The 120,448-nt window shown below is 36.6% G+C and overlaps 1 protein-coding gene across 1 annotated transcript; it reads left to right on the plus strand.

Annotated features, from left to right (window-relative positions):
• Positions 1–13,943: 13,943 nt before the first annotated feature.
• On the plus strand, positions 13,944–115,124 carry SLC9C1 (solute carrier family 9 member C1). The gene is made up of 29 exons (XM_049710331.1): positions 13,944–14,006; positions 18,752–18,954; positions 20,110–20,210; positions 22,958–23,086; positions 32,606–32,771; positions 35,560–35,688; positions 40,621–40,782; positions 45,114–45,213; positions 49,191–49,334; positions 50,977–51,151; positions 63,158–63,239; positions 65,626–65,792; positions 67,661–67,786; positions 71,198–71,292; positions 74,593–74,712; positions 83,310–83,505; positions 86,944–87,132; positions 88,191–88,340; positions 90,244–90,295; positions 91,516–91,664; positions 95,367–95,492; positions 96,629–96,727; positions 97,255–97,428; positions 100,235–100,366; positions 100,500–100,685; positions 102,204–102,327; positions 110,485–110,534; positions 112,760–112,847; positions 114,841–115,124. The coding sequence occupies exons 2-28, from the start codon at positions 18,795–18,797 to the stop codon at positions 112,838–112,840; spliced, it is 3,564 nt and encodes a 1,187-aa protein (XP_049566288.1). The 5' UTR covers positions 13,944–14,006; positions 18,752–18,794; the 3' UTR covers positions 112,841–112,847; positions 114,841–115,124.
• Positions 115,125–120,448: the final 5,324 nt, after the last annotated feature.

Raw genomic sequence — 120,448 nt, forward strand, 5'->3', positions numbered from 1 at the left:
GATCTTCTGCCAGGTAATTTGAACAACGTCTGCTGGAGTTGTTAAATTGCAGAAAATCATCATGTTTTCTCCCAATATAGCTGTCTCATTATTTTTGTGCTTTATCCTATGTCGATTATCTGAAAATAAAACCCAGTGTGAATTAAGAGAAATGTACTTCATACTACCCTAGACTTACCCCCATCATAGCACTTACCTCTCTGTTTTATAATTTTCTTTTTATTTCTCTCTCTTCCCCCATTAGAAAATGAACTCTCCTATCTTCTTCACCACTGATAGTTTCTAGAAATGTTTTTGTTATATAATACCTAATTAATAAATATTTATCAAGTCCAAAAGTTGCAACATAAATTAACCAACATAAAATGAGTAATCATAATTTTGATGACTTTCTGGAGGCTGAGTGTGACCTAAATCGAGGGTGATAAACTCCTCAGGGCCCCAGGCTTAGGGAGGACCCCATGTTCCATAGGTTTCACCAGCAGGAACTCCACCAGATTCTTATGATGAAGAGCCAAAAAAATCACCTCATATCTTTGGCAAGGGGAGGGGAAAGTTGCCATTTTGAAATAAGCCCAGTGCATTTTCCATAAAAAGACCTACTGTCCAGGGTAAAAGACCTTACCAGGGCCTTAGCTCACGTGGGTGGAAGGACAGTGACCTAATTTCAGTTTCCTTTAGTTTTCCTGACTGATCTAAGTGGGAAGAAGGAGGAGAAAAATATGTAAAAAAACTTGTGAAGGTCACAGCCAAGGGACACAGGCCTACTAAAAGAGTGAGGTTTAGCCATAAGATTTTTTAAAACTTCCCCTCCCTCTCTCTTTACCTCCACATCAACAAGGCTAAAATATGAGAGTGGATTACACCTGAAATGGTTACAAGGTTCAGACTCCAATAAATAAGGAGTTCTTAGGGAAATTAAAAAACAACAGGGGAAAAAAAAAGAGGAAACTACAAGACTTTAAAGCCCTTGAAACCTAGACCTACAGTAAACAGTAAACACAATCCAACTTCTGGCCAGATTACCATAAAATCCACACTAAATCTCCATTTACCTTAGTTCCTATTATTTGGTAGGAACTAAAATCACATCTGGATTCTAACAAAAAATTACAAGGCATACTAAAGAAAAAAGCAGTCTGAAGAGACAAAGCAAGCATCTAAACAAGATTCAAACATAGCACTATAAAGTAAAAATTGTTGCCTGCCATCCCAGTTCTACAAGGATCAAGCCATTAGCCACTGCAGTCACCCACTGACAGTGAACCTGAGGGGAATTCAGGATGGAGAAAACAGTAAGCATTCTTTGCTTTGGATATATCAGTCCCTAGATAGTTAAGATAAATATCTAAGGAAAAATTTCAATGACCCCAGATTCTTGCATCTTCCCATTCATAGAAAAGCACTAAAATCATTAACTTGAGATGTCTGTTCTTGTGATTAGCAGTGATATTTTTATGCCTGACTGCATCTTTTTCCCAGCAAAAAAGTTTATATATATATATGTATGTGTATATATATATATATATATATATATATATATATATATATATATATATATAAAATCTCCTGTCTCCTCCCTTACCTCTTTTTTTTTTTTTCTCCCTTACCTCTTTAGAGCAGTTTCTCAGAGCAATCTGAGAGGCTGTCTCCTGGGCTATAGTCCCTCAATAATGTCTTCGAAGAAAATTTAACTCACAGCTTTTATGTTGTGTGTTTCTCTTTCAGTTGACAGTTTAGAATTTGAAATTACCAGACAGGAAGTTGAAAATAACTGTGATTAATATATTAAGAACTCTGGTGGAAAAGTTGAAACATGCAAGAACATGTGGATAACGTAAGCAGAGATATGGAAACTCTAAAAAGAATAAGAAGAAAATGCTAAAGACACTACAAGAACAGAAAACTATAGACCACTATCTCTTATGAACATAGATGGAAAAATCTTAAAGAAAATAGCAAATTGAATCCAAAAGTATGTGAAAGGAATTATGCCCCAAAACCAAGTGGGATTTATCCCAGGTACGCAAAGCTGGTTCAACATTTGAAAGTCAATTAATGTAATCCATCACATCAACAGACTATAAAAGAAAAGTCACATGGAATCATATCAATAGATACAGAAAAAACATTTAATAAAATCCAACACCAATTCACGATAAAAACTCTCAGTAAACTAGGAATAGAGGGAAACTTTCTCCACCTGATAAAGAATATCTACAAAAAACTTACAGATAGATAGTATCATATTTTAATAGTGAGAAACTTGAAGCTTTCTCTCTAAGATCAGGTACAATACAAAGATGTCCCCTCTTGCCACTCTTTTTCAACATCATATTGAAAATTCTCCCTATTACAATAAAGCAAGAAAAAGAAATAAAAGATATATGGATTTGAAAGAAAGATATAAAACTATCTTTTTTCTCAGGTGGTATGATTGTGTATGTAGAAAATTAGAAAGAAACAACTAAAGAAACTCTTGGAACTAATAAGAGATTATAAGAAGGTTGTAGAATTGCAAGGTTAATATACAAAAGTCAATCACTTTCCTGTATATCAGCAAAGAACAAGTGGAATTTGAAATTAAAAACACAATACCATTTACATTAGCAGCCCCAGAATGAAATACTGAGATATAAATCTAACAAAATATGTACAAGATCTCTATGAGGGAAACTACAAAACTTTGATGAATGAAATCAAAGAACAAAATAAATGAGAGATATTCCATATTCATGGACAGGAAGACACAGTATTGTTAAGATATCAGTTCTTCCCAACTTGATCTGTCAATTAAATGCAATTCCAATCAAAATTCCAGCAAGTTATTTTATGGATATTGACAAATTGATTCTAAAATTTATATGGAGAGGTAAAAGACCCAGAATAATGCACTACTGAAAGAGAAGAAAAAAGTTGGGGAAGTGACACTACCCGACTTCAAGACTTACTTGAAGTAATCATTACAGTGTGGTATTGGCCAAAGAATAGAAAATAGATCAATGGAACAGAATAGAAAGTCCAGATATAGACCCACACAAATATAGTCAGCTGATTTTTGACCAAGTCGCAAAGGCAATTCAATGGAGAAAGAACAGTCTTTTAAACAAATGATGTTGCTGGGACAATTGGATGTCTGATTACTTTCCTAGGGATGCCATAACAAACTATTACACACTTGGTGGCTTAAACCAATAGAAATTTATTTTTCACAGATCTAGAAGTTAGAAGTCCTAAATCAAGGTGTCAGTAGTGTTGGTTGCTGCTCTCCAAGCTTCTAGTGGTTTCCAATAAACCTTGGCATTCCTTGATTTATAGATGCTTCACTGTAGTATCTTCCTCTATCTTCATATGCTGTTCTACTCTGTCTCTGTGTGTCCTATCCACTTCTTATAAGGACACGAGTCATTAGATTTAGGGCCCACCCTAACCCAGGATGATTTCATCCTGAGATCCTTACCTTAATTTCATCTGCAAAGATCCTATTGCTAAATAAGATCACATTCTGAGGTTCCAGGTAGACATAAATTTGGGAGCAAGGGGGACGTTATTCAACCTTTCACAACATCCATATGCTAAAAAAAATTAATATAGGCATCTAACTAACTTTCACAAAAATTAACTCAAAATGGATTTATAGATCAATTAAAACATGGAAAACTATAAAACTTCTAGAAAGAAGCATAGGAGGAAATCTAGGTAACCTTGGAAGTGGTGATGAGTTAGTAGATACAATACCAAAAGTATGATCCATGAATGTAAAAAAAAATTTGATGAGTTGGACTTCATTAAAATTAAGAACTTTTGTTCTATGAAAGACAATGTTAAGGGAATATAAAGATAAAACACAGATTGGAAGAAAGTATTTGTAAAATATGTACATCATATAGGACTTTTTCTTAGTCCTTTCAGGCTGCTATAACAAAATACCACAGACTGAGTGGTTTATAAAGAACAGAAATTTATTTCTCACAGTTCTGGAGGTTGGAAGTCCAAGATTAGGGTGCCAGAATGATTGGGTGAGAGCCCTCTTATGGTTTGTTGACTTCTCATTGTATCCTCACATGGTGACAGGGACTAAATTCTCTGTGGATCTTTCATGAGAGCACTAATCCCATTCATCAGGGCTCTACCCTCATGACATAAACACCTCCCAAAGGCCCCACCTACAAATGCGATAACCCTTGGGGATTAGGATTTCAATATATGAATTTGTAGAGGGAAACATGAATATTTAGACTATAGCAGATTTGTATCCAAAATATACAAAAAACAATAAGAAAACAAACAACTTAATTAAAAATTAGGCAAAAGTCTGAACAGGAACCTCATGAAAGAAGATATATAAGTGGCAAATAAGTACATGATAAAATGCACAAAATCTCTTGTAATACGGAAATTGAAAATTAAAACAATAATGAGCTTCTACTACAGACTTATTGGAGTGGTTAAAAAAAATTACAATACCAAGTGCTGGTGAGAATGTGGCCAAAAACAGGAACTCTCATTCACTGCTGATGGGAATGCAAAATGGTATAGCTTCTTTGCATGACATTTTGACAGTTTCTTACAAAACTAAACATATGCTTACCATATGATCAAGCAACTGTGTTCCTAGGTATTTACCCAACTTATTATAAAACTTACATCCACACAAAAATCTGCATGAAAATGTTTATAGCCTCCTTATCCATAATCACAAAAAACTGAAAACAACAACTTCAATAGGTAAATGAGTACACAAATGACATTTATACAACAAAATGTTTTACAGCCATAAAAAGAAATGAGCTACCAGGTCACAAAAAGATTTGGAGAAACCTTAAATGCATATTGCTAAGTGAAAGTAACCAGTCTAAAAAGGCTACATACTGTATGATTCCAATTATATGCCATTCTGGAAAAGGTAAAACTGCAGACACAGTAAAAAATATCAGTGGTAGCCAGGGGTTCAGAGGTAGGGGGTAGGGTTGAATGGGTGAGGCACAGGAGAGTTTTAGGGTAATGAAACTATTCTGTGTGATACCATAGTGGTCAATAAGTGACATTATGCAGTTGTCAAGATGTATTGAGCTTTACAGCAAATGAACTTTAATGTATACAATTAAAAAAATAATTTAGAAGATTGAGGATCCCAAGGAGTGAAGATTGTAACCTGAAAATCTAACTTTATTGCAAATGTATCTTATGTAAACATAAGTTGATAGTAGATATATTTAACATGATATAATTAAAATGACATTTTACTTCTGTGGCCTTCCTCCCCAAAATTCACAACCCCAGTCTAATCATGAGAAAAACATCAGACAATCTTAAGCAATTAGATAGCCTAAGCAATCTTGAGATTGCTTAGGCAGATAGCCTAAGCAATCTTGAGAAAGAAAACTGGAGCTGGAGGAATCAGGCTCCTGGACTTCAGACTATACTACAAAGCTACAATAATCAAGACAGTATGGTACTGGCACAAAAACAGAAATATAGATCAATGGAAAAAGATAGAATGCCCAGAGATAAACCCACGCACATATGGTCACCTTATCTTTGATAAAGGAGGCAATAATATACAATGGAGAAAAGACAGCCTCTTCAATAAGTGGTGCTGGGAAAACTGGACAGCTACGTGTAAAAGAATGAAATGAGAACACTCCCTAACACCATACACAAAAATAAACTCAAAATGGATTAAAGACCTAAATGTAAGGCCAGACACTATAAAACTCTTAGGGGAAAACATAGGCAGAACACTCCATGACATAAATCACAGCAAGATCCTTTTTGACCCACCTCATAGAGAAATGGAAATAAAAACAAAAATAAACAAATGAGACCTATTGAAACGTAAAACTTTTGCATAGCAAAGGAAACCAGAAACCAGATGAAAAGACAACCCTTAGAAGGGGAGAAAATATTTGCAGATGAAGCAACTGGCAAAGGATTAATCTCCAAAATTTACAAGCAGCTCATGCAGCTTAATATCAAAAAAAACCCAAACAACCCAATCCAAAATTGGGCAGATGACCTAAATAGACATTTCTCCAAAGAAGTTATACAGATTTCCAACAAACACATGAAAGTATGCTCAACATCACTAATCATTAGAGAAATGCAAATCAAAGCTACAATGAGGTATCACCACACACCAGTCAGAATGGCCGTCATCAAAAAAATCTACAAACAGTAAATGCTGGAGAGGGTGTGGAGAAAAGGGAACCCTCTTGCACCGTTGGTGGGAATGTAAATTGATACAGCCACTATGGAGAACACCATGGAGGTTTCTTTAAAAACTAAAAATAGAACTACCATATGACCCAGCAAACTACTGGGCATATACCCTGGGAAAACCATAATTCAAAAAGAGTCATGTACCACAGTGTTCATTCCAGTTGTATTTACAATAGCCAGGACATGGAAACAACCTAAGTATCCATCGACAGATGAATGGATAAAGAAGATGTGGCACATATATACAATAGAATATTACTCAGCCATAAAAGGAAACGAAATTGAGTTATTTGTAGTGAGGTGGATGGACTTAGAGATTGTCATACAGAGTGACGTAAGTCAGAAAGAGAAAAACAAATACCGTATGCTAACACATATATATGGAATCTAAAAAAAAAAAAAAAAGGTTCTGAAGAACCTAGGGCCAGGATAGGAATAAAGACGGAGACCTAAAGAATGGACTTGGGGACACGGGGAGGGGGAACGGTAAGCTGGTACGAAGTGAGAGATTGGTATGGACTTATATACACTACTAAATGTACAATAAATAGCTAGTGGGAAGCAGCTGCATAGCACAGGGAGATCAGCTTGGTGCTTGTGACCACCTACAGGGGTGGGATACAGAAGTTGGTAAGGAGATGCAAGAGGGAGGAGATATGGGGATATATGTGTATGTATAGCTGTTTCACTTTGTTATAAAGCAGAAACTAACACACCATTGTAAAGCAATTATACTCCAATAAAGATGTTAAAAAAATTCATCATGTACTTTACTTACCTCATGTTATGCTCTCTGCTTTTCATCCACTTCTCTTGATTTTCATGTTCAAATTATGAACAAAACTTTTTTCAAATAATTTTCAAAAATTTCTTGGTCTGGAACTATGCACACAGTATTGTAGAATATTTAAATAAATATCACATGTTTGTTGCATACATAGTATTTCATTTGTCAACAAAAGACTGTGATGATGTCCTACTCGGGCTACTTTCAAGAGTGTGGTTTTGTAGCAATCCTTTACCTTCCTAAGCCTCAGCATTTTCATCTGAAAAATGGGCTTAGTGGTACCTGACTCACAGAATATTGTGAATATGAAAGGAGAACATATAGATGTAATGCTGGTTATAAATAACCATAGACATTTTAGTTATCATGGGTGATATAGTCCCTGCCCTCAAGGAAAAAGGGAAAAGTACTAAGGGAAGTCAAAAGAGCAACACGAAAGAGTAACAAGCTAACAATTACTATTTCCATAACAATTTCTATAACTGTGCTTACCACACTCCTTCATTATTACTTGTTCACATGCGTGTGTCCCTTACTAGATTCTGAGTTACTTGGTGACAGTCTTCTCCATTTTGCATTTTAGATGCAGAAGTAAGTTAAGGAGAAGAAACCTGAACATAATGTTTTCCTGTACCTGTCACATTCTTTTTTTTTCTCAGCATATATCACCCCACATTTAACTTTTGTTCGAACCATCTAGCTAAATTCAAATGATACTTGCCCCATGAAAAAACCCTTAACTGAAATTATCATGATGTTTTTTCTCTGCTGTTCCTATAGAACATTAGTTATTGCCTTTACTGTGAACCAAACTGATTTTAGATGGATTTGAGTTAAATATCTTTAATCAAATTATTTTTAAATGACTAGAAAAAAGCAGGACTTGAATACTTATTAAATCTTTGATGTGTTTCAGGTGTACCTCAGTTTGTAATGATAAGCAAACCCACAAAAAACCCCAACAGATATGACAACACAAAAATGAAAACTTCTTAATGACCAAGAGTCTCAAAACAAGTCAAATTTAAAAGGCAAATGGGCTGCAAGGAATACTGCAAAACTAACTAACAGCAGGCTTCCAGCAGGCTTCTGGCTCCCCTGTTTGAGCTACTTGGGTTCACTTCAGAAGCAGTGCTTATTACATTTCTTTCATTCTGTTTACTAAGTCACTGTTTCAAATATGCTCAACTTAAACCGTTTGCTAGTTGTCAACAAGTTGGATAGCTACATGATTAACATGCAGACCCAAACATAATGTCCTCTTCACCTAACCTTATGAAAGTAAAAAGACTACAGCCTGGGCTTCCCTGGTGGCGCAGTGGTTGAGAGTCCGCCTGCCGATGCAGGGGACACGGGTTCGTGCACCGGTCCGGGAAGATCCCACATGCCGCGGAGCAGCTGGACCCGTGAGCCATGGCCGCTGAGCCTGTGTGTCCGGAGCCTGGTATTTATTTACCATTGATTTCCACCCAAATGCATTCGAGAGAAAAAGTAGAAATTTACCTGATTCTTGTACCCAGAGGGGTAGCATGAGGAGCTGGATAATAGGATGGATGCAAAGCCCATGAAATTTGATGATCTAATCTTCACTAACATTTGCAGTATTTCATTTTCTAACTGAACTCTGGAACTGAAATGAAGCGCTTACAGCCAAATCTGTTACTCAGTAACCACTTGCTCCGAAAATCCATTAAAACATTGTCTTGATTTTTAACTTCCTGTGCGCCAACCCTATTCAGAATCCTAGGTCTATACATAAAACTTTACTTAAACATATCTGCCTGCTGTCCTTTAGCTGTCACATGATTCATACACAGGGCCTCAAAACTTACCTGCTGACTTGCAAAAACATTTAATTAGCTCTTCTTTGGGTAGTGTTACTAACCTTTCCCAGTTTTTTATGTATGTCATGCATATCAAACTAGTTTACCCACAATGAGATTAGGTGAAAAGACCGCTTTCCACAGAGGTATGCTAAGTGTCTAAAAATCATTCCTCTCGGGATCTAATCCCTAAAATCCATCTCCTCAAACAGCTGGAGTGGGAAAATTAAAAAATAACTTTCCTGTAAAATCATTAAGCAGTTTCAAAGTAAATACTATTTATGTATTAAAATGAAAAAGCCAACAAACAGATCATTTTCACCTTCCTATAAACTCCTCTCTCTATATACAATTTTAAGTAGAGGGAAAGCACTCCTTGCTTGGTGCTTTTGGTTTCTATTTTTCTCCCTTCAGTTCCAACCCAGCCACCTGCTTATTGGTGTTTTATGCACATGAATTCATACCAGCTTCCCCAGAAGGTCTTCCTCCTGCTGGAATCCTGGAAAAGCAGTGTTCATTCTCTACCGGTTCACACCATACTTTTTTAATGTGAACAATTCATTTGAAAGTGAGGATTTTTTTTTCCCTCCTGCACTTCTGTTATTGCTGGTTTAATGATTAGGGTCTTCTGGACTGTATGTCCTCTCTTACAAGTTACGGTTGGTGATTTTTTTCCAGAACCTCCTAGAATTACACTTAATTAGCCGAACAGACCAGGGATGGGGCATTGAAACCAGGGCTAGGACTTGGGGAAATTAGTGTTCTCAGAGAAGTGCAGCTGGGCTTAGCTTCTCTGGAGTGAGATCATTAACCAGCCTCCAGTTAGTACACACATAGCCATACCCTCACCCCACCCCGTGCTAATGTGTGTACATACTGAACATGTTTTGGGCACTAAGCCTTTTCTTTTCTCTTTTTGTCACTCATAAATCCCTATAAAAATTACCTTCTCCTCTCGTAACTTCTCCCTCAGCTCCTGTCTCAGGAAAGCAAAAGCCTCTATTGGCATAGATGGTCCCCACCCTCCCCCACCTCATATACCAATATCCATCTCTTTCCTGTGGCTCTAGGTATTGGAAGTCTTTCTTTCCTGACTTCCCTTAAGACAAAACTTCCCTCTAAACCCACACTTATAAGTAAGTCTACTACCCACCTGAGAGAGGTTGCCGTGGTAATGAGACAGAGAAAACTCAGTTTTCAAAGGGAAATGGAAACTGATGCTGAATAATGAATATATTACCTCTGGTTTGGGGAGCTCTTCCTGAGATAGAGGAAGAACTCATTGTGAGTAAAACATATTAGGATTAAATGCCCAGCAGCCTCTGAGTCAGGGAGAAGCACTGCTGCTATGTTGGGGAGCACCAAGTTCTATTGAGGTGAAAACCCTGCCACTGATTCTTTTCTTTGAGTAATAAAGATGTGAACACAGCATTATAACTTTAAAGAATGACTGGGATCCGAGCAAAGTACTCTAAAGGAAACCGTGTCTAAAAAATTAAAGGAAAGTGTATTAAGAATGATGTATCACTGAGTATAAAATATTGATAAAGAGATTAAAAGTTATAAAAAGGAATGTACAGAAATTCTGGATTAGAAAAGTATAACTGAAATGAAAAATTCACTAGAAATGCTCAACGACCGGTTCAAGGAGGCAAAAGTTAGAATCAATAAACTTGAAGATAGATCTAGTCTGAGAAACAGAAAAAAGACTGAGGAAAAATGAACAGAACCTCAGAGATCTGTGGAACACTATCTGAGCACCACCATATTCGTAAGGAAAGTCCCAGAAGGAGAAGGGATACAGAAAGGGGATAGAAAGAATATTTTAAAAAATAATGCCTAAGGGCTTCCCTGGTGGCTCAGTGGTTAAGAATCTGCCTGCCAATGCAGGGAACACGGGTTCAAGCCCTGGTCCGGGAAGATCCCACTTGCCGCGGAACAACTAAGCCTGTGCACCACAACTACTGAAGTTGCGTGCCTATAGTCCATGCTCCGCAGCAAGAGCAGCCACCGCAATGAGAAACCTGTGCACCGCAACGAAGAGTAGCCCCCGCCCGCCTCAACTAGAGAAAGCCTGCGCACAGCAATGAAGACCCAATGCAGCCAAAAATAAATAAATTTTTTTACAATACCCGAAAACTTTCCAAATTTGATTAAAAATATCATTAGTCTACATATCCAAGAACATTTATTCTGTAGAATAAATACAGAAAGATCCACACCGGGGCTTCCCTGGTGGTGCAGTGGTTGAGAATCAGCCTGCTAATCAGGGGACATGGGTTCGAGCCCTAGTCTGGGAAGATCCCACATGCCGCAGAGCAACTGTGCCCATGAGCCACAACTGCTGAGCCTGTGTGTCTGGAGTCTGTGCTCCGCAATAAGAGAGGCCGCGATAGTGAGAAGTCCATGCACCACAATGAAGAGTGGCCCTCGCTTGCCACAGCTAGAGAAAGCCCTCGCACAGAAATGAAGATCCAACACAGCCAAAAAAAGAAAAGATCCACACCAAGGCACATCATAATCAAACATAATCAAAGACAAAGAGAATCTCGAAAGTAGAAAAGGATTTTCAATAACATTAACAGCTAATTTTTATCAAAAACCTTTGCAAGGCAGAAATAGAGACACAGATGTAGAGAACAAACATATGGACACCAAGGGGGAAAGCCAGGGGTGGGATGAATTGGGAGATTGGGATTGACATATATACACCAATATGTATAAAATAGATAACTACTGAGAACCTGCTGTTAGAGCACAGGGAACCCTACTTCACTTTGTTGTACAGTAGAAACTAACACAACGTTGTAAAACAATGATACCCCAATTAAGATGAAAAAGTGCTAAAAGGAGTGGCCAAGATGGAGGACTATGAAGACCCTGAGCTCACTTCTCTCATGGGTACACCAAAATTACAATTATTCACACATAAATTATTGGTGAGAAAAAACTGGAAGACTAGCAGAAAATATCTTGCACAACTAAAGATATAAAGACGGAGCCACAATGAGACGGATAGGAGAGGTGGAAATGTGGTACAGTCAAGACCCACACCCCTGGGTGGGTCACCCACAAATGTGAGGATAATTACAATTGCAGAGGTTCTCCCAAAGAAGCAAGGAGTTCGAGACCCAAATTGGGCTCCCCAGCCTGGGGGTACTGCACCAGGAAGATGGTTCCTCCAGAACATTTGGCTTTGAAGGCAGGCAGGGCTTGCTTTCAGGAGAGCCAGAGGGCTATAGGAGATAAAGACTCCACTCCCAAAGGGCACACACAGAATCTCACATGCTTCGGGAACCAGGGCAGAAGCAGTGATTTGAAAGAAGCCTGGATCAGAGCAACATGCTGATCTTGGAGAGCCTCCTGGAGAGGCAGAAGGCAGCAGGGGCTTGCCCCAGGGACATAGACACTGGTGGCAGCCATTTGGGGAGCTCATTCTGCCATGTGGCCCGGGTGCTGGCAAGACCCATTTTGGAGTCCTGCCTCTAGCTTATAAGTGCCAGGACTCAGCCCCATCCATCAGCCTGTGGGCTGGGACACCTTAGGACAAGCAATGAGCTGAGTGGAGACACAGCTGTACCCACCAGTAGGCTTGCTGCCTTAATACCGCACAGCCCGCACCTGCCTCAGGACCTGGCCCTGTCCACCAGAGGACCCTGGACCCAGGGGTCCTCTGGCACTATCACTGGGACCCACAGGGTCCTGCAGCCAGAGACCCTGGGATCCAGTTCCATCCACCAGTTAGCTGACAGTAGCCCTAGGGCCAGCCTCACCCACCAGTGGGTAGGCACCAGCCCCAGGACCATGGCAGACCTTCAGTCAGCCACCCTAGGATCCGGAACCACCCACCAGCAGGGCAACACCAGCTCAGAACATGCCAGACCTTGCAGCCAACCATGTCAAAAACCAGCCCCCCTTACCAGCAGGTCTACACAAGCTCTGAGACCTCCAGGGTCCTGTAGTTTGCGACTTGGGAACCTGACTCCACCCACAAGTGTGGCAGCTCTAGCCCTGGGATCCTCTAGGCACCAGCCCACTGAACAGAAGGTAAATACCAGATCTGAGACAACTTGGCCACCTCAGCCAGCCACCATGGGATCTACCCCACTCACCAGTGGGCCAACACCAGCTTTGGGACAGCCCAAACCCAACAGCGAGCCATGTCAAAAACCAGTCCTACCCACCAGCAAGCCAACACTAGATCTGAGGCTGCCAGCCCCACATTCACCCACTGCAGCACACATCTCTGCCCACCAGTAGACCAGAACTACACCAGGACCTCCTGAGGCCATGTGGCCAGCAGGTGACCTGAGCCTGTCTTCCAGTGGCTGGGAGCCTCCTTGCAAGGCAAGGCATGGCAACCAACCAAACCAGAGGCCAGAAGGACCCATATAGGCAAAATAGGGAGCACCTCTAGAGCATAGAGCCAAATAAGAATCTAGATTTCAAAATCATTATAAAATTCCTTCCCAAACATTTTATGATGAGAGTGGGAACATGAAAATTGGCTCTATGGTAGTATCACTAAGTAATTTCAATGAAAATATCCTTTTCACATTATGTTTAGAAAAAAGAAATGAGTCTATCATTATTCCAAAAATTTCCCTAGATAAAGGACTCAGAAGATAAAATCTATCTTGCCTGTCTTGATTGCATTCTCCTACATGGTTAGAATAGCCATTGTCTCCCTCTGTCTCTTTTTTGTTTCCTAACCCAGCAACCTTCATCCTCATATTTCAAAATCTCTATCACTCTATCTTATGTAGGAGTCTCATTCCCACCAGAATTCTGGGAAAACAGTGTCTATTGGCTCTTTGCCAGAAATCCACTGTTCCTAAGTTTTAAATTAATAGAGCAATACAATTTCTGGAGGTTCCTTTTCATCCTTGTTTATTTATTTATTTATTTATTTAAACGTCCTTAAGGCTTCAAGGGTTGCCGTAGATGTGCAGGGGCAATGATGCCGTGTAGCACCTTCTAGGACTGTATTTCATCAGCCAATCAAGTCAGGGGTTGTGAAGCTGAAGCCAATGGGTTCAGACCAGGGGCGGGGCTTACAGCAAGTAACTGTCAGTGAGATAGCAGTTAGTTGCAGCTGTTCTAGGGTGAACGGATTAGGTAGCCTCCACTTCTCACCTACATACCACACGATACTCCTCCCGAGGCTCTAGATGGTGAGTCCTCCCTTGGCTTCCCCTTCAGGAAGTTGTCCTTCTCCTTGGGTACTTTCTTCCGCAAAGAAGAACAAATGCTCCCACAGTATTCCAGCTACAGATTCAGCCAGCCACTCCCTCTTGTAGTTTCCAACTTTCCTATGGCAGCCAATCAAACACTTTTCCGAAGATCAACCAGCCTTTCAGTGTGAATTTCTGTCCCTTAGCCCCTGCCCCTCCTCCATTACACTTCCCATATCAACTTTCCAGACTGTGGCTCACCTGCCTGGCGATTGTTCCCTTTGCCTTATGAGCACCAAGAGGAAAGCACACTGATGCCGTGGTGAATCTCCTCAGGTGTATGCAGCAGAGCCGAGAGGGAGGAGGGGCTCGTTCTGAGTGAAGAAGCCTTAGGAGGGCAACAGACTGCCCACCTTCGGAGTCTGTGAGTAAGGCCCCGCTGTATTGTGTGGAGAGTCTTCTGAAGAGACAATCCAACCCCAGTTCTGTATCTGTCATAAATCAATGAGAGCTTTACAGCTAATGAAGATTACTGGGATCCCACAGCTCTCTTTTCAGGATAATTTTGTCACCAAATTCCTGCAAAATGTGGTGATTAAAAGGAAGAAAGATTTCCCATTTTCAAGTACAGAGTGAATCAGTACGATTTCCACTCCATGAGAGAGAATTTCTCAAGGCTAAGTGATGTTCAGGACAAATCCACATGCCATTTTTGAGAGGACAGTTATTAACTCCACACAGAAAGAGATTTGAGGCATTATTTAATTTATTGATAAGTTACTATAGGAAACCTATGTGGCAATTTCAAGGCAAATCAATATTTTTTACCTAATGAGGCATTAACTCATAAACTTATTCAAAATTGTCAAAAGTCAATTTAAGCTGAAGAAGAGTTTTAATTACATTGAAAATCTGTTTAATCTAAACTGCTACTTCTTTACCCATATCCTTTAAAGTATCAAACTAGAATGATATTAGCATTTACATGCTAACTTAACATGAGATCATTTTGGTCAGGGGAAAGGTTTGTTAGGAGAATTTGGAGTAGAGGTTGAAGAAGCCAAATTGAGTATTTACAGCCAAACAGGGAAATTCTGTTGAACTTGATCGTATATGTCCCTAAAGTTCAAGAATAATTAAGATTTGCAGTAATTTTATTCTTTTATGAAAGAGATTTATTAGGATTGAATGTATAAACACTTATTAAGGTTTTCTTTTTTAATTTATTTTTTTATTGGGGTATAGTTGTTTTACAATGCTGTGTTAGATTCTACTGTACAGTGAAGTGGAGTTCCCTGTGCTATACAGTAGGTTCTCATTAGTAATCTATTTTTTACATATTAGTGTATATATGTCAATCCCAATCTCCCAATTCATCCCACACCCCCTTTCCCCTTTTGGTGTCCATACATTTGTTCTCTATGCCTGTGTCTCTATTTCTGCCTTGCAAACAGGTTCATCTGTACCGTTTTCCTAGATTCCACATATATGCGTTAATAATATACGATATTTGTTTTTCTCTTTCTGACTTACTTCACTCTGTATGACAGCCTCTAGGTCCATCCACATCTCTACAAATGACCCCATTTTGTTCCTTTTTATGGCTGAGTAATATTCCATTGTATGTATGTACCACATCTTCTTTATCAATTCATATGTCGATGGGCATTTAGGTTGCTTCCATGACCTGGCTATTGTAAATAGCGCCACAATGAACATTGGGGTACATGTGTCTTTTTGAGTCATGGCTATTAAGGTTTCAAATAAACAATTTTAGAAATGAGAAAATGCTTATGGAAACATGTGTCCCTGCTTTTAGTTTGGAAAACAATAATTTCCTTAACTGTATTAAATTCTGAGAGCCTATAGGAATGTATAACTATGATGCAGAAAATAGTTTTCCTTTTTTGGTCAAACCCATTTGCTCCAGAATATTTAGTCCAGGAGTAACAGTGAGAAAATTAATAGGTGAAATTGACAATGTTTTCCTAAATAGTTTGATGCTGGGAGCAAATACCATCAGTCTATCACAATGTTCTTCCCTAATGGCACAGATTTCTCCTAGAGCAGTGCTTCTAAATAATGGCTGATTATTAGAATCACTGGGAAGTTTTTAGGTTCCTAATACTCAGGTTGCACCTTAGACCAATTAAATTAACCTCTGTGGTACCACCCAGGTATCTGTATTTTTAAAAACTCTCTGATTCCAATATGCAGTCAAGGTTGAAAATCTCTGTCTTAGAGGGATAACTGAGCTTGCTCTCCTCTACCACTTAAATTACTATCAAGATCCCTTGGTCTACTTTCAGTTCTTAACATGTTAAAGTGAGGTTAAGGAATTTAGAAATCCTTTGAGGAAAAATGAAACAAACCAAAAATAAGCAGCCCCAAACATCAGGAAACTGGTCTGACACCCAGAGCTAGGTGTCACCTAGTATTACTACAAGCTGGTCTGATGCTCACAGCTAGTCCATGCTGTTCTCCTACCGGACATATAATCTCACAGAACATCAAAATCAGATGAGTTCACTAGGAGACCGTAAATAAAGTTGGACAAAAAGAAGTCACCATGCAACCCATACAGTACCAAACATCCCCTCCCTCATCTAAAATGAGTGGCTGCTGCTTCTGTACTCATCACAGCTTTATCCCCATTCTAGTTTGCTTTCTCTATACATAAGATTTATTGAGATACCCAATCACAGAATTGTCCTTGCTTTTTTTTTTTTTGCGGTATGCGGCTTCTCACTGTTGTGGCCTCTCCCGTTGCGGAGCACAGGCTATGGACGCGCAGACTCAGCGGCCATGGCTCACGGGCCCAGCCGCTCCGCGGCACGTGGGATCTTCCCGGACCGGGGCACGAACCCGTATCCCCTGCATCGGCAGGCGGACTCCCAACCACTGCGCCACCAGGGAAGCCCTGTCCTTGGTTTGTGACAGCACCCAAGTTATAGCAAACTTTCACTTCCTTAGACCTTCTCCAAAATTACCCAGATCCACAATTAGTTCTTTCTAACATCCTTTTACTGAACCTCCCAACAGTTCCCCAGGGTGAATGGCCTCCCTCACTGAGACACATTATAAACCAAACTTGTCAACTACAGTTGTGTTTCTGGGGTCTTCACCAGAAGGGCATTGATACCCTTTCTCAAAATATCTGACTCAAGAATATTGAAAATAAGCTGGCTTTGAGACTGAAAACTGAGCAATGTTGCCTTTGAATTGGGTGAATCACAGTGGTTACTACCATTGGCTACACATTAAAATTGCCTGGGGAGCCCAAGCTGCCACCTAGACTGATTTAAATAGGAATCGCTGAGGATAAGACTCAGGCAATAGTATCGTTATAGCTCCCCAGGTGATTTCAAATAAAATTATAAATACAGGGAGAGGAATTACATAGACTGGGAAACTATACAGATTAGAAAACTGAGGCCAACAGCAAGTTGCTCAGAGTCTTTTACCCTGCAAGCAGCAGCCCATCAGACCTTTGCGTGCAGAGAGTCGCAATCTGACCAGAGAATCGACACTTTTACATTGGTGCTAATATGGTACAACGTTTGTAAACAGTGTTCACAAGGCCCTTTGATGCTGGTGTTACAATACCATGTGGAAAGAAGTAGAAGGTATAATTATATAAGGATGAACAGAACTATATAAATAAAATATATAAAAGCCACTAGATGACATGACTGTGCATATTTTTTTTTGTTTTTGAAATGCTTCTTTACATATTTATTTCAAAAATATTCACAATAAGCATGTATTCATTTAATTTTCTTTCAAAAGGTTGTTTTTATAGTCAGTAAAGAGCATATTATAAAACATATGTATGTGAAATATGAAACTGAAAAAGACATTGCTGGATTGTGAGAGGAAGTTTAGTAATAACTGATTGCTTAGCGGGGCAGCCAGATGAGATGCTAATAGACATGAGAAAAGGTTAAGCTAATATTATGAGAGAATTGGAAGAGTTCCCTGCATGAAGTTTAAGACCCCGACGTAAAACTTTCCTCACCATGGGAAGCAAGTGGGTTTGGCAGACTGCAGCTATTACCTATTTCTTCAAACCAAGACACACCATGGCCTTTGTTCCTTTTCCAAGAAGTAACAATAGAAACATGTAACAACTCCCTTGTTTTAAATCATCTTGTTTTCAATATTTTTCTTAGGTCCTTGGTTGCTATAAAAATATTTAAAAGTTAGAGAAAACATGGCCTATCAATGTCTCAGAGGAGATAAAAGAAGGCTGTTATTAAACATCATCATAGTCTATTCATTTCTGTCTGGATAGAACAACAAAAGAGATCAGAATATTCTCACCACCACCACTTCTTACTTTGGAATAGCTGCCGGAACATGCTTCCAGAGGCTCAGATAAGCTGAGAGCAGACCCCTGGTTGTCCATCCTCAGAACTAAGTAACCTGCACCAGCTTGTGGTCCTGGTGACTGGTTAGATGAAAAATCCTCTTTTCAGCTGGATAGATACAGGACGAAAATAGCTGAGTAGCGCTTGGCATCGTAAGAACACAGGATGACACTGGCTCGTCTCTATCACTTGGGGTTGTAATTCTTCTATCATCTAAATTGAAAACATCATAGAAGAGGGAGGCATCCCTAATTTGGGCACACCTTAAGAAATCACTAGAAATAACTAAAGAGAAATATAGGCTTTTTATTTATTTTTTAAGAAAAGCTGTAGAAGGCCACCAAGAAGGAAAATCTTATGTTCTTTTGGTCCTAGGTGAGTTTTGCAGAGAGTCCTAAGAGTTGGATTCAGACGGCCTATGAGAAACCACAGGATGAGTGGCCCTGTTTCTAATTTCACTTTTCTTAACAAAGGATTTACCAACATATGGCTGGATATTTTTAGGACAACATTCACAAAAACTTCTCAGGACCTCCCTGATATCATTCTAATATTGTCTTTGATCTGTACTATTGGAGGTAGGTGTAATGCTTTTTATTTAAGTGTGTTTTGTGCTTGTATTTTGTAAATGTCACCATAGAGAATTAAGAAAAGTAGCAATAATAGGAAATTAGATTTTTTTTTCTAAATTCATACCTCTATACCAAGATTTTCAATCAAATGAATCCAACGGTAATCTGCCCCTGAGGAGAGACCATGTAGATCTGATCCACATTCTTCACCTCTATTGAGTTCAGAGTATTCATACCTTCTTACTTGCTAGGTCGTGGTTAGATTTAAGTGATGTGGAGAATTGAACCAGATAAGCAGAAAATCAAAGGTTAGGGATTTTATTGTTACCTGCATCATCATAAACTAGAGTTTCATTCATATTTTAAAATTAGGTGTCCCACAGATTTCTTCACTTGGAAAAAGAATTTTCAAAGTGATAGGTCTTCTGAATGATTCAGTTACTTTTTAACCCCTTGGTAGGTGTTCCCTTAGGTTTTGTCCAAATGGTAAATTATGCCCAGCTTTTATGAGAAGAAAAGAACACTGTAGAAATCAAAAGAAAGCACATTTTTTGCATGTGCTTTTGACCTGATTAGGAATTGTATTACAAAGAATTAGAAACATTAAACTGAAGGAAATGCTGTGATACTACTTACTGCACCTTGAAAAAAATTATAAACAAAGTTAAATATTCATTTTATAGGCTTTCTAATGGGTAGTAGGCAATTAGTAATAGGTAGCTAGTTTTTCTCATTATTAAATTATTATACTAATTCCTCATTGCTATCTTGGGAATCAGCCAGGATATTTCATTTAAGGTTAGTAATTTATTAATCCCTCATTGCAGGATTGCTAAAGAAATGAATATCTGATTTACAGCATGTACATAAACTGCTGTAAATATTTTAGTAGGAACACAAGAACGAACGATTACTAGCAATATTTAATAAAGATTCTAAGAAAATGATAGACTTTGTAAAAGAAGTAAAGCATGAATTTAGTGGATGACCAATTATACTGATTCTATATGCTTAAGTGTGAGGGAGAGTTTCAGTTACAGGAATATAGCAAGTAAGGAGTGGTGCAGTATTTCATTGTCCTCAGTATTAAGAAGTCATGTCCAATTAAAGTTCTATAAATGTGGTATTTCACTGCCTTTCAATAGACATATTTTTTTGCAGCATTTTTGAACCTACACTTGAAAGACTTTCCAATTCCTCTCCCTGTGATATTATTTTTATTTGGATGCAGTTTTGAAATGTTCAGTTTTACATCTGACCAGGTGTGTATAGTAAATATGAGTAAATATAGTAAATATAGTAAATATTTTATATATCTGACTATATCTAAGATTCATATAAATACAAAGATGGCTTAAGAAAATTTGTAAACATATTTCTTCACTGCTCTGCCAGTTGATAGATGCTTATGATGTGGATAACATCATATCAGCTGTGTAGAAGAAGGAACCAGGCATGAAAGAGCTGAAATCCAGGTAGCATAGTCAAAACAGAGCCTAGGTCTGAAACTAGGTAGGCAATTCAGAATGAGTACATGTACAGCTGCTAAGAATGTGAGTAGCTGAGTATTTAATCATAATTCAAAACCTTAGACAAGAAATTGGTAAACAAGATAGAAACCCAGAGAGACTTTGAGCTACTGATACAGGACTCTAGTGGCAAGAGAATTCTGACATTGAACAAATCTATTGCCTTGGGAATGTTTCATAGTGTTCCCATTAGAATAGAGGCTACTCTCTAAGTGCACCTGCCTTAGAATATTTCAAGAAACATACACTGAACCTCTTACATGGAGCTGGAAGTGAGGAACAAGACAAAGTATACAGTCAAGGCATATACAGTATTACTAAATAGTTGGGAACAGCTGGAGTCAGGTAAAGGAGAGACAATATGCTTACTACAAGGAATATAGAATGCATTATTGACACATTAAATAGTCCTCTAGCCCAGGGGTTGGCGGCAAAGTGTTTTCTGTAAAAGGCCATAGAGTGCATATTTTAGACTATGAAGGCCATATGATCTCTGTCACAACTACTCAACTCTGCCATTGTAGTTTAAAAGCAGCCATAGACAATACATAAGTAAATTGGTATGGCTGTATTCCAATAATACTTCATTTATGAAAACAGGCATTGAGCCAGATTTGTTCCCAGGGCCCATAGTTTGCCAACACCTGCCCTAGTTAATCAGTATATAAACACGAACGTGTGTGAAAATGATTGACTTTCCCAAACAAATTTAACCAGTGATGTTAAAAACCATAATGGAAACCATGTATCCATGCCAGAACCAGAAGCAGATTACTCCTTCATTTGTCATGAACAGGTTTTATAATCATCTGATTTTTGACATAAGTGCAATTTTAAGTACTTCTATAAACTTTACTATTTGTCAACAACTCTTTAAAGGAAGAGACCATATGTTGAGAACTGTGAACGGTCTAAGATTTTACTCAACTTTCAATCTAATAATTTTGCTTGCCACAGTTTCATGGTCCTGGCAAAAGACACGGGACTCCTGGGCTAGAAACAAAGGACTTTATTACTCATAGCAATAACAGAAGCCAGAGTCTCAGCATTTTCTTGCCCCTGTTCCATGAGCCCCACAGGGAGAAGTAAAGAGGGCAAGGTGAAACCTGCATACACAATGGGTTGCATTATAGGAGAAGAAATCTGAGCTTAGAGAACTTGAATATTTTATGATGGGCAGTGAGCTCATCTGCCCTCTTGCTCCAGAGAGAGATAATATCTTTATAACACTGGACAGTATAGTAAACCTGCCTTTTTCTCTGGAGGGAGACACTTGCTTTATCTTCCAAAGCTGTTAGCCATACAAATATTCTTGAAAGAAAATATTCCTGGAAGAAAAGCAGTCAGTGCCCCCATCCATAGCATACAGAGAAACACAAGAGACCCATGAAGAATCATTTCCCAAATGCAAGGAGAGAGCCTAACACAGTAGGTACTCAGTGTTTCCTTAATGAGTGAATGTTGAATGGATGTGTTAACGAACCAAACTGGGTCTGCTTGCCCACGGGCAGTAAAGCCAATCTACTGACAGTGGGTTGTGGTGAAGGAAAGTGCAGCGTTTATTGTAAGGTGCCGTACAAGGAATATGGGACAGCTAGTGCTCAAAAAGCCTGAACTCCCCGATGGGTTTCAGCAAAGCATTTTTAAAAGCAAGGCAAAGGAAGGGAGTCCCAGGGTATATGATGAGCTCATGCACAATTCTCTGACTGGTTGATGGTGAGGTAAAGTAGAAAGATCAAAAATTGTTGCAAATATTTCCTGGTTCCAGCCAGACTCCTGAAGGGATGTGTTAATTTCTTTCATTTGGTGCGGCTGGGGGGGGGGGGTTGCATCTGTAAAACAACTCAGGAAATGTGCATGAGATACTATTATCTAGGTACTTCAGAGAGGACCTAAAGCAGAGGATATAAGGGAGACATCTCTCTGGGGAAGGCCCCATAGGGTCCTGCTTGGTTACAGATGCCCATATAGGATTTAAAACTATCAACTAAATATTTTATGATAAACACCATTAATTGGTTATTTCATAATCTGCATTACCTTCCCAGTCTCTATCCCTGCTATTCTTCCATACACATCTTCTGTATAATCCATGGCTAATTACGTAGTTTCTGGAAATTGATACGATTGTTAACTCCTTTGTGGATTTTGTGCATGATGATCCGTCTACCTGAAATCTCTTTCTTTCTCTTGTATGCCTGAAAATCTGCTACATACCCTTTAGTACTTTTGTCAAACTGTTTCCTATATCTATTCTTAAAAAAAAAAAAAGAAAAAGAAGCATAGAGATGTTCATTAACCTTTTGCTGTAGTTGGTAATGATCTGATGCAAAATTATGAAAATCCAAGAGTTAAGACTTCAGCACTTACTATGTTGTGATTAATCTTTCTATCTTGTGCTAGGCATAGGAGTGCCTGGCATGTATTCCATGCTAATAGACCAACAGATAAATGAGAAAATAACATTTTTATATTATTAGGTCCAAAACTATGCAGATGCCGTACAGTGGATGGATCCACATTTATTTTTTGATATATTTACACCAATAATTCTCTTTAATGTTGCATTTGACATGGATGTTTACCTGCTCCACAAGTTATTCTGGCAGGTAAGAAGTGTTATTTTCAATAATATTATTCACTCATGAACTACTACATGTTATCTGTGTTCAGATTTTTTTACAGTTTTAAAAATCAACTATATTTAGGTATAATTTATATGCAATAGTATGCATACATTTTGAGAGTACAGTTTGATGAGTTTTGACAAATATCAACCTATCAAGATATAGAAATTTCCATTATCCTAGAAAATTCCCTCAGACTTCTTTGAAGTCAATCCCTCATCAATGCCTCAGAGAGGTAAGTACTGATCCAACTTTCTCTTTTTTAATGATTCAATTTCATTTGATTTACCTTAGAAATTCTGTCCAAATATTATGTAATTTTTGGTACAGATAGTCATTTGCAAGGTCATGGGGTACAAGTGCAAAGACTAACTTTCTCATTACTTGTCATTTCTATATAGTATATTTCTTTTGAATATTAATTCAAAGAGAAAAGTAGGAAATCATTTCTATAGCCTTATTATTAAAGTCTCAAATAGATGCCAGGTGAAAAAATTTACATAGTGACTATTACAGGCATTATTTTCAAAAGTCATTCCTAAGCAAGATAAATTATATTCAATTAAATTGATTAAAAAATCCATTACATATTGTTTTTAACAGGTTCTTCAAGATTTACATAACAGTGTCATTGTCTTCCATGTATGACTTAGATTCACAATCAAAAATAAGTCTCCACTTTGATACCACTGTAGTTTTCTTTTTTCCAAAAATTTTTACTTTTGATGAAGTTCAATTCATCAATTTTTCTTTTAGAATTTGTGTTTTTATGTCCTATTAAAAATTATTTGCCTATTCTAAGGTCACTAAGATCTTTTGCTATGTTTTCTTCTAGAAGTTTAATAGTTTTAGATTTCACATTTAGGTCTAAGATCCAATTTGAGTTAATTGTTTTATATGATGTGAGTTGGGTGTTCTGTTTCATTTTTTTTCATATGGACATTCAATTTTTACAAAATCATTTTTCTTCTTCCAGTTTTATTGAGATATAATCAATGTAGAGCACCATATAAGTTTAAGGGGTACATCATGATTTGACTTGTATACATCATGAAATGATTATCGTAATAAATTTAGTGAACATCCATCATCGCACAGATACAAAATTAAAGAAATAGAAAAAAATATTTTTCTCTGTAATGAGAACACTTAGGATTTACTCTCTTGACAACTTTTGTGTGTAACATACAGCAGTGTTCATTATATTCATCATATTGTTGTACATCACATCCCTACTACTTATTTATTTTATAATTGAAAGTTTTGAACCTCTGGACTGCCTTCATCCAATTCTCCCTCTCACACCCCCTCCCACCCTGCCTCTGGTAACCACAAATCTGATCTCCTTTTCTATGAGTTTGGTTGCTTGTTTGTTTATTTTTGAAGTATAATTGACCTATACCACTGTGTTAGTTCCTGTTACACAACACAGTAGTTTGATATTTATATACTTTTCAAAATGATCATCACAATGTCTAGTTACAATATGCCACCATACAAAGATGTTAACTAGTTATTGCCTATATTACCCACACTGTACATTTCATACCTGTGAATCATTTATTTTGCAACTGGAAGTTTGTACGTCTTAATCTCCCTCACCTATTTCTTTCCTTCTCCCAACCCCTCTCCAGGTGGCTACCTGTTTGTTCTCTATATCTATATAAATCTGTTTCTGTTTTGTTACATTTGTTCAGTTAGTTCTTGCCACAGATGGCAAGATTCCATTCTTTTGTGGTTGAGTAATATTCCATTGTGTGTCTGTGTGTTGTTTGTGTGTGTATATATATATATATATATATATATATATATATACACACACACACATATATAAACCGCATCTTCTTTATCCATCTATCGATGAACATTTAGGTTGCTTCCATACCTTGGCTATTGTAAATAATGCTGCAATGAACATAGAGTGCACATATATTTTTGAATGAGCATTTTCATTTGCTTTGTATAAATACCCAAAAGTGGAATTGCCAGATGATAGGTAGTTCTATTTTTAATTTTTTGAGGAATCTCCATACCGTTTTCCATAGTGGCTGCACCAATTTACATTCCCATGAATGGTGCATGAGGTTTCCCTTTTCTCTACATCCTCTCTAAAACTTATTTGTTGTCTTTTTGATAATAGCCATTCTGACAGACGTGAGGCGATATCTCATTGTCGAAATCAGGGATTTGCATTTCCCTGATGATTAGTGATGTTGAGCACATTTTCATATGCCTATTGGCCATTTTTCTGTTTTCTTTGGAAAAATGTCTATTCAGATCCTCTGCCCATTACTTAATAGGTTTGTTTGTTTGTTTTTGATGTTAAGTATTATGACCTCTTTGTACATTTTGGATCTTAACCCCTTATTCAATATATTGTTTGCAAATATCTTCTCCCATTCAGTAGGTGATCTTTTTGTTTTGTTGAGAGTTTCTTTCCTTCACTATGCAAAAGCTTTCTAGTTTCATGTAGTCCCATTTATTTATTTTTGCTTTTGTTTCCCTTGCCCAAAGAGACATAGCCAAAAAAACGTTACTAAGACTGATAACAAAGATCTTACTACCTATGTTTTCTTCTAGAAGTTTTTCAGGTCTTACATTTAAGTCTTTAATCCATTTTGAATTTATTTTTGTGCAGGATGTGAGAGAGTAGTACAGTTTAATTATTTTGCATGTAGCTATTCAGTTTTCTCAACACCATTTTTTGAAGAGGCTGCCTTTCCCAAATTGTACATTTCTCCGTCCTTTGTCGTAGATTAATTGCCTATATAAGTGTGGGTTCATTTCTGGGCTTTCCATTCTGTTCCATTGGTGCATGTTGCTGATCTCGTAAGCTCAGATGCGTTTCAACAACCCTGCATTTTTATTCCCCCCCTCACATTTACTGTTTTTGACATCATATTTTACATATTTTTGCTTTATGTATCCCTTTACTACTTATTGTTGATATAGATGATTTTACTACTTTGGTCTTTTTACCTTCCTACCAGCTTTTAAGTGGTTGATCTACTACCTTTACTGTATATTTGCCTTTACCAATGAGATTTTTCCTTTCATAATTTTCATATTTCTAGTTGTAGCCTTTTCCTTTTCACTTAGAGAAGTACATTTAACATTTCTTGTAAAGCTGGTTTGGTGGTGCTGGACTTTTTTAGCTTTTGCTTTTCTATAAAACTTTTCATCTCTCCATCAAACTTTAATTAAAGCCTTGCTGGGTAGAGTAGTCTTGTTTCTAGGTTTTTCCCTCTTATCACTTTAAATATATCATGCCACTCCTTTCTGGCCTGCAGAGTTTCTGCTGAAAAGTCTGCTGACCGTCTTTTGGGAATTTCCTTGTACGCAGGCCTCTCACTGTTGTGGCCTCTCCCGTTGCGGAGCACAGGCTCTGGATGCGCAGGCTCAGTGGCCATGGCTCACGGGCCTAGCCGCTCCGCGGCATGTGGGATCTTCCCGGACCGGGACACGAACCCGTGTCCCCTGCATCGGCAGGCGGACTCTCAACCACTGCGCCACCAGGGAAGCCCCTCCCTTGCTGCTTTTAATATTCTTGCTTTAACTTTATGATCATTACCTTGAACTCTTTATCAGGTAGGTTGCTTATCTCCACTTCACTTAGTTCTTCTGGGGTTTTATCTTCTTCCTTCATTTGGAACATATTCCTCTGCTGCTTCATTCTGCCTAATTTGCTGTTTTATTTATATGTATCTGGTAAGTTAGTTACATTGTCCAACCTTGGAGAAGTGGTCTTTTTTAGAAGTCCTCTGTGACCCAGCAACATACTCTCCTCTCATCACCAGAGGTGTATCCTCTAGGAGTTCTTCCTATGTGGGCTTTGTGGGTCCTTCTGTTGAAGGAGGATGACCACTGTGTGCATTCTGGTAGATGTGGCTGACACCCAGTCCAGTTGGTTGCCAGGTTCTGCCTTGTGTGGGTGCTGTCAGCTGCTGGTGGGCAGGGCCAGGCAGCTGCCTGCAGAGCCCTGGGTGGTCCTGGGGCTAGGGTTGGCCCACTGGTGGGCAGAGCTGGGTTCTGGAGTGGGTGGTTTTGGGACCTGGTATCCTGGGTCTAGTGTCTGCTGCTGGTGGGTGGGCCCAGTTCCTGACACAGCTGATTACAGAGTCTGGAGTACCCCAGAGTTCATGTTGGCCTGTTGTTGAGTAGGGCTGAACCCAGGGCTGGGGAGCTGAGGGGTCAAAGATGTCTCAGAGCTGGTGTCAGCTTGCTGACGGGCTTGGTGGTTGGGTCCCAGAACTGGTGTTGGCCTACTGATGGGCAGGGCCATGGTCTAGGGGGTCCTGGAGCAAGTGCTGTCCTGCTGATCTGGATGGCTTTGGTGCTCTGGTGGCCCCTGGGCTCATGTCCACCCACTGGTGGATGAGGATGAGTCCTGGGGCTAGTGCCAGCCCACTGGTGAGTGGAGCTGTGGCCTAGGTTCTCTGGCTGCAGGGCCCTGAGGGTCCTGGAATTGGTGTGTTGGCCTGCTGGTGGGCAGAGCTGGGGCCTGGGTTGTCCTGGGGCTAGTGCCAGCCCGTCGGTGGGTGTGGCTTGTCCAGGGGCTAGTGCCAGCTTGATGGTGGGCAGAGCCAGGTCCTTACAGATGGCTGTGGATATGCAGGGGATCCCAGGACTAGTGCCAGTGCATTGGTGTGTGGGGTTGGATCCTAGGCCTTTTGATGGACAGGGCTGTGTCCCAGGATAGTTGTACACTCAGAGAATGTTAACGCAATTGGCCTGCTGGTGGGTGGGGCTATATTCTCACCCAGGTAGCTGCTTGGCCTTAGGCGTCCCAGTACTTTCCCAAGGTGAGCTCCAGTTGCATCCTTCCTCTCTGAGAGGCGCTCCGAGATCAGCAGGTGGGTCTGACCCAGACTCCTTTCAAATCACTCCCTCTGCCCTGGGTCCCAGAGCATCTGAGATTTTGGGTGTGCCCTGTAAGAGGGGAGTATCTATTTCCCACAGCCATCTGGCTCTCCCAAAAGAAAGCCCTGCTGGCCTTCAAAGCCAAATGTTCTAGAGGAATCATCTTCATGGTGCAGTACCCCCAGGCTGGGGAGGCTGATGCAGGGCCTGGACCCCTTGCTCCTTAGGGAGAGCCTCTGCAATTGTAATTATCCTCCTAGTTGTGGCTCACTCACTGTGGGTATGGATTTTGACTATACCGTGTCTCTGGCCCTTCTACACATCTCATGGTTTGTTTTTTTGTGTTTTTTTTTTTTGAAGTATAGCTGATTTAAAATATTTAAAATATTATATTAGTTTCAGGTTTACAATGTAGTGTGATTCAGTATTTTTGGAGAACATACTCCATTATAAGTTATTATAAGATAATGACTATAATTCCCTGTACTATACTATTTTATACATGCTAGTTTGTGTCTGTTAATCCCATACACTTAATTTGTCCCTTCTCCCTTTGGTAACCACTAATTTGTGTTCTATGTCTATGAGTCTGTTTCTGTTTTGCATATACATTCATTTGTATTAATTTTTTTAGATTCCCCATATAAATGATATCAGACAGTATTGGTCTTTGTCTGGCTTATTTCACTAAGCATAATATTTTCTAAGTCCATCCACATTGCTGCAAATGGCAGAATTTCATTCTTTTTTGCATTGGTTGTATAGTGGTGAGCATAGGTGCCTTCCATTCTTTTTATGGCTGAGTAATAGTCTATGGAATACATATACCACATCTTCTTTATCCATTTATCTGTTGATGGGCACTTGGGTTGTCATGGTTTGTTCTTTATATAGTTAGTTGTAGAAGATCATTTCTGCTAGTCTTCTGGTCTTTCTCAACAAAAGCTACTCTGTAAATAGTTGTAAGTTTGATGTGCCAGTGGGAGAAGGTAAGCTCGAGGTCTTTCTATGCACCGCGCCCCCCACGTCTTTGCCACTGCCCTCTATATTCAAAAATTTTAAAACTTTGCTCCAAATTGTAAAACAAAATAAACAAGGAAAAAGTATAAAGTGTGGGAAAAGTAAATTCAGCTCTACATTTTAGTGAATAAACTATATCTTTTCAATTGTCTAGCATGTTGAAGACTCAAGAAAGAAATTATGGAGGAAAAAAGTAACAAAAAAATCTGACCGGCAAAACTTAACGCCACTTATGATTTTAACTCTGATACTATAAGAAAGCTATTATTAAATATAGTAGGTCCAGTAAAAGGAAATTACTGATAAAAGTTGTGTTTCAAATACCCACCTTCTAAAATTTCCCACACACACACATAAAAGAACAGCACAGAGAAGACTACTCACAGAAACAGCAATAATCCTAATTCACAAGCTATTATGATTATTTTCTAATCATGTGATATTTGAACCCCTCCAGGAAAGACCTTGAGAAAAAATACTCTAGATTATAAGCAGGATGTGCATTTCTTTCAAAGTAATCAATACAGTTTTGCAAGTATAAAGCTGTTACCTAAAATACATTGGAATCAAAACTATTAAAATAACTTACACTTGAAACAGAGTCCAGGCAAATGAAATTCAGACAAATTACAAAAAAATGAAATTGAAAAGAATAGAGATATAATACTAGTTTGAGCTGGTTCTAGTGTTCCCTGTCAAGCCATCTCCTGAGTCTCTGTTCAACTGGGGGGTCAGCTGAGGTAGGATGAGCTAGATGGCTCTGCTCATATGTCTTTTGGTTGGTACTGTTAATATTGGCTATAGGCAATGAGTGTCACTGTACATGTATCTCATTATCCAGGCAATTATTCCAGGCTTCTTCACATGGTGATTTCAGAGTCTCAAACATCAGTGGGAGAGGGCAAACTTGAATTTACTAGTGCTTTTTAAGAGAAAATTTTTATTGAAGTATAGTTGGTGTATAACATTTTCTAAGTTATTGGTGTACAATATAGTGATTCCCAACTTTTTAAAGTTATACTCCATTTATAGTTATTATAAAATATTGGCTATATTCCCTGTGTTGTACGATATATCATTGTAGCTTATTTTATGCATAATAGTTTGTATCTTTTAATCTTCTACCCCTATATTGCCCCTCCACACTTCCCTCTCCCCACTTTTTAAGTCTCTAGTTACATCATGTTTGCTCCTGTTCAGTCAGTATGGAAGATAGCTACCCAATGGTGTGGATTCAGGGAGCAGAATTACTGCAGCCATTTTTGCAAACAATATACCGTGTGATTTATTGAGGTATCAACAGCTATTTGGTGGAAGAACAAAGATTTGGATATCCTGACCCTCAATCCTCTTGTCTCAAAGCCTCATTTTAATTTGTTCCTTTGAACAGGAGTTAGTAATACAACTCCCTTGACCACCATAACCTTAAATTGAGAATTCAGCCACCCTAGAGGTAAATTACCTAGGGGACCTTGATTTTCTTTCACCATTCTGATGCTGTTATCAAGCTTTATCTACCAAAGACTCCCTCTCAATAGTGTCAGGCCTCAGTAATGCCGTATAAGCACTCTGTCATTGTTCTGTCAATTTTAAGATTGGGTTAGAAATGTCTGATTAAGTGACAACCAAAATCACTCAGGACTAGCACCCAGGCCTCCTGAGTCAGAGTCCATTTATTTCCCAACTGGACCCTAACTCTCCGCAAGAATGTCCCTGTACAGACAAAAGACTAAAATAATCAGAAGGAAGATAGCTTTTAATATTTTAGCTCTTCTGAATTCTCTTTTTCATTAACTGCATTAGGTATGTCTTTCTCCAGTGCCTATTGCAATGCCTCATTGCATAGTAGGTAGTGAATAAATGTGTAATAAATAAGGGGGTAAGAACTTGTGCTTTTTCATTTTTCTTGATGTAGCAAAAGTTGAGACAGGAACCTGGGGATTTTATTTGATTTTACTTCTCTGGAGAATTGTTTTAAATGGGAATGATTAGTACACTGCTGGTGGCTGTGTTTGTTGGTAAAACTTTTTGGAGGATATATTAGTAATCTCTATGGAAAGTTCCAAAATGATGCATGTCTTTAATTTTACTCATTGAAATTCTAAGGATATAATTAAGGATGTATGATATTGCTGTTTTTAATTTTATATTGGCAGTAAGAGCATTTTTCAACATCATTATGAAATTCTTAGTTATCCATTTTTATTTCATTTTATTTTTAAATTGAAATATAATTGACATATAACATTATTTAGTTTCAGGTGTGCAACATAATGATTTGATATTTGTATATATTTCAGAATGCTCACCAAAATAAGTCTAGTTAACATCCATCACCACACATAGTTACAAATCATTTTTCTTGTGATAAGAACTTTTAAGACCTACCTTCTTAGCAAATTTCGAATATGAAATACACTATTGTTGTTAACTATAGTCACCATACTGTATATTGCATCCCTATGCTTTATTTGTTTTATAACTGGAAATTGGTATCTTTTGACCCCTTTTACCCATTTCACACCTCCAACCCCCCACCCCACCCCACTGCCCGCCTCTGTTCTCCGTATCTATGAATTTAGTTTTTTGTTTTTTTAGATTCCACATATAAGTAAGTGAGATCATATGTTATTTGTCTTTCTCTGTATGACTTATTTCACTTAGTATATGCCCTCAAGATCCACCCACATTGTGGCAAATGGCAAGATTTCTTTCTTTTGCTTATGGCTGAATAATATTCTATATAGATACCACATTTTCCTTATCCATTCATCCATAGATGGACATTTAGCTTGCTTCCATGTTTTGGCTATTGTAAATAATGCTACAGTGAACATGAGGGTGTAGTTGTGAATTCTCATAGGTACTTTAAGGCACAATCACCACATTTTCCCAAGTGCATTTGGTAATAAAATCTTGCTAGATAACCACCACAGGTAGAATAGGAGAAAGTAGAAGACAATGGTGGGAAGGCAGAAGGCCAGGATCCAGTTGTAGAATAACAGAATGCCCCTTCCCATCTTTTTTCTGGTCCTCTGCCCTTTCTATACATTCCTTCTATTATTTTGTTTTCTCTTTTTTCCCCTCTTTTGTAACTTCTTTCTAAATTTGTGTTCTTTTTCTATGTTAATAGGCTATGTCTCAGTTTTTATGCATTGTTAAATGTGTATATATATATATATATATATTATATATATATATATGGTATGTATGTATATACCTTCACACATATACATCTATATTCAGTGGCCTTATCAAGAAAATTAAAAGTTCATTTTTTTTCCATTATGGTTTATTACAGGATATTGAATATAGTTCCCTGTGCTTTAGAGTAGGACCTTGTTGTTTATCTATTTTATATGTAGTAGATTGTATAAAAGTTCCTTTTTAACTATAATGTGGTATTTCCTGTAACTGGTATTTCTTAGGTCCTAAGAATCTCATTGCAATATTTGTTCCTTATTTCCAGAGTTGCAATCACATAGTTGTTAAATAAGATAATTTAAAATTTCCCTTTAATGGATTGCATGTGATTCTACATCTCCAGTATCCTGATTATCTGCATTTAAAAATGGAATACAAATGCCATCTGATTTTTCTATCTGTAAAATTTCTTTGCAGATACTTTTAATTACAATTCCTGGCTTTTTGATTAATTATACCTTAATTCTTTGGTATTTGGCATCTGTGAATAAATTAGTTTTGAAAACCACCACATGGTTATTATTTTCAGCTATCCTTGTGAGTTCAGATCCTATGCTGACTTCATCTTCTATAAAAGACCTGGGTAAGTATATTTTTCTCTTTTCCTATATTTAAAATATATTCCATGCTTAAACTGTCTAGTTTTAAGATCTTTTGTTCACTATAGCTTTTCACTATGTGAAGTGGGGTGCTGGGACATTGGGGATTGAGCATAGAGATTCAGGTGGTGATGCTTAGAAAAGAAGGAAATGCCAGTGATGGGCTTACTTAGTATTTTAAGTCTTACATTCAGTTGTGGAATAGGGCAGGGGATTATTTGTAATCCTTGACTTTATACATGCTTCTATCCTGAGCCAACAGAGTAGTTCTGGGAGAATCACAATATTGCATGTACATTGCGGTGACATTTCTATTGCCCAAAACCCCTTTTCTGTTGAAAACACTGTCATTAAGATAATGCTATTGGTAAAAAAAAAAAAAAAAAGAAAGAAAAAGTCGTTGGAGTGTTTGTCACCATTAAGACCAAAAGCCTAAAAAGTCAAAAACAATAAAATCATTAATGATACAGTGTGTACTATTTTAGGAGAAAGAAATCTATATTTAGAAGTATAAAATATCAAGTCAATGTAATCCAGAAAAAAATCCAAGAGCCTCATTCAAAAAAAAAATTACCTAATTTGTATTCCCTCAGCTATTTTTTAGTAATGAGAACAAAAACATTTGCTTTAAAGTAGAATTAAAGTATAATTTTAATATGGCACATACATGCACATACACACACACATACTTTTTATGGCCACTTGAAAAGGAAAGAGCTCTCTGAGGCAAGTAGAAACAGAGTAGTGCAGAAACCTCAATTGTACCTATGTGAATAAAGAAAAGCCATATCTTTAAGACAAGGAGATTTGTCTGTCCCTCAACCCTGCTTCTATGAGACTCTGTCAATGTCAGGCCCTTTCCTACTCAAAAGATTTGGAAGAGTTCTATGCTACCTGAGAGAATTCCATACTCCTCTTAATTGGAATCTAGTTACTTATTCCACTGACTTCCTGGCTTACCATTGTTGAATTTAAATAATTTCTTTGGGTTGAGTTACAAGGTTGTTCTCATAAACTTTGGCCATCTTGTCGTTACTTTTGGAATTTTATTTTTCTCCTCAATTTGCATCTTAAAAAAAATTTTTTTTAAATAAAGTATCTTTCTCTTGGCAACATTTTTATCTGAGCTTTCAAAGCAAGACTTTTATATATTTTTTACTTTATTCTCAAAAATAAAATCTGCCCAGGCCAATGTCTGGAGTACATGAATACATTCACATTGTTTTGAGCTTTTTAGGGTCCACTGACTTCTCTTATGTTCCTTGTCTGTTATTTATTTCTAAATACTCACATTTTGTTATAGCCCCATTTTCTAAAATGGAATAGTTATACAACAGTGTCAGTTAGGGTTTGTCTTTGTCTTTGTTTTTGACTAAAAAGCCACCACCAAAACATAGTGGCTTAAAACTACAATTATATATATATATATTTTTAAACATCTTTATTGGAGTATAATTGCTTTACAATGGTGTGTTAGTTTCTGCTTTATAACAAAGTGAATCAGTTATACATATACATATGTTCCCATATCTCTTCCCTCTTGCGTCTCCTTCCCTCCCACTCTCCCTGATGGCATAGGCTGGGCTCCACTGATTGTGGCTAGGCTTACTAATGAATCTCCAGTCAGCTGGAGGGTCATTTGGGAACTAAGTGATCTAGGATGGCCTCAACTAGGAAGATTCACCTTTCTTCCATGTATTTCTCACATTCCTCCAGAAGGGTAGCCAGGGAATGCTGCCATGGTGGTGGCAGGGATCCAAGAGAGAGGAAGCAGAAATGTTCCTCAAGCCTCTGCTTTCATCAAGTCTCATTAAAAAATAATATTTTTTTTAAATTTAAAAATCAGAACTCTTTGGTGAGAGAAACTGCAACTTCTTACAGCAGAGGGCCTGGATGAAGGGAGAGGTGAAGAATTGGACCATCAAGGCAATTGAACTTCCACAGGAACAGACTGCCTTGGCTTTTCTTCTCTTCCAACAGCATACTTACTGTATTAGATTGTGATCACAACGATAGAGTGGTTGGTTCACAGGGAGGGCTTTTACCATTTCCTTAATAATATTTCCTTTCTATGGACATTTTGAAAACCATTAAAGGTGCTCAAAGTTATAGTTTTCCCCTACAGGCACATTGAATAGCAAAGAAAAATGATAATTGATGGATATCTAAACTTAGAATATCATCATAAATAGAGGAGGATGAGGATGGAAGTAGATTATATCAGGGTGCTCTCCATTAATGGAGCTTGATTTCTAAAACCATTGAAAGTGATGTATGGGAAAGTCAGACAATGTCTAATTATAGTGTGATTATCAGGACAATTGCCTTAATACTTTGATTAGGTACTGTGGTATAAAGCCTTAGTTTATAAATATACTTTATTCCTCCACCATCAGTTTTTCTTGTCTTAAATGCATGATGTATGTATTTATATAAGCCAAGTCTCAGAATTAAAAGTAATAAATTTTATGTTTTCATCTGTGCTTTGAAACAAGGAATGAGAGCTCTAGTTGATTATCTTACTTACATAAACTATAATCAACCACAATTAATTTGGTAACTAATCACGGTGATCTAGACTTAACTTGTAGTTGATACATAACGAAATTTCCTTGAAGGGAGTTTACAAACATGACTAAAGTATACTTAAGTATTAGGAAAAGTATGTGATATAAATACATAGCTGAATATCCTTCTAATTGCTGATAAAATTTTATTCTTCAACATTGATGAAGTTTTTCCCACCTTAAAAAAATATTTTTCCTTCTGCAGGTCTTTCTAGAGGCCTTGTCAATTTAATTAATGGAGAAAGTCTGATGACCTCTATAGTGTCTTTAATAGTGTTTACTAGTATTATGGATATTAACTTTGGCTTGCAAAAAAAAGTAAACTATTCCTTAGGTAAGGACTTATTTTTTTCTTAATTTCTTAAAATTAGAATCCTGTATTTTCTGAAAGTTTACATGGATTTTGTAACACCTTACCATAAGTTATGCTTATACAAATGTAATTGTATTAGTATAATGATTTACTCTTTACAAAGCACTACCACACATCCCTTATTTAATATCTGTTGTAGTTTTGTTGTGAGGCTGAGTTGGGACTTTTCACGAGGATGCATATAGAAGCAACATTCCACAGGCCTAGGCTGAATCAGAATGCTTGATAACAAGAATGAGGGATGTTGTTTTTTATGCGTTGAAGATGAACTCAAAAGATAAGCCAGGTAGTGCATCCACCAGTGGCGAGAGGAGGTGGCTTCCCTTCCCTTCGCCCTGGGACTATCTCCCTGCAGGCAATACAGAAAGCTGTCAGCTCAGGGAGGAAATGTGAGTTATACAGCCATCTACAAGGCCTGAGCGCAGTGCTTGTAAGCAAAGAGACTGTAATATGCCTGGAAGCTCATTTACCACATTCAGATAGCCCTGAACAATAAGTATTTTATTTCCTTTATCATATGTGTATGTGTGCATTTGTGTGTATGAAATAAATGATATATGCACACTATAATGAGTGATTATAAAGTATTTATAAAGTATACAGATGAGTAATTATCACTCAGGACCAGAAATACAGTTACCAGCACTCCCATGAGCATCTTATATGTCCCATCCCCATGCTTTCAGTGGTGCTCAGAGTGTAGTCTCAATAAAATTAGAAATTAAAAAGGAGAAGTTACAATCAACAGAAATACAAAGGACCATAGGAGACTACTATAGGCAACTATATGCCACTAAAATGGACCCCTAGAAGAAATGGACAATTTTTTAGAAAGGTACAATCTCCCAAGACCAAACCAGGAAGAAATAGAAAATATGAACAGACTAATTACAAACACTGAAATTGAATCTGTGATTTCAAAAACTCCCAACAAACAAAGGACCAGGACCAGATGGCTTCACAGGTGAATTCTACCAAACATTTAGAGAAGAATTAATACCTATTCTTCTGAAACTATTCCAAAAAATTGCAGAGGAAAGAACACTTCCAAACTCATTCTATGAGGTCACCATCACTCTCATACCAAAACCAGACAAAGATACAAAAAAAAAGAAAGAAAATTACAGGCCAATATCACTCAATATCGCTGATGAACATAGATGCAAAAATCCTCCACAAAACACTAGCAATCCAAATCCAGCAATACATTAAAAGGATCATACCCCATGATCAAGTGGGATTTATTCCAGGGTTGCAAGGATTTTTCAGTATCTGCAAACCAATCCATGTGATACACCACATTAACAAATTGAAGAATAAAATCCATATGATCATCTCAATAGATGTAGAAAAAGCTTTTGATAAAATTCAACATCCATTTATGATAAAATCTTTCCAGAAAGTGAGTGTAGAGGGAACCTACCTCAATATAATAAAGGCCATATATGACAAACACACAGCTAACATCACATTCAATAGTGAAAAACTGAAAGCATTTCCTCTGTGATCAGGAACAAGACAAGGATGTCTGCTCTCCCCATTTTTATTCATCATGGTTTTGGAAGCCCTAGCCACAGAAATCAGAGGACAAAAAAAAAAAAAAAAAGAATTAAAAGGGATCCAAATTGGAAAAGAAGAAGTAAAACTGTCACTGTTCACAGATGACATGATACTATACACAGAAAATCCTAAAGACACTACCATAAAACTACTAGAGCTCATCAATGAATTTGGTAAAGTTGCAGGATACAAAGCTAATACACAGAAATCTGTTGAATTTCTATACACTAACAATGAAAGATCAAAAAGGGAAATTAAGGAAACAATCCCATTTACCACCACATCAAAAAAGATAAAATACCTAGGAATAAACCTACCTAAGGTGACAAAAGACCTGTGCTCTGATAACTGTAAGACGCTGATGAAAGAAATCAAAGATGACACAAACAGATGGAAAGATATACATGTTCTTGGATTGGAAGAATAAATATTGTCAAAATGACTATACTACCAAAAGGCAATCTACGGAGTCAAGGCAATTCCTATCAAATTACCAATAGCATTTTTCACAGAACTAGAACAAAAAATTTTTTAATTTGTATGGAAACACAAAAGACTCGAAAGCAAACTTGAGAAAGAAAAACAGAGCTGGAGGAATCAGGCTCCCTGACCTCAGACTATACTACAAAGCTACAGTAATCAAAATGGTACAGTACTGGTATACCATACTGTTTTGATTACTGACTATTCTTTTCCAAAAAGAATCACCCCTCTCATGTCTTCCTCTAGGGAGCTGGTTCAAGTGGTGGACAATTAATTACCCTACTTGTGCATAAGAAGCACTTGCTTTCAGCATTGTTCTGTATCCAATTATTTTACCCAGGCCATGGCAGCTTGGAACATCAACTGGAACCCCAGTTTAGCACAGGAAGGTACATTCTCTTTAAATTCTTCATATATGCCATCTGTGGTGTATAAGAAAACCAAACCAACTACCTACATACAACCTTTTCCAAAATCCAGAATACAAAACGAGGTGACACCATACAGCACTTAGAGAGTTTTTACCATAAAACTTGCTGCAGATAAGGGCTTCCTGAAGATGAATAAGGTGAACAAAAAAGAAATGTTTATATTCAGAAGCATCTTAAAAACTCAAGAGCCACCCTTGGGGGAAACTGAAAAATGTAAAATGTAGTCATACATGCTGGTCAGAAGGATCCAAGCCCAGCCCCTATACCTGATCTAGTATTCTACCAGGTCCCATTTAAGATAGTAAATACTGATCACAGAATTTCAGGGAACTTTATCAGAGGCAACATCTACAATCTAATCAAAAGAACTTTCTTGATATTCACTGAGAAGCAAAAAAAAAAAAAAAAAAGAAAAGAAAAGTAAAAAGAAAAGTACTGATTTAGACGTTAATTCATTCATTAATCCAACAGTTACTTGTTGATATGTACTATGTGATAGCTCCTATTCTAGGCCCTGGTGATTCAGCCATGAACATAATAGTCCTTGCTTTTGTGGAGCTTGCCTCAAAATTTTGACTATAATCAATGGAATAGAATTTTGTTTTTGATTAGATTTCAGAGGAGTACAAACTTTTAAGTAATCACTGTTAAAATGATAATAGTAACAACATTTTATTACAAATGTCTGCTGTAGAAAGAAGAGAAAAGTGAACTTATTTTCTTCGACATCAGGACTTTCTCTGAATTTTTAATAGGAGAATTTCCCTTAAGAAAGGTTCTTGATAAGTTTTACTGGTATTTCATTTATATCAGTTAACACAGCTGTGAAACAGTAATTTTCATAGTAATCATTATTTTACAACATGTAATTATTTAAACAGTAGTGCTCTATCTTTGAAGTGAACACATATTTCATAATAGGGAAAACCAAGAAGTTACTGCACTCAGAGGTTCTTACCTTTTCCTATTTGTATATTAGAAGTTTAAGAACATTATAAGAAATAATGGATTTGCTTTGAGGCTTTTCCTAACCTAATAAATCCATTCAGCATATATTGTACTCATTAAGAGCTATTTTTCTTTCTTAAAGGGGAAAGCAACTTTTAAACTGGGTCTTTTAACTCCAGTTCCCTGCATTTTTCTGAAACCAGAGTTGGCCTCCAGCCTATGTTTCATTTACAGGAGGTGCTGGATTCCCAAAATTATCATCATGGTCAACTCCATACCTAGAATGGATGTGACTTAGAGGGTCATTCATGAAATTCTCCTCCCAAGTTCACACTATCCCTACGGATGTTAAATCTTTCTGCTTGGCATATCTAGAAACCGTGGCTCCCTTTCAGCCATAGGAATGAGACTAGGTAGAGAAGGAATCTAAATAGCCTCAGTACTCTTAACAGTGCCCTCTCCACCAGTGGACACGATTGAGGATTCATAAATGGATTCTTTCTCCTTCATTTTACTATCTAAGAGCATAGTTCTAGGATTTACTTCCCCAAATTTAGCCTTGTTTTTCGATGTGGTTGCTGTTGCTGTTTTCTGTTGGCCATTCTTTGTTTCGATTTTGTTCTTGCTCTTCACATATTCTGTTGAAGTTGACCCTTCAGGCTTTCCTGACCCCAAGACCCACTCTCATCTGTAATTCAAACTTTGCTCCTCTGTTCCTCACCCTGTAAAGGTGGGAAGGACTTCCTCACCCACTGAAAATGCCTGATTCCGGCAATCAAGGCTATCAAGGGCTTAGGTCTCCTGTTTTCCTGGGGAGGGCATCATAACGACTGTAGAAAGCAATTTGGCAAGATATAATAATATCGATAAAGGATCAACTATCCTTTAGTGTAGTAATTCCACTTCTGGGGACTAAGGAAGTAATCAGAGAATTACAAAATAATTATGTACAGAAATACACACTGCAACATTGCTTATCAGGGAAAAAACTGGAAACAATGAAATGCCCAACAATAAGGAACCAATTGGATCGGTTTGGCAGGCCAAGACAATACAGGAAATTCACTCAGCTGGGACTCAGAGGCATTCCTTGTTTTGTATTTCTTTGTGTTTATTATGTTAGACCTGGAAAATAAGTTCCATGGGTTTAGAGACTTTCTACTTCTTGTTCATTACTGTTTTTCCAAAATGTATTACAATTTTGGCACTGAATAAATATATATTCCCTAATGGGGACTGAAAAAAGCTCTTAAACTAAACTGATCAAATTTTACAAATTTGTGTCTGACTTTTAACATTTGAAAAGAAACTCTTTCAATTTAGGAATAAGAAAATACCCTACATCTACCCCAAAAACTATGAGCTATTTTTAAAGAGAATGACAAAAAGAAAAGTTGACCCAGATTATCACTTAAAATTAAGAGCAAGTAAGTTCTATTAATTATTTCCTGTTTACTCCCCTTTCTTACAGCTCATAGCATCATGGATAAAATTTGGTCATATTGTATAGAAAGTCTCTTGTTTGGAATTCTAACTTCAAAACTGGTACAATTGTGGTTGTCTACTGTTTTTGGAGATGATGTGAATCATATAAGTCTCAGCCTTTCAATTCTATACCTCATCTTTTATATTTGTAAGTAAGAGGGATATGCCTAAAATTAAATGATGTAGAAAAGTTGAAAATAAAGATATGGGAAATATTTAGGCCAAAAAAGAACATTCAACTGATCTAGAAGGAATATTTTTGAAAACAATGTATCAAAGGAGATTAAAAATATTAATATGTATACAATGGAAAACAATGTGCCAAGATATATAAAGACAATTATAAATGACAAGAGAAATTTGACAAAATCATTACAATGAGATACTTTAACATGCCTTTCCTAGATAATTTCATAACCAAGTGGACAAAAAAATGACTATGGCTATAAAAAGATTTAAATAAAAACTCAAATGCTTGGCTCACAAGATATATAAAGAGTTTTATCTTCCAAAACAGAATACTTATCCTTTACATAGACATATAGACATTAACAGAAATAAACTAGACTAGAAGAACATTACAATAAAATTTCAAACATTGCTCAACCACAATGCAATTAAATGCTAACTTCAAAAGGAGGAACTTTAAAAATAAACATTCTAACTGCCTGAAATTTAAAAAAACTTTTCTTGGTAGACAGCTCCACAAATGATTTGGAGTTGGCATGTGTGATAATACTTACTTCCCAAATTACACTATGTCTATCCATTACACTTAGGAATAAGAGTGTTGCCTAGCCTCATATCCGTGATTAAACACAGATGTAGAGAATGGACTTGAGGACGTGGGGAAGGGGAAGGGGAAGCTGGGACAAAGTGAGAGAGTGCACGGACTTATATATACTACCAAATGTAAAATAGATAGCTAGTAGGAAGCAGGTGCATAGCACAGGGAGATAAGCTGGGTGCTTTGTGACCACCTAGAGGGGTGCGATAGGGAGGGTGGGGGGGGAGACACAAGAGGGAGGAGATATGGGGATATAAGTATACGTGTAGCTGATTCACTTTGTTATAAAGCAGAAACTAACACAGCATTGTAAAGCAATTATACTCCAATAAAGAGGTTAAAAAAAAAAAGTTCTGGAAGCTCTAGCTAATATAATAAGAAAAAAAGAAAGACGTTTATACATTTTAAAGGAGAAAATGGTAACATTAGTCACAGCATTTTAGATTATATAGAAACACCCAAGAGAATTAATTAATAAACTAAGACAAAACATTTTAGATTATATAGAAACACCCAAGAGAATTAATTAATAAACTAAGAAAACAAGGTTCTTTAATAGTTTGATATAAGGCAAATATACAAAAATTAATAAATCAAATAGCATTCTTATAAAGCAGCAGTAACTAGTTATAAAATATAATGAAAATTGATTCTCTTTACATTAGCAAAAAGTTATAAAATATCCAGGAATAAACTTAACAAGAAGTTTGGACTTAAACAGAAAGCTACACATTTTATACTTCTGAGAAATATAAAATTTAAATAGACACAAAGAAAAGCTTCTTTTTAGAAATGCTAGAGTAACAGGATTCACTACTTTCATGTCTGAGGAAGGAAAGGCAGAACATAGGGATGTGAGGTTTCCTAACTAATCTGGATTTAAACCAATTATAATCTAGTGAGGTTGCACAATCGTTAATGAATTAATAGACAGTGAGAGAATAATGAGTCAGTACAAGTACATTCGTTACATACTACTTTAATGGTGTATTCCTAATGCTACAAAATTTATATTCCAGCAAACATAATTTCCTCTAACATCATTAAGTAAGCATAGCCTCAAGATTAAGAGTTACACTCAAGGAAATAATTTTATCTATTTTAATTTTAAAAATTGAATTATCATTGATTTACAATATTATATTAGTTTCAGGTGTACAACATAGTGATTCAGTATTTTTATAGATTATACTCCATTCTAAGTTATTACAAGATAATGGCTATATTTCCTTGCACTGTACAGTAGATCCTTGTTGTGTATTTATTTTATACATGATAATTTGTATCTCATAATCCCCTACCCTATCTCCAAGAAAATTATTTTAAATTTTTAGAGTCAAGATGTCTCAATAAACATTTTAGCAAAAAAAAAAAAAATCCTAGGACAGAATTTCATGAAAACAGATAATGAGTAAATATAAATCTAATGTAAAATAACTTTTACCCTGACCTAGCTTATTGTTTATATTAATATCTTCAAGGTAGTCATCATAAATATTTTCCAAATTTTACCATTACTTAACAAGTTATAAAGAGTAGTCCAGGATTTGATCTCAAAGCACATGCATCCACAGTTTCCTCTTCCTTCACGATTCAAAAATGACTAAGTAAAGTGTTCGTTTCTGGCTTAGGTATCATTCCTAGCCAGAACTAAAATAAAGAATATAAAACTTGTAATTTTCCATCTCTAGAAAGGAAGACTCAATAGTGTGATAATGTTGTTCATTTCGTCAAATTAAGATTATCACAATCTGAATCAAATAATGATAGAATTTTGGAGGGAGGTGAAATTTTACAGAATAATTTTAAAAATTCATCTGGAAACAAACTGTGAGACTATGCATGACAACTTTTTTAAAGTGAAGAATTTTACAATTAGGTAAGTATTAGACATTTAAAAAGCCTATAGTAATTAAAATACAACTGCTATTAACAGGGAAATACAAAGTAAACCAAAGAAACAGAAGGGGCACAAAACAGATCCATGTATGACAATTTGATAAACATGGCAATAATGGTCAAAGTGGCATATCCATAATATTCTTCAATATTAAAACAAAAATTTTAATTTGTACTTGTTAACTAGAACAATGTCTAGTTCAGAGAAAAAAAAATTAAGAGAAAAAAAATAAGCCCATTACAGAACTGTATTGCTGTATAATCCCTCTGTAGTTTTTCTTTATGTGTGACTGTATATATGTATGTTAGAAGCAAGCCTCTGTGAGTGTTCACAGGGTACTCCACTCCTCTCTAAGATCTTAATCCAATTATCTTAAGCTTCCAATTCTATAGTTTATGAAAACCCAAAGATATCTCCTCATAATTTCTGAAAATTTCTGGAGTTTTCTTCCTCATAATCTCTGCTGCCTCCTCATAAATATATAGCAATTTCTTCTTCTTAGTAAACTCTAGTGAAGATGGAGACAAGGGGAGCTCACAAGGAAAATTACGTTGTGTAGTTCACAACTCTATGAGATCTAACAGCTACCCATATCTCCTCACTTTTCCATGTTTCCCGCTTAATTTTTACCACTTGTCTCCAGTATAGAAATTCAGCAAGCAGCCTTTAATGCTTGGAGTTGCCTTCTGGGTGTCTCATTCTGTACTTTCAAGTAGCTTATCTTATGATTTTTTTCTAGGCAAATATAGTCCTCTCTTCAATAGAAATTTCAATCAAAATGTTCTTTACTATGCGGCTGCTTCCCACTAGCTATCTACCTTACATTTGGTAGCGTATATATGTCCATGCTTTGTGACTGCCTGGAGGGGTGGAATGGGGAGGGTGGGAGGGAGGGGGACGCAAGAGGGAAGAGATATGGGAACATATGTATATGTATAACTGATTCACTTTGTTATGGGGCAGAAACTAACACACCACTGTAAAGCAATTATACTCCAATAAAGATGTAAAAAAAAAAAAAAGAGGAAACAAACAAACAAACAAAATGTTCTTTAAAACTATACCTGAAGTCCTGGCAGTGGAATTATGGGTATTCCCTTTTTCTAAAAAATATAATCTCTATACTGTATCATATTATTTGAATTTTTCACAGTGATAATATATCACTTTTATAAGCTACTTTCAAAATTATTTTTCCCTCTAGCTCATGAAAGCTATGAGAATGTTTAAGAATATTCCACAGTTTTGTACACTTTTCAGTCCCTGACAGTAAATTCACCAAACCAAAATTAAACTGGGGGAGTAGATCCATATTAGGTTTCTATTGGCTCCACTCCCTTAGTCTTGTCACAAGATCAAACCATTTCTATCTCCTACTGTCTTCTAAGAAAAAGTATGTGAAGTGAGCTAGTCCATAGAGAGCTCATCAGCTCACTTCTATTTAATTCATCCAGAGCCCCTCTGAAAAAATTAGACCTGTGAAGGGTGCTCTAGCCTCACTAGGGCACATGAAGAGATTTGTGAACTCCACATTGTTGCCAATTATCAGAAGCCAAAGCAGTGCAAGGATGTTCATTACAGACTTTTCTGCACAGTTGGGTATGAATCTAAGGAGGAAGAAGGACAATGGGTGGTGATAATAATTTGTGATATTATCCAGTTGAAACCAAGGGGGATAGCCTCTCTATATGAAGTCACTGCTATCAGATATCTGATGTTTTCATCTCTGGCAAAATTTGTGCCACTGTTGATGTAAAATTAATATTTTATATTTGTTTCTTTAAAAACATAGGTAAGCTAGTTGGAATGTCTGGAATATTTACCATCGTCGTTATGGGACTTTTTTTAAATTCTACAAGTTTTAAACCAGGAGTTGAAGCACTTCTTCTTGAGTGAGTGGCTAGCATATTTTCACTTTGTTTCGTACATTAAAAGTTATAATATTGTAATAGTAACTACATCTACGTCTACATGGTCAAAATAAGACACTGACTTGAAAACTAGCTAACTAAAAACCCGTTCTAAAAACTCTGTTGCCTATGTCCTCTAAACCTCCATCTTTAAGCAAAATTTGTAACCTCACTTTGAGTTCATGTTGACTCTATTTCACCACTAATTCCCTTAAGTCTGACCATATTACTCAGTAATGTTCAGTCTAATCCCCTAGACAGGGGCTAGGATTAAGGTAAGGCAACTGAGGCCTTCATCTCAGGCACAAAATTTAAGAGGGTGCCAAAACACTCAGTAATCAAAGCAAATATTTTAATGCAATATTTTAAAATTGAAATTAATACAAAAAATCCATGGTGAAAATACAAAATTTTAAAAGAAAGATCAGTATTACTAACAATTCCTTTTGCCTCAGGCTCCAATATGGGTCAGTTTGGCACTGCCACTAGAATGGAAGTCCAATATTTTAAGGACAGTGAAGAGAGGCCATGCAAAGCCAATTAAAAGATTAAGCTGGGGCATTTAAATACAATTGGCAGTGTTAAAAAAGAAAATTGTGCCTTGCTCAAGGGCACCCAGCTGAGGGGGTGAGTGGAATCTGTGTCAGTCTTGAAGAAGGGGTACTTTCTGTAATGTTCCAATACATGGGATGGGAACTTGGCCTAAATCACACAATGGCAACATATTAATATGTGTTAACAGAGGCCCTGAACATAATCAATGATTTTTTGGCTTTTGGGAGATCATTATGGAAGATGAAGTAAGTTCAGAAGTCAGAAGCTGAAAAGTATAGGATTTTATAGGATTTGAGAGCACGTCACTAAAATTTCCTGTCAATTACAAAGGAAGCCAGTTGTACTAGCAGCTAGGCAGCATTAATTGGGCCACCATTGTAAGAAGAATTTAAAATGTTATGCATGTATTTATATCTATGGGAAGTGATTCTGAAGGCTCCTTTCATTCTTGCTGTAACTGAAAGCTGGATCTCCCCTGAAGACATTATTTCCCTCGTGTTCCTTAAAGGTTATAGTGTCTTTCTCACCTGCATCCCTGGTGCTATAAGACTAGGGTTGAGGTGGGTGATTTTTCTGTACCTCAGTCGTTTCTATATTATTTTTCTTATTCTTCCCCAGAGGAGCCCAGTTTTGAAGCTCATGCCATCAGATTATACCATCGGCCACCCTCTTGGTTGTAGTTATCTCTAGAACTCTGAGTCACACTCTCCATTTTGTGAAGATCTTGGCCGCTGTCTCACTGCGACTCTCTCCAACATCATGCTATCACCATCCTTAGTGGCATCAATCAATATTCACACAGTTGATCCTACTATTCCCTCACCTTTCAATTCCAAGACTTCCTCTCCTCCTGTGAGCACATCTATCACTCCGCTTCAGCCACCCACTTTATGCTCATAAAAATAATAACTTCATAATCTCAATTTCAAGAATCTTACTATCTAAAATATAATATGTGGCAGCTCCTACTCTCTGAGACAGTAGAAATCTAAGATAATAATGGTAAATCCTATAAGAGTCTACAGCAGGTCCATGCTACTCTCTAAGAGAGGAGGCGCACCATCTCCCATCTTTTCAGCTTAACCCCCTAGGACCCCAATTCTAACAATTCTGTTGTCACACTGAGAATATAACGCATTGAACCTATGATGTTTTCTGACCCTCACCCACCTCATTTCCTCCTTACCCAGATCATTTCTTTTCTTTAAAACCATCTAATAACTTCTCATTTGGCTACAAGTCAAAGTTGTTTCACTGGCAAACAAATGATGTATTTGTCCCCCTGTTACTTCTGTGATTCATTTCTACCACCCTCACCCTCACCCACCCTGCTCTAGCCACACTTGTTATTCCTCAAATATACCAAACAGGCTTCCTGTTTGGGCTTGTGTTCTTGTGCTTCTGCTCTTGAAATGTGCTTCCTTTACATATTGGCATAAGTAGCTGCCAATTTCATGCTTCTATTTCATGCTTCTATTCATACATCACCTTGTTAGAAAGAAATTCCCCAAATAAGAGATACTTCCTTGTCAACCCATATAATTCTTCTTAAGTCATATAGTACTACTTGGTTTATTTTTATTTTTTAAATTTTATTTTAATTTTGTTTATTTTTGGTTGCATTGGGTCTTCGCTGCCATGTGCGGGCTTTCTCTAGTTGCCGCGAGTGGGAGATACTCTTCATTGCGATGCGAGGGCTTCTCATTGCAGTGGCTTCTCTTGTTGCTGAGCACAGGTTCTAGGCACGTAGGCTTCAGTAGTTGTGGCACACGGGCTCAGTAGTTGTGGCTCACAGACTCTAGAGTGCAGGCTCAGTTGTGGCGCTCGGGCTTAGTTGCTCTGCAGCATGTGGGATCTTCCCGGACCAGGGATCGAACCCATGTCCTCTGCATTGGCAGGTGGATTCTTAACCACTGTGCCACCAGGGAAGTGCCAACCTGTATAATCTTTTATTCTTGGCAAATTGATGTCCCTAAAATGTCCAGGCCATAAGGTCTTATCATTCCTCTAGGCTAAGGGCTGTGCAACATTGAGATATAAAAATGACACAGATGCCTAGATCTATAGTATCAAAATCTATGAGGGTGAGAGCATGGGATATCTGATTTTAAAAAACTCTTCCAAGATGATACTTATATACAGAAAGGGTTGTGACCCTTTGCTCCCGTAAAAGGTCTAGATTTGTTAGGATAACTCATGATCACCAAATAAAGGAAACAGACTTTAAAAGAAAATTCAGAAGCTTTTTTCTGTGTGCCTGACTGATTGAACACACACACGTACATGCGCACGTCTATTAGATGGATTTGGAGCTTGGTTATTCAGCTCATATCCACTCTGAATTTGGTGGGCATTGATTCCTTACAGAATCTGGTTTCCTCCTCATAAGATTTCTCCCGTTAATTTCTACCATATATGAAAGAGTCTTGATAACTCTTCAATATATGTCACTTACTTGATTTGATTACATTTTGTGCTAATCTCAACAAGACTGAGATTTTTGATATTTGGAGACATTTTCCCACAGCGTTTCATGTTGAAATTTTCTCTGGTAATTCCTAGGTATTTGTGTTTCAGGGACAGAGTCTGGCAGCATATGGGTAAAACCAAGCTCTTTTTCCTCTCATAAAATGGTGTTCATGTGCCCTTTTAATCTTTTCCATTTATTTTGCTACACATATAATGTCAACCTTAAAGACATGAAATATACAGAAAGATAACATGAAGTTTTAAATAGCTATGGTCCCAACACCCAAAAATGACAAATACTCGTGTCTGAGTGTACTTTTTCAAACTGCTTTGCCTGCAGCTGATGAGAACATGAGCTTTGGGAATGATGCAGAGTTTTCCTGGGCTCTGGAGTACTTGAATAAGTACAGACTCAGAAATCACAAAAGGAGAATCTACAAAGGACATTCATGTGAATAAAAGATTCATTCACACATTCTAAGTGCTAGCTAGATTTTGGGCAAAGGCTTAATTCTATCACTATGTAAATCAGACTAGTAGTTCAGTATTTCCTTTTAAAATAAACAATTTTAGATCTTCCTAATGATACAAGGACTTCACAATCAGTATTTTCCAGCTACTTGAACCATAGTGCCTGAATGAGTTCTGTCAAATAGTATAGCTACAACCTAACATATCTTTCAAAGTCAACCCAAATAGAAAGACACTAATTTACATTCAGTGTAAGCTGGTTAAAATTGCTTTAGAAGTATTTGTTTACTTGCCTTAGTGCTCCTTACTCCCCAGTTAAATTATAAGCCCCTTGAGTGTTGGTGAATGCCTTATTCATCTTTATTTTCTTTATAATGCCTAGCACAATGCCTTACATAGGTAAGTCTTGCATTGAACATGTTAGATTAATTAATTATATTTAAATTTTTTTTCTAAAAATGCAGATTCTGGAGTTGTCTATCATTTGTTGCTTTTCTTATGGTGTTCACTTTCATTGGACTTCTAATTCCTGCACATACATATTTATATATATCATTTTCTGATATATATTATTCATTAAATATCTGCTTAACACTTGTTGTTTTCAGGTAAGAAAGTCATTTGAATATTTCTATTTATAAGACATTGACTAAGCCTGAAGACATTCTTTAAATGACAGAGATGTTTCATACCTTAGAATGAAAAATTCACTCAAACTTTCCAAGGAATCATCAGCAAGTTAGCACTCAGTGTTTTATTCAATTTTTAACTACATTTCAAAGCAATGCAAACATGTTGTAAAATTTTTGAAAATTAGAAAAAAGAAAAAAACTTCTCATAATCTTACTACCTAGAAGCAACCACTATTAACATTTCGTATATTTCCTCCAGTGTTTTTTATTGTTTTTTATTCTATGAGGTTTCATGAAGTTAAACACCTATCATAAATAAAAATGTTATCTTGCTTTGTTCGCTTAATATTATATATTAATATAATATATATATTATATAACAAATAACTTACTCTTAATAAAGTATAGTTGGAAATTGCTTTTTAAAAATCAGGGAGGGACAAATTGGAAGACTGGGATTGATATATACATGCTACTATGAATAAAATAGATAACTAATAAGGACCTACTGTACAGCACAAGGAACTCTACTCAATGCTCTGTAATGGCTTATATAGGAAAAGAATCTAAAAAAGAGTGGATGTATGCATATGTATAACTGATTCATTTTGCTATACACCTGAAACTAATACAGCATTGTAAATCAACTCTACTCCAATAAAATTTTTTAAAAAAGAAAGATAACCTTTCTTTCCTCCTAAATTATTATTCACTATTATTTGATATCTGCTCTGTTCGGTGTTCTGACGATTCTGGCATTCTGCCATGTTACGTTATGTTATGTGATGTTATGTTTAGTTACTTTTAGGTTACATTTTTCTAGCTTTGATTCAAAAAAATTAAAAATAAATTAAATGATCACATGTCTAATAAATAAATAAAAATCATATGGAAGTTCTCCTTGTAAATGTCTTTTTTTACCTAAATAATTTTTGTAGCCCCCTTTCCAGTGTTAAAAGGCAGAAAACAATCTGCTTATGTAACTGAAAAGGAGATAACATAGAAGAGGAAAACCACCATAACAATTCTTTAATCTCCATCACCAAAATTGTTAACATTCTACTTCCATCTAGGAAGATTAGTTGGGACTCAACATCAAGTCAGCCAGTGCCAAGTAAATGGAAATTAGCCCCAAATTGTCAGATACAGTTAGTGTAAAATATAAGAATGATCTGTTATTAAAAGAAGAAATAGAAATGAATTAACTGATACTGGGCAGATTCAGTAAGATTAAAATCTACAAAGAAAAAGAAAGAGAGGACATTATTTTCTCTCGTATTTATTAGATTTGCTTTTATTTGTTTTTGAGATCTAGAATAGAGTATATCTACAAAATGTCGCTAACACTTTTTTTTCCACCTGGAGAAGCACCACTCAAAGGTGATGTGGAATTACTCCACTACTTTCCTAAGAGAAAGAAAGAAAAAGAATAATACCATTCTCTTGGTATGGAATGCCCTTCTGCCTTCCTTTCGTGCCATGCCAACAGAGTGTGAAAGATGGTTCATTGGTCTGAGAGTTGGCAGTTCCACAGGGAATAGATTGGAATAGCATAGAATGGGATAGAAAGAAATTTCTATAACAAAAATAACTTTTTAAAATCTGTTTTGTCTTTTAGACTTCTGGTCTTTCTATTATTGAGCCCTCTTTTGTCTCGACTTGGTCATGGTTTCAGCTGGCGCTGGGCATTCATTATGGTCTGGAGTGAAATGAAAGGGATTCCTAATATAAACATGGCTCTTCTGCTTGCCTACTCTGAATATTCTCTTGGATCTGAGAGGGAGAAATCTCAAGTAAAGAAAGATGTGGTTTTTTATTAGAATATTTTATGAAAACTGTTTCTGTGTACTAAAATATGCTTTTGTAGTGAGATCGCTCAACCCCACTTGGAATGTGGGAGTGATTTAGCTATGATGGTAAAACTGGGGAGGGGAAAAACAACTGGCAACTTTCCTCTTCTCCATTCTAGCTTAAGGATTCCTAAATCCCTTCATCACACTCCTAAAAGATAGGTTTATTGTACAAGTTAAGAGAATTAAAATTTATAAGTCATTTAAAATATTACCTGATACAGAGTATGCACTTAATAAATGTTTCTATTTTTATTTACTTCTAACACCTACTCAAGAAAAGCAGAAACCTACTTATAATTGGCTCTATTGCCTTCTGTAACTTTATGAGGCCACATTTAGTAATGCTAGGAACCGAAACATTTTGTTTATTAACGGAAGTTATCTCTAAGATAGAACCCCCAAACTCTGCCTAACAGAACATAATGGGTATGACTCACCCTCTACCTCATCTCAAAATAAGATAATTTCAAGGAGCTCTTTAAGAAATTTTCTATGCAGACATCACAACACATCTAATACTTCCATCGTGGCTTTTCTTTTTACATAAATTCCAAGAGTAAAGGGAACAGTACAAAGGCCATTATTATGTATAATCCAAACGTTAAAAAACTAAATATTCAAACACTGCTTTCTAAACCAAAGCATCTAATATTACATGACCTCCTCCTTCTTTTTAACCTATCTCCACCTGCCTGAATAAAAATCAGCGGCATCATCATACATCCTGACCAGTATAATGGTGAACGTTGCACATGGATATGGGTTCCGAAATTTTTAGTTGGTTGCTATTTACTGTGTGATCATCCACAAGTTATTTAATTCCCACCACCTCACCCAAGGTGTCAGTTTCCTCACTCCAAAACAGATTTAGTAATAATACCAATCGTTTGCTAATAAATATTTAACAAGTAACTTTCTCAGAGAGGGGGAGACCCTAAGTTGTAGTGTTTGCCAGTTTCTGTTGTGTAATCACTGGCACCAACAGGAATATCAATCTGCTCATAAACTTCCTGAAAATGTAATGATCAGCTCTCACAAACTTGTATGAGCCAGGTCTATCTGGCTATATCACTATCTCCACTGTCTCAAAGGGTTATTATGATAAATTGAAAATATACCTAAAATGCTTAACACATTGTTTAGCATATAGTAAATGTACAATAAATCTGAGCTATGATGATGATGATGATGATGTTGCCATGTAGACTTGCTTTCAAATAAAACTTTGGTAGATAAAATCATTTGAGAGATGTCTCAGTAGTAGTTAACTAGTTGAGAAGAAAGTAGCACTCCTTACTTAATTTAATTTAGCTGAATCTTACAGCTAATTTATTAATACTCACAAAGAGGCACTACAATGAAAGCTTAAAATTTTAACTTAATCCTCTCTCTACTACTCACAAGTTCAATGACTGAACTGAATATGTTCCAAACAAGTACATAAAAATATGTGAAGCCAAAACTGAGAACTAAGAGGAAAAATAGACAAACTATATTTGGAGACTTTAACACTCCTTTTTATAATTTGTTCAACAAAGTGTAGAACTAGTAAAAAAATCAGCAAGGATATGGAAAAACTAAGCAACACCATCAACCAACAGGATCTAATTGACATTTATAGAATCGTATCAACTGATACAGAAAAAGCACTTAACAAAAATTAATACCCATTTATGACAAAATCTCTCAAAAAATAGAAATAGAAGGGAATTTCCTAATGTTGATAAAGAACAGCTACAAAAAAATTTACAGGTGGCATTATAATTAATAGTGAAAGACATTTTCGCCCTATAATTGGGAAAAATCCAAGAATGTCTACTCTTACTCTTTTTATTAAACATCATGATGGAAGTTCTAGCTTGCTTAATAAGACAAAAAAATAAAATAAAATTAACCAAAAAAAACACATGAATATTGAAAAGGGAGAAATAAACTATCCTTATTTGCAGATAATATTATCTATATAGAAAATTCCAAGGGTCTTCAAAAAGAGAAAAAAAAGCTCTACTAGAACTAATAAGTGAGTTCAGCATGGTCTCAGGATACAAGATAAGTATAAAAAATCAAGTATTTCTATATACTACCAATTGATACAAGGAAATGAAAATTAAAGATACAATTCCACATACAATCATTCAAGAAATAAAAAGCAAAGGAAGGGCTTCCCTGGTGGCGCGGTTGTTGAGAGTCCGCCTGCCGATGCAGGGGACACGGGTTCGTGCCCCTCCAGGAAGATCCCACATGATGCGGAGCGGCTGGGCCCGTGAGCCATGGCTGCTGAGCCTGCGTGTCCAGAGCCTGTGCTGCGCAACGGGAGAGGCCACAACAGTGAGAGGCCCGCGTACCGCAAAAAAAAAAAAAAAAAAAAAAAAAAAAAAAAAAAAAAGCAAAGGAACTAAAATAACGAAAACAAGTTTGAAAGAGAAGAAAAAATGGGAAAAATCACTATACCCAATTTTAAGGCATTATTACAGTTATAGTCATGGAGATTAGATAGTATTGTCAGAGAGAGAGAGAGACACGTGGAACAGAACAGAGAACCCAGAAATAGATCCACACAAACATCCCCAACTATTTTTTTTTTTTTTTGCGGTACATTGGCTACAGCAACTCAACAAGACTTTCCACTATCCTCAAGTCAAGCAGTTATTGCTGGGAGCTTGGAGGTATCAAAAATTCGTGCCAGAAGACAAACTGTGCCTGTCCCTTAAACACTTGCCTTAAGGGCAGCTTCAGAGCACTACGCTCTGTTTCTGAACCAGCCCATCTGACAGCAGCCTGGTGAAGCTGCCTCCTCCATTCAGCCTCCTCCATCAGGAACCATTTTCTTCTTTGAACACCATCAGGGACACCCACAACAGGGGCTGGGGGTCCAGTCCAGCGAGAACCCAGGAACTCAGAGATTTCTCCTGATTATGTCACAGAGTGCTAAGGGTAGGACTAGAGCCGTGTGGCTGACAGGGTCTTGGTTCTCCAGCTGGGTGTCAGCCCTGAGCCTCTGAGGTGGGAGAGCCAAGTTCAGGACATTGGTCCACCAGAGAACTCTCAACTCCTCATAATATCAATCGGCGAGACCTCTCCCAGAGATATCCGTCTCAATGCTAAGACTCAGCTCAACTCAACGACCAGCCAGCTCCAGTGCTGGACACCGCATGCCAAACAGCTTACAAGACAGGAACAAAACCCTACCCATTAGCAGAGAGGCTGCTTAAAATCATAAGTCCACAGACACCCCAAAACACACCACCAGACACAGTCCTGCGCACCAGGAAGACAACATCCAGCCTCATCCACCAGAACACAGGCACTACTCCCCTCCACCAGGAAGCCTACACACAACCCACTGAATCAACCTTACCCACTGGGGGCAGACACCAAAATCAATGGGAACTACTAACCCGCAGCCTGCAAAAAGGAGACACCAAACACAGTAAGTTAAGCAAAATGAGAAGACAGAGAAATACACAGCAGATGAAGGAGCAAGGTAAAAACCCACCAGACCAAACAAATGAAGAGGAAATAGGCAGTCTACCTGAAAAAGAATTCAAAGTAATGATAGTAAAGATGATCCAAAATATTGTAAATAGAATGGAGAAAATACAAGAAATGTTTAAAAAGGACCTAGAAGAATTAAAGAGCAAATGAACAATGATGAACAACACAATAAATGAAATTAAACATTCTCTAGAAGGAATCAATAACAGAATAACTGAGGCAGAAGAACAGATAAGTGACCTGGAAGATAAAATAGTGGAAATAATTACTGCACAGCAGAAGAAAGAAAAAACAATGAAAAGGATTGAGGACAGTCTCAGAGACTTCTGGGACAACATTAAATGCACCAACATTCGAATTATAAGGGTCCCAGAAGAAGAGAAAAATAAAGAGACTGAGAAAATATTTGAAAAGATTATAGTTGAAAACTTCCCTAATATGGGAAAGGAAATAGTCAACCAACTCCAGGAAACGCAGAGTTCCATACAGGATAAAACCAAGGAGAAACATGCCAATGTTTCTAATCAAACTATCAAAAATTAAATACAAAGAAAAAATATTAAAAGCAGCAAAAGAAAAGCAATGATTAACATACAAGGGAATCCCCATAAGGTTAACAGCTGATCTTTCAGCAGAAATTCTGCAAGCCTGTAGGGACTGGCAGGACATATTTAAAGTGATGAAAGGGAAAAACTTACAACCAAGATTACTCTACTCAGTGAGGAGCTCATTCAGATTTAACAGAGAAATTAAAACCCTTACAGACAAGCAAAAGCTAAGAGAATTCAGCACCACCAAACCAGCTTTACAACAAATAATAAAGGACCTTCTCTAGGTAGGAAACACAGAGAAGGGAAAAACCTGCAATAACAAACCCAAAGCAATTAAGAAAATTGTAATAGCAACATACACATCAATAATTACCTTAAATGTAAATGGATAAATGCTATAACCAAAAGACATAGACTGGCTGAATGGATACAAAAACAAGACCCATATATATGTTGTTTACAAAAGACCCACTTCAGACCTAGAGACACATATAGTCTGAAAGTGAGGTGATGGAAAAAGATATTCCACACAAATGGAAATCAGAAGAAAATTGGAGTAGCAATTCTTGTATAAGACAAAATAGACTTTAAAAGAAAGACTATTACAAGAGACAAAGAAGGACACTATATAATGATCAAGGGTTCAATCCAAGAAGAAGATATAACAACTGTAATTATTTATGCACCCAATATAGGAGCACCTCAGTACATAAGGCAATTGCTAACAGCCATAAAAGGGGAAATTGACAGTAACACAATCATAGTAGGGGATTATAACACCCCACTTTCACCAATGGATAGATCATCCAAATTGAAAATAAATAAGGAAATGCAAGCTTTAAATGATACAATAAGTAAGATGGACTTACCATCCAAAACATACCATCTAAAAACAACAGAATATACTTTCTTCTCAAGTGCTCATGGAATATTTTCCAGGATAGATCATATCTTGGGTAACAAATCAAGCCTTGGTGAATTTAAGAAAATTGAAATCATATCAAGTATCTTTTCCGACCACAGCATTATGAGACTAGATATCAATTACAGGAAAAAATCTGTATAAACTACAAACACATGGAGGCTAGACAATACGCTACTATATAACCAAGAGATCACCGAAGAAATCAAAAAATACCTAGAAACAATTGACAATGAAAACACAACGACCCAAAACCTATGGGATGCAGCAAGAGCAGTTCTAAGAAGGAAATTTATGACAAAATACAATCCTACCTCAAGAAACAAGAAACATCTCAAATAAACAACCTAACCTTACACCTAAGGCAGTTAGAGAAAGAAAAACAAAAACCCCAGTTAGCAGAAGGAGAGAAATCAAAAAGATCCGATCAGAAATAAATGAAAAAGAAATGAAGGAAACAAGAGCAAAGATCAATAAAACTAAAAGCTGGTTCTTTGAGAAGATAAAGAAAACAGATAAACCATTAGTCAGACTCATCAAGAAAAAAAGGGAGAAGACTCAAATCAATAGAATTAGAAATGAGGAAGGAGAAGTAACAACTGAGACTGCAAAAATACAAAAGATCATGAGAGTTTACTACAACCAACTATATGCCAGTAAAATGGACAACCTGGAAGAAATGGACAAATTCTTAGAAAACCACAACCTTCTGAGACTGAAGCAGGATGAGATAGAAAATATAAACAGACCAATCATAAGCACTGAAATTAAGATTGTGATTAAAAATCTTCCAACAAACAAAAGCCCAGGACCAGATGGCTTCACAGGTGAATTCTATCAAACATTTAGAGAAGAGCTAACACCTATCCTTCTCAAACTCTTCCAAAATAGAGCAGAGAGAGGAACACTCCCAAACTCATTCTATGAGGCCACCATCACCCTGATACCAAAACCAGACAAAGATGTCACAAAGAAAGAAAACTACAGGCCGATATCACTGATGAACATAGATGCAAAAATCCTCAACAAAATACTAGCAAACAGAATCCAACAGCACATTAAAAGGATCATACACCATGATCAAGTGGGGTTTATTCCAGGAATGCAAGGATTCTTCAATATACGCAAATCAATCAATGTGATACACCATATTAACAAATTGAAGGAGAAAAACCATATGATCATCTCAATAGATGCAGAGAAAGCTTTTGACAAAATTCAACACCCATTTATGATAAAAACCCTGCAGAAGGTAGGCATAGAGGGAACTTTCCTCAACATAATAAAGGCCATATATGACAAACCCACAGCCAACATCGTCTTCAATGGTGAAAAGTTGAAACCATTTCCAGTAAGATCAAGAAAAAGACAAGGTTGCCCACTCTCACCACTATTATTCAACATAGTTTTGGAAGTTTTTGCCACAGCTATCAGAGATGAAAAAGAAATAAAAGGAATCTAAATCAGAAAAGAGGAAGTAAAGCTGTCACTGTTTACAGATGACATGATACTATACATAGAGAATCCCAAATATGCTACCAGAAAACTGCTAGAGCTAATCAATGAATTTGGTAAAGTAGCAGGATACAAAATTAATGCACAGAAATCTCTGGCATTCCTATATACTAATGATGAAAAATCTGAAAGATAAATTAAGGAAACATTCCCATTTACCATTGTAACAAAAAGAACAAAATACCTAGGAATAAACCTACCTAAGGAGACAAAAGACCTGTATGCAGGAAACAATAAGACACTGTTGAAAGTAATTAAAGATGATACAAACAAATGGTGAGATAGTCCATGTTTCTGGATTGAAAGAATCAACATTGTGAAAATGATTATACTACCCAAAGCAATCTACAGATTCAATGCAAACCTTATCAAACTCTCAATGACATTTTTCACAGAACTAGAACAAAAAATTTCACAACTTGTATGGAAACACAAAAGAACCCGAATAGCCAAAGCAATCTTGAGAAAGAAAAATGAAGCTGGAGGTATCAGGCTCCCTAACTTCAGACTATACTACAAAGCTACAGTAGTCAAGACAGTATAATACTGGCACAAAGACAGAATTATAGATCAATGGAACAGGATAGAAAGCCCAGAGATAAACCCACACACATATGGTCACCTTATCTTTGATAAAGGAGGCAAGAATATACAATGGAGAAAAGACAGTCTCTTCAATAAGTGCTGCTGGGAAAACTGGACAGCTACATGTAAAAGAATGAAATGAGAACACTCCCTAACACCATACACAAAAATAAACTCAAAATGGATTAAAGACCTCTTATAAGGCCAGACACTATAAAACTCTTAGAAGAAAACATAGGAAGAACACTCTATGACATAAATCACAGCAAGATCCTTTTTGACCCACCTCCTAGAGAAATGGAAATAAAAACAAAAATAAACAAATGGGACCTAATGAAACATAAAAGCTTTTGCACAGCAAAGGAAACCATAAACAAGACCAAAAGACAACCCTCAGAATGGGAGAAAATATTTGCAAATGAAGCAACTGACAAAGGATTAATCTCCAAAATATACAAGGAGCTCATGCAGCTCAATATCAAAAAAAAAGAAAAACCCAATCCAAAAATGGGCAGAAGGCTTAAATAGACATTTCTCCAAAGAAGATATACAGATTGCCAACAAACACATGAAAGGATGCACAACATCATTAATCATTGGAGAAATGTAAATCAAAACTACAATGAGATATCATCTCACACCAGTCAGAATGGCCATCATCAAAATAGCTACAAACAATAAATGCTGGAGAGGCTGCGGAGAAAAGGGAACCCTCTTGCACTGTTGGTGGGAATGTAAATTGGTACAGCCACTATGGAGAACAGTATGGAAGTTCCTGTAAAAACTAAAAATAGAACTACCATATGACTCAGCAGTCTCACTACTGGACATATACCCTGAGAAAACCATAATTCAAAAAGAGTCATGTACCACAATGTTCTTTGCAGCTCTATTTACAATAGCCAGGATATGGAAGCAACCTAAGTGTCCATTGATAGATGAATGGATAAAGAAGATGTGGCACATATATACAATGGAATATTACTCAGCCATAAAAAGAAACTAAATTGAGTCATTTGTAGTGAGGTGAATAGACCTAGAGTCTGTCATACAGAGTGAAGTAAGTCAGAAAGAGAAAAACAAATACTGTATTCTAATGTATATATATGGAATAAAAAAAATGGTTCTGAAGAACCTAGGTGCAGGACAGGAATAAAGACGCAGACATAGAGAATGGACTTGAGGACACAGGGAGGTGGAAGTGTAAGCTGGGACGAAGTGAGAGAGTGGCACGGACATATAGACACTACCAAATGTAAAATAGATAGCTAGTGGAAAGCAGCTGCATAGCACAGGGAGATCAGCTCGGTGCTTTTTAACCACCTGGACACGTGGGATAAGATGCAAGAGGGAGGGGATATGTGGATATGTGTATACGTATAGCTGATTCACTTTGTTATACAGCAGAAGCTAACACAACACAGTGAAGCAATTTTACTCTAATGAAGATGTTAAAAAAATAAAATAAATAAAATGATAAACTTTAAAAAAAGAACAAGAGAGGGAGACAGAGACAGACAGAAAGAGATAGGGAACAAATTACTGATATCCATAATTAAAAAGAAAACATGCCTACAAGTTATACAGTTATTAAAATAGTAATAAATAGAAATTATGCATAACTTTTTGTCAGAATAATTCAATACCTTAGATGAAAATGGTTAAACTCCTCAAAAACACAACTTACCCAAAGTGACACAAAAGAAAATAGAAAATCTGAATAGCCCTATATCTGCTAAAGAAATTGGGTATATAAATTAAAACTGTCTCACAAACTAGAAGCCCAGATGGCTTGACTAGAAAATTCTGCCAAACATTTAAGGAATAAATGATAACAATTCTACATAAACTCTCTCATAAAATAGAAAATGATGGAACACTTCCTAATTTTATGTGGCCAGCCCACTCTGATACTAAACCCCAACAAAGATAATTACAAACAAACAAAACCATTAAGTAAACATGATGCAAAAATTCTTAGAAAATATGTAGCCAATTAATTTTAAATATATAAAAAGTATGACATTATGATCAAATAGACTATCCAAAAAATATGTCCAGAAATATTAGTTTAACATTCAAGAAACTATTTGTGGAATCTAAAAAAACTGAGCTCATAGAAACAGAGAACATATTGGTGATGGCCAGAGGTGGTGAGAGGAGATGGAGGAAATGGATGAAGGCAACCTAAAAGTACAGACTCCCAGTTATAAGGTAAATAAGTTGCCAAAGAAAGTAAAACCTTCATTTTTACCTCACACCATATGTAAAAGTGCTTAGAGATGCATCATAAACATAAATATAAAATCAAAAGCCCTAAAACTTCAGAAGAAAACATAAGAGAATACCTTTGCAACCTTGGAATAGACAAAGGGTTTTCAGATCAAAAAAACAATAGTAATTGGAGTTCTCAACATTAAAAATGTTTGCTTACCAAAAGATAGCTTTACATAAATGGATAATGTAAGTCACAAACTGAGAAGAAATATCCATAACACATATATCTGATAATGCACATTTTTCTGTATTTTTCTAGTGAAATATAGCTAATTCATAATGTTGTGTTAGTTTCAGGTATACAGAAAAATGATACTCTTTTCCAGATTCTTTTCCATTATAGTTTATTACAAGATATTGAATATAGTTCCACGTGCTATACAGCAGGTCCTGTTACTTACCTATTTTATATATAGTAGTGTGCATATGTTAATCCCAAACTCCTAATTTATCTCCCCCCACCACTGCTAAACCCATTGGTAACCAGGGGTTTGCTTCCTGTGAGTCTATTTCTGTTTTGTAAATAAGTTTATTTGTATCATTTTTTAGATTCCATACGTAAGTGTATCCTATGATATTTGTCTTTCTCTGTCTGATTTACTTCACTTAGTATGATAATCTCTAGGCCCATCCAAGTTGCCGCAAATAACATTATTTCACTCTTTCTCATGGCTGAGTAATATTCCATTGTATATATATATAAATTCTTTATCCATTCATCTGTGGATGAACATTTAGATTGCTTCCATGTATTGTAAATAGTGCTGCAGTGAAGATTGCTGCACATGTATCTTTTCACATTAGAGTTTTCTCCAGATATATGCCCATGAGTAGGATCATATGGTAACTCTATTTTCAGTTTTTTAAGGAACCTCCATACTGTTCTCCATAGTGGCTGTATCAATTTACATTCCCACCAACAGTGTAGCTGGGCTCCTTTTTCTCCACACCCTCTCCAGTATTTGTTATTTGTAGACTTTTTAATGATGGCCCTTCTGACTGGTGTGAGGTGATACCTCATTGTAGTTTTGATTTGCATTTCTCTAATAATTAGTGATATTGAACTTCTGTTCATGTGCCTGTTGGTAATCTGTATGAGAATGCACTTTTATCCAGAATATATTTTTCAAAATTTCTACAATTTTATAATAAAAGAAAAACGACCCAATTTAAAAAATAGGCAAGGGGCTTCCCTGGTGGTGCAGTGGTTGAGAGTCTGCCTGCTGATGCAGGAGACACGGGTTCGTGCCCCGGTCTGGGAGGATCCCACATGCCGTGGAGCGGCTGGGCCCGTGAGCCATGGCCACTGAGCCTGAGTGTCTGGAGCCTGTGCTCTGCAATGGGAGAGGCCACAACAGTGAGAGGTCCGTGTACTGCAATAAAAATAAAAATAGAAATAAAAAATAGGCAAAAGAGTTGAACAAATGTTTCAAAAAGAAAGATATATACCACTAAGCACATTAAAATGCTTAACATCATTACTCTAGGGGAATGCAAATTAAAACTACAATGAGAAACATAATATTCAATTTAAATGAAGGTTTTAGAACTGGCAAATCTCACCTATAGAAATAGAAATAGGAAGAGTAGTTGCCTCGTGTCAGGTGGGGATTGATTGGAGCAGCACTGGAGAAATTTGGAGGGATATGAGAATATTCTACATCTTGATAGGACTGAGGGTTATATGGGTGTATGCACTGTCAAAACTTATCAAATGATACATAAGTACATTTCAATGTGTGTAGATTATACCTTGGTTTTTCTAATTACCAGTGTTTGGGCTGCACCCTTGAAGAATTAAATCAGAATATTCAGTGGCACCATCCTGGGCACCAATATTTTAAAGTTTCTCTGGTGATCCTAGTGTGCAAACTTGAAGGCCTCTGGTGTGGTTTCATGCTCTGTCTCTAACCTTTCTTTGTAGCCAAAGAATAGAGGACTGGCTAAGAGTTTAAAATAAGTTCTGGAAGTTAGAATTCCATAAAACGATGGAAGTATGTAGTATCAAATTGAAAAGTGTCGCTTCATCTGTCCATGGAGATTAACTTGGGATATAAATGGAGAAAAGAAACAGGTGGCACCAAAGACATCAATTGCTCCTCCCTGCTGGCAATGAGATGCCAGAGAGGCAAAGTATGAGGTGGAGCAAACATACCAAGACCTCTGAGTTGTCCTCTTTTCCTAAGTGGAGAGAATTATTTCATACAGATGTGCTGATAATGTTGAGCAGAAAACTGTGTGGCTGTGTACATGGAGGTGTGTATGGTGGATGAGAATTGGTGAAGCACAGGTATATTTCCAGGGCTCAAGAAGTGCAGTAATAGAATTTAAGAACAAGTATTTTCCCCTAATGTCTTCATATGTACATAAATATTTGTCAAACCATGTGTCCTGATTTTTGGTTTGGTTCCAAAATGTGAATGAAGCACATGCAAGAAGATAGAGAATCCCCAGAGTACTTTCATCATGTCTGACATCCAAATTCCCCTCTGCCATGAGGATCTATTGACATAGTACATCCTAGCTTAATTTACATTGGTAAATATAGAGTATATTATATGACATTGTGATGAAAACTTACTCTTTTTTTTTCTATTCCAGATATTATTTCATGGCGTGTCAGTATCCTTAATTAGCCTGATTGTCAATAGATTTATTTTGCCAATGGCAGTTACTAAACTCGGTAAGCCCTGCAAATTCATATTCTGAGTGAAGACAAAAATATTCCAAACATGCTAAAGAATTGTTAATAATGAAGACAGAAGCCATATAAATACAAATCAATGGTGTCTAATTGAAGAGGAAATTGGATCTCTATGTAAAGTCATATGAATTGTTTAGGCCAATAAGCTTGTTAGGCCAATAAGCAATAATCTTGTACCCCAGTGTTCATTGCAGCACTATTTACAATAGCCAGGACATGGAAACAACCTAAATGTCCAACGATAGATGAATAAATAAAGAAGATGTGGTACATATATACAATGGAATATTGCTCAGCCATAAAAAAGGAATGAAATTGGGTCATTTGTAGAGATGTGGATGGATGTAGAGTCTGTCATACAGAGCCAGAAAGAGAAAAACAAATATCGTATATTATTAACACGTATATGTGAAATCTAGAAAAATGGTACAGATGAACCTATTTGTAGGGCAGGAATAGAGATGTAGACATAGAGAACGGACATGTGGACACACAGGGGGAAGGGAGGGGTACAACGAATTGGGAGATTAGGTTTGACATAAATACACTACCATGTGTAAAATAGATAGCTAGTGGGAACATGCTGTATAGCACAGGGAGCTCAGCTCCATGCTCTGTGATGACCTAGATGGGTGGGATGGGGGGCAGGGTGGGAGGGAGGTCCAAGAGGGAGGGGATATAGGTATATATATAGCTGATTCACTTCATTGTACAGCAGAAACTAGCATAACATTGTAAAGCAATTTTACTCCAATTAAAAAAAAAGATTACTTATTTACATTAGTCCAGTTTAAGTAAAATTATACAATAAGTTTATTCAGTTATTTGACAAACTTTTTGTTAAGAGCCTCTTATATGCCAGTCATTATTCTAACTGATAGTGATGCATTATGAAGACAAAAAAGATTTCTGAGTTGATGGAGAGAGGAGAAACAGGCAGTAAACAAGTCAAATAAGGTAATATCAGAGAGTCATTTTTGTATAAAAATCAACAAACCACATATAAATAAAATAGAAAACACAACAGGTAATAGATTCCTGAGGAAATTAGAAAATGAGTGTGTTCAAAGAAAGAAGGTAAGGTGCTGGGACCTTCGAGAACAATGCCAATAGTGAAGGAAGTTCAGATGGGAGAGGTAGGGAAAGAGTTAGATAATGAAAGACCTTGAATTTTAAGATTTTATTCTAAGGGATAAATGGATTTCTTGGTTGGTTTTAAGCAACTAAGTGTAATTTTATGAATAAGGTCCTTAAAAAGACAACTCTCGTTCTGTGGATAGCTGATTGGGAGCTATGAAGAGAATAGAAGCAGAAATACTAGTTTTAGGAGGCAACTGCATTATACAATATGACTGTTTCAATCCCCTACTTTTTAACAATTGATAAATTGAAATCTAAAGAGTTAAAAGTTCTCGTCTAAGGTCACATGGCTTGATAATGACAGTTAAAGAACTAAAAACAAATTGCTCTAATGTTTTTAATCCATTGTATTCTTAACTGCTTTATCACCCTTTCTAGTTACACGCAGAGTTTTCATTCATATGGCATTTTGTAACCAACCTTAAATTCCATGTTTATGGATAATATTGCACCTTCATCCTCATATTTGCAACAAAATCTTTCCTTCCATTTACTTTTTTTATTTTCTGAGCCTTAACATAGTAAAATGGAAAAAACAGATTAAAGAGGTAAAAATTTTCAATTTATCAGATGTTCTACTTAGTAGCTAAATAAACCTAAAATTCTTATTGTGGAGCATCTGTTTACTTGCACTGAGAGCAGTGAACATTTGCTCATGGAACATTATTGCTTTCCAAAGAAACTTCTATGGCTCAGAAAAAGGGAATTTGTGTCTGGTAGTAAGATTCCTTCAAACATTGAGGTCTGGAGATATATATACATACACACACACAGTTAATCCTTGATCAACATGAATTTAAACTACGCCAATCCACTTATAAGTGGATATGAATTTTTTTTAATTAAAAAAAATTTTTAATATGTACTTCAGTATAACACAAACCTGCTTATTGAATCTGAGGATGCACAGCCATGGATATGAATGGCCAACTATAAAGTTATATGCGTGGAGGGTTGGCACCCCTGACTCCCATATTGTTCAAGGGTCAAATGTATACATCTGGAGATAAATAAATATATATCATAAATACTTATATATATGACCTTATGTATAGGTGGGAAATATATGTATATATCTACACATACACTGAGTACATATATGTATATGTATATCTATACCTCCTGCATATATCTCCTACACGTCTATATGTATATATGTATATTTTATATATATCATTAAAATGATGATGTCTACTATTTATAAAATGTCTTCTTTGTATCAAAGGTCTTCATGATGTCACATCAACAAAGTATAAATCACTGTATTATACATTTCAACACTTTCAAGAACTAACCATATCTGTAGCCTCTGCACTCAAATTTGACAAAGATCTTGCTAACGCAGATTGGAACATGGTTGAGAAAGCAATTATGCTGCAAAACCCATATGCAGTAAGCAAGTAATATCTCTTGTTTATTCCTTCAAAGTGGATATGATTGCCCTTAAATAAGTATAAATGTTATAAATATTAATTCACAATTCTTCGGGATTTTTGTGACCACTATGGGGCAAAGTAGAACTGACAACCCCTTTGAGTATAGCAAGTATGTATTGTAAATTCAAAAGAAGGACTAGTGTATTGGAGCTGCCTTTAAAAGACAGCGTAGGGCTTCCCTGGTGACGCAGTGGTTGAGAGTCCTCCTGCTGATTCACGGTACACGGGTTCGTGCCCTGGTCCGGGAGGATCCCACATGCCGTGAAGCGGCTGGGCCCGTGAGCCATGGCCGCTGAGCCTGCGCGTCCGGAGCCTGTGCTCCGCAACGGGAGAGGCCATAACAGAGAGAGGCCCGCGTACCGCAAAAAAAAAAAAAATTATACATATATATATATATATTACTTTGTAATATAAAATAGAATTCAAAGCCAGTGTCATACGATTAGATGTGGTGAAATGTCACCTCCTGCTTCTGAGATATGCTTTAGAATCTCCATGGTCAGACTTCTAATTCATATATGAGTTCATAATTCATTAGCTCTCATGAATGCCACAAGGAGAAATAATAAAAGTTGTCCTGGTATCTGCTCAATGCTTCTTCTGGGTTGCCATCTCCTACATTAAGTCCAATTTTCATTGCAGTGTTTTTCTGCATCAAACAATATGAGGGGCCAACTTCTATGACTGTAGACATAAGATAATTGGTTGCTATGAAATAGGATTTCTAAAACTCCATTTTAAATTCTCTAACAGGTGCTTGAAGCTCCAGGTGGGGGCTCAGAATCAAGCCTTCTGTCTGCAGGAATATTGCCAGGATTTCTGGATAAGAAAAGTACCAAGTCAAATCTAAGGATTTTTTATAGTAGCTCCCAATATCTGATTGTGGCCTTTTGTTAATCTGGCTGCATCAGAATCACTGGGAAAGCTTATTAAAAAATACAGATTGATTTCCCAGCCTCTACCCAGGAGATTCTGATGCAGATGGTCTGAGGAGGGTCCCAGGAATATATATTTTTAATCCATTTACCCAGCTAATTCTAATGCAAAGTCAGGGTTGAGGTCACCACTCTGGTATTTGATCTGTTTCAGAAGGCAGATAATTAAACAACTACATTCTCCTCTTTATGATGCTGACATGAGGGATATTCTAGTGTTATAGATAGAACATTGGCTTTAGACTCAGAAAATCTGGGTTCGTATCCTAGATTTATCACTTAATAGATGCTTTGTGATCTTTATATAAACCTTTTATTTTATCTAAGCTTCAACTTTTTTCATCTATAAAATGGAGTTATCCATATACCCATTTCCTAACAGCCATGTTCACTTTTTATTCTATCTTAAGTGATTAGTTTAAAGCAGAGGTTGTCACACTTTAGCTGTAGCAGAATCATGGAATGGGTTTGTAAAAACACAGACTGCTGTCCCATCTCCCCACAGTCTCTGATTCAGCAGGTCTATGGTGGGGTTTGAGAATGTGCATTTCTAACAATACCCAGGTGATGCTGCTGGTGCTGGGGAACCACACTTTCAGAACCAGTGGTTTAAAGTGTGATCAGCAATGTAGTAGCTTTTATAAACTTTTACCAATGCCATGCAAAGGTAAAAATATGATATAACTCCGTCCCCGCAAAACTGGCAATTATGTTACCTTCTAGATGACTGTGCAAACGATGAGAAAACTCATCTGAACATTTTTCTGTATCTAGCAAAATTTCTATACTTTTTTAAACCAAAATGGTATGTGAATTGCTTGAGGTTTACGCTAAACAATATGTTAATGTTCATGTATTATTTTTTGGTTTTGATTTGTGTTTTATTTAGTTGGGCCAAGAAGAAAAAGCAGAACATCAAAAAGTGAAATGTATACACTGTAACAAGGAAATAGATGAGACCCTTAATATTGAAGCAATGGAGCTGGCCAAGAGGCGTCTCCTGTCAGCACAAATAGTTAGTATTTTATTATACGCTTTTTAAATTTTTGTCCTATCATTTATATCATTTGCAAATATTATTTTACCATTCAGTAGGTTGTCTTTTCATTTTGTCAATGGTCTCCTTTGCTAAGTTTAATTAGGGCCCATTTGTTCATTTTTGCTTTGTTTCCTTTGCCTTAGGAGACAGATCCCAAAAAATATTGCTACGATTTATGTCAAAGAGTGTTCTGCCTGTTTTCTTCTAGGAGTTTTGTGATTTCCAGTCTTACATTTAGGTCTTTAATTCTGAATTTATTTTGGTTTGTGTTGTGAGAAAATGTTGTAATCTCATTCTCCTACATGTAGCTGTACAGCTTTCCCAGCACCTCTTATTAAAGAGACTGTCTTTTTCCATTGTAAATTCTTGCCTCCTTTGTCATAGATTAATTGACCATAGGTGCATGGTTTTATTTCTGGGGTCTCTATCCTGTTGCATTGATCTACATGTCTGTTTTTGTGCCAGTACTATACTAAAAAAATTTAAATTTAAAAAATTAAATTATTGGCTAAAATTATACTGAAAAGTTTCTCCCTTGCTTAAGACATCTTGGTTATTCTCACCTGCACAGCTTAATAGATTGCTTACAAGGCAAAGGGAAGTTTGGCATTGTCTTAGGAATCTGCTTGAGTGCAAAGAGAAAAAAGAAAAGGACAAAAAGAAAAAGAAATCCACTCAAATTAGTTTAAGTAGAAGGTGTTTTATTTTGAGGAACTTGGAATTTCACAGATCCCAATGGCAGGAATTACAGCTGAGCTCTACCACCAGATGCGTTATGCAGTCAGTTCCATGACACTGCCTATCTCTGGACCGAACCAGTTTTTCCCGAAAGAATACCACCAAGTCCACTAGTAACTGCAGGTATAGGTTAGTATGTTTTCATATCAAATCTTGGGTAAAAATTAAAGAAATTCTGTAGCACAGCAGCATATAGGACTCTGTGAGGAAATGCTAACAGCCTAGTTACCATTTTCTATCCAGGTCAGAATCTTGACCAGTTGCCATGACTCATCCTCTCAAAATGTTCATGTTGGGCCTTCCTCACTGCCTGTGGAACTGTCATGCATTTCTCTTCTGTTCCATGCATATAGGATTCTGCTTGCTCAGTCTAACTCGGGAAATGGAAGATCTTTAGCGTATGATTATTCCCTCCTCAGCAGTAGTCCTGGCAGACAAGCTGAGTCTCAAAGACAGCTTTCCAAGGACCCAAATAACTTCTTTAAGCAATTGAGGCAGTGCCATGAAGGGTGAACTTATGCCCATATCATGCTTTGTTCCACCAGCAGATTTTATGAGATCATGTCTTTGAGTCACTTCCAGATTTTTAATTTATTTCAGGAAAATATAGTATTCAGGAACCCTTAAAATCAATGCAGGAGACTCCATTTTGAGTCTTGCTTTTATTATTAATATGATATGTGACTCAGAACATATTCTTTTAAGTTATTATTCTCCCCATCTGTAAAAGGGGAAATTATGCTACCTGAATGACCTCTTAGATTCCTTCCACTCATGATAGCCTGTTTTCTGCAATATATACTTCCTGTACCTTTTTGATTTATTGTCTTAAACTTTTTTTTCTACTATTATATCTTCATTGATTTTGTGCTGTGTGTTAGGTCTTAATCCAGAAATCCTATTTTTCAAAGTATATTGGATCTCTCTGTTCTATTCTCCAGATCTTCATCTCACCTCATATATTTTTAGTCTTTCTTTGTTCTAGACATATTTTCATGTGTATCTTAGCTTGTTGATTTGATTTCTGCAATCTCAATACTAATGTTCACTGTTCCCAACAGTATTAATTGGTTATTGCAGTTTTCAAAGCTCTGAGAGTTTTTATTTAAATCTCAGCCAGCTCTTGTTAACGGGAGCAATATCTCCTCCACTACTGTATGTTAGAAGAGGGGGACTTCCCTGGTGGTCCAGTGGTTAAGACTCCACGCTCCCGATGCAGGGGTCCCAGGTTTGATCCCTGGTCAGGGAACTAGATCCCGCATGCATGCCGCAACTAAAGATCCCACATGCCACAAGGAAGAACCCACACAAGGCAACGATGATTCTGTGTGCGGCAACTAAGACCCAGAGAAGACAAATAAATTAATTAACTAATTAAAAAAAGAAAGAAGAGGAAGCACAGCATGGTAAGACAGTGGCACAGGAGAGCAGCACAACATAATGGGGGAAAAGAGAGGCAGGCTTTAAATTCAGAAAGAACTGAGTTTCCAATGTGATCTTGAGAAAACTGCTCAACTCCCTGAGGAGGCTCATCTTTCTCATCTATGCAGATTCGTATACCTTCCTCATAAAGCTGTTGCAAGAATTAAATAATTTTCTGTAAAACATAATTATGTTAATTCAATAGTATAACAGAGAGCTCAGAGATGGCAGTTATTGTTAGGAATCAACCATTCTCTAAATTCTTCTTACATTTTGGTATGAAGGATCACTTAAGAGTTAACATTTTTCTAGTATCTAACTGCTTTGTCACTTATGTCACTAAGCTTTCGTGAGCTCCATATGACCTTCAGCTTTCTTATTTTCCCCACAAACTACAGTGTTTATCTTTGAGGATACTGAAAATATTTTAATGCTACATTATTTTGCAAATATTTTAATGAAGTTTAAGGAGAAAATGATACTCTATAGAATTCCTTTCATTACTGACAAATAACCTTTTGACCATTCATCCTTAAATTTAGTTCTGTCCCTTTCTAGGATCCCCCAAGAGCAAAACCATGTTTCAATGTCTGTAAATAATTGTGCAGACAGAGTGTCTTCTATGGAACCAGGAATCTTTAGTCATATCACACATCCCAATTTAGGAAGTTGATTCTCAACAATGTTCAGCACACAGAAGTCGAGTGGGCTCTCAGTATATGGATTGAATGAATGAATGTCTGTGTTCTGCACCACAGGAGCAGCTCATTTCATGCTGGGAATTGATTGGAGACAAGAGAGTTCTGTTGTCAAAATATTGGGGGAAGTGGAATTAAATAAAGCTATAAATCAGAATCCCTTACTGTAGAATTTCTCAGAGTTTTTAATATTCTAATATGCATTAGAAACTTTTAAGATGGGGATAGTTTGCAACAGTTCCCACACTTATTTGGCCACAGAACTCCACTTATTTTTGAAAACCTAATTAACATCTAGAGGAACCTAGTTTCCTGCATAACCATTTTCATTCCACCAAAAACTCAGACCTACCTTCTGCACTGACCTCATGGTCTGGACTCCATAGGAAAAAAAACTTTTTTTATATAAAGATACCAGATTATTTGGGGATTTTGACTTCTTTCTCACAGATTATTTTTCCATAAAGAAAATAATATATTGTCCCTGTTACCCATATTATAGAATGATTTGATTCAACATTTCTTTTAGGCAAGCTACCAGAGACAATACAGGAATGAGACTCTGTCCCAGAGTGCAGTCCAGGTGCTGGTAGGTGCAGCAGGAAGCTTTGGTGAGAAAGGAGAGTAAGTATATTTTCAGGAGAAAGCTTCCAGCCTAAGCCACTGCATTTAGGAAATTGTGCAAATGAGTTTCCCGCTTTTGTCCGGTAACTTGAGATCATCCAGTATTATGCGTGCAAGCCACTGCCTGCTCTCCACCCCACAACCAGGCCAAATCACCTGCTTCCAGTTTCCCAAACTTGCTCCACTCATTCACACCTCTGTGCATTTGAACCAGCTGCTGCTTCTGACTGAGATGCTCTTCCCTTTCTCCTTTTGCCCACCCCTGCAAAGCTAAGCTGTGGTAAACCACTCCTCCTTCTAGGCTACTCAGATACCTCACTGAGGTCAAAGACTTCCTTAGTTCTTCCAGGCACATCTTCCCAATGCACAACCTCTCCTGATATACTCATAATGATTTCCTTAGATGCAAGCCTCCAGAGTCGACAATGAGTTCCTCAAAGTCAGCATGTTAGGGAGTACCCTCAGATCATCCCCTGTGGAGTGGAAGGATGAAGGATGTATGATTGGGCAGAGGATGAGTTAAACTGCAATGCAGTTGCGACAGTGACCACCCAAAACCCAGACATACCTTCTTGTTCTAGATCTCACTTCTGGTACTGCGGACACCAAAATTTCCTGCTCAAGTGGTCCTAAGCTTATTTCTAGGATCGCTTGGGCCTTTTCCCTTATGTCATGATCTTACAAGCAAACTGGGCCCTTGGTGTGCACCCCTCAAAACCTAAGACATGTGCCAGCCTGGTGTCCACTCACATGCACCGGCTTGAGGTACAGTGAGAGATAAAGCTGTGTGTGGGAAGAGAAACAGCCAGACACTAGAGCATGCTCTCACTGCAGTGTGAGTACAGATTTTCAAAGAGTCTAAGAGTTTTAATTTCAAGCCTAGCCATGTAAATCATTATGACATTATCTTTCCATATATGGTGCAAGTCCTCCACCTGCCCTTTTGCTCTAGGGCCCTCAAATGCTTAGGGGACCTGAGCGATGTTAGTGAAGTAGAGGGAGAAGGCTGGGCCGATGTGATCAATTTAAAACAATATGATTCATACTTTAAAGACAGATGCACTATGTACAGTGGAAGTTTTTAAATGAATGAACAAATGGCATGCTGAAAAGTAGTATCACTGCATTGTCCAGGAGAGGTTAACATGTAGAATACATATAAAACAGTACCTATATAGAGCAATTCAGCCCACCACCTTGATTTTTCCTCTTAAAATCCACGACGGCAGAAGCAACATATGCCTCTGAGGACCCAGAGTAAATGGGGTTAAGGTGTGAAAGGACTCGTAGTGGGCAACAAAGGCAAATTTTGAAACATTTATTACATTTTCATTTATACATGCAAGAGATAAATATTGAATACTAATGTGTGCAAAACTATATGCCAGCACTGGGGAATATCAAGATCAGTGAAATGGTGTTCATATCAGAGAACTTTCTCTTAATTACACTTGTGTTCAGTGATAACTGCTTTGCTGTGTTGCTTTGGAGTTGATTTCACCATCTGCTGATCATTCCTATCCATAGCCCCACCTGTTGGGGTACCCTGTGGCAAGAAAACAAGTCTAAAGATAAAAACAGTAGGGGGTTAAATAGAGGTACAAGGACCTGTGCTAAGTGCCTGCGTAATTGCCTAAGAAGCAATACTTCGAATAGAGCTTATATTTATTGTCTTGTGTCAGATACAGTTTTAAACATATTACATGTATTACCCATTCAATGTCATAAAAATCCTATAAGTGCTATTATTATCTTTATTTTGCAGATGGGGAAAGTGGGGCACAGAGAGATTAAATAATTTACCCAGGGTTATTTAACTAATGAATTACAGAGCACGGGTTCAAAGCTATCCTACCTCACTATCCAGTTAGAGAGATCATACTCTTTTCCTAAATCAGGTCTAAACAGTGAACATGTTGATATAAAATAGGAACTCAGGAGCCTGAAAAACACAATAATTTGGCCTGTAAAATATCACACACATTGATATCACAGAATTTTAGGATTCATAGGAACTTGTGAAATGATCAAATCTTAGCTTAGACATTAATTCCTTCAGGAAGGTTTCCTGATTCCCCAAGACTGTATTCAACACCCTCCTTTGTGGGCCCAGAGTGTCCTCTTATTGTCTCTGCAGAACGCTTACTACACTTAACTGCAACTGTTGTTTGCATGTTTTACTCCACTAGTCTTCTGGATTCTTGAGGGCAAAGACCAGTATTAATGGTTTATCCCATGCATTTATCAAGCATAAAAGGTGCTCAATCAAATATTTTAAAAAGCAGAAATGAATCAAGTCATATATACATTCATGATTTTCCATGTAATTACTACATGATTATATTGAATCACAGAGAACGGAATAACTTCCTTCTTTTTAATTATATCAGTATCCCTGTAACAGAGAAATTGCCCAAATTTTAGGCTGAGAACATCATAATCCATAGGAAGAACAAGGTCCACCTTTGTACTTAAGTCACCAATGCCTTTCCATTAAGCTGCATTTTAAGGTAGGGCCTCAGATCCAGGGATGGAGCCCCATCCTCCTTCTGATGAAGACAATGTAAGTATCTGGTCAGCAGCAGGTAAGTTCCTCATGAAACCAAGGGAATTTGCTGAGCAGGACCAAATGATAACATATAGATCTGAACTGCCTCAACAAAAAACCCAGAAGAAACCTACAGGCAACTTGGGGCAAATGTCTTTTGGCGGTTTATGAGCACCAACTTCTCCAAGTAACCATTTTTACTCTTTCACTTCTCCACTTGTATTTTCCCCATAAACTCCCTGATTACTTGCCCAGAAGGTACAAGAAAAGAGATGGGTGAATGTGTGAGTTGGGCTGGATGCCTCATATATGCTTTCTCATTTAAGTTTCCCAGGCTGACATAAGTATTTTTACTTCCATTCTGAGAGCAAACAGGTTAATGAGGTAATTTGTTCACTGCCACCCAGATAATGGAGGATCAAACACAAAAACCCACATATATTTGAATCCCAAATATTTGAATCATGGTATGCTTTCTCTCCCTGAAACTTGACTTCTCTATTTTGAAATATTTATCTCCATTTTTTTTTTTTTACTCTCTGTTTAATGATGAGTCCCACAATCTAACTTCATAATTATATATCCACCTTCATCTACATCTTCATGACTTGGACCTATGCCCATGAAAGTGTCTCATTTCCTGTCGTCACTGGACAAAATAGTTTTCCTGCTTCCTGACAATACTGCATTAAACTTATCTCAAAAATTTTAAAGCATATTTAAAGGTTCTTCTTCTTTTTTCTTTTTTTTAGATATATGAGTGCAGAGACAATAAAGAATTACTCTGAAAGCAAAAAAATTCTTGTCCTTACTAGAAAAGTATTGCTCAACTGGGTGTATAATACGAAAAAGGAAAAAGGGATCCCATCAAGGTAAGTGCTTTTAAACCTTACTAGAAATGTTATTATAATCATTTGAAATTTCCTTTTATTTATTTTTAAAAATTTATATCCTGAATACTTTGTAAAATATTTTGAGGTGGTTTACAACTAAATTACTTATATACATACAAAAAGTTACTTAAAGAAAAAAATATATAGTGTAATAACTTTTATTATAGAGGTAAATTTCATACAAGATTAAACATTAACCATTTTTAAGTGTACCATTCAGGGTTATTTAGTATATTCACGTTGGGCAACCATCTCCTCTGTCAAATTCCACAGCATTTTCATTGCCCCAAATGTAAATCCAGTACCCATTAAGCAGTCACTCCCCATTCTCTCTTCCCCCCCAGCTCCTGGATAGCACTAGTCTGCTTTCTGTCTCTATGAATTTACCTATTCCAAATGTAATATATAGATAGAATCATATAACATATAGCCTTCGGTTTATGGATTCTTTTTTTTTCACATCTTTATTGGAGTATAATTGCTTTACAATGGTGCGTTAGTTTCTGCTTTATAAAGAAGTGAATCAGCTATACATATACATCTATCCCCATATCTCTTCCCTCTTGCGTCTCCCTCCCTCCCACCCTCCCTATCCCACCCTGGAAGCAACCTAAGTGTCCATCGACAGATGAATGGATAAAGAAGATGTGGCGCATATACACAATGGAATATTACTCAGCCATAAAAGGAAACGAAATTGAGCTATTTGTAGTGAGGTGGATGGACCTAGAGTCTGTCATACAGGGTGAAGTAAGTCAGTTTCTGGATTCTTTCACTCAGCATAATGTTTCTTCCACATTGTAGCATGTATCTGTAGCATAAGGTTCATCTACTTTGTAGCATGTATGAATACTTTATTTCTTCTAATGGCTGAATAATAGTCCATTGTACAGACGTGCTGTATTTTCTTTATCCATTCAACGGTTGATGAGTATTTGAGTTGTTCTCAGCTTTTGGCTATTGTAAACAGTGCTGCTATGAACATTTACGTACATGTATTTGTTTGAATTTCTGCTTTCCAACTTTTGGGTATGCACCTAGGAGTAAAACTGCTGGATCATATGAAAATAACATTTATTTAATTTAATTAATTTATTTAATTTCTTGAGGAAACACCAAATTGTTTTCCACATCTGCTAGATAATTATGAAATCAGGAAATGTGAGTCCATCCACTTTGTTTTCTTGTTCAAGATTGGTATAGCTATTCAGGGTTCCTTGCAATTCCATATGAATTTTAGGATTAGCTTGTCTATTTATGCACATAAAAAATGTCATTGAGATTTTCTTAGGGATTACATTTAGTTTGTAAATTGCTTTGAGTAGTATTACCATCTTAAAATATTAAACTTTCTGATTCATGAACATGGGATGCCTTTTCATTTATTTAGATCTTTAATTCCTGTTAGGAATGTCTTAAAGTTTTCAGTGTACATGTCTTTGGTAAAATTTAATCCTAAATACTTTTATGCTATTTCAAATAAAATTGTGCTCCTGATTTCATTTTTGTAGTGTTTATTTCTAGTGTATAGAAATACAAGTTATTTCTGTATATTGATCTTGTATCTTGAAGCTTTGCTGAATTCATTTATTAGCTCTAGTTGTTTTTTGTGAATTCTCTAGGACTTTCTGTATTTAAGAGCATATCATCTAGGGATAGAGATAATTTTACTTTTTCCTTTCCAACTGGGATGTCTTTTATTTCTTTTCTTAGATTCAAGAGAGGTCTCCCTCTTCTCAATAGGAGTATCAGTAAATACCAAATGGATATTTTTGTACTATGGTTCTTTTAAAACCTTCAATAGTGACTTAGGCTACAACTTTCTGAGTACTTACTTCTGTTGATGTACAAAGAAATGGAGATTTGAAAAACTAGGATTTATAGTCGTCTACCTTTTAGGCTGTCTCTTATGTATCACTCATCTCAGAGTAGGTAGTACAGATTCTGGAGTCAGATGGCTTAGTTTAGAATCCTAGTCTTTATCATTTATTAGCTGGATAAGTTTTACAGATCTCAGTTTTCTCATTTGAAAAACGGATAAAGTAATATCGATGTCATATTCTGGAGATTGATATATGTAAAGCATTTGGCAAAATAACTGGCATATAGTAGGTACTAGTATATGCTAGTTGGGTTCACCTCTGCCTACATTATGGGATTGTTGTAAAGATTACATAAATAGTGTGTGTAGAAGCACTTAGTCCAGAGACTAGCACTAAGTAAGCACTTAAATGTTAGCATTTATTATTGTGCTAAATAAAAATTGAGTTCTCTAACCAGTGGATGAAGTCACTATCAAAGATGAACAAAGACACAAGGAAACAAATAATCGTGAGAGTGAATCAGCAGAAATAACGGCAGATTTATATCCCTAAGACTTCAGTTATTAAAATTATCCAATATGGACTACAAGTATTAATGAAATGTTGAAGTTAGTAAGTGATGGAATCACAAACATGAACAAGGCCAATCACCAAAAGAAGATTTATATAATGAAAATGAAAAAATATATAATTTATATATAAATTCTATAACATGGAAAAAATATATATAATAGTTTCTACCACCTTTTCATTGCTTCCAAGGTAATTACCCAGGTCAGGTCTCAACACAGCTGGAGGGGTAAATATAGTGGCTGCTTCAGGAGACTACAACTTGTCAGCTGACGGAATTACAGGACCTGACATCAGCAAATACTAGTAGAACATATAAGGGGATGGGTCTTGAGGATATGGGACCAGAGGGCTGCAACATAAGGCCAGATTGGGGAGAAACTTATTGGCACAGAGGTCTTATCCATGATAATTCAGGATTCAACATTCTATCTAGGACACTTGGAGCTGGTGCTATTATATTCCTGAGATGGTTCTTTGAAGCTTGACCAGGCCAATAACCTACAATAAATGAAGTGAAGATGATAAAATTGGAATATTTAACTAGATTTATTATATTAGAATGAAGAACCAACCTCATGATCTTGTTCCCTGTGAAAGAACGGAGGATATTTCCCTTCACCAAGGCAATAGTGAGAAACTCAATGATAGATGTCCTCTGCAGGACATGGTTAACCATCATTAAGTCTGCTGTGGAACTGGCCTCTCTAGTATCAAAAGGAAATGGGAATGGCAGAAGACAGATGGCAACACTTAAATGTCAGAGGCAAGGTGGGCATACTTTATTTTGTGGACAGCAAATCTGGAGTAGCAGTCACAGTGTTTGACCTAAGGATGGGTAACAAATATTGTATATTAAAAGACAATATAGACAAACAGTTAACTATGGTATTACTTGACTTTTCTAAAGATAAAAAGGGAGAGCTGTTGAGCAAAGGGATGAAGTCAACTACTGCAAGATAGCTAAGTCAATTCTCAGAACCAGAGTCCTTGAGAAAGAACTCAAGCACCACAAATATGTAGGATAAATATTTCCTCAATCTTCTCTCAAATGGACATTTAATCATTTTACCAGAGTTCCTGTGCATTGGGGAAAGAAAATACTCAGACTCTGTTAGGACTTTGGGTTATGGCATTTTAAATGATACTGATATCAAAGGCTTGAAATACTATTTTGTTCCTCAAGTTAAACTGGGAGCTTTTAGGCCAGATAATTTATGGAGTTTCTGACTCAGACTGTCTCATAGAAGTCCACCAGGTCCACTGTGTGGTTATTTCCCTAAGTCCCTAAGTGTATAATTGGGATGAATATACTTAGTGTCTAGCTGAACACAAACATTGCCTTGTTGACCTGTATTGTAAGAATCATGGCAGAAATGGCCAAGTGGAACCTTTGGCCAAAATAGTAATGAGAAGCAATATAGCATTCCAGGAGGAGTTTAAAAACTAACGCCAACATTAAAGATTTAAAGGAATTGTAAGTAATTCCCATCATATCCCCTTTAATTTATCTATCTGACATAAACAAATCAGATTATAGTCAATTATCAATTTAAGCAAAAGGTAACCTCAAGTGTAATGCTGTGCCAGATGTGATTTTATTGCTGGAAGAAATTTTAGAAAGCAGCCTGTTCTCTCAACCAAGATGGTGGCATTGAGACTCCTGAACTCAATTCCTTCCATGGACACACCAAACCTACAGCTAAACATGGATGAGTTCTCCTTGAAAGAAATCCAGAAACTATCTGAGCAACTCCTACACATCAAGCTAATGAGAAAATACCTACTTTGAAACAGGTAGGAAAGGCTGAGACACACTTTCACCATAAAACTCACCCCCTAGCACAGACATACAATTGGAAGGGAACACACAGCTCCCGGTCTCTCCCAAGAAGCAAAGGGCTTGAGCCAATATCTAGTACCCCAACTTTTAAGACTTCACCCTAGGGGATGGGCCCCCAAAATACCTAGTTTTGAAATCTAATGAGGCTTATAACCACAAAATACACAAGACTAGAGCAGACAAAGAAACAGTTCTTAATGGGTTCATGAGGATGTTGTCTCCTTGGAAGGAGCTTGTGTAAAATTTGGCACCCTGGATTTTGTGGCTGCCACACAAAGGACACACCTCTTGATTGCCTGGCTCTAGTGGCCAAGGGGACTTGTATTTTAGGACCCACAGGACTGTAGCAAACAAAGAAACACTTCTTAATGGACTACACCTCCAGGATTCAGTGCAGATGGAGCAGATAGAAATACCCATCTCCCAGTCTTTCCCTGAAAGAAGTCTATTTGCATACCTCAAAAGCTGCTACCTGAGGAGTCCAGTTTCCAATCAGCTTGCATCTAGGTGATGAATGATACTCTCCACAATGGGACACAAACAGGTCTTGGCACATCCTCAACTACTGGGAGCCACTAAGAGCAAATAAGGCAGCTTGGACAATCACGAAGGTCTGAGAGACAACCAAGAGCTCAGGCTAGGCTGAATGATAAGGTTTATCTACACAAGACCAGTCCATCAAGACTGAAAGAGGTGGCTGTTTTATCTAATATGCAGAAACCAACACAGAGCATGAAGGAAAATGAAGAGAGAGAGGAATATGTTCCAAACAAAAAAACAGAATAAAACTCCAGAAACACCTTAATGAAATTTAGATAAGTGATTTATCTCTTAAAGAGATCTATTAGAGTGATTTATCTGTTAGAGAGATCAAAGATGCTCACTAGGGTCAGAAGAAGAATGTATAAACAAAGGGAAAAATTTAACAAAGAGATAAACAATATAAAAATGTCCCAAACAGAAATCACAGAGCTGAAGAATAACTGAGCTGAAACATTCAATAGAGGGGTTTAACAGCAGACGAAATCAAGCAGAAAAAAGGATAAGCAAACTCAAAGACAAGGCAGCAGAATTCATCCAATCAGAGGAGGAAAAAAAAGAATGAAAAAGAGTGAAGATAGCTTAAATGACTCATGGGACACCATCAGGTGGACCAGTATTTACATTATAGGGGTCCCAGAAGAAGAGAGAAAGAAAGGGGCAGCAAACTTATTCAAAAAACTAATGGCAGGAAACTTTCTTTACATAGGGAAAGAAACAGACATCCAGATCCAGGAAACTCAGTAATTTCCAAATATGATTAACCCAAAGAGACCCACACCAAGACACATTAGGTAATTAAATTGTCAAAAGTTAAAGACAAGGAGAGAATATTAAAAGCAGCAAGAGAAAAACAATTTGTTATATACAAGGGACACACACACACCAATAAGGCTATCAGCATATTTTTCAGCAGAAGCTTTGTAGGTCAGAAGAGAATAGCATGATATACTCAAAGTACTGAAAGAATAAAAAAAGAAAAAACTACCAACCAAGAATTCCCTACCCAACAAAACTGTTCAGAATTGAAGAAGAGATAATGAGTTTTTCCAGGCAAGAAAAAGCTGAGGAATTCAGCACCCTCAAGACCAGCCTTACAAGAAATGTTAAAATGGACTAATGTCCCTTTCAAGGTAAAATGAACGGGAATTTTTTAATAACAGGAAAACATATCAAAGTATAAATTTCATAAGTAAATAAATATATAGTAAAATTCAGAGTACTCTAATGTTGTAATAATGGTGAGTAAGTCACTTATAAATCTAGTATGAAGGTTAAAAGGCAGAAGTACTAAAAATAACTACAATAATTTGTTAATGGATACACAAGGTAAAAAGATGTAAATTGTAACATCAAAAACATAAAATGTGGAGAGGAGGAGTAAAAATGTAAAGATTTTAGTATGTATTCAAAGTTAAGTTTATCTTAAAATAGACTGTTATAAATATAAACATGTTTTATGTAAACCTCATGGTAACCACAAAGCAGAAAACAATAGTAGATACACAAAAGATAAAGAGAAAGGAATCTAAGCATACCACTACTGAAAATCATCAGTAGATAGGTATGGATTTACTATTGCCATTTGATAATTGTTTTCTTGCTACTTTATATAGTTCTTTGTTCATTTCACATTCTCTTATCTCTTAAATTGATGCAGCCACTGTGGAAAACACTATGGAGACTCCTCAAAAAATTAAAAATGGAACTACCACATGATCTAGCAATCCCACTTCCGAGTATATATCCAAAAGAAATAAAAACAAGATATCAAAGAGATATTTGCACTCCCATTTCACAGTAGCATTATTCACAATAGTTAATATACAAAAATAACGTAAGTGTCCATCAATGGATGAATGGATAAAGAAAATACAATGGAGTATTATTCAACCATGAGAAAGAAGGAATTCCTGCATTTGTGACAACATGGTTGGATCTTGAGAGCATTATGCTAAGTATAAACCAGACTGAGAAAGACAAATACTGCATGGTATCACTTATATGTTAACTCTAAAAATAAGTAAAATGAAAAAAATGAAATAAAATAATAGATTTTAAAAAGTCAACTCATAGGGACTTCCCTGGTGGTGCAGTGGTTAAGAATCCGTCTGCCAGTGCAGGGGACATGGGTTCAAGCCGTGGTCCAGGAAGATCCCACATGCTGTGGAGCAACTAAGCCCGTGTGCCACAACTACTGAGCCTGCGTGCTGCAACTACTGAAGCCTGCGTGCCTAGACCCCATGCTCCACAACAAGAGAAGCCACCACAATAAGAAGCCCGTGCACCGCAACAAAGAGTAACCCCTCCTCGCCACAACTAGAGAAAGCCTGTGCACAGCAACAAAGACCCAACACAGCCAAAAATAAATAAATAAATTCATTCATTAAAAAAAAATAGTCAACTCATAGAAACAGAGAGTAGAAACCAGAGCTGAGGGTTTGTGGAAATAGGGATTGGTAGAAGGTTGCAAACTTTCAGCTATAAGGTGAATAATGCCTGAAGATCTAATGTAAGACATGGTGACTATAATTGAGAACACTGTACTTTATAACTGAAATTTGCTAGAGAGTAGAACTTAAATGGTCACACCCCCAAAAAAGAGTTATGTGAGGTGATGGGTGTGTTAATCAACTAGATGGGGGGAATCCTGTCACAATGTATATGTATATACATTGTATTGTATATATACATGTATATATGATGTACACTTTCAATATCTACAATTTTTTATGCCAGTTATACCTCAATATGGCTGAATTTTTAAAAAAATAGAAAAGGAAAACAGTCTGGAGAGAGGGCTGAGAAGGGCAAAGGCAGTGTTACCATAAACTTAACAAAGCTTACACTCTATGGCTCCTCCCTCACACTGGCACTGCCTGAGGCCTTGGAGGATTTTTGCAATTTGATGACAGCATCATATATGTATTCATAATTTCATCTTCTTTTCCTTAAACAGGGGTCCAAATTGTAAAAATTTCACGTCCTGCGTAACACGGATCTACCTCTAAGAATAGAGAAATAATCCAGCACTTACCCACTCTTCAATCAATAATTGATTAATAATTTCATTTGAGTTTTAGCAATAATAATGCATTATTATACTAGTTGAACAATTTAAAAATAAAATTAAAAATACATTAAGTAATTCCTCTCACCCACAATTCTGTCTAGCATACTCAGTATAAAAATAATTTTTCAAAGCATGTATGTTAATTTAAAGTTTTTGATAAAATATGACCTAACCTGTTCCACTACGACACATGCTGGGATTTGTTCCAGATTATATGCCTTGACAAGGAAAAATGCTCATGATCCATTGCTAAGAGGAAAAACAGGTTATAGAACAATATGTATGATATAATTCCTTTTGTATTTATAAATATGATTATATAAACAAAAATATTGGAAAAATATTCAAACTGGTAATAGTAGCCATCTCTGAGAAGTGAAATTATTAGAAGGTGGGAGAGATTTGCTTTGTTTTTTTTTTAATATTTCCAATTTGAATTATCCCTGTCTTATGATCTGAAGTATTTCTACTAAAAGTATAAGTAAAAATGAATGAGAGGTGAGGAAAGTGAGAAAGAGGGGAAACCAGCCTGAAGATATTTAGCAGAGGAAGAAATTAAAGGAAAGTATATGAAGTAGGATGCCAGAAAGTGTATGGTATTGACAGCTACTTCTCAGAATTAAGCTGGGCTTTGTAGCTGTTGATGATTAGGACAGAACTGAGCATATATTGAAATTAATTCAGTGTAATTATTTTATCAGATAAAACTATCTTTTTTTTTTTACAGCCATTGCTTTCTTCGTGTATGTCATAAAATAGTATTTACTGATGAATTTGAGTATGTCGGATATCTTGTGATACTAATGAATATATTTCCTATTATAATTTCTTGGATATCTGTGTTAAACGATATCTATGAGCTTGAATTAGCATATGCTAACTACTCTTTTCTTGCATTTTATATCACGGAGGCACTACTTAAGGTAAGCTAAAATGTGATTTTGTGTGTGTGTTTGTGTGTGTGTGTGTGATATGTCTAACAGGGAGATTTCCTAATTTCATTTTTCAACACTAGCTACAGACAGTTTTCCAAAGGAGTGTATAAAATTCTCCCTCACTCCTCAAACAAATTTATTTTTTAAAGGTGATTTTAGGGTGACAATAGAAAATATTCATACTTTAAGTATTGATTTTGTATTTGCAAATTTTTAATTAGTGTGTGTCAAAGAGATGCAGAGTGAGTTAAAAAGGTATTGGCAAAGTTCTTTAACTTAGCAGAGAGGTGAGCACCTGGATGTTCATTTTATTATTTTTTTTTAATGGAAGATTTTTTCTTTCTTTCTTTCTTTCTTTCTTTCTTTCTTTCTTTCCTTATTTTTGGCTGCTTTGGGTCTTTGTTGCTGCGCACCGGCTTTCTCTAGTTGTGGCACGCTGGGGCTATTCTTCGTTGCAGTGAGAGGCCTTCTCATTGCAGTGGCTTCTCTTGTTGCAGAGCACAGGCTCTAGGTGTGCAGGCTTCAGTACTTGTGGCATGTGGGCTCAGTGTTGTGGCACATGTGCTTAGTTGCTCCACGGCATGTGGGACCTTCCCGGACCAGGGCTTGAACCCGTGTCCCCTGAATTGGCAGGTGGATTCTTAACCACTGCGCCACTAGGGAAGTCCCATTTTATTGTTTTTATACTAGATAGATAAACAGATGGATAAGTAGATTGATAGAAATTCATTTATACTTGAAAAACATTTCATAATTTGATTTGTTAAATCCAGTATAAAGGTAGCTGTTAAATGATGGAAATGTATTGATGGGTCCACAAACTGATAATAGTATTGTGTCATATGGATCAAGTTGTAATATAAAATATTTTTAGCCAGACGATTTAAATAGAAGAATTATATATGATATTCAAACAAAGTGGATGAAATCTCGAATCGTTACTGGAAAATTAAAATGCTACTGCAGAGCTGTGATTGGTGGGGAGAGGGGAATGGCTTCACATTCAATCACATTGTATGTAATAAATTCCAATTAGTTGGAACGACCATAGGAGATGTCACCTAATTAAGAAGAAATAAAGCAATTAGGGTTAGGGTTAGTACCAGGGTGAGTGTGAGTAAAGGATTCCCTAAAATCACTTAATATGTACTATAGTGGAAAGAACACTGAGCTGGGATGCAGCAGACTTGGCTCTGGTTTTGGTTTTCTCTGACAGACAGTTAGCTGTTCACCAAGTCACTAAACTTTTCCCAACCTTAGTTTCTTCTTCTGTAAGATATCAGGGTTGGCCTAAATGAGAGGAAATGATTCCTCCAGCTCTGTGGTCTTTGTACTTTGCCAAGTTTAAGCTTCTGTCACAACTGTGCATAGCCATAGCTCCTTCAGTCAGGTCCACTTAAGAGAGCAGAAAAGGACTGCAGAGACTTCGCTACACTTCATAGCTAAGAGGGTACTCCCAAATGTGCAACTCTGTTCTTGTCTCTCCCTTCTATTTAACTCAGGATTCATCTTCACTGCCCGATTTACAAGCTTGCCTTCACTTATTTTCTTTGCTGTTTTTTCTACACAAGTTCAGTTCTGCCCCCTTTGTACTATGCCTATTAAAAATTCATTATGTTAATAACAACAATAATAAATGATCACTAAGGTACCAGGTATCATTGCAATTATAACATTTCAAATCCTTAAGTTAGCCCTTTAATGTAGATATATATTATGACTTGCATTTTACAGATGAGGGACCTGAGTCTCTGAGAAGCTGTTTAAGGTCACATAGCTAATGATAGTAGAGTTTGGATCCAACCCCTCAAAGTTTGTGTTCTTTCTAATACACAATTCTACCTTAAACTTTCCTTCTTGTATTTTCAAACTTTTCCCAAAACACTCCTCAACCTATTAGAGTAATGGATCTTTTGAAACTTTCTCAGAGGAAGAGTAATCACTCTTCTATATCTGAGTGCTGGAGGCTTCCATTACCTGAATTTCTAACCATTCTTTAACAACCTTATATTTAACAAACCCTCTTCCTTTGAAGCCTACACTATCCTTTTATACCAAGCTCTTCCTCTCCTGTGGCTGTATTCTATTGACCTCCAAAAAACTCCTTCACGTTTCCAAATACTGGGCATCTGGATAAAGTCTTACTGTTGATACCAGTTCTTTCAAGTTCCTAAGAGAATGATCTAACCTATATTCTGTTTCAATAAGAAGGAAATGAGACATCTACAGTAGCTGAATGGTGCCTTGAGCAGGACCTCACAAGACCAGGATCTGGTCTTCTGCTCCCTAGATTCAGACACTGAATTTCCTCAGCCCTGCCAAATGTGAGCAGACTCAAGGGAAATGACTCTCTACCACTAAACACACAACAGTCTGTTTACAAACAAGCATGACAGTTTCTTAATTTGTAATCGAGCTTACGCTTTCCCTGGCGTAAATAGGTCTGTCTCCTACAGTCTCTGAATCATAGTGAGTAGGGGGATCAGGCTGCTAAAAAAGACAAATTAATCAAATTTACAAATCAGTATCTTAAGTGTTATGATAGAGACCTACACAGGGTGCTATGGGAAAAAAATGGAGTTCCTTACACAGAATAGTAGGTTTAGAGAAGGAAGGCTATTAAGGAAAGGAGATGCTTGAGTTGAATTCTGAATAATGAATAGGAGTCAAAGTAGGGAGTATGTGAGTGGACAACAAGAACAAGGGAAAACTTAGAAGCAACAATGTGACACATACAAGGAACAATATTCCTAATGACAGGAGCTTAGGGATGGGTTGGTCACGATGCAGATTGGAGAGATGTTAAATCTGTGAGGAGGATATGGAAAATGAGACAGGAGACACAGACGTGAATTAAATAATAAAGGGCCTCATGGGCCAGGCTATCTCAACCACTTTCTTGGCATCAACTACCATTCATAGTCTAATGATTCCCAAACTCATGTCTCCAGCTCAGATTTTATTCCGAGCCTCAGATCATATAGACAACTGATGACTGGATCTCTTCAATAAAATACTGTGCAAACATCTCAAACAGCATATTCAAAACAAATGTATCATCTCTAAACCTACTCTTGCTTCAAAATTCCCCTGGAAACCTAATTTCCCAGGCTGGATTCCACAATCATTTTTGACCGCTCCTACTCTCTTAGTTATAGTAGGTTTTCAATAAAAATTTTTTAAATAAATAAAGAATGAATTAATAAGTTAGTAGGTATTTTGAATATTTTATCTCTTGGAATAGATATTTCAATATTTTAACCATTTAATTTCAAGTTGATATGATCACTTCCTAGTATTTTAGACAAGTAGAATCTTAAGGTAGATCAGAGAAAAACCTAACTAGTAATGTTTCAGTTATTATGGAAAATGGTGTAGTAAAAGCAAAAACAAGTAAGATAATATAATTTCTTTTTAAATCGACAGATAGCAGCAATGAAGAAGGAATATTTTTTACATGCCTGGAATCTATTTGAGTTAACAATTACATTAATTGGCATCATAGATGTAATGCTTATTGAGACAAATTCCATTAATTATCATACTTTTGATTTGATTCAAACAGTGGCCTTTATAAAAGTTGTTCGATTTCTTCGCGTTCTACGCATTTTGAAGGTAAAGAACTATTAAATCATGCAGTTTCGAACTGCTCCTGACTGCTTCATGAAATATGGACTAAAATCAGTTTACTAGTGTTATGGTTTCCACTTTCTGTTGGGCTGATGTTTATATTTTAGATCCCTTTGACAAATTAAATTTTATAACAGATTATATTATGAATATCCAAGTTATATTAGAAATTTGTTTAGCACATGAAAGTACAGAAATACTCATCACAGCTTCTCCTTTGAATAGAGAGCACAGGAAAACTCCAAAGTAATGTTTATTCTTATGAATACCTGAAATAAATGATGGAAATCAACAAAACAAACCATGTAGCGACAAAGCAAATAGTATACATTCATACAAATTAAGAAACCGAAAAATACACATTTTGTGTTATATAAACTCATAATATTATAAAATCACAGCATCAAAAATGACCTTTGACTGTCTAATTAATGTCTTCCTATAACAAGTATAATGAGTAGTTATTTATTTCTATATGAGTGTGGAGATTATGGAGCATGGACTTAGGGATCAGCCAACTCTGCTGAAGTTAGGAGACTGTACAAGGGTAACAGATAACCTGGGGACTTAAACCCTCAGCAAAGAAACAATGAAAAGTTAATTGTGGGGCCAAACAGGGAGTATAGTTGTGGTGGACTCTCACTCAAATGAACCATCTAGTGAAAGGTTTAGTGGGAGGTTTAGCAGGTAAAAGTGACAGTACTTTATAGACGGTCATTTTATGGCCTAAGCCCAGAAGATTAATCACATTGTTTTCCAAGAATTTAAAGCAGTTGAAAATAGCATGCAATTCTCTCTAAGGGAAATAACTAAAGAATAAAGTCTTAACCTCACAGAGACATCTAATATTATTAGTTATGGGGAAATAGCTCTAGCCATGAAATTATAGAGATACTATGAATAAAATAACCAAGAATCTTGACAAGTTACTATAGTTACCATTGAGAGCATGTCATTTTTTATTAATACCTATTTTAAACTAACCAACATAAAATCAACTATAATTTGTACAATTTATATTAAATAGTGGTCCTGTTTTTTAGCTCGTAACACCAAAGTTGCTGCAGATATTAGATAAAAAGATGAGTCATCAGCTGTCCTTTAAGTATGCTATACTAAAAGGATATATCCAAGGTGAAGCAGACATAATGACTATAATTGATAAGATTGCAAGTTCTAAACAGATTAAACAGGTGAGGAAAACTTTAAATACTAAGAAAATGGTTTATGTTCCTCACCCCTCAGTCTCCCTCACCCATCATGTCTTCTGTCTATATATGACCTTTGATTCCTGGTTTGCTAAGAATTGTCTGTAAAAACTGAAACTGATCAACATTTAGATTACTCAAAAGGCTCCTTACTGAAGTGTCTATGCCATATTAACAAGTTATGAGGCTCTTGGAGCACATCCTTTTGTCCTTGTGGAGCTGTCATGAAACCTGTGTGCAGCGGTCAGCTTCTCTCAATGCAAGTTCCAGGATCTGTCAGGCTACAGATGCATTAAATAGGAAATATTGGAGGACGATAAGTGATGGCAGGGTTGAGCCAACGGACCTTCCTCATAATTCCCAAAGGCTCCTTCTATTTCTCTATATCCCTGATTTTCCCACAGTAAATAATGAAAGAAGTAAAGGATGGGGATATGGCAAATGGAAAGGAGTACCAATAACTTACTTAGAGGGAAATCACATCTAATTCTCTCATTATACAGATGAGAAAAATGAAGCCAAGAGAGGTTAAATGATTATGCCAAAGTCACACACATAGCTAATAAACAGCAAAGAGAATGCTAGGGCCTAAGTTCTAGACCTTATTTTTCATTTTCTCAATTAGGCAGATTATATGTCCCCACAAATTTGCCAGCTATGTGGAATTAAGCAGTCACCTTTCAAGATAATTTAGAACATTTGAATGCTATAGTCTTTTTTTTTTTTTTTTTTTTTTGCGGTACGCGGGCCTCTCACTGTGGGGAGAGGCCTCTCCCGTTGTGGGGCACAGGCTCCGGACGTGCAGGCTCAGAGGCCATGGCTCACGGGCCCAGCCGCTCCGCGGCATGTGAGATCTTCCCGGACCGGGGCACGAACCCGTGTCCCCTACATCGGCAAGCGGACTCTCAACCGCTGCGCCACCAGGGAAACCCTGAATGCTATATTCTATATGCTATATGTCCAAAGCTTTGTAGTTGAGAACATTGACACTCAATATGTAGTTGAATACAAAGAGCTGTATCTTTTCTCTCTTCACCACCTGTAACTATAAAACTATTTTGCTGCATTTTATTACCTTTATAACCACTCATATTGAGGATACACAGTAGAAAATACAGAAGGACTTGAATCTCTAAGATATTGGCCAGTTTCAGTCCTCATTTCTGCTCCCACATAGTTTGGTTAAAACTTCTATCTCATTTAAGGTTGAAAGCCACACCTGTTTCCGAAATTTGGAGGCTATCAAAAATTGAATGGGAGAGTACTAGCATGCCTGCAGTTTTCAGAATCAATAATATCCTAAAGTAAGTTACTTTAAGAAAAAATATATGACTTACCTTTAGGCTTCTCAAAATTAGCCTAGGTAATGCCGCTTCTTATCCTCTCCACCACTCTTGCTAGAGTAAAATAAAATTCATTGCACAAAATTCAATTCTAATTCCTGAAAAGTTCCCCATCATATTTTTCTTTAAAGTTATTTTTTTAATTCAGTTTATTTATTTATTTTTGGCTGTGTTGGGTCTACATTGCTGCTTGCAGGCTTTCCCTAGTTGCAGTGAGTGGGGGCTACTCTTCGTTGCAGTGCGCAGGCTTCTCATCGCAGTGGCTTCTCTTGTTGCGGAGTACAGGCTCTTGGCACACGGGCTTCAGTCGTTGTGGCACGCAGGCTCAGTAGTTGTGGAGCATGGGCTTAATTGCTCCACAGCATGTGGGATCTTCCCGGACCAGGGCTTGAACCCATGTCCCCGGCATTGGCAGGCGGATTCTTAACCATTGCACCACCAGAGAAGCCCTAAAGTTATTAATTTAGGTTAAAAATTCATCAGTTGCAAATGTAAAGACATTTTATAACAGTTTTGTTTCCCAAAACATTTCTTTTGTTCCGTAGATGTTATTAAGGAGGATAACGAAGAATACAGGACATGCTATGGAAGAGCTAGGTAGGTACCTCTCACCCTAAAGATCTAACATGACCATCTCTTATCATCGTTTCTTCAGAGAGGCAATGGTTTTGATAACGAAACTGATCTTTGAGGAGACCTACTTACTATCAATAATAAAATGAATAACTTCAACAATCAACATGATCGTATCTTTGGCTGGATGAGAATAGTGTAATATTACCCCTCCACATTTGTTCTCTCTGCCTTATACCACAGTGAAGGACTTTTAATTTCTGTTTAAAGAAAACACATTTGCATGCCATGGTTATGCATGTCTTTATCACCTTATAAATTCTGTTTTCTTCCAAACATACCTTCCTGAGCAACACAAGGAAAGAAGCTATTTTTTCCTCCGTTTGCCACAGAGTTGCGATCTGACAATTTAGGCTTTAAAACGAGTTGAAATCGGAACAGAGCCTCACAGATCGCTGATGTGACTGCTAGGAGACTCAGTGCCCAAACGTGACAACAGCCTGTTCTCTGAATCACACCAATTCATGGTCCTAGTGCAGCACAAATCCTGGGAGTGAGACAGACACATCCCTATAGCACAGTGTTTACATGTATGGAGAAGAAGGGGGTTTGGTACCAGATGGTGGACAACAAAAGAACACAGCAAGCCTGGGAATGAGGCCAAGCATGAGAGATCTTGCATGGCAGATGGTTGTCAAGCCAGACAAGAGGTCATGACCAAGAAAAAGTCCTAAGTGGATGAAACTCTCATGGGCATCCAGGAATCCACATCAGACAGGCAGGAGAACATAGATGAGTGATCTAGATGCCCAGGCAGGACAGGTGGAAATGACTCAGGAGGAGTGAGAGAACTTGATCAGAAGCCATATTTAAGCACACAGTCTGTAGTCAGAAATCTTCATTTAAACAGAATGAAAAATTGGGTCATGAACTCCAGACCTAGAGCCCAGGAGAGCCTCTCAGTGTCCAGCATAGGTGCTTCAGTATAATTTTGATCCTAGGACTAGGGCTGTCTGTCCTTCACGGGCTTAGACACAGGTATGGGCTGCCAACAAGAAAATGTCAGGCAGAATTCTGTAACTACTGGTGAATTTTGATTGATTGTAGAGACCTCTTCAGGGAGAGATACATTTCCCTGTGGTGAGGGTTATACTCCATGAGTTTAAAGAAATATTAGCTTACTGTCCACATGAAATATTTAAGCAATGTCCTATTTCCTCTGAAAATATTTTGTTATTTTTCAGGCTACTTAGAGTATGACCACCCAGAAATCGCTGTCACTATGAAAACAAAGGAGGAGATTAATGTCATGCTCAGTTTGGCTAGAGAAATTGTTAAAGTTTTCAGGTTAAAAGGAATTCTTCATAAAATTGAAGGTTTTGAAATTAATAAGGTATGGTAGAATATTTTCAAAACAAATATACTTACTTGATATATAGTTATTTATGATCATCAAACCTACTTTTGGCTCTTTCCAATATAGGCCATTCCTGCAATATAAATATATAACTTAAAATAGTTGTCTAAAGAAAAGCACCTATCAGAGAGAGTTTCCTTCCTGCAGTTCTATTGGTCAACTTCCCTTTCCTTTCTTGCCATAGTGAGGGAGAACTTCTTTCTACGCTTTGCACCCAGACTAAAGGTATAATGAAACTATTCCTCATCCTAGGCTAAACTGGGTATCAATATGTTCCTGGGAGTTACCTGTGACACTCAAACAACTTTTTCCATAAAAACTATGATTTATAAGAACACTCAATTATAGGGTAAGAATTAATTACATTTCCTTTCTCTAAGTTATTTAAATGGTACTGTGACATGTAAAAAGTTAGAGAGGGTCCCAACTCATTCTGTAAGTATAAAATTTATTCCCCAAATCGAGAATAGTATAAGGGGAAAAAAGTTATTATACTTGTGAATACATATATAAAACTTTTTAACACAATAGTAGCTAGTTGAATCTGGCATAATACACTATGACTAAGAAGGTTTTGTCTCCCAAAATAGCTATATAACTCACTTATTAAGAGATCAAAGAAGAAAAGTCATTTGATAAAATCCAACTCTCATTCAGAATGTTCAAAGGCTAATAAAAGAAGTAACATCCTTAACTGGATAAAAAGTATCTATTAAAAATCTGAAGCAAACATTGTATTAGATGGCAAAACATTTAGAATTATTCCCATTAAAGTCAGAACAGTACCATTCCAGGAAGTGAATGCTGTGCTTGTAAGTCTTAGCCAGATCAAGAAGAAAAATAAAAGGAACTTGAGAGATGGAAGTTTTGGAAAAAGAATAAAACTGTTATTTCCTATTGATTGTTTAATCTAAAACCCTAGAGAATTAACTTAAAATTGATAATATAGGATCAATAAAATAATTCAATAAGGTTTCCAGAAACAAGATCAACTTTCAAAATTATTCCACAACTAAAGAAAATGTGGAAAAATATTGTATTCACAATAGCAATTAAAAACTCTAAATCCTTAAGAATGAACCTAAGGTAAAATATGTATAACACCACATGGCAAGAACTAAAAGGCATAAAAAAAAATAAGTCTCCTTGAAAACAGGACCATGGAAATTATAGCATCTGAGGAATAGAAAGTAAAAGATAGAAGAAAAGTGAGCAGAGTCTAAGGGACCTGTGAGATACCATCAAGTGGACCAACACATGCGATGTATATGTCCCAAGAAGACAAGAGAGAGAGAAAGGAACAGACAGGAAATTTAAAGAAATATTGGCTGAAAACTTTCTAAATTTGATGTAAGGCATGAATATTAACATCCAGGAAGCTCAGTGAACTTCAAGTAGGGTGAACTCAAATAGACCCACATCAAGGCACATTGTAATCAAATTGCTGAAAGATAAAGAGAGAATTTTGAAATCAGCAATAGAGAAAAAATTCATCACATACAAAGGATCCTCAATAAGATTATCAGCAGATTTCTCATCAGAAACTTTGGAGACCAGAAGAAAATGGGCTGATATATACAAAGTACTAAAAGAAAAAATAGTCAACTAAGAATCCTATATCCAGCAAAAATGTCCTTAGAAGTGAGAGGGAAATTAAGACACTTTCAGACAAACAAAATCTGAGGGAATTCATTAACACTATACCTGCCCTGAAAGAAATTCTAAAACATGTCATGAAGATTGAAATGAAAGGACACTGGACAATAACTCAAACCCATAGGAAGAAATAAAAATCTCAGTAAAGGTAAATACATGGGCAATTATTAAAGCTAGTATTATTGTAATAATTGTATCTGACTCCATTTTTTTTGTTTTCTACATGATTTAAGAGAGTAATATATTTTTAAAGTAATTATTAGTCTAAAAGCTAGAATTATTACAGCTTTGGCTTGTAATGTCATATTTAAGAGATGAATGCATTTTTAAAAATATTTAGTTTGTGTTTTGGACAGACAACACATAAAGATGTAATATTAGGACATCAACTGCAAGGGGTGGGGATGAAGCTGTTAAAGGAGCAGAGTTTTGTATGTTATGGAAGTTAAACTGTTATAAATTCAAATTAGAGTGTTATATTCTAGGATGCTAAATGTAACCCCTGTGGTAATAGAAAAGAAAATAACTAAAGAATTACATATAAATAAATGAGAAAGGAGTTTTAAGTGTTTCACTACAGAAAATCAACTAAATACAAAAGAAGAGAGTAATGCAGAAAATGAGAGACAAAAAAGGATACAAGATAATGAAAAGATGATCCACAAAAAGGTAGAGGAAATTTCCAAAATAAATATATCCAAAAAAGTGCTCATGTTCAGAATATATAAAAATATCTTACAAATCAATAAGAACAGGACAGAAAATTCATTTTTAAAAAAAAAATCAGCAAAAGATATGAACAGGCACTTCCTAACAGAGAATATTCTAGAGGCCAATAAACATAAGAAAAGATGCCAAATATCATCATCATAAGCTTAATGCAAATTAAACCCAAAAGTAAATACAAATACACAACCATCAGAATACTTAAAATTAAAATAAAAACAAAAATACTGGCAATACCAAGTGTCGGCAACTGGAACATTAGAGTGGGAATATAAACTGATGCAATCACTTTGGAAAATTATTTGGCAGAATCTACTAAATTTGGACATATACATATCTTAAGACCCAGAAATTAGATTATATAACCATATATACAACAGAAATGAGTACATATGTACAGCAAACAAGTATTCACTGCAGCATTTCAAAAGTCCAAAACTGGAACAGCCCAAATGTCAATCAACAACAGATAAATAAAGCTGTGGTATATTCATAAAATATAATACTACACAACAGTGAAAATGAAATGAATGAATGTTTACTCCTTGCAACATTATAGATGAATCTCAGAAACATAATGTTGAGCAGATGAAACCAGACACAACTAAGTACATACTCGTTGATTTCATGCAGATAAAGTTCAAAACCAGACAAAGCTAAACTATGGTAATAGAAAAAGAGTGATTAATTTGGGGTAGAAGTAATGACTAGAAGAGAACATAAGGGAGGATTCTAGGGTTCAATAAATGTTTTATTTTTTAATCTGGGTGCTGGTTACGCAGATATTTTCATGTGGTAAATGTTCTTTGATGGACATTATGATTTGTGCACTTTTTGCATATGTGCTATACTTCGGTAAAAGATTTATTTATTTTTCTTAGTTTCTGCTTTATAACAAAGTGAATCAGCTATACATATACATATATCCCCATATCTCCTCCCTCTTGCATCTCCCTCCCATCCTCCCTATCCCACCTCTCTAGGTGGTCTCAAAGCACCGAGCTGATCTCCCTGTGCTATGCGGCTGCTTCCCACTAGCTATCTATTTTACATTTGGTAGCTGGGACGAAGTGAGAGAGTGGCATGGACATATAAGATTTACTTTTAAAAGTAATCTGTGACTTCAGAATAATGATAACATAGAAAAATGCTATAACGGGAGAGGTTGAAGGTTTCCATGGAAGAACAAAAATCTCAGAAGAGCAAGAAAAGGAAATAGTATAAAACCATAATTGTTTTAAACATTCTGTGAACACCAATTTTGTTCATCTCCTTTCTCAACTTTTGTGGTTTTAGTTAATAATGGCCAGAAAAAGAGAGATACTTGATCTTCAACCTATGTACAAACCTCCTACTGTTGACAAAGCACTCTATCATATTCCATGGCTAGATAAAGACCAAGACCATATAAGCTTTATTCAGGTAATATTTGTATTTGCTAGTAATACTATCTCTAACGTATCAGCCAATGATATTTTAAAAGGTAAAGATTTAACCATGATACTCTTCAGTTTTAAATTACCTAAATGTCATTGATTACCTGTAGGATAAAATCAAAATCTCTTTGAATGACATGCAAAGTTCTCCCACAATCTGCCTCCTGCCTACCTCTCCATCTTTACTTTCTGTTACCCATGTGTCATATACCCCATACTCTATTTATACTGAACCACTCATGGTACCCCAAGAACTTTATACTGTTCTTTAAGTCCATTCCTCTGTGAGTGCTATTTACTTATCTTGAAATGCTCTTTGCTTTCATTTTTTCCCCCAAAACCTCCTCTGCTTATTGCTTCTCTGGAAACACCCCCACCACAGGTACTCTGAAAAGCAGGCTTTAGAGTCAAATACCCCACCAGTAGAAGAACATCCTATGGTCCATCCAGAGTTTGGAAGACCAAAGGAATCACCACTGTTACTGTATATCTTTATTATAGCATCATTACATTATATTACAATTATTATCTTTACATCTCTCTCCCCTACTATAATTTTTACCTCATCCAGCTTTTGAATACTCAACTCCTACCATGTAGCATCTCACATAGCGGGTATTCAGTAAGTGTTTGTGGGATGAACAAATAAAGAGATTTAACCTGTTCTATTAACATCTTTTTCTATATCAAATAAGTAACAAAAGACAAATTATATTTTTTTCACCTGCTTAAAATATTTTGAATGAATGAATTTTTTTATTACTTCATCAGCTGTTTAGAGCACGAGTATGTATAAGACACATATGTGCCATTAGCTTCTATCTGTCCTATCTTTCATCCAAATGAAATATTTTCATCCTTCTACTACATTCTTATTCCTAGATTAGATTGTTTTTTAATCTACGTATGAACACCCCATCTGAAATTACATATACCTGTGAATATCCACCTTCTTCTGTTAGCCATAATTCCTATTTTCTCTTACAAATTTATTACTAACACAAAATTTCAGATATTTTAAAGTAACATTTACTTTAAAAATGTACAACTTTTTAAAAAATGTAAACTCCAATCACCACTACAATATTATTTATGGCTTATGTATTTGGTGATATTTTTTAGGAAAGATCCAGAGTTGTAACATTTGATTGTGGAAATGATATATTTGAAGAAGGTGATGAGCCCCAAGGAATTTATGTAATTATTTCAGGCATGGTAAAGGTAAGGCAGAGACATTTATAAATGCCCTTGTGAGCACTAGTTAAAAAGTTACATAATACAGAATAAATACCTTTCAATGCTAAGAACTCCATTATTCCTTTTTTTGGACAGCAGCTGTTATCCAAACAACAATTTTCTTCCTCAGACACAATGATAATACCAGCCATCACCTTTAAGTCATACGTTGCTATTGATAACAAGAAACCTCAAAGGATCAGCATTAAGATGGAAAATTATAATATACATTGTTATTTATCTTATGTTTGAGTTGGGCTTTTAGCCATTCTAAGACAGGTATAGGTTGAGTGAGTAGGTGGGATCAGAAAGATCAGAGTATTTAAGATGCTTTTTTTCCAAGTCATTGCTAATTTAATAAATTCACTTTAAAAGTTATGAGTAATACGTGTTCTCAAACAATATATAAATATTAAAACTGTTAAAACCAAAGGGGGAAAAAGCCATAAATTAAATAGTTTTGGTAAATTAACTGGCCTATGTATTTTTTTTCTTTCTTTGTTCCTGAACAGCTTCAAAGATCAAAGCCAGGTTTGGGAATTGACCAAATAATCTGGGAGTCAGAGGAGAAAGATTACCAAATAACTTACACAGACTTTGTGATCAGTGGGGCAATAATAGGAGAGCTAAACTGCTTGACTAATGAACCTATGAAATATTCTGCCACCTGCAAAACTGTAGTGGAGGTCAGAAAACATCACCTAATGTCTTACTGTTGTACTTTGTTAAATATCTAGTACAAAATTTAAGGTTATTTTTGTACTTGTATATGTTTACAGTCTAGCGACAATTTTTTAAAAAATAAGGATGATAAAGAAATAAAACTTGTTATAAAATTTTATGAACACACTATAATGTCCTAACAAAATGGTTTGTAAAAGTTAACCTACCATATTGAAACAAGGATTTAACCAGAAAAACTGGTTATATGAGATCTCTCATGGGAAAATTAGATGGGATATGTTAACTATCAATACCATAATTTGGAGGGTAAGGAAGGGAACAAGTCAAAGAGCTGGGGTTTATTACTAGAAAAGTTGAGCAAAGTGGACGGAAGTTTCCTGACACACAATTGAGGACAAAATCCTCAAAGCAGCAGAGACTTCCACTGGCCTAATGTGAACTCAGAAAAAATAATGACTGTAAATAATTGAACCTCCAAAATATATAAAAACCCATAAGTCGATAATGACACCTATTTTTTTATTCCATAAATGTTGCTAGGATATCAATTTATGTCTCTGAAAATGGATTGCTTCTTTTTTTTTAAAGGACCGTGTTTTATTTATTATTTTTTTACTATATATATATATATATATATATATATTTTTTTTTTTTGGCCATGCTACACAGCTTGCGGGATATTAGTTCCCCAACCAAGGGTCAAACCCGGACCCCTGGCAGTGGAAGCCCAGAGTCCTAACCACTGGACCACCAGGGAATTCTGGATTGCTTCTTTTAAAAAAGAAAAAATTAAACATTTATCTTGCCTTTCCTCTATGAACTCTTTCAAGGAAGCTAAAAAGAAAAAAAAAATGATGAAAAATTCTTCTGTGTAGAAGAATTCCAGCTAACAAATATAGAATGACAGAATTAGAATATCTCCATTTTGCCATCCCTAATGAAGTAATAAAACCTCTGTCAGAATGTCTATCATCAAAAAGTCTACAAATAACAATGGGACTTCCCTGCCAGTCCAGTGTTTAAGACTCTGTGCTTCCACCGTAGGGGCCCCAGGTTTGATCCCTGGTTGGGGAACTAAGATCCCACATACTGCAAGGTGTGGTCAAAAAGTGAAAAAAAAAAAAGTCTGCAAATAACAAATGTTGGTGAGGATGTGGATAAAGGGATGCCTAGTACACTGTTTGTGGGAATGTAAATTTGTGCCACTATGGAAAACAGTATGGAGGTTCCTAAAAACTAAAAATAGAGCTACCATATAATCCAGGAATTCTGCTCTTGGATAGGTATATGAAGAAAATGAAAACATTAATTCGAAAAGATACATGTACCCCAGTGTTCACAGCAGTATTATTTATAACAGCCAAAACATGGAAGCAACCTAAGTGGTAATATATATATATATTATATACATATATATGGTAATATTACTAAGCCATAAAAAAAGAATGAAATTCTGCCATTTGCAACAACATGGTTGGACCTGGAGGGTATTACGTTTACTGAAATAAGTCAGAGAAAGACAAATGCTATAAGTTATCACTTATATGTGGAACCTAAAAAAAGAAAACAAACAAATTAATATGACAAAACAGAAATGGACTCACAGATACAGGAAACAAATTAGTGGTTACCAATAGGGAGAGGGAAGGGGTTGGGACAAAATAAGGGTAGAGGATTAAGAGGTACAAACTACTATGTATAAAATAAATAAGCTACAAAAATATATTGCACAGTACAGGGAATAGAGTCAATACTTTGTAATAACTTTAAATGGAGTATAATCTATAATAATATTGGATCACTATGTTGTACACCTGAAACTAGTATAATATTGTAGATCAACTATGCTTCAATTTTAAAAATTGGGCAAAGGATTTGAACAGATACTTCACAAAAGAATATACAAATTGCCCATAAACACATGAAGAAAATAATCAATATCATTAGCTCTCAGAGAAATGCAAATTAAAATCATGATAAGTTATCACTACACACCTACTACATTGGCTAAAAATAAAAAAACTGAACAGTGTATTAGCAAGGATGTGAAGCAACTGAAATTCTCATACATGGCTAGTTAAAGGGTAAAATGTTACAACTTCATCTGAAAACAGTTTGGCAGTTTCTCATAAGGTTAAATACACACTTACCCTATTACCCAGCAACCGCACTCATAGATACTTACTAAGAGAAATTAAAACCAACATACACAATGTCTTCTGTATTCATAGCAGCTTATTCCTAATAGCCAATAGTCTGTTCATTGTTAGTATCCGCATTTTATTATTGACCAAAGCACTCGCTCCCCTCAAATAATGTGTTTTTAGAAATACTTATGTCTTTAGAAAAGGTTAAATGATCTTTGATACTTGGTTTTCTATTTTTTTCAGAATCTGTAAGAATAATAAAGAACCTCTCATTGGATCATGTAGTCTTTTAGTGCTTAGTGTATGACAAGATTGCACAAATATTTACTAAATAGATACATTTTATTAGGTTTCCAGGAAATAACATGAATCTATATAATTGAAATTATTAGCTTTAATGTTACATATATAAATGGGAAAACCTCATTTCATTAAATCATGGGTGCACAGGATGAAATGTTAAACTGATATCCTCTGGGACTTCCCTGGCAGTCAGGTGGTTAAGACTTCGTCTCCCAATGCAGGGAGTGTGGGTTCCATCCCAGGTTGGGAAACTAAGATCCCACATGCCTCGTGGCCAAAAACCCAAAACATAAAACAAGTAATATTGGAACAAATTCAACAAAAGACTTAAAAAAAATTGATATCCTCTTCTTTCCAGGCATACTTTATTCCCAAACATCACTTGTATGAAGCTTTTGAACAATTCTGTCCTCACATTGAATATAAAATGTGGCTAAAACTTGGACTTTCTATTACTGCCAAAAAAATCAGGGAACATTTATCTTATGAGGTAAGAGGTGTTTATATAAAATTGTATTTCTCTCTGAGTGAAATAGCCCTAAAGTTTTGTTAGAAATTAACTATTTAGGAATTTATATTAAACTTTATAAACAATAGACTATGAAATTGTGTTTTTCTTATAGGATTGGAATTACAAGATGCAGTTAAAACTCTGTAACGTTTATGTAAAAAATATACCAAAGAACACCAAAACTGATATCTATGGTGAAACTGTAATTTATGTCATCCTCATTCATGGAGCTGTGGAAGATTGTCAGTTACGAAAAGCTTATAAGGCTCCTTTCTTAATTCCTATAACATGCCATCAGGTAAAGAAATATTGATTCAAATCTTCAGGTCAATATGCCATTTGTCCAATGTGTTAATGTTAGAAAAATTGTCACTTTTCCAACTTCCCATTCTCTCCCTTTCCCCCCTTCCCATTCTCTCCCTTTCCCCCACCACCTCCATACACACACACACACACACACACACACACACACACACACACACACACACACCACACCAAATTAATTGATTGCTTTTGTACTGGGTAGCCCAAACACCAAGCTATTCCTATTCACTGTCAATGAATTGGGCCAAGCTATACATTTTGACCACAGTTAGATTTTGGTGCAACTGTAAATAGCAAAAGAGGACCTATTAAGTTCATGTACATATTGCAGAAGGACTACTCTCTCTGGACTGTAACAGCAGTGCTCTAAAAATGTTCTGTCAGTCCCATGCTGAAGTGAGTACCAGTGGTATTTCCCCAGATACTTTCAAAGTGAACGTAGAAATGAAGGACTTCTCATATTTAAGCTGTTGGGTTACCCTTCCAATTAAAATGAGAAGCTGTGCCATGAGAAGAAAGAAAGAAGTAAGACTGTATTATGTGTGTGTCTGTGTGTGTGTAGAGTAAGAGAGGCACATGTCAGGAGGAATCAGAGGACACATAAAATACAGCTAAAGAAAGTAACTTGAAAGAGGGACCTAGAGTCAATTAAATCAGGTACTTTTTAAAAGCAACTATGACAGAAACAGTGCTAGATGCTAAAATGGTCAAGATGAATGAGACTTTAAGCTTGCCCTCAAGAGATCTCTCAACCAAGCGAAAAGAAACATATATAAATAGATTAATAAACATTTACAGCTATGGTAGAAGTGCTTAAAAGGTAGATTTGGGACACAAGGAAAAAACTGAGGTGGGAATAAGAGGAATTCTAAGCTGAGAAACAGTCACAAGAAAATTTTCTACGTGGATGCCACTAGCATCAATTTGATGCCAAGTGAGAGGAAGTAAAACATTATTCTTAACTATGGTGCTCCCCAACTCTATTCTTGAATACATAACAATAGAGCTTAGTTGGGGGGTGCTGGTTGGGAATTTAGATGACCAAGTAAGAGATTCTCAAGGCAGCCCAAACCTGTCCAACTCTGTCTACTCTCCTAGGCATAAAACTCTGCTCACTGTGGATTTGGGCACCAATGTTATTCAAAGCATATTGAAGACAGTCACAAGGTTGGAAGATTTCTTGAAATCCATTGATTTTCAAACTTTCTTCCTGCCACATAGAAAAACTTTCTGGGTGATATTTTAAAGGGTCATTGATGATTAACTCGATTATTTTTCTCATTTGTAATAAAAATGAGCAAAATAATTAAAAATCAGTGAAAGTATGTAGAATATTGACTCTCACAAAACTAACATATCCAGGTATTTAAAGATATCTAATATCTATTGCTACTGTCAATTTTCAGGCCCAGATATTTAGAGAGGGTCTGAGATAGTAGCCTAACAGAAACATTCAACTGTATGATATAGCTTGTAATCTGTCAACTTTCAGATACAAGGCACTGAAGATTTCACAAAGGTAACAATTGTTCGAACTGCGATTGATTCAAAAAAATTCAGGTGGAACACTAGAAAGTATATAACTTCACGTAAACGTGCTCATCCTGTAGCATCAGGTATGTTAGATTTCTTTGAGCAATTGGGAACTTACTTTCCTTTTGTAAAATACTCCTATATGTATTTGGAAACTTGTATGCATTCTACCTAGAGTACTGAGGAATCCTTTTAACTGCCATATTTGATATCCAATGTGTGAATTAAAACCGAGAACATCTAAGTTATTAGAAATTTTAATATTTAATCTATAAAAACAAACACATATAATAGTATTATATATTATACACATTATTTGTGTATAAAAGTAATTAATGAGGGAATTCCTAATTCATCCCAAAAGTTAAAATATTTTATATAGCAGTAATAGTGAAAATATTGTTGCACTGTCTGAACAACAGAGATATAAATCATGTGACTAAATGAATAACTTTATTATTTTTAAAAAATTTTTTTAATTTTTTTATACAACAGGTTCTTATTAGTCATCCGTTTTATACACATCAGTGTATACATGTCCATCCCAATCGCCCAATTCATCACACCACCCCCCCAACCCCACACAGCTTTCCCCCCTTGGTGTCCATACGTTTATTCTCTACATCTGTGTGTCTATTTCTGCCCTGCAAACTGGTTCATCTGTACCATTTTTCTAGGTTCCACATATATGCGTTAATATACGATATTTGTTTTTCTCTTTCTGACTTACTTCAGTCTGTATGACAGTCTCTAGATCCATCCATGTCTCCACAAATGACCCAATTTCGTTCCTTTTTATGGCTGAGTAATATTCCGTTGTATATATGTACCACATCTTCTTTATCAATTCAGCTGTCGATGGGCATTTAGGTTGCTTCCATGACCTGGCTATTGTAAATAGTGCTGAAATGAACATTGGGCTGCAGACGTCTTTTTGAATCATGGTTTTCTCTGGGTATATGCCCAGTAGTGAGGTTGATGGATCATATGGTAATTCTATTTTTAGCTTTTTAAGGAAACTCCATACTGTTCTGCATAGTGGCTGTATCAATTTACATTCCCACCAACATTACAAGAGAGTTCCCTTTTCTCCATACTCTCTCCAGCATTTGTTGTTTGTAGATTTTCTGATGATGCCCATTCTAACTGGTGTGAGGCGACACCTCATTGTAGTTTTGATTTGCATTTCTCTAATGATTGGTGATGTTGAGCAGCTTTTCATGTGCTTCTTGGTCATCTGTATGTCTTCTTTGGAGAAATGTCTATTTAGGTCTTCTGCCCATTTTTGGATTGGGTTGTTTGTTTTTTTAATATTGAGCTGCATGAGCTGTTTATATATTTTGGAGATTGATCCTTTGTCCATTGATTCATTTGCAAATATTTTCTTCCATCATGAGGGTTGTCTTTTGGTCTTGTTTGTAGTTTCCTTTGTTGTGCAAAAGCTTTTAAGTTTCATTAGGTCCCATTTGTTTATTTTTGTTTTTATTTCCATTACTCTAGGAGGTGGATCAAAAAAGATCTTGCTGTGATTTATGTCAAAGAGTGTTCTTCCTATGTTTTCCTCTAAGAGTTTTATAGTGTCTGGTCCTACATTTAGGTCTCTAATCCATTTTGAGTTTATTTTGTATATGGTGTTAGGGAGTGTTCTCAGTTCATTCTTTTACATGTAGCTGTCTAGTTTTCCCATCACCACTTACTGAAGAGACTGTCTTTTCTCTATTGTATATCCTTGCCTCCTTTGTCATAGATTAGTTAACCATAGGTGCGTGGGTTTATCTCTGAGCTTTCTATCTTGTTCCATAGATCTATATTTCTGTTTTCATGCCAGTACCATATTGTCTTGATTACTGCAGCTTTCTAGTATAGTCTGAAGTCAGGGAGTCTGATTCCTCCAGCTACATTTTTGTTCCTCAAGACGGCTTTGGCTATTCGGGGTCTTTTGTGTCTCCATACAAATTTTAAGATTTTTTGTTCTAGTTCTATAAAAAATGCCATTGGTAATTTGATAGGGATTGCATTGAATCTGTAAATTGCTTTGGGTAGTATAGTCATCTTCCCAATATTGATTGTTCCAATCCAAGAACACGGTATATCTCTCCATCTGTTGGTATCATCTTTAATTTCTTTCATCAGTGTCTTATACCTTTCTGCATACAGGTCTTTTGTCTCCCTATGCAGGTTTACTCCTAAGTATTTTATTCTTTTTGTTGCAGTGGTAAATGGGAGTGTTTCCTTAATTTCTCTTTCAAATTTTCATCATTAGTGTATAGGAATGGAAGAGATTTCTGTGCATTAATTTTGTATCCTGCAACTTTACCAAATTCATTGATTAGCTCTAGTAGGTTTCTGGTGGAATCTTTAGGATTCTCTACGTATAGTGTCATATCATCTGCAAACAGTGACAGTTTTACTTCTTCTTTTCCAAGTTGTATTATTTTATTTCTTTTTCTTCTCTGATTTCCGTGGCTAAGACTTCCAAAACTATGTTGAATAATAATGGTGAGAGTGGACATCCTTGCCTTATTCCTGATCTTAGAGGAAATGCTTTCAGAATTTCGCCATTGAGAATGATGTTTGCTGTGGGTTTGTCGTATATGGCCTTTATTATGTTGAGGTAGGTTCCCTCTATGCCCACTTTCTGGAGAGTTTTTATCATAAATTGGTGTTGAATTTTGTCAAAAGCTTTTTCTGCATCTATTGAGATGATCAAATGGTTTTTATTCTTCAATTTGTTAATATGGTGTATCACATTGATTGATTTGCATATATTGAAGAATCCTTGCATCCGTGGGATAAATCCCACTTGATCATGGTGTATGATCCCTTTAATGTGTTGTTGTATTCTGTTTGCTAGTATTTTGTTGAGTATTGTTGCATCTATATTCATCAGTGATATTTGTCTGTAATTTTCTTTTTTTGTAGTATCTTTGTCTGGTTTTGGTATCAGGGTGATGGTGGCCTCATAGAATGAGTTTGGGAGTGTTTCTTCTGCTGCAATTTTTTGGAAGAGTTGAGAAGGATGGGTGTTAGCTCTTGTCTAAATGTTTGATAGAATTCACCTGTGAAGCCATCTGGTCCTGGAATTTTGTTTGTTGGAAGATTTTTTTTTTTTTTTTTTTTTGCGGTACGCGGGCCTCTCACTGTTGTGGCCTCTCCTGTTGCGGAGCACGGGCTCCGGACACGCAGGCCCAGCAGCCATGGCTCACGGGCCCACCCGCTCCGCGGCATGTGGGATCCTCCCGGACCAGAGCACGAACCCGTGTCCCCTGCATCGGCAGGCGGACTCTCAACCACTGCGCCACCAGGGAAGCCCTGTTGGAAGATTTTTAATAACAGTTTCAATTTCATTACTTGTGATTGCTGTGTTCATATTTTCTATTTCTTCCTAGTTCAGTCTTGGAAGGTTATACCTTTCTAAAAATTTGTCCATTTCTTCCAGGTTGTCCATTTTATTGGCATAGAGTTGCTTGCAGTAGTCTCTTAGGATGCTTGTATTTCTGCAATGTCTGTTGTAACTTCTCCTTTCTAATTTTATTGATTTGAGTCCTCTCCCTCTTTTTCTTGATGAGTCGGGCTAATGGTTTACAAATTTTGTTTATCTTCTCAAAGAACCAGCTTTTAGTTTTATTGATCTTTGCTGTTGTTTTCTTTGTTTCTATTTCATTGATTTCTGCTCTGATCTTTATGATTTCTCTCCTTCTGCTAACATTGGGTTTTGTTTGTTCTTCTTTCTCTAGTTCCTTAGGTGTCAGTTTAGACTGTTTATTTGAGATTTTTCTTGTTTCTTCAGGTAGGCTTGTATAGCTATAAACTTCCCTCTTAGAACTGCTTTTGCTGCATCCCATAGGTTTTGGATCATTGTGTTTTCTTTGTCATTTGTCTCTAGGTATTTTTTGGTTTCCTCTTTGATGTCTTCAGTGATCTCTTGGTTATTTAGTAACATATTGTTTAGCCTCATTTAATCATGTGTTTCTGTTTTTTACATTTCTTTCCCTGTAATTGATATCTAGTCTTATAGAGTTGTGGTCATAAAAGACACTCGATACGATTTCAATTTTCTTAAATTTACCAAGGCTTGATTTGTTACCTAAGATATGATCTATCCTGGAGAAGATTCCATGAGCACTTGAGAAGAAAGTGTAATCTGCTGTTTTTCGATGGAATGCTCTATAAATATCGATTAAATCTATCTGGTCTATTGTGTGATGTAAAGCTTGTGTTTCCTTATTAATTTTCTGTTTGGATGACCTGTCCATTGGTGTAAGTGAGGTGTTAAAGTCCCCCACTATTATTGTGTTACTGTCAATTTCCTCTTTTGTAGCTGTTAACAGTTGCCTTATGTACTGAGGTGCTCCTATGTTAGGTGCATATATATTTATAATTGCTATATCTTCTTCTTGGATTGATCCCTTGATCATTATGTAGTGTCCTTCATTGTCTCTTGTAACATTCTTTATTTTAAAATCTATTTTATCTGATATGTGTATTGCTACTCCAGCTTTCTTTTGATTTCCATATGCATGGAATATCTTTTTCCATCCCCTCACTTTCAGTCTGTATGTGTCCCTAGGTCTGAAGTGTGTCTCTTGTAGAGAGCATATAGATGGGTCTTGGTTTTGTATCCATTCAGGAAGCCTGTGTCTTTTGGTTGGAGCATTTAATCCATTCATGTTTAGGGTAATTATCAACATGTATGTTCCTATGACCATTTTGTTAATTGTTTGGGGTTTGTTTTGTGGGTCCTTTTCTCCTCTTGTGTTTCCCACTTAGAGAAGTTCCTTTAGCATTTGTTTTAGAGCTGATTTTGTGGTGCTGAATTCACTTAGTTTTTGCTTTTCTGTAAAGCTTTTGATTTCTCCATCAAATCTGAAAGAGATCCTTGCTGGGTATAGTGATCTTGGTTGTAGGTTCTTCCCTTTCATCACTTTAAGTATATCATGCCACTCCCTTCTGGCTTGTAGAGTTTCTGCTGAGAAATCAGCTGTTAACCTTATTGGAGTTACCTTGTATGTTATTTGTCATTTTTCTCTTGTTGCTTTCAATAACTTTTCTTTGTCTTTGATTTTTTCCTATTTGATTACTATGTGTCTTGGCGTGTTTCTCCTTGGGTTTATCTTATATGGGACTCACTGCACTTCCTAGACTTGGGTGGCTATTTCCTTTCCCATGTTAGGGAAGTTTTCGACTATAATCTCTTCAAATATTTTTTTGGGTCCTTTCTCTGTCTCTTCTCCTTCTGGGACCCCTATAATGTGAATGTTGTTGCATTTAATGTTGTATCAGAGGTCTCTTAAGCTGTATTCATTTCTTTCCATTCTTTTTTCTTTATCCTGTTCCACGACAGTGAATTCCACCATTCTGTCTTCCAGGTCACTTATCCGTTCTTCTGCCTCAGTTATTCTGCTATTGATTCCTTTTAGTGTAGTTTTCATTTCATTTATTTCATTGTTCTTCTCTGTTTGTTTGTTCTTTAATTCTTCTAACTCTTTGTTAAACATTTCTTGGATCTTCTTGATGTTTGCCTCCATTCTTTTTCAGAGGTCCTGGATCATCTTCACTATGATTATTCTGAATTCTTTTTCTGGAAGGTTGCCTATCTCTACTTCATTTAGTTGTTTTTCTGGGGTTTTCTCTTGTTCCTTCATCTGGTACATAGCTCTCTGCCTTTTCATCTTGTGTATCTTTCTGTGAATGTGGTTTTTGTTTTGCAGGCTGCAGGATTGTAGTTCTTTTAGGGCATGAGCCTATCTAAGAGGCTTGTGCAAGTTTCCTGATGGGAGGGACTGGTGGTGGATAGAGCTGACTGTTGCTCTGGTGGGCAGAGCTCAGTAAAACTTTAATCCACTTGTCTGCTGATGGGTGGGGCTGGGTTCTCTCCCTGTTGGTTGTTTGGCCTGAGGCAACCCAACACTGAAGCCTACCTGGGGTCTTTGGTGGTGCTAATGGCGGACTCTGGGAGGGCTCACACCAAGGAGTACTTCCCAGAGCTTCTGCTGCCAGTGTCCTTGTCCCCACGTGAAACGAAGCCACCTCCCACCTCTGCAGGAGACCCTCCAACACTAGCAGGTAGGTCTGGTTCAGTCTCCTCTAAGGTTACTGCTCCTTCCCCTGGGTCCCGATGTGCACACTACTTTGTGTGTGCCCTCCAAGTGTGGAGTTTCTGTTTCCCCTAGTCATGATGAAGTCCTGCAATGAAATTCCACTAGCCTTCAAAGTGTGATTCTGTAGGAATTCCTCCTCCTGTTGCCGGACCCCAAGGTTGGAAAGCTTGACATGGGGCTCAAAACCTTCACTCCAGTGGGTGAACTTCTGTGGTATAAGTGTTCTCCAGTCTGTGAGTCACCCACCCAGCAGTTATGGGATTTGATTTTACTGTGATTGTGCCCCTCCTACCCTCTCATTGTGGCTTCTCCTTTGTCTTTGGATGTGGGGGTATCTTTTTTGGTGAGTTCCAATGTCTTCCTATCGATGATTTTCCAGCAGCTAGTTGTGATTCTGGTGTTCTCGCAAGAGGGAGTGAGAGCACGCCCTTCTACTCTGTCATCTTGGTTCAGGGACCCAATAAATAACCTTAATATAAAGCCTATTCATACAAATTTTGCATGAATAAAGTTGAATCAGAACATAAATGATTATTTAATAAATACTATTAAGTCATTGATTCAAATTTAGAAAATGAGTTTGAGGTAGATTTAAAAATTAACTGGTAAATAATTAAATTATTGAATAAATAGTAATATAATTTAATATTTATCATTTCACTGAAAGAGACATAGTTCTAAATTTAGAAATATAGAAATTAATTTTAAAATTCTGTGTCAATAAAAATATTACCAATCAAGAGGTCAGCAAAGGATAATTCATGGAAGAAAAGTTACGTTGAAAACAAAATGTAAAAAAGTTCAACACTACTAACATTTATAGAAACAGAAATTAAATATTGCTCTGTTTAATTAGTGAGATTTTTAAAGAATTATAATGCCTAATGCTCAAAAAAAATGTTGTGAATCTGATATACATTCTTACCTTGATACCAGCACTAATTGATGAAATAAATTTATCACAAGATTCCAAAAGCCGTAAAGGTTTTTATATCCTTTGCCTAAATAATATAATTTTTATATATGTCAATTATACCTCAATAAAAAATTAATTAATAATATAATTTCTAGACATTTATTGTAAAGAAATAAATCAAAAAATGTGATAAGGGTAATTGAGCATCATTTATAAAAATAAAAAGTAGAAGTTATCAAAATGGCTAATGATAAATGAATGGTTAATTAAATTAACACATTAGTCAACATGATTAAATGCTAAATAATCATTAACCAATTAATTTCCCATGTAGTAACTTGGAAAAGACCAATGATACATGTCAAGTAAAAATACCAATGATACAACATTGTGTTGCTAACATTAAACAAATTTTATCTTTATTATGTTACAATTATATACCTTTGAATCCATGTGGACACACAATACTGTCATCACATGAGTCTCCTCTCATCTTTAGATTAAGCAGAAATGGGACATGGTATTGAAACCTTCACCATCTTCTCTTTTTTCAGCCATCTCCCCTCCCCACTCTCTAAAACGTAGCCATACCAAACAGCTAATGGTTCACATAATCTGGGAGACCTCATGTTTTCTCATTCCTGAACCTTTGCACATTCCTTCTTTTCCTTCTGCCTGGAACTTCTAAACATGCCTCTCCCCACATCTCCCCATTCCACGGAGCTAACTTCTTATTCTTCAAATCTCAGCATCACTGATACATTCCAAATTCACAACACTTCACTCTCCTGTGTGCTCCCATAGCCCGCTATGCACACAATCCTATTTTCCCATTTTGTATTTTTTTTTGCTGACCCATCTGCTCCAAGAGGGCACGGATCATAACTCGTTTGTTTTCTTATGTATCCCCATTGCTTACCAATGGGCCTGGCATGCTCAATAGATATTAATATAAAAGTATTTTGGGGATGGTGGGACAATAGATGATTTTGTCTCTCTACTTTCCAAACCTTCTGCACAATTGTTACACAATCTTTATAATAGAGGACTTTTAATCCCTTTTTTGAAAAGTGACCCCACTTGCTACCAGTCAAAATTACCACCAATTTCAGATCACATGTCCTGGGTGTAACTGACTTGAACATGGTTGACTTTGAGAGTCGTACTATTTGATACAGTCCTTTGTTTCAGTGCTCGAACTAACACAGTCTTTTTTGAAGCAGCTGCAAGCAGAACAAATGAAGAACACCCTCAAGAAGAGACAAGTACTCAGGTAAACTGAGAAATAGAGTGAAAGTACAGTCAGCCCTCCATATCCTAGAACACGGAACCCATGGATAGTGGGCGCATACTGTACTATGCCACTTTATATAAGAGACTTAAGCATCCATGGATTTTGGTACTTGTGGGAAGAGGGAATGTGGTCCTGGGACCAATCCCCTGCCAATACCTAGGGACGACTCTACCTCACTAGATCTACACCAGCCTACCTGTAGACTGGATTTTAGGGAGTTCCAGGTAGGGTAGAGAGTTTATTTATTTATTTAATAAATTTTATTTTTTAAAATTGAGGCATATTTTTAAAATTTATTTATTTTATTTTTGGCTGTGTTGGGTCTTCATTGCTGCACGTGGGCTTTTGTCTGGTTGCAGCAAGCGGAGGCTACTCTTCGTTGTGGTGTGCAGGCTTCTCATTGTGGTGGCTTCTCTTGTTGGGAGCACAGGCTTTAGGCACACAGGCTCAGTAGTTGTGGCACACAGGCTCAGTAGTTATGGCACATGGGCTCTACAGTGCAGGCTCAGTAGTTGTGGCACACGAGCTTATTTGTTCCGCGGCATGTGGGAGCTTCCCAGACCAGGGCTCAAACCCATGTCTCCTGCATTGGCAGGCAGATTCTTAACCACTGCGCCACCAGGAAAGCCCAATTGAGGCATATTTGACATATTAGTTTCGGGGAGAATTTATTTTTAATTCTTGTCTTTTCCAAGCTGGTTGTATTTTTCCAGGAGATGTTGATTTATCATGCCCAGAATCTGAGAAATATCTACTACAAATACATCAGAAAATTGTATATTTGATTGTTAAAAATGTTTTACATCAGTTAAGTCTATTTGCTGTATTAGCAGTAGGCATCAAACTCAAAACACATGCTCCCTTTCCCCCGAAACTCTCCTCATGAGTGTATGTTGAATGAAAGTTGATTATAGGTTCCATGGGGGACGTTGAAGGTGTTTTTCTCATGTCCGTCTTAAACTCAAATGTGTCCAAGTTCTCAGATCTTCAAGAGGCCAATACTCTTCTTTAACACAAATGTTCTCATTCTGCTAAAAGCAGGAAGTTCACTTTCTCCCTAAGTATTTTGGAGTCTTCCTGGGGAAGCTTTTCCTCAAACCCTCCCTGGTTGTTGCTTGTTACCTAGAACTCCTGACCCAATAGCTTTGGGGCTAAGAGTATGGGCTCTAGCATGAAATTCTCTGGTTTGTCTCCTGGTTCCATCACATATTAGCCATGTGACCTTGGACAAGTTTCTCAACCTGCCTGAGCATCACTTTTTCCCTGTCTATAAAACAGGGATAATAACAATGCTTATTTCATATAGTGCGACTACATGGGGATTAAAGAAATGGGAAGTACACTGCATAGTATTTGACATATAACAAGCAATACATACACAGAATGTCTATTATTCTTTGTTAACCCCTTCTTAACATTGTAAACTACGTCTCCAAACCTCTTTTGCTCTCCCCATATTAATTTTCTAAAAAAAAATATGGACACAGTCACCTCCTCTAATTCTCGCAAACACAGTTGCTGCTGAAGACTAGGAAATAACAAAGGGAAATTACAATTAAAAAACAAAAAAAGAGGAGTAAGACACTTAAGATAAAATATTAGATGGCTTCGTCTAGCTTACCGATTAAGCCATCTTTCTCCTTAGCCCTGGCAGGCTGACAAGCCTGTAGGATTCATCTTAATAGCATGTTTGAGGGGATGGAGGGAAGAGCCAGGGAAGCTAGTACTCTCCCGGTACACTTTGCCCCAAAATGCTGCTTTTCCTTAATTAAAGAAAAGGATTGCATGATGGTTGCTAACATAGAGGAAGTAGTGTTAAAGTGAGAGACAGTCCATTAAATGGTAGAAACATCAGCTACTGAGACATACAGAGATCAACAAAGTATGTTATGTAGTAAATTCTTTTTTCTCCCTGATGTCAGATCTTGGCTATGTTTCTGAGCCAGCTCCCTTCCTACTCCCCTCAAACCTTTGCCCTACTACTACCACCCCAGAACTGTAGCTTTACCTTTACATAATGAAAAAGGCTGACACAACATAAAGTGGCTCCTTACAAAATGTTTTGGTCCCCACACAGTGCTGTCACTGGCAGAAGTCCCAGTTCTAGGTCCCCTGATCTACAGACCAGATCTGACACCAGCTCTGCTTTATAAATCTGACCCTTATTAACAGTCTCAGACTTTGACTCCTATCTCCATTTTTAGAATCAACAGCCTACAGAATCAATTGTTAAGACCACGGAGGATAAGAACTTCTATGAGGATGCCTATAACAAGCCTAAATGAAAGTCTGGTAAGCTGCCTCAGTTTCTCCAACATGATCAGGAGCACACCTGTCCCCAGAGATGTAGAAGGAAGCCAGTTTATTTGCGTTTGTGTGATAGTATGATTATACTACCTTCCACTAGCCAGAGATGCTTCTAATGGCACTAGCTCTAAATTCTAATTTGGAAAATTAATTTTAAAATAAGATTCCTTTATCTGGATTTCTGAAAACTTTGTAGTCTCGTGGTTCCCTCTCTATATTCTGCTATTGAGTCTCACATGCAACACTGGTTGCTCCCTATTTGGCAGGTCATTTTTCAGGCAGCCATGCACTGTGGAAGATGTAAACAGGCAATAAGCTATGACTTCATGTTCAAAAGTTTATGTTCTAGTTAAGGAGACAAAACATACCACACAGAAGGCAATTAAAATAACAATACGAGATACACCATGGACAGTGTCAACTGAAGCTAAATGAATTCAAAAGAGGAAAAGTAGCTACTGAGCATAAACAAAGTCTTTGTAGAGAAATGAAGCGGACGCTCAGAATAGAAGACACAAGAGAGCAAGACTTTGGGGGAAAAATGAGTAGACCAGCCTGACTGTTGACCATTCAAAATGTGGTATCTCTGGGGAAATATGTGTTCATAAGTGCTTTATATGACTCTATGTTACATTAAGAATATCACTGGGTTAAAAATGACCTTCAGATAAATCTTATCTCCATTTAAAAAACGTTAGCTCTTGCATACCACTTCCTATGACAAAGATCATATTTAAAAATAGATTTAAAAGCTAACAATACACAATCGAAAAGGTGTTTGCAAGAATTATTTGCAACACATGGGAAAAATTTATACAAAATGATGAGGAAAACACTATGATTCCAACAGGCAAACTTATGAACAGCCAGTTCAGGGAAAAGACAATACCCAGAATATAGAGAAAATAAAAAATGCAAAACTAAACAACAATGAAGTATTAACATTTGTTTTTTTAAATGAACAATTTTTATTCAATGGTAGAATTATTGCCTTTGAAATAACTGAAAATAGAGTGATACTTGTTTTCTCATATTTAGCTGGTGGATAAGTAAAAGTAATTTGTTAACAAAAGTCATAAAAATGCTTACACACTTGGGCTCAGTGTTTTTTGAAAAAATCAGTCTGAAAATTGAAATCCTAAGAGAGTAAAAATCAATCCAAAGAGAGAAATCCAAAGTATTCAAGTAGACATATGTACAACATGTCTAGTACACTACTATTTCTAGGGGCAAAAAATTTAAAAGACCCTAAGTGTTCAACAATGAGAAAGTGTATAATTTCACTGCAGAACATCTATACACGGACTATCATAAAACCATGAAAAAGACTGGTTGAGTCGTCCAATGTAAAATATAAAAGCTGAAGGCGAAACTGTACTTATACCTTGTTTAGCATAAAACAAGGCCAGAAAAGACAAATCCAAATGATGTAATTAAGTGGAAAGGTGAGAGTAGGGATGGTCTTATTTACCTTTTTTATTTTATGCAGTTTTATTACCCTTATAACGAAAAATATGATTGTAAAACTATCAAGCATTATTCAAATATAAATTACTTTAAAGTTCTCTTTTCTTTTTTACCACCGTTTACACTCAGCAATCCATAGTGTTAGGAAATGGAGTGGTAATAGCCAGAGCTGAAACTCAGTGAGTGACTCAGAAATGACTCCAGTGAAGTTATTCCCACAATGGAAAACCCTCCTCCTGACAATGCATAAAATACCCCTGTCCGGTTCGGCAGACGCCAAGGGCTACTTGGATTCAGACTCCCAGTTTAAATCACGCTGCCACCCCTTTATGAGGATGAATGATTTGCACTTCCTTGCTCAACTTCCTTCCTTGGCCTCATCAGTAATGACCAGATGTTTCTTGTGAGAATGAAAATGACCCTCCAATACATCCTATCCCAGGTTGTGGGTCAATGTTGAAAGATTCCAAAGTTCTTTTGCCTTTGTTTTCTTTCCTTTCCGTTTTTTTAGAAATGGTTGACAAGGCTGTTTTGAAGACTGACACATGCATTAGTACTGCTGTCATGAGATGCCTCCTGTTTTTGAAATGCATTTCCCTACCTCAAGAGGGAGCAACTTCGAGTTGGATCCTGTGCAAATGTTCTTGGTGTCACAAGGAAAGAAGTTTGGACCTTGCAACTGTTCCGTTTAAAATACTTTTTTGCAAAATTTCCTTGATTTAAAATATCTATTATTTAAAATATGTAAAACACCCCAGAAATTTTAGAGTGAGTTTTAGTTTTAGAGCCAGAAAATAAGCTTATGCCGCTTCAATAATTTGCATATTACTCTTAAAGCAAAAATGGTTTGCTTCACTTTATGAAAATTAAATGCTATTAAAATGTATTTTAAATGTTGCTCTTGAACCAAGTATTGATTTTTTTCATTCATTGCACTTCACTCATCTTGGAAGCACTCAGTGAATTAAAATAGCAAAGCATGGAAATTGATTTAGACTGAACCATGTAACTCAGTCCTAAGCGAAACTGCCAGTGTCCATTTTGTTCATCATTATATTTACAATAGTGACCACAACACCCAGCACATAATTTTAAAGGATAATCTTAACAGTGAATAGATATTGTGTGCTTTCTGTATGCTGGTATATGACAAATGCTGTACAGTTATGAACTTACATAATCTTCACAACAACCACGTAAGGTAGGTACTATTATTTCCAATTTACAAATGAGTAAATTGAAAGAGTGAGTGTGAGCAATTTGCCAAAAACCTCCCAGCTAGTAAGAGGCAGAGCAGAGAGTTGAAAACAAGCCTGTGATTAGCTATTTTACCATATATACCTCCAGTATGGTAAGTCTTAAATAAGTATCTGAAGAATTTATAAAAATTTAAATATATGTCTTTAGGATCATGCTTCCACCCAGGGGTTGGGAAATGTTATTCCAAACTTTTTTCTTGCTACAACTGGTGGGAGGCACAGTTTTCAGAAGCCAAGTGTAGAGACTCCATTCACAAAATGCGCTTGTGGAGAAGACAGTTTGGTTTGTTGCTGTTGGGAAAGTCAAATCAAACTGCTATCACTTCTCTCCAAAACTAAACTCAACCAGTTCTTTTCCAGTGATAGTTACATGACAGCTCTTTTAATGTCTGAAGGGACATTATTTTTTATTACTGAGATGTAGTTGATGTACAATACTATACAAGTTACAGGTGTACAACATAGAGATTCACAATTTTTAAGGTTATACTTCATTTTTAGTTATTATAAAATATTGGATATATTCCCTGTATTGTACAATATATCCTTGTAGCAGATTTATTTTACACATAACAGTTTGTACCTCTTAATCCCCTATCCCTATATTGCCCCTCTCCCCCTCCCCACTGATAACTACTACTTTGTTCTCTCTACCTGTGAGTCTGTTTCCTTTTTGTTATAGTCACTAGTTTGTTTCAATTTTTAGATTCCAAATGTAAGTGATATGTATTTGTCTTTCTCTGTCTGACTTATTTCATTTAGCATAATATCTGAGAGATCTTATTAATGGGTACCCTTCCTCTCCTGAGTTCCGAACCAAGTGAAAATTAAGACGGAGGATTAAGGCACTTAGAACCTAAAACACACACATCCCACTCTCCCCACACCAACACACACACCTTTATTAGTGACTGAGCTGACATGGAATACATGGTTGCCTTTTGACTCCCAGATTTGGACAGATTTACCACTTTAGACATTTACCATTAAGCTTACTGCATAGCTGAGAACAGTAGAAAATAAGATTTCTAAGGGCAAGTTCACCCCCAAAAGGAATCAGGAAGAAGGGACTGGACAAAGAACATCCAGACTCTGCTTCCAAATTCATTAACCTGATAAGTCACTGCACCTCAGCAGAATGAATGAGGAGGTATGGTGACAGGCCAGGAGTGTTAAGGCAATGGAGAGTGAAGCCCTCAATCTGGAACCAGAAATCAGGAGAGGGAAGAAGTGCTCTCCACCAGTAGCCATCACTGACAGCGAGCTTAGTGTGCACCAGGCACTCTTCTGAGGGTCTTGCCCTCATTTCAGCTTGAGCCATCACTACACTTTAGGTGGTAGGTACTATCATCATCCCATTTTAAAGAGAAAGTAATGGAGCTTAAAGAATTCAGAGAATTGCTCAAAGTCACAGCTAGACATGATGACACTGGTACTCAAATCGCCCAAATACATTCAGAATAATTTACAATGCTTTTTAAGTTCTCTAGATTTTTTCTGGTGGGGGGGAGGGGGTGGAAATCTAAGCCAATGGAGAAAAGAAGGATACACTCCAAAAAATATTAGTCATTGTCAGTGTCTGACTAGGTCCGTGTGCTTGACGGTAAACATTTCCACGTGGGGAAAGAAGCCTGAACAAGGCACCGAGATATGAAATAATTGCAGCACCTTGCAAGGTGTATACCCACCCTCCTCATCAGGGTATGGTAATTGTGTGCCCAGGACTCCTCCTTCACCAGAAAGAATGTAATGCCGATTTTGGCCTGAGAAGGGTGCTTAGAGCTCATTTCCATTTGACTCCTCGGGGGAAGCCCACTTAATTGCTTACAAGGCCCAGAATATTGTCTGCTTTTAATATTTTTAGATAAGGGCTTTACTTGGTCTTTCGACCCTTGGAACTTTATTTTTAACTTAGCTTTTAACTGTTACAGTGTTTAAACCTAGTTTGTATTATTTTTTTTCCCTCCAGATACATAACTTAACCTTCTATAGTCTATGTTAGTCTTACTAATTAAAAACAGAAAACTTTGCTGATGAAGGAATATTCTTCCCAAGGGTCATTCATTCTGAAACAGTAGTCCAAGAAATGACAGGGAAGAGTGCTGTACCATCCACCTGCCTGGGTACATTGTAGGAGCCCTCTCAGTGAGCTGAACAAATTCCCATTTTGTTTCAAATAGTTCCCTTACCATTAAAAATAATCTTCTGTTTTAGTATTGCCCCCAGCAAGTCATATGCTAACATCCCTCCCACAAAGCTCACTTAGAGAGGTATTGGAGATGTGTTCCTACCTACTTTTTGAAACCAAATACTCCTTATATAAACAAACGATCCTTTTTAAAATTGCATCAAAATAAATAAATTAATTAAATACTTAGGGACAAACCTCACCAAGGAAGTGAAAGACTTATATGCTGAGAACTACAAAACATTAATAAAGGAGACTGAAGATGATTCAAAGAAATGGAAAGATATTCCATGCTTCTGGATTAGGAGAATTAATATTGTTAAAATGGCCATACTACCCAAAGCAATCTACAGATTTAATGTGATCCCTATCAGATTACCCATGACATTTTTTACAGAACTAGAACAGATAATCTTAAAATTTATATGGAACCATAAAAGACCCAGAATTGCCAAAGAAATCCTGAGGAAAAAGAACAAAGCAGGAGGCATAATCCTCCCAGACTTCAGACATACTGCAAAGCTACGGTAACCAAAACTGTGTGGTATTGGCACAAAAACAGACAGATCAATGGAACAGAATAGAGAGCCCAGAAATAAAACCACACACCTATGGACAATTAATCTTTGACAAAGGAAACAATAATATACAATGGAGAAAAGACAGTCTCTTTAGCAAGTGGTGTTGGGAAAGTTGGATAGCCTCATGTAAGTCAATGAAGCTAGAACACACCCTCATACCATGCACAAAAATAAACTCAAAATGGCTTAAAGGCTTAAACATAAGACAAGGCACCATAAAACTCCTAGAAGAGACCATAGGCAAAACATTCTCTGACATAAATCATGCCAATGTTTTCTTAGGTCAGTCTCCCAAGGCAATAGAAATAAAAGCAAAAATAAATGAATGGGACCTAATCAAGCTTATAAGCTTTTGCACAGCAAAGGAAACCATAAAATAATGAAAAGACAACCTACACACTGGGAGAAAATATTTGCAAATAATGCAACCAATAAGGGCTTAATTTCCAAAATATACAAACAACTCACACAATTCAATAACAAAAAAACCACAAACAATCCAATCAAAAAATGGGCAGAAGACCTAAATAGAAATTTCTCCAGAGAAGACATACAGATGGCCAAGAGGTACATGAAAAATGCTCTTCATCGCTGATTATTAGAGAAATGCAAATCAAAACTACAATGAGGTACCATCTCACACTGATCAGAATGGCCATCATTAAAAAGTCTACAAATGATAAATGTTGGAAAGAGTGTGGAGAAAAGAGAACCCTCTTACACTGTTGGTGGGAATGTAAACTGGTGCAGCCACTATGGAGAACAGTATGGAGGCTCCTCAAAAAACTAAAAATAGGATTGCCATATGATCCAGCAACTCCACTCTTGGGCATATACCCATACAAAACTGCAATTTGAAAAAATATATGCACCCCTATGTTCATAACAGCACTATTTATAATAACCAAGACATGGAAACAACCTAAATGTCCATCGACAGATGAATGGATAAAGAAGATGTGGTGTATATATGTAATGGAATATTACTCAGCCATTAAAAATCATGAAATAATGCCATTTGAAGAACATGGATGGACCTAGAGATACTAAGCAAAGTAAGTCAGAAAGAGAAAGACAAATACCATGTGATATCACTTATATGTGGAATGTAAAATATGATACAAATGAACATATCTATGAAACAGAAACAGACTCACAGACATAGAGGACAGACTTGTGGTTGCAGGGCAGGGGAGAAGTATTGGGAATTTGGGATTAGCAGATGCAAACTATTATATATATAGGATGGGTAAACAACAAAGTCTTACTATATAGCACAGGGAAATATAGTCAATATCCTGTGATAAACCATAATGGAAAAGAATATGAAAAAGAATATATATGTGTATAACTGAGTCACTTTGCTGTACAGAAATTAACATAACACTTTAAATCAACTATATTTCAATACAATTAAAAAAAATAAAACCAAATACTCCTTAATGAGGAATATCAGCAATTAACAGTCATAGTTTTCAAACACATAACTCTTTGACATTAGGCAGGATTCCTAATCAACTCATATTATGTACCAAAAAGTAAGTAGTTAGAAAATTATACTCAGGAAGACCTCTCAATATTATCCCATCATGCAGCCTTCACCCTCTCTTTGAGACTTTTTGCAGGGAAGGCAGAATGGTGATGTCTTAACTAAGCCATTATATTCCTGACTCTACAAGAATTCTTGAATAAACCAGTTCTTTTCCTGTCATAAAATGCTCCAAAATGATTTTCCTTAGCATAAATAGCTCTCCCAGCTCCCATCTCTAATCACAAAAGTCTAAAAAGGACTACCTAGGGCTTGATTTATACCATCTGTTTTTTTGAGACTGAAAAAGTTCAAAGAATCACTCTTATCCAGAAGACCTCTAACCAGTCTTGGCAGCTGAAGTCAGTCTGAAGTTGAAAGTGCCAACTAAATGTCACTCACCATCTGGTTCTACAAGGATTGAGTCATTAGCCACTGCAGTCGCTGACTTTCAACACACCCTGAAAGGAGCTCAGGGTGGAGATAAGGAATGAGACACTCTGTGCTCTGGGAAAATTGGCATATATTTTCAGGAGAAAATTTTATAAACCTAATTTCTTGTA

The sequence above is a fragment of the Orcinus orca genome, chromosome 5 (genome assembly GCF_937001465.1).
Source record: "Orcinus orca chromosome 5, mOrcOrc1.1, whole genome shotgun sequence".
Classification (NCBI taxonomy): domain Eukaryota; kingdom Metazoa; phylum Chordata; class Mammalia; order Artiodactyla; family Delphinidae; genus Orcinus; species Orcinus orca.

Bases quoted from the DNA above. Each gene is read 5' to 3' on its own strand.
- SLC9C1 (XM_049710331.1), top strand. From the start codon at position 18,795: ATGAGAAACCACAGGATGAGTGGCCCTGTTTCTAATTTCACTTTTCTT. The intron at 32,772-35,559 runs GTAAGTATATTT...TTCCTTCTGCAG, and splicing joins ATCTTCTATAAAAGACCTGG to GTCTTTCTAGAGGCCTTGTC. The intron at 45,214-49,190 runs GTGAGTGGCTAG...CTAAAAATGCAG, and splicing joins GTTGAAGCACTTCTTCTTGA to ATTCTGGAGTTGTCTATCAT.